We start from the raw sequence: 137,575 nt of genomic DNA, 5'->3' as shown, positions 1-137,575 counted from the left end.
AGTCTTTGACAAAAAGATGTCAACTCTTACTGCCTTCGTTTTAGCGGAGATGTATTATATGTACACTGGGTGGGCACAGTAGACATATTTTCCTTAGAGTTGTCCCAAGCTGTTCTTTGGACAATTCCTTGTCTCATTGCTGATTCCACACCTGCCCAAACTCCAGGTTGATCCACATCTCATTGAATCCAGTCGGCTATAAGTTTAGTTTTCCTCTGCGGTCTCGTTGTGTCAATACCAAGCACACGCGCTTGTTTGATGAAGCAACAGGTAACACGTCCGATTCACAATCCTCGAGGTTTACCAGTCGGTCAGATAGTTGAAGCTATTTCTGTCGCTTCGGTTGTTGTTTGTTCTTGCAAAACCAGAACAGAAGTCACTTTTTCTCAGTGTTTCGGTTTTCTTTCTTGTTAATCCATTTGACATGACAGATTTGTGATGATGCCACTTTCTTCCTTTGTCATTGTGTGTTCCGCTTGTTGTCTCTCTGATCAACAAAGTAAAAACTGTTAAAACACGTGCACGTTGTTGCATTACACGACCCAACGCTCGTACCGTACGTTCCAACCGCGCTAACTGAATGAAAAAGCGACAACTCCCAACTTCGCCAGAAGACTCGCTCCAAACCGAGTAGCATTGTGCGATACTTGTTGCCGCCAAATCTCCAACAGTTCCCTCCCCCCTGGCTGCCAGCCATTGGTCCTCGATAGCTCAGTGTACACCCACACGACGCGGCGATTGGCTGGCGGCAAAACATCAAAGGAAAGCGGCCAAGCTGAACAAGGTATCCGCTCAGAGTGTAAATCTCTCAATCCGCAACTGAAAGCAATTCACGGCCGTCCTCAGGCCGCTAGGCGTGAACTCAAACTGAGTCGGAAGGGGGGAGAGACAGGGACATACACAGGGTGCGATGTGGGGAGTGTGGGAGGGGGGGGGAGGGGACGGGATGGTCCTGAAAAGTCAGTGCTGAAAGCGGTATGATTGTGCAGATTCCAGAGAATGCCTGTGTCTGGGAGCGATATGCGTTGCGTCGTTATCTTTTGTTTCTAAAGTCATAAATCAAACGTTCCAATAACGTACCATTGTGGTTTTTTGTTTATTTGGAATGTTGAAACATTAGCAGTCTATCAGTTTTTTTATTTCTATTTCAATAGCAACCGTTTATATTATATTATTTTTTCTGTATGATTTTTGATAAGGGGAGAGGGGCAGGGGGGGGGGCCGGAGGGGGGGGGGGGATTGAGGAATGGGAAGGGGAGACGGGTTCGCAATGAAGACACAGGTCTGAGTGCAGTTTAAAAAAAAGTCACCTTGCAAGTATCGGTTCAAATGTGTGTTGATAAATCACTAACATGCGTTATAACACAATTTACCGTGTGTTTAGCTTCATGGACCGTAATAATGGCGCTTGACATCCCCCCTCCCCCAGACCCCCCCCCCCCTCCCCCCCCCACCCCCGCCCCGCCCAACCTCACGCCCCCGCCCACCCCCACCCCCACCCCCCCCCCCTCAACTTTCAACTTGCATCCCTTTTTTCTTTGGAGCAAACCAGCAATCAAAGTGTTACATCACCCTGTTGTACTTGTCTGCTCAAAATGTGTTTCATTGTAAATATCGTTCAATTTGTAAGGAACATACTTCTGTTGTATCGCATCTCAGTCTGATTAGGCCTAAAAAAAAATAGGTGTGGTTACGGTAACCCGACCTACCCTATTTTTAGGGGCCGACCCTATAACTTTTTATTTCATTTGTAAAAAAAACAAAAACACAAAAAAACAAGAAAACGAGTGCAGAAAACGCAATGAAAGCGAAAGCGCTCGAGTCGCACACTTATTTCCCTGTCAAGTAGGTTTAATTTGTACACATTAGAAAAAAAGTTTTAAAAAAAAAGTGATTGCCTACCTTCCTACCCCATTTTTTTTGGCTATGTTACCGTAACCACACCTATTTTGTTTTGTTTTTTGGCCTTAGGAAAAAAGACTGACAGACAGAGAAACAGTTGTCTAGCTGAAAAATACAAGCAAATAAAGCTCCACCCCACCCAGCGGTGTTCTACAATGATACAAAGAAATTTGAAACTCGGGTAAAAACTGCAGTTTGTATCTAAATATCCTTATCATTTCAGCAATTATGTGTCTTTATTTGTTCGTCTTTATCCCGCTCTTTGTCTTTTTGTTTTTTGTGTGGTGTTTTTTTTAATATTAGCGAAATGGTGATTTAATAAAAAAAATAAAAAATGTACTGTCCTGCTGGTTCTGTGAACGTGTATCTTTCCTTTGTTTATGCCCAGGTGTTTTCCCTTGTGCTGTGGTAAAAGAGTTGTGTGCAATTTCTGGTGGAAAAAAACAAACAAACATGACAATAGGTCGGGTGTCCTGCGTAAGTTGTGTTTCAGTGTCCACTAAGACAGTAAGGGATTGGTGCTTGCTTGCTTGCTTGCACGTTTTTTCTTGTTTCCTTTCTTTTTATGTTGTCAAATAATTTGTAACGGTTTTGTTGAATCGTTGTGGTTTTTGGTTTGTTTGCTTGTGTGTTTGTTTGTTTTTGTTTGTTTGTTTGTCTGTTCGTTCGTTCGTTCGTTTGTTCGTTATTTTGTTCGTTCGTTCGTTCGTTCGCTCGCCCGCTCACTTGCGCGCGCGTGTGTGTGTGTGTGTGTTTGTGTGTGTGTGTGTGTGTGTGTGTGTGTGTGTGTGTGTGTGTTTGTGTGTCTGTGGTTGTGTGTGTTGCTTTGTTTGTTGTTTTTTTGCCTGGTGTTTTTGTTTATTTTTTAGCTTATGTGTGCACCCCCTTCACGAGTGACTGGGCGTCACACGAGTACTAACTAACCTGTTATTAATCCGGTAAGCCAATGCGAAGCAGGGAAGCGAGTTCCATGCTGTTATTGTTTTTACCCCAGTTCCTTTTTGCCTGTGTTCATTTATTCGTTCCATCTTGTATGATTATGTATGTTCTTTTTCTGTCTAACGTTACTTTCTTTGCTTACTTCTTTCTTTCAGAATTTCTTTCTCTTTTGACAGATTTCCCTTGCCATCTGTAAAAGTAGCTGAAAGTTGTCAGACAGAGGGCCGGCCCAATTCCTACCGAAAGTTGACGGACAGAGGGCCGGCCCAATTCCTACCGAAAGTTGACGGACAGAGGGCCGGCCCAATTCCTACCGAAAGTTGACGGACAGAGGGCCGGCCCAATTCCTACCGAAAGTTGACGGACAGAGGGCCGGCCCAATTCCTACCGAAAGTTGACGGACAGAGGGCCGGCCCAATTCCTACCGAAAGTTGACGGACAGAGGGCCGGCCCAATTCCTACCGAAAGTTGACGGACAGAGGGCCGGCCCAATTCCTACCGAAAGTTGACGGACAGAGGGCCGGCCCAATTCCTACCGAAGAGTTCTGTTTTCTTCCGTTCGCACGGTGTATTCCCGGTTGACCGTATCTCGTTTCTCCCTATCTCGTTTCTCGTTTCTCCGTGTTCTATTTCACCGTATGCATTCACTGGAACGTACCGATAGTGCCGTTTGACAGTATAGATTACTCTCTGAGTTTGTCTGCTTTTCATTTGCGAATGCCGATCACAGACACAAACTACACACACAAAAATTTCTCCCTTTCGTTAATTAGCAGGTGTAACACACACGCACACGCACACACACACTTGCACAAACGCACACACACACAAAGCAATATCAAAGTACGTCTTCTCGTATATGCCATGCTAGGCAATGTCACACGCATGAATTAAATCAGAAATGTTCTACATGTAATAAAAAAAAAATATATATATATATAAAAGTTGTTCTGAAGATATACTCTGAACAGCAGTCGAGACCGAGTGAGATTCGCAGGCAATTGATTACCTCATGGTCACAACGGATGAACAGGCATCGATATCACTTTTGATATATCTTGTTCCTGCGTCTAGCTCTTGTTTCAGACGTTGAAGTCGCTGTGATGCGTCCACGTATCTTGTTTTGCGCGGCTGTAGTGAAAGCATACGGTCAAACGACACTTTCCAATACGGTCAAACGATACAACGCTTCGGATACCGTCACGGTTAACTGGACGGCGGCTACATCAAAAGTACGAAGAAACGAGATACGGTGAACCGGACCCAGTGACCTTACCCACTGAGCGCTCGGGGCCCACACACTCACGGCAGAGGTATACGCAGTAACTTTCCTTCAGTTCTTACCGTGTTTACCACACCCCCCTCCCCCACACGCAGTGCTGGCTTACCTGTGCACACCTCTGGCATCAAAGTTAACCGCAAGGTAGATCGATTCTCTTATCCGCATCACCCAACGCATTTCGCTTTGTCGGCCTCTTTGACGTCTAATTAGTGCTTACTTTCGGCAGGTAACCGCTCTACCATTACATACCTGACCCAATATATTAAAAGTGGTATTTTAATCTGCAAGAAATGCTTTTTGAAGGCTTCGGTTGTTACCTTAGATTCTGACATTTAATCTGCAAAAAATACTTTTTGAAGGCTTCGGTTGTTACCTTAGATTCTGACATCACATAGGTGAAGCAATGGCCTTGGTTAGTGCTTCAAGGAAGGAACCGTTCCAATTTACATTCATTCTATTTTGACTAAAACAATGTCCATGGAAACTGAGAGGGAGCCGATGTTATATATGTGTGTGTGTGTGTGTGTGTGTGTGTGTGCGCTCGTGTGTGCGCTCGTGTAGTGTGTGTGTGTAAGTATGTGTGTGTTTGTCTGTGTGTGTTTGCGTATGAGCGTGTGTTTGCGTGTGTGTGTTTCTGTGTGTATGTGGTGTTGTTTTTTTAAGTCATTTGAACGTTTAATTTCTTTTGTCACAAATTTAACTACCCATTTACAATGACAAACCGTTCCTTGTGTTTTTGTTCTGATAGTTTTGTATTTTTAGTCGCTCTAGCCAAGCACACCCCAGCACAATTTTATTTTTAAAGTTCAACGCCATCAATCAAAAAACATACACTAACATTAACAACATAATCACTATATAACATCACTAATGGACTGGGTGGCCGAGTGGTAACGCACTTGCGCTCGGAAGCGAGAGGTTGCGAGTTCGACCCTGGGTCAGGGCGTTAGCAATTTTCTCCCCCCTTTCCTAACCTAGGTGGTGGGATCAAGTGCTAGTCTTTCGGATGAGACGAAAAACCGAGGTCCCTTCGTGTACACTACATTGGGGTGTGCACGTTAAAGATCCCACGATTGACAAAAGGGTCTTTCCTGGCAAAATTGTATAGGCATAGATAAAAATGTCCACCAAAATACCCGTGTGACTTGGAATGATAGGCCGTGAAAAGTAGGATATGCGCCAAAATGGCTGCGATCTGCTGGCTGATGTGAATGCGTGATGTATTGTGTAAAAAAATTCCATCTCACACGGCATAAATAAATCCCTCCGCCTTGAATATGTGCGCGATATAAATTGCATAAGAAAAAAAAATCCCTGCGCTTAGAACTGTACCCACGGAATACGCGCGATATAAGCCTCATATTGATTGATTGATAGATGAATACCCGCTTCGCCGGGTACGGCTTCGCCGGGAAGAAGTCGAGCCGAATACCCGGCTGCGCCGCCGGGGACCCGGCTTTGCCGGGTGTACGCCGGCCTTGCCGGCGCACCGCACGAAGGAAGGGAGATAAACGCGCAAAACACTGGAGAAGAGTAATACCCGGCTTCGCCGGTACAATGACCTTGTAAAAATAGTATAACGGGAATATGGATTGAGCGTTGTCGACAGTGACCTTCTAAAAATAGAAACGGGAATATGGATTGACGCCACACGAAGGAAGGGAGATAAACGCTGAAAACACTGGAGAAGATAAGGAAGAGTTACTGGAAATGGATCCAGAGAAAAACCAAAATCGGTTCAGCGCTACGCGCTGAGAGCACGTGTTGAAATATCTCATCGACCAGGTTGTGTCCGGGGTGTACCTGAATATGGCCACCAAATTTGAAAGAGATCCATCGAGAACTTTGGCCGTGCATCGCGGACACACACACACACACACACACACACACACACACACACACACACACACACACACACACACACACACACAAGTGGTATATATATATATAAGCGTCAGTCACACACACACACACACAGACACACACACACACACACACACAGACACACACACATACACATACACACACACACACACACACACACACACACACACACACACACACGCGCGCACACACACAGGTAAAGGTTAAAGAAAGACCCATCTCGGCCATTTTTTTCTCTCAAGCATATCATCATTAAAGCCTCAATTACTTTTGGGCAAAGTCGACTTCGACTTTGATCGTCTGCTTGACCAAGTATCTTGTACGCGTACGGGTGACGTCATACTCTACACGTAGACGCCTTGCTATACGTTCTGCTTCTTGTTCTCGTTACTTTCTACATTAAGTTTAAGCATGGGATGACCGCACTTTCCCAGAGTATTCCTTTTGTAACAAACGACATATGACAGGTGTCTTTGAAGTACAAGGACATTAAAGTTACTTGACCTGTCAACGTCAGGTGCACGGAGCCCCCAGGGCTTTCAGTCATGCTTCAGGCACCTAGGGGAAAGGCTCCTAATATGGACCGGCTCCTAATATGGACCACCTGACCTCCTCTTCTGACAAACTAACGGCGCTAGAGCGCTCAAAACATTTTCATTCGCTGTATTCACCCTCTCTGGATCACATGCACATGTCAAAACAGTTGCAGAAACACAAACCTCAAAACCGTTAGACTTTTTCTCTTTTTTTCACTTTTGGCAGTGTTCACTCTAAATTTGCCGCTTAAAACGGATTCGTTTCTGTCCAAAGCCAAAGCTTTTATCACACAAAAATTGCTATATATGACAGCTAAGACCGTATTTGTTACATTTTAGCAGTGTTGACCCCGAGTTTCTACTGCAAACAAAAAATAATAGCAAAATCTCAAAGTATGTGTGAGTCCCCTAATATGGACCACCTTCAACAAATCGAAGAAAATAAAAGCTAAAGGCAATTTTCATTAATTTATTAAGAAGCTTGTTGAAAATAACCTATAACTAGCCCTCCAGATTTCAAAAAAATATAACAAATAGTCTTCTTTTCGTGGAAGTTGATAATTTCACTTATTTTCACTCTGTTTTTGATAAGCTTTTTAAGTTTCCTGGTGTGCTTCAAATAATGCTCTCATCAACTCGAACCAGATCAATCTTAAGCATATTTGAATTAGTCTGACTTGCACACTAAGTTGTATCATGTTATTTTGAAGTATAGGGGTCTTTTTACAGTGATTCGTGAAGGCCGCTTCACTGGTCCATATTGGGCGCCCAGGCTCCTAATATGGACCATTTGTGATTTTTTTTTCTGTATTTAATTTTTGCTGAATGTCTATCAAAGCTATTTCACTCTAATTAGGCCTAACGGTTAACCTAAGAGAGAAGGACTACCACACACAAAATGAAACCTTTTCGCAACGAAACAAGCTAGTTATCAGCATGAAACAAAAAGTGGTCCATATTAGGAGCCCTTCCCCTATCTGTTTGAAAAACGACAAATCTTTGCTCTCCATGCTCTGCATCTTTGATGTTGCACAAACAATCTTTTTTACAAAAAACTGTTAAGATTGCCTACCTTTTTTTCTGCTTCTTCTTGTAAAAACCTCGCTCAGCACTATTCTTATAATGGGTGGTCAAGATGGGCGCTGTCCAGCTGGGAGTGATTGACAGCTTGCTGGTTTCACAGACTTCGTGGTGCGAGTCCAGGCCACAAGACAGCATCTCTCTTGTCACCTTGTCAAAGCGACCATTTCTAACTGTTAAGATATTTTTATTTTTATTTTTTCGGGAGGGAGGGGGGGGGGGGAAGGTTGCTACTCACGATAATGGCATAAACACGAGGCACACGTTGAGAGAAGCTACAATTGTGTCAAAATACACAGTTACAGACACTGCTCTTCCCCGGAAGACAGTTGAGGCTGTTACCTGGGATAAGACCAACCCTCCACTGGGACACATACCAACAATCACTATCCTGGCTGCTTCTTGTGCAAAGGTCAAATGATATAAATACATTACTTTCTTAACAGCCACGAGTAGACGGATGGTTTTATCCAATACAAAAGCCAGATCTCAGATGGTAAGCCGAATACAAAAGCCAGATCTCAGATGGTAAGCCGAATACAAAAGCCAGATCTCAGATGGTAAGCCGAATACAAAAGCCAGATCTCAGATGGTAAGCCGAATACAAAAGCCAGATCTCAGATGATAAGCCGAATACAAAAGCCAGATCTCAGATGGTAAGCCGAATACAAAAGCCAGATCTCAGATGATAAGCCAAATACAAAAGCCAGATCTCAGATGGTAAGCCGAATACAAAAGCCAGATCTCAGATGGTAAGCCAAATACAAAAGCCAGATCTCAGATGGTAAGCCGAATACAAAAGCCAGATCTCAGATGGTAAGCCAAATACAAAAGCCAGATCTCAGATGGTAAGCCGAATACAAAAGCCAGATCTCAGATGGTAAGCCAAATATACAAAAGCCAGATCTCAGATGGTAAGCCGAATACAAAAGCCAGATCTCAGATGGTAAGCCAAATACAAAAGCCAGATCTCAGATGGTAAGCCGAATACAAAAGCCAGATCTCAGATGGTAAGCCAAATACAAAAGCCAGATCTCAGATGGTAAGCCGAATCGTGTACACGGGTAGGATTGTGCCTTGAACATAACATTTATTTCATCGATGAAGGATCAAGAAATACCGATGTATCCAACGTTCTTTCAAAAAACGAAAACACCCAAAAGTGCTTCAGAAATGGACTCGTGGACATAGAATCTTTCCGGCCAACTCATTACTGCGTTTCTGTTCAAAACCACGAGCGTTCTCGCCGGTAAAATTATGAGCAGGGCGCCAGACAAAAAGACCGACATTGGAAAAGCAACGCACCAAACCAGTAGTATTTGTGAGAAAGGATGCCGTAGTGACGAATGGTATTTGACGTGCAGGTTGCTGTAGTGACGAATGGTATTTGACGTGCAGGTTGCTGTAGTGACGAATGATATTTGACGTTCGTGTCCACTTGCACCCTTCTCTTTATTCGCTTGACCATTGAGCAAGCCCCCCACTGTTTGCAGCTCACAGGGTTCAAACCTCTGTAATGACCACTGGTCAACGGTGGCCTTGTTGCGCCCAAACAGCCGTGTGTTGAAAGTAAGAGCGACTGACTTTGTTGAGGCAATAAGGTCTCCGGTACCGCAGCTTTTGATCTCGCTTGTTTTGCGGATTTGCTCTGCAAAAAGCCAGTGCCTTTTCGAGAAGAGAGTGCAGGCAAAAAAACTTAATTTACTTTTTTCTTTCAACTCTTTCTTTCTGTTTGTCGTTTGTAAGCGTGGCTGTTTTGGGTTTTTTCTTGACTAATGCATCACCCGAGATAACCGGACCGGACCGGACTGGCTATTAATATTCGTTTGTGGTGTTATGATCAACAACCAAATTGCTTGCGTAAAATTCGTTTGGGAACTTTTTGTGTGTGTGGTCCGATCAGTTTACAGCCTAGTTATGTTACAGAGTGTCAGTTTGTCTTTCTGTCGTTTGATCGATCGATCTGTTTGTCTAAGGGTGCGAGTTTGTTTCGTTTTCTTTTAATCTTTTAATTATTTATTCTAAGTGAGAAGATGGAAGAGTAGGGAAGAAGGTTGATGAGGAATCACTCACGAGGAGCCATCACTGGGTCTGCGATAGCGCCAGTGACACACCACGAAAGATAAAGTTTCCGCTACTTTTCCCCTCGCTGTCTTCAACTCAACCCCCCCCCCCCCCTTCACCTGCCCCCCCCCCCCCCCCCACGTCCACTTGACAGGTCTGTTAGCGAGGGGTTTCCCCAGGGGTTGGTGGAGGGGTTGACAATTACAGCCAAGTCCCCCCTGTCTCCTCCGTCTTGTTGGCGGGTGCTGGCTGTTCATCTCACCCTGCTGGTCAGGAGGCTCTGGCTTGGTTCACACTTTTCTACCGTCTTCTGCTCTCTGAACACAAGTGTTCCACTTTTGAACACATTTCTGTACATTTCTGATATCTCACCTTTTGCTCTCTGAACACAAGTGTTCCACTTTTGAACACATTTCTGTACATTTCTGATATCTCACCTTTTGCTATCTCAACACAAGTGTTCCACTTTTGAACATATTTCTGTACATTTCTGTTATCTCATCTTTTGCTCTGTCAACCTCCCCCGAAATCGGCGTATGGCTGCCTGAATGGCGGTGTAAAAACGGTCATACACGTAAAAATCCACTCGTGCTAAAAACATGAGTGAACGTGGGAGTCTAAACCCATGAAAGAAGAAGAAGAAGCTCTCTGAACACAAGTGTTCCACGTTTGAACGCATTACTGTACACTTCTGTTATCTCATCTTCTGCTCTCTGAACACAAGTGTTCCACTTTTGAACATATTTCTGTACACTTCTGTTATCTCATCTTTTGGTATCTGAACACAAGTGTTCCATTTTTGAACATATTTCTGTACGCTTCTGTTATCTCATCTTTTGGTATCTGAACACAAGTGTTCCATTTTTGAACATATTTCTGTACGCTTCTGTTATCTCATCTTTTGGTATCTGAACACAAGTGTTCCACTTTTGAACATATTTCTGTACACTTCTGTTATCTCATCTTTTGGTATCTGAACACAAGTGTTCCACTTTTGAACATATTTCTGTACGCTTCTGTTATCTCATCTTTTGGTATCTGAACACAAGTGTTCCACTTTTGAACACATTTCTGTACGCTTCTGTTATCTCATCTTTTGGTATCTGAACACAAGTGTTCCACTTTTGAACATATTTCTGTACGCTTCTGTTATCTCATCTTTTGGTATCTAAACACAAGTGTTCCACTTTTGAACACATTTCTGTACGCTTCTGTTATCTCATCTTTTGGTATCTGAACACAAGTGTTCCACTTTTGAACACATTTCTGTCACACGTTTCTGGTTTTGTTCTCACTTTTCTCTCATCTTCTACACTCTGAACAGAGGTGGTCGACTTTTGAACACATATCTGCAAGAAGTTTTGAAGAATATGATTCATAGTGCATAATCTAAACAACAAAATGACTTTGGGTGATATAAACAAAATTTTGTTTTTCAACTTCATAGTAGGCCTACATAGTTCTGCTAGCAACAGAGGCACCAATAATAAACAGACAGTGTTCACATGTATTTGTTTGCGCACTGTTGAACACTTTTTGTGTTATTTTCGCCAGCAGTACTATGTACTATGTCACAAAGTGGTCAACAATTGCTACAAAAATGGGTAAAAAAAACTGGAACACTTCTGTTTAGAATATAGAGAATGAACTACATTTACAGTTGTATGTGGGCGGGGATGTAGCTCAGTCGGTAGCGCGCTGGATTTGTATCCAGTTGGCCGCTGTCAGCGTGAGTTCGTCCCCACGTTCGGCGAGAGATTTATTTCTCAGAGTCAACTTTGTGTGCAGACTCTCCTCGGTGTCCGAACACCCCCGTGTGTACACGCAAGCACAAGACCAAGTGCGCACGAAAAAGATCCTGTAATCCATGTCAGAGTTCGGTGGGTTATAGAAACACAAAAATACCTATACCCAGCATGCTTCCTCCGAAAGCGGCGTATGGCTGCCTAAATGGCGGGGTAAAAACGGTCATACACGTAAAAGCCGTGGGAGTTTCAGCCCATGAACGAACAAACAAACAAACAGTTGTATGTGTTAAATTGATGGCACTCATTTGAAACGAAAAAACGAAACTATGTTAGAGGCCAATGGGTCGTAAGAGCGGAATTAAAAAGTCATTATGTATAAGTAAAGAGAGAAAAACATGCGTACATCTATATTTATGCATGTTTATAAACATATATGCAAATTGTCATGGATGTGTTCATGCAGCAGAAAAAAACCAGGTTTATGTTCATCAAGTCATGAAGTAATGCCAAAACTAGACAATAACAATCATTTTAGACGGGTTTACAACGGTCAAATAAATGGCAGCATATAAAGCCTAAAATGACAAGGCATGGCAAATAATGTATTTCAGGGAACCCCATTGGGGTAGCCTACATGAATAACTGAAAAAATTAATAAAACGAAAGAAACACAAACTGTTTCACAAATACAAATAGAGGGCTGAGTCCTGTGAAGAAGAAAAAAAAGGTGTCAGGGTGTGCCGAAGAAATTTTTCTATTTTAATGTAATATTTAAATGGACAATAAAGTATTGCTATTGTTATTATCATAATTCAAAAATAAAAAACCACGGTTTCCCACCATGTACATTTGTGTGTACAATGACGGAAACAAAATAACAACCGACTATCTGAGCAGCTCTCGCGAGATATTTGCGAGACACGCTCTTTGTTATGCTTTGAACGTCGCGAGAACTTCAAACCTCGGCTTTTGCAGCTCGCGCGTGATCGCTGTACCACATGCTTTGCTATTTTCTGAAGTTTGCGAGAGCTTACGAGAGCTTGGAATACCGATAGGGTCTATTATCTCAAAACATCAACATGAACATGGAAGGTTTTAGGAAGAACACACGATCCACACACTTGCCCTCAAACTAGCAGAAGCCGTTGGAACGTGGCTCGTGCTACGAGAGAAGCCGGCAGTGGCGAGAGATGGGACGCCTTGCAGCACGTTGGGAGATTGCAGACACAAGGAGAGAGCCATGAAGCCATCCCATTACCGCTCTGTCGTCGTCGCTTCCCCTGATGGAGATGGAAGGAGGTGGCGGTTGACGTCGTCTGATCAACGCGCAGACGATAACCAGCCCGTTACAGTCTGGAATACTGAGTGCTGCTCTCACTGTCTCCCTCTGTTTCTGTGTGTTTCTGTCTGACTGTCTGTCTGTCTGTCTGTCTGTCTGTCTGTCTCTCTCTCTCTCTCTCTCTCTCTCTCTCTCTCTCTCTTGTTTTTCTCTCTCTCTCTCTTACTCTCTCTCTCACTCACTCTCTCTCTCTCTCTCTCTCCCTCTCTTTCTCTCTCTCTCACTCTTTCTCTCTCTCCCTCTTTCTCTCTCTCTCTCTCTCCCTCTCTCTCTCTCCCTCTCTCTCCTCCTCTCTCTCCCTCTCTCTGGAGCTTCCTTCGGTTGTGTGTCAGTAACGAGCCGTGAAGCAAAACTGTCTTGAAGTGACTAGATATATACAGACTTTCCTCTAATAGAAAACTGACTGACTTGTGATTCACGATACGGACTCTCCTCTTGAGACTAAAAGAGTATGAGTGAACGGGCGTAAAGCTCTATAGCTTTGAGTGACGAGGCATATCTTCTGCGCCTTCTTGCAATAAGGACGTATTTTTTGACAGTAGATATTGCTGAATACGCTTATCTTTTTAACAGTAGCGATTGCTGAATACGCTGATCTTGATTTGCAAGAACACTCTGCAGGTTCAACATTTTATTTTGGTAAGTATGCCCAAGAAAAGTGCGTTATCTGATCTCCGCCTTGCTTACTTGAATGTGTATCACCTGCGGAACAAAACCGCGGACATATGTGTACTGTTGAATCAAGGCAAACAACCGTTACATATATTAGGCATAAGCGAGACGAGACTTGATTCGAATGTTTCTGATGACTTTCTGAATGTACCCCATTACCCTATATTCAGGCGTGACAGCGTGAGACCGCAGCAAACTGGCCTCGCCGCCTATGTACATGAATCGTTAGTTAATTACACTCACCGTAGACCCGATTTGGAAGCTGAGAATGTTGAGTGCCTGTGGCTTGAAATCAAAATTAATAAGTCTACCCCTCTGCTCGTGGGTTTCCTGTATAGAAACCCTGTATACTGCATTGTCAAACTGGACAGATGATTTTATCAACCTCATGGACAGTATCAAGAGCCAAAATAAGCCTATATTAATATTAGGCGACTTCAATATCGATTTGCATAAACCACAGACAGCTTGGTGCACAACTTTGTTCCTCTTTAGCCTTCAACAACTAATTGAAACGTCAACAAGAATAACTGCATCAACAGCGACATTAATTGACCATATATACACGGATAACAAAACAATGGTTTCGAATGTTAATGTGGTTAATTCAGGCATTAGTGATCATTACGTAACTTGCTGCTCATGGAACTATATAATCCCAAAATGTCATAAAAAAAAGGACTCACAACCATCAAATATCGGAGCTTTAAAAAATTTCACGAGACTAAGTTTTTCATAGACTTATCTTCAGCTCCGTTCCATCAGGGACTGATATAGGTCTATGGTTCCATGATGTGTTTAATTGTACTGAGGCTGAGGAGGCGCTTAATTGTTTCTCACGTATACTCTACCCGATTGTTGATAAGCATGCCCCTCTGAGGCAACACCGAGTAAAATCCCCTACATTACCACCATGGCTTACTCCTGAGATTGTAGAAGCTATGGCACTACGTGATTTTTTGAAGGAAAATAAAAGGAAATCAGAATTTAAAGCACAACGCAATAGAGTTACCGAGTTAGTACGCCAGGCAAAAAGTGTTTTTGAGTGTAAAATACATCCGTCCTCACTTGAAGTGTCCGTTATGCAAAGGTGTCCGCCGAATTAAGGGTCCGCTGGATGCAGGTTTTACTGTAATCATTTTCATAAATTGGTTGAAGACAAAAAAGATGTTGCCACGCTTTGGCAAGCCATAAATGAAGTGTTAGGTAAATCCCAGAGAAGAAATAGCAGATTAAATAGCGCCATTTCTCCTGACAAATTCAATGAGCACTTTCTGTGTTTGGCTGATCGATTGAAACAATCTAAAAATGTAAATGAAGAAGTCGAGGGTGGGGACTCCCTGTTGTTTAGATTAAAAGAATTTTGTATTCATAAATTGAAATCACAAGATTCATTCTCTATCCCAAATATTGCCGTACATGAAGTTGGAAAATTTATAGAAAACCTTCAAAATAATAAATCCATGGGGCCTGACAAAATCCCCCCGTCGTTGCTTAAATTAGCCCTACCGTACATAGTGGAATCCGTAACGTATGTGTATAATCTTTGCATTGAACAAAATATTTTTCCTGATGCATTTAAAACGGCAAAGGTCGTTCCACTTCCTAAAAATAAAGATGTGTCTGACCCTAATAACTTCAATTTCATTGCTTCCTATTTTATCAAAGCCTTTAGAGAAGCACATCCAGAAGAATCTTCTGAACTACATGGAAAGGTGCAAATTATTTCACAACTTTCAATCTGTGTTTCGTCCGAAACATTCCTGTAGTACAGCTCTTTCATCACTAGGTGATAACTGGCTATCAGCAATTAATCGTTCGGACATATCAGGGGCTGTATTTCTTGATTTTAAGAAAGCTTTTGATCTTGTAGATCACACATTACTTTTACATAAACTCGCATTGTACGTGAACAATCCCGCAACGTGTTCATTCTTTAAATCATATCTTGTCAACAGAACACAGTATGTTTCTATCAACGGTAAAACATCTCCCAAAGGATGTTTAAAGAGTGGAGTCCCCCAGGGGTCAGTTTTAGGGCCTATTTTGTTTTGTGTATTCATTAATGACATCCCCCTTCATATATCTAATTCCAAAGTTAAAACGGAATTTTTTGCAGATGATTCGACGCTTCACACAAGCTGTAGGACTGTTCAAGAAATTGAAATGTCCTTACAGTCTAGTCTGAATGAAGTCAACAGTTGGTGTAACCAGAATTTTATGATAGTGCACCCAGGAAAGACAAAAAGCATGATTATTACAACAAGACAAAAACACCAGTCACGACCTCTTAAGTTAAATCTTTCTCTGGAATCACAACCTGTTCAGCACTGGTAACGGAACATCGTGTTTTGGGTGTGATAGTCGATCAAGAATTAAAATGGCAATCTCATGTACATTATATTTGTCAAAAAGTATCCAAGAATTTGTTTCTGCTATCAAAGTTAAAGCAATATGTCGATATCGCAACACTAAAACTATGTTATCATGCCCACATCTTATCCCATATTAATTAAGCATCAACTCTTTGGGATGGCGTCTCTGATATTCACATGAAAAAGTTAAACTCTCTGCATCGTCGGGCAGCTAAAATCATGTTAAATGGTCCACAATTATCAGCCGATTTGAAGTTAAAGAATCTAAACTACCTGCCGCTAGTTAAACAGTTACAGTTTAATAAGACTGTAATGATGTATAAAGTATATCATGGCGAAGTGCCCATCTATATTCAGGACCTATTTCACAGAGTCACCGAAAGGTACCGGTCTATCAATTTTCTACCACCAATACCCAGGATTGATTTGTTCAAAACTAGTCAAGCCTTCTCTGGCGCTATGGTGTGGAACTCCATTCCGTCTGTAATAAGATCATTAACCTCACTAAAGAGTTTTAAACAAGCTCTGCATAATCCTTTTATGTCTACCTAGATGGCTATACTAGTCTTAACACGCGCAAGTAGCTGTCAACAATTGGCAAAGCTTTATGAATTACACAAATATGTTCTTTATTATATGTATTATGTGGAATTTATGTTGCGATTTTCCATCATCATCATCAACATCATCATCATCATCATCATCATCATCATCATCATCATCATCATCATCAACAACATCTTCATCATCACATCATCATTTACACCATATAAATCATTATTAGCATTAGTGTAAACGTTGGTATCGTGTGAATTTTACCGTCGATCACTTTACATGTGTAACTTCAATTAACATGTTGCATGTTTCGCTTTCGATTTGTATGTTGCTTACTTTGTCATTTTGTTGTTTATGTTTATTTGCTTGTTTGCTTATATTGTCGATTGTTTGCTGGTTCGTTCGTTTACTTTGTTTATTTGTCATGTTGCTTTACTTGTTTATCATTTATTAGACATTTGTATTAGAAGTAAGGACCGGTTGTAAGAAAAGGCGTCGCCTTAAACCTCTATCCTTGAAAAATAAAGTTCCATCATCATCATCATCATCATATCTCTCTCTCTCCTTCCCTCCCTCTCTCTCTCTCTCTCTCTCTCTCTCTCTCTCTCTCTCTCTCTCTCTCTCTCTCTCTCTCTCTCTCTCTCTCTCTCTCTCTCTCTCTCTCTCTCTCTCTCAAACTGTGCATTCCAACAGTTTTGATGGCCGACTTTGTCATCTCAACACCCCACCCCCCCTTCCACCCCCTCGTTGTTTTTCCTCGTTTTCTTCCCCCACCCCTCTCTCCCCCTTCATGTCAGACATAGGTTACATGGAACTCTTTTTCAAAAGACTGTGGGTATTATTTCTGTTCTTCTTTTATGCTCCTCAATATTTAGCAGCAGGAGGGATTGGTCGGTAACTTTAGATTTTAATGACGTCGACCAGAAGTACATTAATTAGAAGTGGATAACGACGTATCAGTTTGGAAAGCAAGTAGCGTTAATTTCAAGTGTGACCGACATTATGTTGGCACTGCAGCTCCGAAATGCATTGACCAATCGCCCAAAGGCGCTGACGTCATTTCACGAAAGGATTTCCCTACCCAGACTTCCAAACGGTTTGGGAGATTTGAAAGATTTCGTTTGGGACGATGACGCCTTATATTATATAAAGGGAAGCAAACAGTTGAAAACGGGCGTACACAGAGCCAATAGAGGATAATGGAATCCTCCAAAATCATATACGTACCTATGCGTCGACGTCAAGTAAAACAATTTTATCACTGCTTCTGTGTATCTCCTGACGAAAGGACAACAAGTTTTGTGAATAAAGTTGGTCTCGGATACATGCTATTTGAAGTATTTCTCGTCCTGAAATTACGTCTCGGGGTGTTGCTTTTTAACCGACCGTAAATAAATGCTCTTTGTACTTTTTCGCGTAAGGGTCAATAGATGCATTATTTCAGTGGGAATAAAATGTTCGGTGATTTCGAGTCGTTGCCATTTTCACAATTATTCCCGTCTATTTGCGTCCGTGTTGATTGGAGAGGGGCCCAGGTAACTTTCAGATGACGAAGGTGAGAGAGTTACGCCCCTTCCCTGTGCCAGCTCTGTCATTGTTCAACCTCGATCTTTCCGTCGCTGTGTGTGAACTGTAATTCACTGCCATTACCTCGTTACTTGGTGACGCCGCGCAATTTCCACCCTGGCGACATCAAAAGAGTGGACAGCGCCCAGGGAGTGGTCAGCAAGAGGCGGGGAGGTAACAACGGACATCACCAACGCGAACCGCTGCTGCTAGAGTTACTGTTCTTGATTATTACGCTCTCCGCCTCCTTGAAATGGAGAGGTAGGAAGGGCATGCTGGATTCACCCGCCATGTCCGTTTATTAATTGTTTCTATTGTTTGTTTATTCGTTTGATCGTCCGTGCGTTTGTTTCGTTCGTTTTCTTCTTTTTTTGGTAACGTTTTCTTTCTCAGTTCTTACTTTGTTTCATTCTTGATCGAGCATTGGCTAAAAATACGTAAAATTTATTATGATTTGCTTCATGATATTTGGCAACATTTTACTCGTAACAAAGTATCTGTCCCTTGGAGAAAACTGAAAAACGACGAATATTTTCGTGTAATATTTTCAAAGTTTTTTTTTGTTTTAATTTTAATCAATCAATAAACACAATAAAAACGTGATAACAAACATGGTAACTGTATGTTTTCTGTTTGTACACATAATTTATCATTTACATGCTTTATCTTAAATCAGAGACAATCAACAATTTGTTTCTAATTAATAGAACGTCAGACTAACGAAATCTCAAAACAACATGATTTCCAAAAATAATTTCCAGTGTTGATCGTGAATCGGTTTTTTTAAAAATGCTTTCGCACATCTTTGCGATTAAAATAATATGATTAATCTTCTTCATATTTTTGCTGTTACTTTTAATACCAAAAAGCACATCTGTAACATTCAAACCTAATTCTTTCGCCAATGTTTACTAATATGTACATTTCAATATATTTCCAAAACCTGAGCACGGTTGGGCATTCAAAGAAAATATGCTCCAATACATCAAGTTTATCCTCACAATATGTACAGTTTTTATCAGCCTTCACTTTCATTTTACACAATAAAATATTAGTTGGATAAATGTTTTGCAATATTTTCCAATGCAGTACACGTAATCGAACTTCACTAGTGACAGTGGCTGCTAAGTTCCAATTCTTTTCGTCAATGTCAATATTTTCAAAGTTGACTAAATGTAAAAAGAAGAAGGAGCTTTGTTAAGTGTCTTCTTAAAACCTTCTATGATCAGATCTGAAAACTTTCGCTTGCGTGATCTGTTGGTTGGTGACTGATGAGTTCAGCTGTGATGTGCGCATGCGCAATCACCCTGCCTTGCTCAGTCTGCACGGCCATGCGTGACGTGAATCTCTGCTCATCATGCTCAGTATAGTATAGCTTGTCGTCACGCTCAGTAGATCATTGCCTATGTCATGTTTTGGTGCTTTGAGAAAAACACACAAAACGTCTTTGGTTTCAGAACAATCTCATTTTAGTTATGAGTTGCAAACTGCCTATGTCGATCGGTGACAGCTGGATAAACGTGAGATAAAGAGCTGACAGCAACATTTTCAATCAGCAAAACTGCAGAACAACCCACAAAAAGCTTTTGCATACCTTCACATACTCTAAACAAGTCTTCCATTAACAAGCACACTTTTTTTAATACTCAGTTTTCCTACATGATTGTGTTTTATATTTTTTATTCTTCATACTTGTTCTTCGTTTCATGTGTGTATTGTAGTAGGGACTACCTGAAAGAAAGGACCATATAGACCTAATGCTATCATCCCTCGGTAATAAAGTTTTCGAGTTCGAGTTCGAGTTCGAGTTCCTTCTTCTTCTTCTTTTCGATCGCCGATCACACTTGGAGTCCAGATCTCGAGATATAATTAGTGGTCCTCTGCAGTGCAGCCACTGGCCCGTACAGCTTGTTGTGCAGGGACTCCGGCATTGGCCAGATTTCCTCTCTCAGCACCTGGTGGTTCTTGCAGTCTCGTAGGATGTGGGCCGTGTCCTGCTCTGCTTCCCCACAAGAACACATGGGGGAGGGCACAACATGCAGCTTCTTGTGGAGATGCTGGTTAAGTCTGTTGTGTCCCGTTCTCAGGCGGAAGATGACCACCTGCTGTGGTCTGGATAGCAGGTGGTAGCTGTCCTGTGGCTGGGGCGTCCTGTGCAGAGACTTAATGATGGTCTTCATCTCTGTCAGGCTCACAGGGTTGTTCTCTTGCTCATCTTCTGCACCCAGCTTTGCCATCCTGTCCGCCTCTTCGTTTCCTTGTACACCACAGTGGGAGGGGATCCATTGCAGTACTGTCCTCAGGCTTTTGATGTTGTGTAGAGCGTGTTCCAGCTGAGGCAGTTTGCTACTGGTCATTGCTTGTAGTACTGACAGAGCGTCAGTCAGGAAGACCACCTGGTTGTCATGGTTGACTCTGTCGTTGATGGTGTATGCTGCATGGATCAGTGCCTGTACCTCAGCTCTGTAGTTTGTACAGTGGAGGCCTGTTGGTATAGCCTCTGCTTGCCTCTCTCCACTGGGGTACTGGACATACACCCCCGCTCCTCCATTTTTGACGGCCTCTGTGGCTGACCCATCAGTATACACCCGTATCCATGCTTCTTGGGGGTACCTTTCTTCAAGCATGGCAAGAGTCAGGGCTTTTTTCGTCACATTGCTCTGCTCGTCCTTTGTTGTGAGGCAGGGGACACTGGTCTGTATGTCCAGGTTTCCTTGTCTGTCTTCCCAGGGTGGGGCGTCAAGGGAGAAAGATGGTGGCTCCACTAGCTCTGGCATCTCTGTCTGATGTTTCTTCTGCAAAGCCCTTGCCTCAAGAGCGAAGCTTGATCTTGAGTTCGAGTTCCTATATCCAAGAAAAAAGTAGTGCCTAACTCCAGAAACGAGATCGGCAGTTTTGCGTACGTTACCGTGGCAATGGTTTCCGATGGTCTGAGTGTTTGTATTCTCTCACATATGACAGGTACCATTCCAGTAGCTTCCCCTGAAGCCTCACTATAGAAAAGCCTAACGCTGAAATAGGTATTTTGCTTATGAGCGTGACGTTGTACTTTATTCTCTGTTTTCAAGTGCTGGCTTCAATAGAATATTTGAAAAGCTAAGCTTTGAAGCAGGGCCAAGGTTTTTGTGTCAGGTTAGTTCTGTTTTATGATATACATAATAGGCCTATGCCTAAATTATTCGCTTTTTTGTACGTTTGTAAGTATGAAATAATATGAACAAACTGCAAGATTTGAGGGTTGTTGTTACAGGCTAGACTGGTGCTCAAAAACAGGCAGTAAGGTTCAGTGCCTTTGTGTGTGTGTGTGTGTGTGTGTGTGTGTGTGTGTGTGTGTTTGTCTGTCTGTCTGTCTGTCTGTCTGTGTGTGTGCATGCGTGCGTGTGTGCGTCTTTGTGTCTGTGTGTCTGTGGTTGTGTGTCTGTGTGTGAGTGGGTCTTAATTTCTGAGAGTGCTTTCTCTAGAGAAAGAGAGAGAGAGAGAGATTTGATTTTTGAATAGTGGGACAGGAGATGATGCTAAAATAATGTATACATGAGAAGGGGAATAACTCTTCCAAACACATGCCAGCAAAATGCAAAATAATGTTGACTTACTCCCCTTCCATCATGCACAAAAACCTCGATCATGATCAGCTCTCCGACACAAAATAAATATGGATTGCCATGAGAAGAGATGTAGAGAAGAAAAAATCTACTTTTAAAAGTGTGTGTACGTGTGTGTTTGAGAAAAAAAAAAGTCACAGCTAGTCTAAAAAAAATCAAAAAAATCACAGTTATACTTTCACCATTGATCAATTGGTACAATCAAACCAGTACACTAAAGATAGAGAAAATGCATGTTTTGGCTCGTCCCTGACCCAGTCTTTTGTACCAAGCTGGTACGAATTTACAACGAAAGAACGGTCTTCATACTTTTTACCGCGAGGAGAAACAGTGACCTGCTCCTTTTCTCTCAGTCTGTCTGCTTGTTTCTTTGTCTCCGTGAATGGGTGTGTGAGTGCGTACGCACGAGTTTACATGTGTGTGTGTGTGTGTGTGTGTGTGTGTGTGTGTGTGTGTGTTCTTGTTAAGACCGCGTCGTTTTGACTTTGGCCCGAAAATGGAGCCGAATTGTTTTGACGCACCCCGTTGTTTTGACGTCACAACAACGGATGCCTCGATTTTCGAGCTTCCCGCCCTAAGATATACCATGTGACACAAGGATTTGATTTTATTGGTTCTGTCCAAACTATGATAATTTTGTCAGGGTTGAGTGTGTGGCGAGTGTGTTGGGCTAGTGTTTTGCGGTCAAAACAAGAACTGTAGTTTTTTGGGTTCCCCTGGCGACAACATTGAGAGAGAGAGCGAGAGAGAGCGGATTGCCGCGTGAAACCGTGATTTGACACGATGGCTGACGCCGACACGCGGGGTGAACGCCGCAGCCGCTACATTACCACAGACACAGGTGTGTATTATATTTATAGTACTTTGTTGTCCATTTTAGACGAAAAGACAGTTGACTGAGTTGTTTTTGAAATAGTGACGCGCCTTCAACTTTATCTTTCAGGTCTGTTGCCACATGGCTCTGACATTCCAAAATGGCTAACCTCGTTTTTTGGAATTTAGAGCTCACAATCCAGTGACAGTGACATTAACAAGAACTTGATCAGTCATTAATTATCAATGGCTTATCAAGTTGTTGGTACAGGTTACTATGCAAGAGTCTTATACATTAAAACAAATTATGGTGAGTGGTGCACAGATCTAAATACTCTTATACTGAGAAGGCACGATGCATGTTGGTTTTTTAACTTCCGAAAGATTCTGAGATTAGCTGTGCGTACAAGCGATCGAATAGCACTGATTTTATCAGTATTTATATAACTATGTTTTGTTTGTGTCAGTCTGTGCTTGTTTGCTGAATTTATGTGTAGGAGCCTGAGGCGGGTTGAGATCTAGCTCCAATGTTCAAATTTCAATCTCGCCTTAGGCCTAGTAGCTGTTGAATTAGGGAGACCGAATAAGTCAGTCACGGTGCGACTATATTTTTTTTTTAATTCGATTTATTTAATTAAAAACTCTTCACGTCCTGTACCGCACGACTTTGTTACTACTATACTTAGGAATGACCTCACAGGACGGAAGCGCTCTCTGTGCTTGAAAACCACATTTAGGTCACTTCCTTTGTAAACAAGCACATAGCTGCTCCGCGGTTCGTTCGTTTGGTGAACGTTTTGGTAGTTTGCAATGGATTTGTATTGATTTTTTTTTCACGGAGATTTTGGGACCATCTCTGGTGATGCTGATACAGTCAGTAAAGACAAATTTGGGGATATTATCGACGAATTAGGGGCAGAACAAGTGCTGGGACTCGAAGCAGACAATCGCTTGACATTGAAATTGTAAGCTTAATGTAGTTTAGTTTCATCTCCCCCGTCGCGATATAACCTTCGTGGTTGAAAACGACGTTAAACACCAAATAAAGAAAGAAAGTTTCATCTCTTTGTTCCACCATCACCCAGCCGACGCGGCGACTTCCTGGCGTGGCCGTAAAGTCCGGTTACTCGATCACGTCGCTCTCTGCTCTGTGCATCGTCAAATATGTTCATGCTTTTCACCTGTTGCACGTGAGTGAGTGGAGACTCGGCTCCCCCATAATCATGGTCCAACAGGCATGCGAATCATTAATTCTGCTTTTTACACGATGAGTCTTCTTCTGTCAATTTAATGCATACTAGTTACAAATTAAAATGACAGTATGATTTCTTCATTAATTAACTACTCATAATGATAATACATACATGTATTATACGTGTATACTTTACATACATGTTTTATAACATAAAACCCATAAATGTCATGTCTGACACACACAGATACCCACTTTCTGGTCATTTTCATCAAATCCTTACGGTACTGAGGCTTAGCAATAGGGAAATGTGTTCAGGACGTGAAGAGTTATTTGACCGGGCGAAGCTGGACTGACTTTGGACTTATCATGTATTGGAGCCATTCTTCCGTTCTGGGGACGAAATCCGTCTGTTGAAAAAAAACCAACTACTGTTTGTGTTTTACTTTACCCATACACACGCACACGTTTTTGTTCCTCTTTTTTTCTCTTCATCCTCTTTTTGTTCTGTTTTCTTCTCCTGTCCACGACATTACTGCTTCCCCTCAAACCTATGATGTACTTTTTCCGTGCATGGTTTATCCCTGTCTCTTCCCAGAGACCAGGCAGTCCGGTTACAGTAGCTCGGGTACTTTGTATCTCCCCCAAACTCATCAACTTAAGTTCATTACAGACAAAATAATTAGCATAGCCGCTAATTGAACAGTGTATAGGCTCTCTTTTTCTTTTCTCTCCTCGACATTCAACCCATGGTCCCCCTCGACCACTACCATCTTTGACGCAATGTCACTGTCACAGTGTCAGAAAACTCACTGCCTTCTTCGGCATCATACAATTCATCATCTGACAGAGACTCGTCAGTGGTAAGACATAATGCATTCTCATCATACTCCAAGTCCAACTCCTTTGGATCAGACACACCTGAATGACAATGCTTCTCAATTAAAAATGTACACATGCTTTTATGTGAGTTAGGGAAGTATAAATAGAGAATACTATGTATGGCTTGCTGTGTCGTACCAGATTTTCATGAGTTGTTTTTTTAAATATTGAACTGCGAGCGAAAGCGAGCTATTCACTATTTTAAAAAGCAACGAGTGTAAATCTGGTACAAAACAGCAAGCCATGTAGTATTCTGTTTATCCTACATACTGTACTTACGTGTATTTTACTGAAAATGTCCTGCAGTCGAGGCAGCTAAATTGAAGACGCTTGTTTTGGAACCTCGATCTCTTCTAAAGCCTCGTGCAATCTATTACGTCAAAGCAAAGAAACGTCACTCTGAAAGTGTGGCTTGACGTGTTAGTTCTAAAAATTCATCGAAGGTAATTAGCGAGCGCAATCTTTTTTCTTCTATAATGACGTTTGTCTCGGTGACTTTGGCATCATAAGCAGTGGAAAAACAGGTCCCTGCCAGACTTGCTTGACATGACCTCATTTACATGATATACACACGTGTGATTTGAACGATTATTATCTCACGAGTGTCTCTCTCACGTATGTAGGATGATATTATTAATCAAATGAAAATTTACTAATAAAATGTTCTATTATGTCACTAGTGGAACCAGGAGGCCGAGGCCAGAGATTTAAAACAAGGGAGTACTTCCCACATTTCTCATACGGCCAAAGAATGGTGCAGGCTGCACTGGCTAAGAGTCTACCTGCCATACCATTGCCAGATGACACCAGCAATCATCCAGGTACAATGTAATCCCATTTTTATTTTGTTGAATGGCAAGATTTAACCAGAAAGTAAGGAACTAACTCAGGGGTTCCACTTATTGCACACACAAAAGTATACGCAGTTTTCAGCCTCCGTACACATTTTCACCGACATGTTGCATTTTGTCACGCAAAATTACAATTGCACTCAAAACACTAAATAGCCACGAAGAGAGCACCTGAACTCCCACCTCTGATTCTCCCCACCCGCCTTGTTCATCACTGTTAACACTCGTGTACTTATCGCCAGAGGCCATAGTACCAGTGCTCTACCGAATTGAATCTTTATTCCTTAGGTCACTGCCACCGGCGATAGCCTTATGAATGACCAGCTCTACCGAAGAGGAAGATTGCATTACATTTCTTTGGGGGGGGGGGGGGGGGGGGGTCATGAGTCACAGAATAAATAATTGATCCTGCTGTGTTCAGCAAAACAATGGTCTGCCTTATCACACATGCCATTAGTTTGGTGCACTGCCGATTCAGTTTACAGGCCAGGGGTGTCCGGGTCTACTCTGATTACATCGGACTGACCCACAGTGATTGTTTTTCAGGCTGAAATATCTTCCATTTAGCGCCATGCAAATAGTTCAGTTCCTCGCTTAGAGGCCTATTACCTGTACAGAGCCACTGCAAAACGCAAACAGACCGATCTGTCGTCGGAAAGTGAAAGAACAGAATCTGATGAAGGGACTTCTTTTAGTTACCTATCATCATCATGTCCAGTGATGGCGCTAGTACTTTTTTCAAACCGGTACGCAAACTTTTATGAAGCAAACAGTCCAGAAAAAAACGGTAGGCTGGTCATTGGAACCAGTTAGAATCCAGCTCAGAGTACTGGTTTTATAGTTTTGCCAGCGAAAAAAGACCGGTAGTTCTAAAAATCAACGGCAGCCAATTTTGTTCCGGGATTTTTTCGTTTCAACCGGTAAAATACCGGTAATTACCGGTTAACGCCAACACTGCATGTCTTCTCAATCGTAGTGAGAAAAACACACTTCTCCTTCGCGTTTTTTCCCCCAATTAAGTTTGTAATGGTACGCGTTTTCCCCGGCTCATACGCATTTTTTCAGTCATGTTGTGTATGCAAACGCAAAAAGCAAAAACCCAGTGGAACCCCTGACTAACTAACTGTTATGCAATACTTCTGGAGGGGTGATCACACTACAGTTAACACAGTTTAGTTATGACTAAGATATGTAGTTAAATTGCTATTCTGATACACATTGGAGAATTCAGGGTTATGATTTGATAGTCTCACATGTACATGGACCTATTTCGGTCATAAGGCCATATATGTCAACGGAAGCTGCTCAATATCCTATATATTTACAACAATAAAGCATGCTTCCTGTTTCATCACCGTGGATGAATTAAGTGCTTGCATGCACATACCTGGTCAGGTTTGCTTCTGTTACTGGTCGACAGACGATATAGTTTGTACAAAAACTAAATTCTTGCCGTCTATGAAATACGTCCCTGGTAAAAATTCAATTCCTGCAACACACCTTGCAAAACTAGTAGCTGCAGTCCAGCAGACGGTCTTTCCAGTGCTTTGTAATGAATCGGCAATATTGCCTTTGCCTATGCAACGCTCATATATATGCAGATCCCAATCTGATGAATGGACTGACCCACAGTTAACAGAGAAAATAGAGGACCCACTAGAGAAAATGCTGAATTCTTGGGATGTAGTCTGATGATAGACGGAAGACAGACAATAGACGGAAGACAGACAATAGACAGAAGATAGATGGAAGACAGACAATAGTTGGAAGACAGATGGTAGATCGAAGACAGACAATAGACGGAAGACAGACGATAGACGGAAGACAGACGATAGATGGAAGACAGACAATAGACGGAAGACAGACAATAGACGGAAGACAGACGATAGATGGAAGACAGACGATAGATAGAAGATAGACGGAAGACAGACAATAGACAGAAGACAGACAATAGATGGAAGACAGACAATAGACGGAAGACAGACAATAGATGGAAGACAGACGGAAGACATACAATAGACGGAAGACAGACGGTAGATGGAAGACAGATGATAGACGGAAGACAGACGATGTAGTCTGACGATAGACGATACATATATATATATACGGACGTTCAACCAGTATTTGGCTTCAGCTTGATTCAGGAACAAGAGGGCGACTGCAACTGAGTCGCATGTATAGACAAACCATAATGCCTTTCTCCAGTCCAGTCTATGAAATAGGACTTACAGCTGATCTAGCTGGACTCTACGCAAGCTTCAGTACGAATGAAGTAAAATCTCCCATATCAAATTTATTATACACAAATATGAAAACAGTTAACTAGACTGTTCTAACTGTAAACCAACGTAAAGGGGAAATATGAAGCTCAAAAACAGGTTAAGTCCCAAGCATCATGCAACCACAGGCGCTTTCTGTCTGTCTTTCCTACAGTTGACTGCAGCTTCGAACCACAGGCGCTTGTGACAGAGGACTCTATAAGCAGCCATCACTCAGTTGACTCCCAAATGGTGAGTTTTTATAGAGTAGATTATTTGTTGCCCTGTCTGAAGATATTTTGTTTTTGCGATTTGATTTGTTAAATGTTTGACCTGCATTACTTGTGAGTTTCCTGTGATGACCAAGGCAATGAAATATGTTTGCTATCTGCAGTCTATGCTCTTTTGCCTCTGAAAAACATGCATCAGAGTTGTGCATTCTTTTTCAGCAACTGGTTCTTTTTCTCAGACAAAATAAGGCATTTATAATGAAAAAAGAACAAAAATATACGGTCGAAACAGATCACCAACAAAGGCTAACAAGTTCAGTTGAGTTGCCAGTTGGAAGGAACAGCGAAGAATGTCCCAGTTACTTCCTCAGTTGTACTCTTTTTGATTGTTCGATTTGGCAATTCTGAACGATGGCAGGAACTGAAGTGCGCCAGGCAGTATCAGCGAAGTCCTCTGGCTCATTTTCTGTGCCCACGAAAGCTTCCAGGTAGGCTATTTGTCGGTATCGGCGGACTGCATAATAATGTTGTCGAAGCTCAGTCTCGCTTACGACGCATCCAAAATGGCATCCTCCGACGGTGCTGTGACTGTGTGAAAGATGTCTTCAAATCACTTAGCACATTTGAAAAAATCCTATGTAACAAGCTGACCAGGATTGAGATAATCGGAAAACGTGGCCGAATTGTCCCAATTCTCATGACTGCACAGGTGAAAGCAGCTGTGGAACTGCTTGTGCAAAAAAGGGATGATGCTGGTGTCAGCGGCTCCAACAAATTTGTGTTTTCTTGCTCATTCTTTCAGTCGGAGGGGCACATTCGGGGATCTGACACGCTTCGAAAGTTTGTGACATCAGCGCAGTTGGCAGAGCCACAGTTCATCACATCTACTTCACTTCGAAAGCAGGTTGCTACTCTGTCCCAGATAGTCAGTTTGAAGGACAACGAGCTGGATGCCCTTGCTCAGTTTATGGGACACCGCGAGTACTACCGCCTCCCATCAGACATGATGCAGTTGGCCAAAGTCAGCAAATTACTCCTTGCCCTTGAAAAGGGGAAGCTGCAAGACCACCAGCGCTGCACCCTGGATGAGATGGAAGTGGCTGAAGATGAAGCCATCACCTCGGATGAGGAGGCAGGTATGTGTGACATTTTGAACATGAATTCCTTTTCCCGCAGTGGGGCACTGCGGTTATGAAATTAAAGGCCCCTCCTGTTTTTGGAACCGCAGGAGCTTTCTAGTTTGCTGTTAGGTAGATTTTTGGTTCCTCTTTCCTGTCATGCTCTCTTTTTCTTCATGAATTCTTTTCTTTTTTCTGCCTTCTTGCTCATTCACCTGTATTTTTTCCAAAAATCTCTTCTCTTGCCGCTTGTCTCGCGATTCATGTATAGTTTAATCTGTTAGTGTTCTGATGTAAGTCCAGCAGTAGATAGGTTAAGCCTATTTTAACATACTGGAAACTGGTAATCTTCCAGTAGGTATTAATTTAGTTTTACTAAAGCCTGCTGGGACACAAGTAATGGGTTAGTGCATTTGTAAACAGGAATCGCTTGACAAGTGGCCCCCTTCATCCCCCCCTTCCTCGTCCTGATATGGCTCTGCGTAGTCGGCTGGACGTTAAGCAACAAATAAACAAACAAACATGAATTCCTTTGCTCTTTTTGCACAAAATGAACACAGCTAGACTATCTCTAAATCTAGTATTGTAATAACCTTTTTTTTGTATTCTTAAATTCATCTTCTTCTCCTTCTGCTTCTTCTGCCTCTTCTTCTTCTTCTAAATTGGGGGGCTGGGATGGCTCATTCAGTACACAGCGTGGACTACATATAGTTCCTCTGACTCTCATAGTCACAGGTTTGAATCCCGGTCTCCCTCTCTCTGGTATCGCCTTTGTTGTGGCTAGTGACATTGAACCACCAATACAATTTTATTTCAATCAATCAATATGAGGCTTATATCGCGCGTATTCCGTGGGTACAGTTCTAAGCGCAGGGATTTTTTTTCTTTTCAATTTTTATTCAAGGCGCAGGGATTTATTTATGCCGTGTGAGATGGAATTTTTTTACACAATACATCACGCATTCACATCGGCCAGCAGATCGCAGCCATTTCGGCGCATATCCTACTTTTCACAGCCTATTATTCCAAGTCACACGGGTATTTTGGTGGACATTTTTATCTATGCCTATACAATTTTGCCAGGAAAGACCCTTTTGTCAATCGTGGGATCTTTTACGTGCACACCCCAATGTAGTGTACACTAAGTGTATTTGTTTTAAATCTAAATTGAGAACGTTCATACTTCAATGCACACTACAATGTGATATATTGTGCTAACATTAATTTGCATTACACAATAAAGCAAACATTAATACTACGGTACTTACTACATAAACTTTTGTACTTGCGATCTAGGATTTTATCTATTCTATCATATTGTAACTATTATTTACAGAATTTGTTGAAAAGGGTCACAGCCCTATTCCAGAACGATCTGCATCAGGAAGGTTCGCAACAAAAGACTCTTTGGCACCGCCACATAACCAGCCCTCTCCGCCTATGCATCAACCTTGTCCTGCTACAGCTGCACCTGACAGTAAGTCTTCTTCTTCTGTGTACGCATGCTATCAACTACAGTACTGCAAGCACTCCCAGTTTCGGATAAAAACAAATGCGATTGGTCACTTTGGCAGAAATAACAACTGTGAACAGAATGTTGATAGTAAAAGAAAGTAAGGAAGCAGGAAAGATGAGCCGGTGCCTACCTAACAGCAAACTAGATAGCTCCTGGTGTTCAAAAACAGGAGGGGCCCTTAATTTAAGTCCGCAGCGCTCCACTGCAGTAGGTGACAGTAAGGGACAATATGGGCTGAATCCATCCCATCTACATGGTGTTGGAGTGGGGACAGGACATATTTGAATGGCGATGTCGCTGTTCAGTGTCTGAAAGTCTCTTAAGTTTGTAGTTGCAAACATGACTTTTCTTTCTCTCTCCCCCCCCCCCCCCTCCTCACTCCCACAAAGTAACATAGTAGATTTAATTTCTTATTTGTAGCTGCCATTCCATGTAAAAGTGAATACATTTACTTATTTAGTGTAAACTTGTCACCCTGGCATGAGGTAATATGACCGGCACGGTTGGCCTAGTGGTAAGGCGTCCGCCCCTTGATCGGGAGGTTGTGGGTTCGAACCCCGGCCGGGTCATACCTAAGACTTTAAAATTGGCAATCTAGTGGCTGCTCCGCCTGGCGTCTGGCATTATTTGGGGTTAGTGCTAGGACTGGTTGGTCCGGTGTCAGAATAATGTGACTGGGTGAGACATGAAGCCTGTGCTGCGACTTCTGTCTTGTGTGTGGCGCACGTTATATGTCAAAGCAGCACCGCCCTAATATGGCCCTTCATGGTCGGCTGGGCGTTAAGCAAACAAACAAACAAAAAATGAGGTAATATCACAAGGGTTATTCATGTTTTTGTATTTGTCAGATTCTGCTGATGATGAGGAAGCACCAGAAATCCAAAGGAAGTTTCAACGGTGTGCTGCTGACAGCAGTGCATGCTCAAACAGTTCAGTATATATCTTTCTCCTTAGTCAACCAATTTTCCATGGGGGCGCGACTGGAGATGGATGAAGGTCAGGGGGTTCCTGTGTTCGAGTGGGAACAGCTTGAATTTAACTCACAGAGTTGTTTGTGTCCAACACGCTTGTCGGAGGTGTTTTTTTACGGCGTCAATGTTGGGGGGTGGGTGGGGGTTAAGGATGAGGGGTAGAACTGCATTCGTTGATGCATTTTGATTGTCTTACATCTGAAATGTATTTGTACCTTTGAAGAATAGTTCATTCCTGTACACTCATAACACCGAACACACGTTTATTTATTTTGAACATAACATAATTAATACAATAAATAATTAATTATAATTTTATTATGTCTCCAGGCGAGCCCCCTTCCTCCTAGACATTCTCTCCTGTTGGTGTGGCAATGATGAACACAAGATGCAGTGTATTCACACAGATCACTTCTCCTTCAGCCTCATCTAACGAAAGTAAGCTTTATTGCATATAAATTAATTTAGAAACATGCTGGCGTCACCCCCCCGCGGGTTAGGGGGAGTCCCATATTGGTTGGGACTAGAAAGAATTTACCCGATGCTACCCAGCATGTCGTAAGAGGCGACTAACGGTTCTGTTTCTTCTCTTCTTTTGTCTTATTTCTGCCTTACCAGTCCTTTCACCTATATTTCCTTCCAAGAAAACTCTCCCTACTATTCCCTGCAGTTTTCCAATTCTTTTCTTGTTGTCTTATTTCTACCTGACTGGATCCATCACCTTTATTTCACTTACCAAAAGTCTTCTTTTCCACATCCTTATTTCTCTGCACCCCGCATGTCGTATGAGGCGACTAACGGATTCTGTTTCTCCTTTAACCCTTGTTAAGTGGTTCTTGTATAGAATATAGTCAATGTTTGTAAAGATTTTAGTCAAGCAGTATGTAAGAAATGTTTAGTCCTTTGTACTGGAAACTTGCATTCTCCCAGTAAGGTCATATATTGTACTACGTTGCAAGCCCCTGGAGCAATTTTTTGATTAGTGCTTTTGTGAACAAGAAACACTTAACAAGTGGCTCCCTCCCATCTCCACCCTTTCCCCTATCTCATCTCCCCCTTTCCCTCGTCGCGATATAACCTTCGTGGTTGAAAACGACGTTAAACACCAAATAAAGAAAGAAAGAAATGCTGGCGTCATGTACGGACGATTAACTAAGCGCCCATTACCTAGTTGTTGAATGGCCGCATTCCATAGTGGAAACTCTTGTGTTTAGTTATTTGACAACGAAATTGATATTTAAAAGCATATGTCTTTTAGCTGTTGTTCTTTTTTTGCTATTTTGCATAATCTATCAAATGATTTGAAATAAAGATAAGCCAGCTGAGAAAATCTATCATCTTTTTTTTTCCCCAAGGTTCAACTGACAATGAGTACCTACCTGAACAGTGGAGCCATTCCAAACCAAAGAAGCTCAAATCAAAGGCAACGCGCAACAGTGAGTGGAAACATAATCATTGTATTTATACCTCTTCTTTCTCTTTGTGAACTGAGCTTTAAGGAGCTGACTCAATCCACACAAAAGTTATTCCTTTAAAGTAGAACGAAACCAGTAAACTAGATAGTTATTGTGTTTTTGAGTAAGGTAATATCCTTCTCTGAAGCACTTGGAAGGAAAAATAGAGCCTGTTCATAACGTGTTAACTGTTAATCTAACTAGGAGCGTATAGTTATTGTGTTTTTGAGTATGGTAATACCCTTCTCTAAAGCACTTGGAAGGAAACATAGAGTATGTTCACAGACCTGTTTACCCTCCCGGAATTATTACGGATTTAGGGTCTAAATTCCGGTATTACGGAAATCTACCGGAAATTCCGGTCACGAGAACCATTTCCGTGTGTGAAAATTTAAAGTCGAAATTGTAGTACTAGTAGTCACCGGGATTTTGATTTCCCGGAAACCCTTTTAGCTCAAGGCCGACCGGAACAGCCTTGTCTGCGCATGTGCAAAAACAAGGTATTTGTCGGTCAACGCGTGGTTTTTGTGCATTCGGTCCGATCGACATGGGTCGTAAGCGTAAGGCCGATCTCTCTGGGGACAAAATGCCAACCAAAAAAGCTCAAGTTGTACAGGAATATCGGCAAAACTATCAAGTCAAGTGGCAGTGTCTGGCGAAGTCTAAGAAGAGCGAATCACTTGCATTTTGGTGATCGAATTGAGATCAGTGCAACAACAAAGCTAGTCAGTCATGAGTCACTGCAGTCGTTCGTCCGCGAACCAAGCGAACGTGTCCCGAGGTTAGACGCAGCATTAGTTTATTTACAAAATGCAGTACACAAATGAACATGGAAACAAACAAATTGTGTTTGGCAAAACATGAGCCTGCTTCGCATCGAGTTTATTTGACCAGTATGTCTGTGCTTCGACATTATCTCTTGCTACGGTCAGTGACTTGTGCTGTTGCCGGAATTTGAAAGTCTTTTTGAGTCTAAAAGTGATCTCCATTAATCTTTCTCCAATATAGCAAAGATCACAGTTCTTTGAATTGAAAAACTTTAAAGAAAATCTTTAAATAAAATGAACGAGCCGGTCCACAAAAAAAAAAGGTAGCTTCTGGAGAGTGTTTTTATGACTGGTTTTAATGCAGAATGTAAACAGGTCTGTGTTCATAACGAGTTAACTGTTAATCTAACTAGGAGCGGCATTTTGTCAAAGAGCAGTTCAAATCCGTACGTGCTTTAACATATCAAAATGGCCTTCTGCTGTCGCTCAGTTTTCTTGATTCAAAACTAAGCAGTAAATTGTATAATTATTTAAAAATGAATAAATAAGTGGATCAGTTAACAAGTGCAATGGCTAACTGACCTGCCACTTCTCATGCCCATTCGTGGCTTCTGTCCCATGCTTTGAAAATGAATGTGTACAGGGTCTGTAATTCCGGTTTTAATTTAGATTTGAAATCTTTTGTAATTGATGGATTACGCCCACATACACTTCCGTGTATTAGAGGCGGGGACGGGAGTCCCAGGAATTGGAAAAAAGAGGAGGTACTATATCTAACTTACATTGAACAACCAAAATGTAAGCAGCACTAAGATTGACAGTGAAAATGTGACAGTTTTAGTGTACTAGCTTTAGTGCCACGAAGAAGAATCAGAACAAATGTTGACTCGGGAAAATAAATGTCCATGCCCAATCAAGATTCGAAATAGAGACACTGAGATCACGAGTTGTCGGCCTAGACCACCAGACTACCCGGCGCTCATATTGAGTTGGCATGATTGTTCCTTATAAAGTTTTAATCCGATAACATATTTAACCTTTGTATCTCCGGTAATAGGTCTTGTGATATCTGTGTCCACAAAGGTTCAAGCCAGCCATGTCGACTGTGGTTGGAGGAGGAGGTGAAGGCAGTGGAGGCTCATTTGTTAAAATATATCGCCACGCAAGTGCTGCCAAGAAAAGAGGATATCCAGAAGTGCCTTCAGGCTGAAGAGACTCTGATAATTCGTACCTGGCTACACGTCAAGAACTATACATGTACGAAACAGGATTACTGCTTTGCAAAGAAATCAGCGAAACTAAATAATGTTCAGCTTTTCAGCTACTGATCATCTTTCCAATGTTGTTGCTGATCACTACCACTAAGTGGATATATATCTAGTGCAGGTTTGTGTCTTGAGCTGTACTGGACAATGATTTACACATTTATCTTTATTTGTTTTTATTAATTTTGACTATGAGCACACTGGTGGTTGTGTTTTATGTTAAATGATTTATTTAGTATGTGTTTATGCAAATCATTTTTGGCATTTTGAATAAGCTAGATGTGACCTTTCTTAGCACTGATCCAAAGGTCAGTTTAATATGCGGTCAAAACAATGATGGTGGAGGCAGTTGGCTATTTTTAATTCATTTGCATAGCAAAAACGAGGCTATATATGTATTGACAACTGACCACCTATTGAACACTCAAAACTTTTCAAATAATGGAAGCTTTCATGATAAAAACTTGTCTTGGTTATGAAACCTATGAACACTTATAAAATGCATGTGATTACATCAGCAAAACAAAACAAAATATAAGCAAGTGAGTCATATTCTTTGTGGCTTTGCCCTTGTTTAACTGTATTATCATTATTTATTAACATGAACACAGACTACCATAAGGTCCGCTACCCCCCCCCCCCCCCCCCCTGCGGGTTAGGGGGAAGAATTTACCCGATGCTCCCCAGCATGTCGTAAGAGGCAACTAACGGATTCTGTTTCTCCTTTTACCCTTGTTAAGTGTTTCTTGTATAGAATATAGTCAATGTTTGTAAAGATTTTAGTCAAGCAGTATGTAAGAAATGTTAAGTCCTTTGTACTAGAAACTTGCATTCTCCCAGTAAGGTCATATATTGTACTACGTTGCTAGCCCCTGGAGCAATTTTTTTATTAGTGCTTTTGTCTTCTTCTTCTTGTCGTTCGCCAATGTTAAACTTGGAGTCCAGCTCTGGTAGTGCTTTTGTGAACAAGAAACAATTAACAAGTGGCTCTATCCCATCATCCCCCCCCCCCCCCTTTCCCCGTCGCGATATAACGTTGAACGGTTGAAAACGACGTTAAACACCAAATAAAGTAAAGATAAGGTCCGCTATTAGGAAAGTCAAAACAATCAAAGTGTCATATGCACTTTGTCATCGTGTGTGACATTTTATTGAGAGAGAAACAGAATCCGTTAGTCGCCTCTTACGACATGCTGGGGAGCATCGGGTAAATTCTTCCCCCTAACCCGCAGGGGGCGTACAGTACTTCTTTGGGATAACAAGGGTAAGGGTTGCTCTAATTAAGGTTGGCTGAGCAATATATAACAGCAATTTCGCTCAAATCGGCCAAAAACAAGGCCCGAAGGCATCGTAGGCATAGCCGTTTTAACTTTATTATCATTATTATTTATTATCGTGACCACAAACTACCATAAGGTCCGCTAGTAGGAAAGTCAAAACAATCATAACGTATCATAAACACTGGGTCATCGTGTGATCATTATTATTTATTATCGTGACCACAAACTACCATACGGTCCGCTAGTAGGAAAGTCAAAACAATCATAACGTATAATAAACACTGGGTCATCGTGTGTGACATTTCAATGTCAACACAATGATAGTGGTGTTTCACATGTAATGATTGATTTCGATTTTAAGTGCTCTATCCCTTCTCCCCCCCTTTCCCCGTCGCGATATAACCTGCGTGGTTGAAAACGACGTTAAACACCAAATAAAGAAATAAAGAATAAAGAAAGATTTTGAGTGTATATAAAGTGTATTTATGGTACATTTACTTTTGGCTCTTTAGATCAGCTTAATTTGGTATTTCATGGGCATCGGTCAAAAGGTCACTTCAGCATGTGCTGTCAAAACAACGATGGTGGAGGCAAATGGCCTATTTTAACAGGATGTTTGAAGATTTGCTTTTTCAATTTTGTTTGAGAGACAAGAAGTTGGAAAATAGTTTTATTGTATGTTTCTTTGTCACCTGGGGCAAAATTATTCAATCGTCGCTATACGTTTGTTGGAAGCTATAATACAAAGGATAAATTGGCAGTTTTCTTACTTTCTGTTAGAAACAAAAGTATATTTTTCATTTGTTGCAATTGAAAAAGCATAGACCTTACTAAAGATGCTGCTAGTTGTTTTGATTGTGTGGACTATTCAGTGGAGTGTTTTAAATAATCTGTATATATATATATATATATAAAACATCAGAAATATATATATATCTATATGCCAATTCTCATGCCTCACAGTATTTTAACATTGGTTTATTTTCCATGTTACAAATATGTAATCATATGACTCGAGACTACCTTACTGTGTTATATTGCATTATTATCATGAACGCATTAGGCCCACTTATAAGTTTAAAGAAAGTCAAAGCCGTGTATTGTTCCTTTCAGAACAATGTTATACACCGGGTGTGCATTATGTGTTTTCATTATTTTTAATCATGAGCAGTTTCATATTTAATTATTTATTTAGAGTGTGTTTGATTTAGCTTAATTTGAATTTTGTTGGACATTGGTCAAAAGTTCAGTTTATTATGCGCGGTCAGAACAATGATGGTGGAGGCAATAGCCTATTTTTCAACAGGTTTGAAGGTTTTGTTTGAGAGAAATAAATCTGTCTTTTTTTCTTTGTCATGTTGGGCAGAGTTATTCAATCGTTGTTATACGTTAAGTTCACTGAATTCTTAAATCTAATGTAAGCGCTGTTTAAGAGGTTTTGAAGGTACAAAATACACTTTTTTTCTCTGTTCTCTTTAACAAGATATTCAGATTTGTTTTTCTTCTTTATTTTAGTTTGAGACGAGAAGTTGTACATGCATTCTATTTCCTGTTCCTTTGTCAACTGGGGCAACATTCAATCACTGTTATAGCCTGGTTGTAAGCTATAACAGTATAAATTCACTGCTTTTTAAATGTCTGCAAAAAGCAAATGTCACCGTTTTGTTGCATGCCATTGAAAAGGAATAAAAACTACCAAACGTTATTTTGCAAAACATGCTTATTGTTATGATTTGACTGATTGTGTTTGTATGTGGATGTGTGATCACAGGATTGCAGATTGCATGGACATAATCGCCACAGGGAAAATCATTCAAATCCTTACTCCGAAAGTTAACAAAAAGCTATTATTGTCTCAAGAAGAGAAATTGTTTCTACAACTGAACACACAGACTGTAAAATGCATGTGTATACAAAAGCAATTATGCTAAACAAGCCCATCATTAAATGAATGGAAGTCAAAGTAAATAAAATAAAATGCAATTTCAAATGTGAAGGTATCTTAAAATGTCGATGAACAAACGCAAGGGAACTGAGCGCCATCATAAAAATACCTTTCATTACGAGAAGGAAAAAAAAAAACGTAACTGACAGACTGATTCTAATATAGGTCCCTGATAACACTTATAGTATCCACCACCTTCAAATATGATAATTAAACTTCATTTTAAAAAGCTTCATGATTATGCACTGCAAAGTAAGCTACACGTTTTGTTTAGCTGTTTCGTACACATAAAAAAAGGCTTTGTGATTCTTTGGTCTAAGTGCCAATAGAAGGTTTTGAAAGGAGCAAGTTAAAATGTAAAGGCACACTACCTTATATCATATATATACAATATCACACTACCACGGAAAGTCAATACAATGCATACCCAGGTCAAAACAACGTTCACACACGAGTGTGTATCGTGTGTATCATCTTTGTCAACACAATGCAGGCGGTGTTTCAGTTTATTGAAATACTGAGTGTATGTGAGTGTAATTATGCACATTCACTTTTGGCCAATTTAAATGAGCTTGATGTGGAATTTTGTTATCTATTGGTCAAACGGTCATTTCAACCGGCACTGTCAAAACAACGATGGAACTGGCCAATAGTCACAATAACGAGGGGAAAACATGTATACCCCGGTCAAAACAACGTTCACACACGAGTGTGTATCATCTTTGTCAACACAATGCAGGCGGTGTTTCAGTTTATTGAAATATTGAGTGCATGTGAGTGTAATTATGCACATTCACTTTTGGCCAATTTAAATAAGCTTGATGTGGAATTTCTTATCTATTGGTCAAACGGTCACTTCAGCAGGCACTGTCAAAACAACGATGGAACTGGCCAATAGTCACAATAACGAGGGGAAAACATGTATACCCCGGTCAAAACAACGTTCACACACAAGTGTGTATCGTGTGTATCATCTTTGTCAACACAATGCAGGCGGTGTTTCAGTTTATTGAAATACTGAGTGTATGTGAGTGTAATTATGCACATTCACTTTTGGCCAATTTAAATAAGCTTGATGTGGAATTTCTTATCTATTGGTCAAACGGTCACTTCAGCAGGCACTGTCAAAACAACGATGGGACCGGCCAATGGTCACAATAACGAGGGGAAAACATGTATACCCCGGTCAAAACAACGTTCACACACAAGTGTGTATCGTGTGTATCATCTTTGTCAACACAATGCAGGCGGTGTTTCAGTTTATTGAAATACTGAGTGTATGTGAGTGTAATTATGCACATTCACTTTTGGCCAATTTAAATAAGCTTGATGTGGAATTTCTTATCTATTGGTCAAACGGTCACTTCAGCAGGCACTGTCAAAACAACGATGGGGCCGGCCAATGGTCACAATAACGAGGGGAAAACAAGTATGTGTGTGTGTGTGTGTGTTAAGTCTTCCTTTATCGTGAATCCTCAGTAAGGCTTTGACCTCATTTGTTTCCGATGAAAATGCTGCCTGCCAAACAGAAAATGTATCTAGAGAACACAGAAAGGTCACTGTTTACTATGCACAGGATGACTTAATCAGGTCTTTCGGGATGTGCCATGCTGTTCTGTGCTATAATCCGAGTGTGTTCGAGTTACATTCCTTGTGTTCTTGACGCTGACGTGCCACCATCGCATCTCTCGGCCTGCGGACACTGTTAGGTATGGAATCGCAGATGTGCACCTGGGATTTAGTTTCTTGATTCATTGTTTCCTTTCTCAGATTATGAACCTCCCGTTTATTGAATACAGCCTACATAGCGCAAGGCCAGTTCAGTGCCTGGTGTTCACATGGAGCAAGCACATAATGCCAGTGCAATTTAGAGACTCTCTTTTGCTCTTATCAAGATAATAAATGAAGAAGAAAAAATCAACCGGACAGTTCAGGAAATTTCTGTAACAAAGGGAGGTAACTCTTACTTTGTTAGACATTGAAGGTAGGTAACTCTTCTCATGCAGGCATGCCTGATCTGTCTTTACAGAATATATAGAGTCGATGTTAGACCTGCTTCTCAAGTATCTAGAATTTTCCTAAGGAAGGGAGATAACTCAAGTCAAAGGGGTTTTTCAGCAAAATGAGTGTGTTGATGGTGATACTTTTACACTGTCTCCCAGCCTTGTAATCCAAATGTAGGAGCACACACTTTCATCTATTCTCATCCTCATTGGAATAAGATTCTGGAGGTTTCTGAGAGAGGGGACATCAGAAATACCCGGGCGAAGTGCCTGACTGCCAGTTTATCACTAAGATGACTGTCGCTGCCTTCAAAGTTTATTGATAGTCTCTGCATTTCGTTACACTTAAAAAAGTGGTTTGGCCTCATTACTTTCTTATACAATGCTTTGTCCGCACAAAATAAGACTAGCTGTTGTTTTATCTTCAAGGAAAGTTCAGGTCATTATTTGTTCCTTCACAAAGAAAGCCACACGACAGATTGCGTTGCCTTACCTTGCATTTCTATTGTCGTCAGGTAGGCCTGCATTTGTTTTTACGAGAAACGGTTCCCATAACACTGGCTGTATTCTTTAGACATTATGAAAATTTAGATATTCTTTAATAATAGAGCGAAGTTGTGAAATGGATGGAGGGAGGGGGCGCTGGTTAACACTCATTTACTAATCCTTTAGTCTGTCTCCTGCTGTATACTGTATAGTCTCTGTAGGAGAGAAGACACTTTTATTTTGTTGCATGTAGGAAACAGTAGCAACGGCAGGGGTAGAAGCCGCAGCAGAAGCAACTACACGACAGATGTCGTTCACACCTGTGTGTTGAAAGCTTTATAGTTGCTGATTTCATACAGTCGCGCTGGCCACTGTGCACACCTTTTTACATTTAGTCAAGTTTTGACTAAATGTTTTAACATAGAGGGGGAATAGAGACGAGAGTCGTGGTGTATGTGTGTGTGTGTGAGTGTGTGTGTGTGTGTGTGTGTGTGTGTGTGTGTGTGTGTGTGTGTGTGTGTCCGTGTGTGTGTCTGTGCGAGTGTGTGTGTGTAGAGCGATTCAGACCAAACTACTGGACCGATCATTATGAAATTTGACATGAGAGTTCCTGGGAATGATATCCCCCGACGTTTTTTTCCTTTTTTCGATAAATACTTTTGATGACGTCATATCCGGCTTTTTGTAAAAGTTGAGGCGGCACGGTCACACCCTCATTTTTCAATTAAATTGATTGAAATGTTGGCCAAGCAATCTTCGACGAAGGCCGGGGTTTGGTATTGCATTTCAACTTGGTGGCTTAAAAACTAATGAGTGAGTTTGGTCATTAAAAATCGGAAAATTATTTTTTTCTTAAACAATCCAAAACCAATTTCATCTTATTCTTCGTCATTTTCTGATTCCAAAAACATATACATATGTTATATTTGGATTTAAAACAAGCTCTGAAAATTAAATATATAAAACTTATGATCAAAATTCAATTTCCGAAATCGATTTAAAAACAATTTCATCTTATTCCTTGTCGGTTCCTGATTCCAAAAACATATAGATATGATATGTTTGGATTAAAAACACGCTCAGAAAGTTAAAACGAAGAGAGGTACAGAAAAGCGTGCTATGCAGTACAGCGAAACCACTACTGCGCTGAACAGGCTCGTCAGTTTCACTCCGTTTTGCACAAGCGGCGGACTACGGTCATTGTGAAAAAATGCAGTGCGTTCAGTTTTATTCTGTGTTTCCACAACTTGACTAAATGTAGTAATTTCGCCTTACGCGACTTGTTTAACACTAGGTAGGACTCGAACAACACTTGTGTAAGGCCCCGTTCACACAGCTCTAGGTCCTTACCACGACCCTGCCGATCACACCGATCTGAAAAAGTTATCAAATCGGGGCATATCGCCGTCAAAATCCAACACATGGCACTAATACCCCAGTCACATAATAAAGACACCGCTTCTCCAACGACAAAAAAAGTATCCGAGAGCGTGGCCAATCGTGGGCCACACGTGGCAGGATCTCCATGAGCGTGGTTTGGTCGTGGTGGGATCTGCTAGGTCGCCAAGCTGCGCGCTCTCCCTACGCTTATTTTGAACTGCACAAAACAAGCGTAGCCGGGTCGTGGCGCAGAACAGTCGTGATGTATTTTTTTGTATTTGCCATGTGCTGGATTTTGACGGTGAGCCCCGACTTGATAACTTTTTCAGATCGGAGTGATAGGGATGGTCGTCGTAAAAACGTAGAGCTGTGGGACAGGGGCCATAAAAAAACCTCATTAATGAATTAAATGAGTTTGGTTCCCCGGGTAGGATCACAGGCCTCTCAAGTGTAGACCATTTTCTGGTAGACCTGTCTTCACGTGCGACATTCCCATCCGTACGTAAGTCTGTTGGTTTACATGTTAGGCTTTATCAGCAGCAGCAACAACAACAACAACAACAACAACAACAACAACAACAACAACAACAACAACAACAACAACAACAGTAACAACAAATTGTAAGGCTAAGAGATACAAGATGTAAATATATACTGCAGAGCACTAAACCTTTGGCAAAGAGGTTATTGCATGTACTACAATATTTTTACGCTCGAAATAAAACGATATCAATAATAAAATGAAACCGAGGGAAGGTCGCTTAATTGTGCAACAATGACCATCAGGGAATGTAATTTGTGTTTCTGTGACAGAGAGTACAGCCACCATGAAGCTCTACGCTCTCTTTCTCGTCGTTTGCTTATCCATGACGTCACTCCCACCAAGCCTTTCTACTGAGCAACGCACACTGTCCTGTGACGTCATAGTGGCAGGAGGGAGCACTGCGGCACTTGCAGCAGCCATTGCGGCGGCCAGAGACAACTCACAGATGCATGTGTGTCTGACAGAGCCCACTGATTGGCTGGGAGGGCAGATGACGTCAGGTGGGGTTCCCGCCATCGACTTTGGGCCAGCCAACAAAAACCGAGGTTTTCAACCCGCTGACTTTGCTGACATGATGGACAGCCTAGGAGGCACCGGGAACCCTGGCGACTGCTGGGTAGGTGGTCACAACACTGGTCGGTCAAGTACAGGTATGAACCACCCGCTTTGACATGATGGACAGGCGAGGAGGCACCGGAAACCCTGGCGACTGCTGGGTGGTTGGTCACAACACTGGTCGGTCAAGTACAGGTATGAACAGGTATGAATCATCCGCTTTGACATGATGGACAGCCTAGGAGGCACCGGAAACCCTGGCGACTGCTGGGTGGGTGGTCACAACACAGGGTCGGTCAAGTACAGGTATGAACAGGTATGAACCACCCACTTTGACATGATGAACAGCCTAGGAGGCACCGGGAGCCCTGGCGACGGCTGGGTGGGTGGTCACAACACAGGGTCGGTCAAGTCCAGGTATGAACCACCCACTTTGACATGACTGATGGACAGCCTATAGGAGGCACCGGAAACCCTGGCGACTGCTGGGTAGGTGGTCACAACATTGGTCGGTCAAGTACAGGTATGACCAGGTATGAACCACCCACTTTGACATGATGGACAGGCTGGGAGGCCCCGGGAACCCTGGCGACTGCTAGGTAGGTGGTCACAGCACTGGGTCAGTCAAGTACAGGTATGAACCACCCGCTTTGACATGATGCTCTGCACACGTCGAGCGATATCAGTTCATCTTCTCTGTTCATGCAACACCTCACAAGTGTTCCATATAATCATGAGCGAACACAGAATTTGATCATGTATAAATGCGCGAGGGGGGGGGGGGGGGGGGGGGATTGCAGCGTTTGAAACGTCTGTTTTTGTGTGTGTTTTTAGTTTTTTAAGCGCAACTTGCAAAAGTGACTGTTGACAGGTGAGCACCAAGTGCTACCTGCCGCGCCACCTGGTGGAGGGGTGGATAGCACGCACTGTGCGAGGCCTCAACAACCTGCAAGTGTTCTACAACAGCGTCATCAAGCGCGTGCAGCGTCAGGGCCGCGTCATTTCCGCTGTGGAGGCAGTGCAGCGCGTGCCCAGCTCAGGCTTTGACCAGTGGGGTCAGCGCTTCTCCGAGGCCTACTTGGTGGGTGGTCAAGTTTGTCCTGCGTGATGGAGGCAGCTATCTCTTTGTGGCTTATTTTGAGAATGCTGTGTTTTGCTTCCATGTTACAGAGGACTCGATTGGCTTGGCTCAAAATACTATCTTGCAGTGCATCTTTATCATGGCTCGGTTTCCATTCGAACTTTGCATAAAAATGTCATTCACACTTTACCTTCGCCAGTCACAGTAACCGAGAGGTACCAGGGGTGGGAGAGTATAGCATTGATACAACGAGACTCTCTGTAAAGTTCTGGTTGTGTAATCGCCAGACACGGAGGCACTAAGCGATCTGAGAATGGAAGCGATCGCAAATGATTATGACATTAGCACATAAAAAGGAACTTGCTTAGACTATTTGGCACACTCTTTGCACTGACAATTTCTGGCACAACGTTCACGTGACAGCCACTCAGTGAGGGTACTTCGAAGATCGAACCAACAGAAAATATAAATGTGTATCTATTGGTGTGTGTGTGTGTGTGTGTGTGTGTGTGTGTGTGTGTGTGTGTGTGTGTGTGTGTGTGTGTGTGTGTGTGTGTGTGTGTGTGTGTGTGTGTGTGTGTGTGTGTGTGTGTGTGTTAAGGACTGGTACAGTGAAAGCGACTCTCAGTGGTTTACCAAGACGCTGCTCCGCCTGGAGGGCCGTTACGACGTGGTGGTCATCGACGCTACAGAGACCGGGGACGTGCTGGTTCTGTCCGAGGCGTCATTCCATCAGGGCGTGGAGACACCTGACGAGACGTCAACACTCACGCTGGACACCTGTGGTCAAGCCATCACCTTCCCTTTCTACATGCAGGTAAGAACTTCTGATCCAAAATTCCTTCAAATCTCATACAGCTAATTCGACACCAAAATGATTTCCCTTTCAACTTCAACAATCCATTACATTTCAAAATCTTACAGTTGAATATGTCATGGTCTAAATAGTCGCCTTTCGTCCTACGAGTCGGGAATTTAAGCTCGTGGTCAATATATATACTCAAACAGATCTCTTTTTGCGTCTAATTTTTCCGAAGACAATATTATGCAAACGTAAGTAGAGAAATCGGAGTAAAATGACCTGCTGTGTCCAATCAAATGTGTCGTGTGACTTTGCGTTTCATCGGCCTGGAATCATGGAAGCGTACTGTTCCCTGTTTATGAGAAACGACGCCGATTAAACCAACTCTTCTTGACCCGCGTCACTAATAAAAGTGTGTCCCGAAGAAGTTAAAACAGCTTTCGAGATACAATTTTGTCTGGGGGACTTCATCATATCAGCAGTAAACAAATCAGTATCGTATATCATTAAAAATCTGCGTCATATGTATCGTCACTGTGATGCACGTGCAGAACGGTCCTGACAGTCACGTCAACACTCACGTCTTTAATTTCAGCAAGGCGCGCGATTATCTTACAGTAGTCTGAGTGTGTGGTGTTATATTCTGCTATATCCGCACATCTTCGCTCTTGTGCACGTGCAGAACGGTCCTGACAGTCACGTCAACGTCAGCCGGGGCAGCCCGGGACCCTTCACCCTGAAGAGCGAGACCTGGGGTCACGTGTGGTCCTACCGGCGTGTGCAGCACGTCAGCGGTCCAATGGACGAGTCCAGCCCGGGAGACGTGTCGAGCCAGAACTGGGGAGGGGGAAACGACTACCTGGGCCGTTACTTTCTCCTCCCCCTGCACGACACGCTCCAGCAGCGGTCAGACTGGCAGGGAGGGGTCAACATGACGGCCATCAGGCAGGCGGAGGACCGGGCCTACGGTTGGTTTCACTATTACCTCACCATCGCCCCTCCTGACGTCAGAGGCAACTTGAGCATGGCGGGGTCTGACGTCAGTGGCACAGGGACAACACTGAGTAAGGTGAGTTGGGTATAGGCAGCCGTACTCCGCATACAGTAGTGTTGTTTTTCTTTATAAATGAAGCATCCCGGTGTCACGAACTGAAAACTCTGCCTGAACAATCCTTCTCATTGCAGTCAATGCGCATGCGATAACATGGGGAGATTAATCAGGTCGTGAACAACCTAACCCTAACCCTTACCCTAACCCTTACCCTAATCCTAACCCTAACCCATGGTTCGTTCGGTCAAAGGGTCGCATTTTTTAAGTCTAAGATTGGCGCATGCGCATTGACCGCAATGAGAAGGATTGTTCAGCAGAGGTTTCATTTCGTGACACCGACATAGGGGACGATTATGTCTGTACGTGAGGGGGTAACCGTGCACGAAAGCACAGGACCATAATTATGCTCGTGGTTTCTTACTTCTTGCGACGCCGCATTTCATGGTACACCCAGCACGTGCATTTTACAGTCTCATCTCATTTTAGCTCCACACTTTTTTTTTTAGTCAGCACTTGCGCACTCAATGTTCTGAGACTAGACAGACATTCATGTAAAACCGTTGTCCTGGGCTGTGTCTGTGCAGATCCACTACCTACGGCACAGCACATTGTAGAAATGCAGGGCTATCAGCTACCAATAGCAGACCTCGCTAAGGAAGCCCCAGGACTTTTACATACGATGTTATGAGAATATACAGACACTCTTGTAATGCCGTTGTCGTGGGCTGTTGCTGTGCAGATCCCCTACCTACGAGACAGCCGGCGCAGCGTAGGACTGCAGGGCTACCAGCTCCAGAAAGCAGACTTTGACAAGAACTCGCCAGGCAAGTATGGCGTGCGTTACCCGGACACGGTGGCTCTGGGGGACTTCTTCATGGCCGACGTGCACAGGCTGGACAACTGTGCCTACCCCGGGTACGTCCATGACATCACCATCAAGCCCTTCTACATCCCCTTCCGCTCCCTGACCAACCAGGACGTGGACAACCTTCTGGTGGCCGGCAAGACCATGGCTGTCTCCTTCATGGTCAGGTTTCGCTCTTCACGTGTTGTCCTGTATTGTTGGTCTGCAAGGGACTAGGGAAGATAGGGTGGGTGGGGGTGGGACGCTCGCTACAATAAAATGATCGAAGAATACAATCGCTGTGTATTTTCAAAAGTCCTGAAATGTCATAACAAGGCATGGCAAGACAAATTTATTCAAGAAACCCCCTGGGGGTATATGAAAAAACAGAAATACAAGCACAAGAAGGAAGTGCAGGCTGTATCAACTAATATATGTGTATACTCATTCCGTTGGAGAAAAAAAATTTAATTGACAAAAATATGGATTTCATGTTCCAAAAAATAAAAATTCCCGGATTAAGACTAAATTCTGTTATACATAACATTGCGGGGAAAAAACTACAATTAACTGCCTCGGTCAGTTTTACTTATCAACACCACAGTAAAAGTATTTTAAAATACACTTTACAAAGTGAGTTAAACTTAACAATACTTTTTTCTTTGTTGTGGAAAACAAAAGTTGAAACTTAGGATTATTGCAATACTTCAGTGGAATAAAAAAAATTCTGAGTTCACTAAAGAAACTGCAATTAAACACATAATGAAATTCATCTCCAATATCGCCATTGTTGCACTTTACACACACTCTTTCATTTTGTAATACATTCATAAACCTTCCTTTTTGAATAGGTAACTTGTGATTTAGCGTTCTAACGCGCAAAAATAATAATCCCAAATTGTGTGGTAATACTTTCAAATATTTTTCGAACATACATATCTGTTTATAAAGTCGATAATTATAAAACACATCACTGGAATTTAAATCAGAAAGCCACACACAAGTGTTTGATGACTGTAAAAGTCAGCTGATTTGACTGAGTTATAGCTTGCACGAGTGGAGGTCCTTCGTTGCTGCTCCACAAGCCAACCGGCATAACAGGCAGTAAGTAAGTAAGTAATAGCTTGCACGAGTGGAGGTGCTTCGTTGCTGGCCTACAAGCCAACCGGCATAACAGGCAGTAAGTAAGTAAGTAATAGCTTGCACGAGTGGAGGTGCTTCGTTGCTGCCCTAGAAGCCAACCGGCATAACGGGCAATAAGTAAGTAAGTAATAGCTTGCACACAACGTTCGGAGTCTCTCCACACTGAAGTATTTGTCCCCTTCTGTTCGATCCTTTCAGGCCAACGCAGCGGCACGTATGCACACCGGGGAGTGGAACACGGGGCTAGCGGCGGGCCTGGCAGCGAGCATTATGGCCACGGAAAACATGACGTCACAAGACATGCACAACAACGTCGACACACTGCAAAGCAAACTCTCCGCGTTCACCACACTGGACTGGAACCAACCCAGGGAATACTGACCGTCTCACTTTGAAGGATGTCTGACTTATGTTGAACATTGAAGGATACGATGTTAGCTTGATCTAATCTGAAGTGTATTGATTGATGCACAAATAAACCGGAAAGAGGTTTTTCGTCAACTGAACAAACTTGTTTTAAAATTGCAAGAAATGACTTTCGCTTCAACATGCTGCTGTGTTTGCGGTAACGCTGTTTTCGTTTTCATCCCTGAATCAGAGAATTATATTGAGAATTCTTGCATCTGACTTCAAACACCGTTTTATAATTTCTTACTAAGCAAAGTCACAGCAAACCATATATCAGAGTAAAAATTATCAAGTGTACTAATTGAAAGAGACATTTTTTTTTATTATCTCCCCTTCGTTGAGCCAGCCAGCAATTACCCTTAGTTGCAAATTAATGATTTCCTGAATTGAATTTGTAATTTGAGACAATTTCAAGATTAGGAATTATGACAACAAAGATCAAATTTAAAGCTACAAACATTCTTCTTCTCAGATAAAGAAAAATGTTACACAGGTGCTGTGAACATACGAGCGCACAATATGAAAGAGGAGGGAGCTGACCCAGATTTGGGACGACTGATGACCATGTCTGACTGCGTTATCCCATGACCAAACCAAGAACTTGAGACGAGGACCATTGGATTCAGTATGTTAGCTAGCGTAGCGGTATGTAAAATGATAATCTCAAATGAAATATGCAGGCTAAAGCCGAAGAAGAACGTATTATTTGATTACAATAATTGAAAGAGATTACATGTACTTCTGCAATGCCTTTGCGCTTGCCCACTGTAGCATTCACAATCAATAATTATGCAAATATACGGTATTTAAAGGAAGTTCCCAAAGGGTTTTCCATACTGATATCACCATTACCGCAATCTACTGCCAAGCCTGTCAGTTCACATTTATGAACAAACTTGAGATATTGTCCTACACTCAGGGTGTCATGTGATAGGGAAAAAAGTCGCATTAGCAACCTCAGCAGAATGTTAACATTTAACTTTATTTTGAAGTCCGGACACACCTGGCTTTCTCGTGGTATAAACTGCATGAAATAACCCGCATTCCCTGCATCCCAGTAAGCCAAAACTAATCATGATACTAAAATGTCAGCACATTTTTGCCAAGAACAATCCAGATGATAAAGTATTTAACCTACTTGCAAGACCAATAATACGTTCACTGCAATGGTTGGTCTGCAAACGACCACTCAAACAAATAAAATAGAATGATCATCTAGAAATATGATTATCTACCGAGAAGCTGTGTTTACTTTGGTTGCTGTGACACTGACATCCGCACACATGCCTGGAGCCCCGATATAGAAGTACAATATTTGATTTTGCAAGTAGAAAATGTGTCTCCTTTCATTGCATAGATGAGAAACATCTCTCTGCTGTTTATTTTCCACTCAACAGAAGCAAAATGGTAATTCTCAATAATGATTGGACAAGCTGTTTTCCGCAGTGAAAACCCTTACCGAAGAGAAGTCGCTTGTGTGTGTGTGTGTGCACGTGCGTGTGTGTGTGTTCGCGCGCGCGTGTGTGCGTGATTATGTGTGTGTTTAAGTGCGTGCATGCGTGAGTGAGGGTGTGTGTGGGTTTGTGTGTGTATGCGTGCGTACGCATGTGTGTGTACGTACGTGTGTGTACGTGTGTGTCTCTGTCTGTGTGTCTGTGTGTGCTTCATTTTATGATGCAAAAATTCATTGTTCACTTTCTCGTGGTTGTGAATACTCTTGACCTTTTGATATCAAATAAAGCGACAAAAGTATCGTGAACGCAGCTGCTTGCTAAAATGATATTCTAAAAAACATAATGTTAAAACCCCTCGAGTAAGTTTCTTGTCTGGTGTCTTAATTAATAGTGATGGGTTGGTACCTCAAGAACAAGTATACCGACGGATACAGAATTAGTTTTTCACAAGAAAACTATGTCACACACACACACAAACACACACACACACACACACACACACACACACACAAACACACACACACACACAGTCATACACACAGCCACACTCAGTCACACACACACAAACTTCAATAGAATTTTGGAGATGAGTTTGGTTGAAATGTATGGTTGGGTTACCCCCCCCCCCCCCCCACCCCTCTCTCTCTCTCTCTCTCTCTCTCTCTCTCTCTCTCTCTCTCTCTCTCTCTCTCTCTCTCTCTCTCTCTCTCTCTCTCTCTCTCTCTCTCTCTACCATTATGTGCCAAACTTTTCCATTCAGCTTGATTTTCAGGCGCTGTTCATTTATACGACAAAACTTGCAATTATAAATGTGCGACATTCTCAACTCCAATCAAACATTCAATGTACATTTCGCTCGTGATGAGAATAACAAATTGTACAACACCGTCAATCAGGACCACACAAACAAGGTCATCGAGCGCCGTCACGTGGTTGTGTCCAGTCCAGTGAGGTCTCAGCCCTCAGCTTGTTCTGCAGTGTTGTGACGTCATGATACAGCTGTTGTGACGTCATGTGCTTGCTGGCCATAATGCTCGATGCCAGGCCCGCCGCCATTCCCGTGTTCCACTCCATGGGGTGCATGCGTGTGGCCGCGTTTGCCTGCGAGACACAGAATGAACAAGTCGCGTGAAGCGATATGAACACATTTAGTCAATCTGTCCGCCTGATATTAAACTAAATGATCACTGAAAACCTGCGATCAGCCGTCAACTGGTCTTGGAGGCTTGCCTAGCTGAAACCCGAAGACCGAGACGGTTCCCGTTGGGACAGTGTTTATCAGGAAAACAGTCTTGCTCACAATCTCAGATCTGCCAGACCAGGCAATGGGATTGTTTGTGTTCAAGTATTAAAACGCCACTGGTGAATTTAATATATTCATCCTCCAAAAATGTCCTTCACTGCACAAGAAGTAGGCTAATCAGAATGTTAACAACAGAAAATAAGGAATCAGAATGTTAACAACAGAAAATAAGGAAACAGAATGTTAACAACAGAAAATAAGAAGTCTGTTCTTGTTCTTCTTTCTTGACTGTCTTCCGTCCGCCCGTCCGTCCGTTTGTCTGTCTGACTGCCTGTGACTTGGTAGAATTTCGAAAGTTCCAAGCAGCAAGTTCGGAATCTGAAGACTAGGCAGCAATCCGCTTGAATTATGACACTGATCGTGTTATGCAAAAGGATGATTCCGAGAATAAGAAATGATTTTTGTGATTTCAATCCCACCAATCCAACCAAAATACTTTCTTGAAGACAAGAAGGATAAGGACAGATGGCATCCTCGTCGCCAAATGAAGTAAAGGACAGTTCAAGTCAAGAAAGAAGACACGTGGAACACACAGTGTCACTTTCAGCCATTTGTAATCCAGCAGAGTGCATTCCCTTACATGCAACAGTCACAAGAGTTGTTGCCCTTTAAGATATAAGGTGCAATCTACATATTTGACTGATTTAGCACACAACTGACCATGAAGGAGACGGCCATGGTCTTGCCGGCCACCAGGAGGTTGTCCACGTCCTGGTTGGTCAGGGAGCGGAAGGGGATGTAGAAGGGCTTGATGGCCGGCACGTTGACGTAGTGAGGGTAGGGGCAGTTGTGCACCCCGTGCACGTCAGCGTATTTGTAGTCCCCCAGAGCCACCGTGTCGGGGTATCGAACGCCGTAGGTCCCTGGGACTTCCTTAGCGAAGTCTGCTTTCTGGAGCTGGTAGCCCTGCAGTCCTACGCTGCGACGGCTGTCTCGCAGGTAGGGGATCTGTAAAGCAAAGGTCAGGGAGACAAAGAATTCGTTTGTGATTATAGCACGCTGCAAACTTTAATGGACATTTTTTTTACAAGAAAGGAAACTTTTAGGGACCCCCCCCCCCAAAAAAAAAAAAAAACACCGATTACTAACTTTTTTTTATTTTTTTTTACGGTACAATAAAGACATTTACAAAATGACAGTTGCCTTCAAATCTTCAAAGACAGTGAAGAATTTGCTAGCAGCAACGACTCACTTTGCTCAGTCCCGTTCCAGTGCCTGTGACGTCAGGCCCTGCCATGCTGAGGCTGTCTCTGACGTCAGAAGGGGCGATGCTGACGTAGTAATTGTAATAGCCATAGGCCCTGTCTTCTGCCTCTCTGACAGCCGCAATGTTGACCCCTCCCTGCCAGTCTGACCGCTGCTGCAAGGTTTCCTGCAGGGGGAGGAAAATGTAACGGTCCTTGTAGTCATTTCCCCCTCCCCAGTTTTGGTTGGACACGTCACCTGGGCTGGAGGCGTGGTACTGACCGGTGCCGTGCTGCACACGCCGGTAGGACCACACGTGACCCCAGTCCTGACCCTCCAGGTTGAAGGTGGCCGGCTTCCCGCTGCTCACGTGCACACCGCTCTTCCCTCCGTTCTGCACGTCAAACAATTACGTTTCGCTTAAGAGAAAGGTCAGCGTGATTTTTAGGGAGGTTTGCGTTCCACTGTCCACGTTCACTCCGCTGTTCCCTCCGTTCTGCACGTCAAACAATTACGTTTCGCATATTAAGAGAAAGGTCAGCGTGATTTTTAGGGAGGTTTGCGTTCCACTGTCCACGTTCACTCCGCTGTTCCCTCCGTTCTGCACGTCAAACAATTACGTTTTGCATAAGAGAAAGGTCAGTGTGATTTTTAGGGAGGTTTGTGTTCCACTGTCCACGTGCACACCGCTGTTGCCTCTGTACATTCTCAAAACCAGTAAATTTGTAGATTTACTATTTCACTCGGGCATTTTTGTCAATTTCCTAAAAAAAATTCTAGGAAATGTGTACATTTCCTGGTTTGAAGGGCCAGGAAATTTGTAAATTTACTGAAAGCATATTTCAAGAAAAACGAAAGGGATTGTGCAAATTTCCTGGGTTTTGAGAAATTACCGCAACATATACAGGGAAGTTGAAATTGTATTTCTACTGCGAAAGACAGAAATATAACCTCCGCATGCAAGAGATTTAAATGAGTCGCGTGTTTTCTTGTGCGCAGACAGAAAAGCAATCTGGTTTTGGACATTTGCCTGAATGTAGAAACGAAACGCATGTTGCATTTATGTAATCAGTATTTGGTCACTTGGATTAAGACACGAAAGGTTTATTGCGTTTATGCAAACAGTATCTAGCTACTTGAACTCTTAAAGAAAAGGCTCATAATATTTATGCCAACAGTCACCTGGATATAGAAAGGGAAGGTGAAGGCCTGACCACAGGTGTCCAGTGTGTTTAACGAGGTCTCTGTGGGTGTCTCCGCCCCCTGGTGGAAGGAAGCCTGGGACAGAACCAAGACGTCGCCCACCTCAGTAGCGTCCACCACCACCAGGCTGTGACGGCCCTCCAGGCGCAGTAATGTCTTGGTCAACCCGTGGGAGTCGCTTTCACTGTACCAGTCCTGCACATAGACATTAAAAGCTTTTGAACTAAATATGGCACATGACAGTACCCCTACCTCCAACCCCCTACCCCCATCCCCATCCCCGCCCCCAGTTTCACCACCACCACCACCATCATTGTCAGATGTTCAACCAAGTGCTTGAGGTCCCGATCGCAGGATTAAGCCGTTTTGAAAAGCGTGGCCGAGGTAAAGGGGCTCTTACTCTACCAGACCGCTGAAAATACTGACAGAGTTATTTCCAGAAAACACCTATTGGTGTGCACAATCTGTACAAGGCGGAATACATTCGACACAGCCCTTGTTCAGACGCTCTGGAAGAGTCGCATGGCAACATCATTTTGTGTGTGCTGAAACAAATAGATGCATGGCAGCATCATTTTGTGTGTGTTAAAACAAATAGATGGATGGCAGCATCATTTTGTGTGTGTTGAAACAAATAGATGCATGGCAACATCTTTTTGTGTGTGTTGAAACAAATAGATGCATGGCAACATCATTTTGTGTGTGTTGAAACAAATAGATGCATGGCAGCATCATTTTGTGTGTGTTGAAACAAATAGATGCATGGCAACATCATTTTGTGTGTGTTGAAACAAATGCATAGCAACATCATTTTGTGTGTGTTGAAACAAATAGTTGCATGGCAACATCATTTTGTGTGTGTTGAAACAAATAGATGCATGGCAACATCATTTTGTGTGTGTTGAAACAAATAGATGCATGGCAACATCATTTTGTGTGTGTTGAAACAAATAGATGCATGGCAACATCATTTTGTGTGTGTTGAAACAAATAGATGCACGGCAACATCATTTTGTGTGTGTTGAAACAAATAGATGCAGAAATAGATAAACAACTCTACGTGCCAGGTGCCAGATAGTCACTGAGTAATTACTGCAAAAAATGCCATGCGAAATTCACCTACCTGCCAGGTGTCGGACAGGCGCTGACCCCACTGGTCAAAGCCTGAGCGGGGCACGCGCTGCACGGCCTCCACAGCGGAAATGACGCGGCCCTGACGCTGAACGCGCTTGATGACGCTGTTGTAGAACACGTTAAGGTTGCTGAAGCCTCGCACAGTGCGTGCTATCCACCCCTCCACCAGGTGGCGCGGTAGGTAGCACTTGGTGCTCACCTGCAAGGATTGTATATCATTGTGAAGCAATACAAGATGGAAACCTTTGTCTACACTAAAGCTCTCCCTGTCTTACTTTAAGAACAGCTTTATTCTATGGCAAATTGTAGATTTGTTCACGTGAGATCTTCTTCTTCTCGATCGCTCAGACAGGGAGTCACGTTAGATGATACAGTCGTCTGCATCTGTGTAGTTCTGGATGAGTCCACCTCTTATTTGAATGCAGTAATAACCATGAAATGTCTATCTGTTTGTTTGTTCGGGAGTTGTAGGTCGAACTTCAAAACATGAACGGTTGAAAGGATCTGTGAAATTGGCTGTGAACTGCACTCTGCGTGTGGTGGTGTATGTTCACAACCAAACGTCTCCGCTAGCAAGGCTGGGAAGACTTAAGCTATGTTTCCATTTAGCGACGCGGCGGCGGCACGATGGCGATAAACTCGCGATGCCGCTAGCGAATTTCGCTGTGAATGTTTCCATTAAAGGCGGATTTTTGTTCTTTCTGGCTTGACTTCTTCTTATAAATCGGTCAAAAACTCACACAACCATACCGTAACAAAGAGAAACTTTATTTGAAGTTACTTATGTTGGTTAGAAAATTGAAAAGACGAGAAATGTAGGACAAAACCTTCTTTTGTTTCAAAACAATGTTCAAAAAGCGGAACGAACACGGTGCCTTTGATCACAACCTTTGAACAAATTCTTGCTGGACTATGTGCAGCTCAGGGAATACATGTATCCGACGAAAAAACAATCAAAATAGACTATAAACCTGGTTGTGGGGGGTCCTCGAATGTTTGGAAAGACTTACACCACGCCCTCTTTGGACGCGAATATCGCGCAGCAGCAATTTTTTTCGCTTCCTGGAGCGAACAAAATCTTGACGCCAAACCGTTGCGCGGTACGTCGTCGCCGCGCCCCCGTCGCGTCGCACATATGGAAACACGCGTTCTTTGTTACTACTGTTGCGATCGGTTTTGACGCTGCCGCCACCTCGCCGCAACCATCGTGCCGCCGTCGCGTCGCTAAATGGGAACACAGCTTTATACATGTAATAAGCTTCGTGAAGGATATATGGGGAGCGGCTGGCTTTGAATTATGAGATGGTGAGTCAACAACTGCCCTCCACCACTCTCTCTCTCTCTCTCTCTCTCTCTCTCTCTCTCTCTCTCTCTCTCTCTCTCTCTCTCTCTCTCTCTCTCTCTCTCTCTCTCTCTCTCTCGCACACACACACCCAGCCGTCCTTCTATGGGCAGTGGCCCCCCGGGATGCACCAAGCATCCTACTAAGTAGTTTCAAAAGGCTAATTTAAGCATGTACGTAGGGCGTGAGTGTATGTGCGTATGTGTGAGTGAGTGTGTTTGTGTATTTTATCAATTGCGGTGTCTAAACTCATGTAACAGTAAGTACACTAATGAGTGTACCTAAACGAGTGTGATTTCGCAGATGTGATTTCATAACTATTAACTATGTCGTTCAACACCTCCTGACATTGTGTTAATTCTGTCCACGACCCCCCAAGTATTCTGCTGCTTTTAACATTGTGAAAACATCTGCATCCAAACATGCGTGTGTTTCTTCTTTGTGTGTGTTAATCTTCGATTACAATACAATACAATACAATAAACTTTATTAATCTCTAAAAGAGAAATTGCATTGCCGAGCTTTTGTGTCCGTAATAAAACAAACATACAGACCCGTTGCGGAGAGACTATGAATGCCTCTGCTTAAAGAAAGTGAAATCGTGTTGGCGTTGTGGGGATTTAATGTAGCGCATCGTTCATCCCTGTTCGAACTGTTCAATTTCATTTTATCATATTCTGTGTGTGTATGAGTGCAGTGCTAGCAAGAACATTTATAATTGCTGTGCATCGAACGCTTATAACATTTCGCAGAATTTTTTTAATTCTGATTTACTACTTCTCACTTGACTTTTCCGTTAAGTTAGCCAGTTACTGAAGTCGTAACTTGTTTGCTTCACTTTTTACTCTTTGTGCATTAATTTTTCTCCGTGTTTGTTTATTGATTTAGTCTCTGTTTAATTTGTTCTCAGATTTTTGGTTGTTGTTAATAATTTTGTTTATTATATTATGAATTTAAACGTGTCAAAACACACTCTCCAGGTTGGACATCTTAATGACTATCATCTCGTTAACAAAGTGCCTGATATATGCGTGCTGCTAAACCAAAGCTCAAAGCCAGTTCATGTTTTTGGGATGAGCGAAACACGGCTCGACTCGAGAATTGCCGATAACTTGATTTACATTCCCCAATACTCTGTTTTGCGACGCGACAGCGCAAGGAAGAATCAGACAGGCATTGCAGGCTATATTCATGAATCAATTTCTGAATTTGCAACACGAAGAACTGATTTAGAGGACGACAATATTGAGTGCATTTGGATTGAAGTAAAAAAAACTGTAAATCCTCGCCTCTGCTCATAGGTTATATATATCGTAACCCTGCCGAAACGTCGATTTGGTCAGAATATTTCATTCAGATGATGGATAAAGTCAAATCACGCAATAAAGATATTGTATTGCTTGGAGATTTTAATATTAATCTGAATAAGCCTCAAACAGTATGGAATTCAACAACAACTTTATTAGGTCTTCATCAACTGGTTCTGAACCCAACAAGAATAACAGACACAACTGCAACTCTTATTGATCACATATATACTGATAATAATACGATTGTTTCAAATGTGTATGTGTCCAATTCCAGTATTAGCGATCATATGCCTATTTTTTGTTCGTTCTCTATGCGCTTGCCTAAATCAGGACCAAAAGGCCACACGACCATAGAATACAGAAGTTTTAGACATTTTGATGAGTCTGCATTTTTTCGTGATCTTAGTGAAGCTCCATTTCAGAGCGTTTTTGATTTCAGTCTTGCAGATGATGCTTTTGATCACTTGTATAGCATTTTAAGCACAATTATAGATAAGCACGTGCCCCTGCGTCAGCATAGAGTAAAACATGCCAGACTTCCGCCTTGGTTAACATCAGATATTATAGAGGCGATGGCTCTGAGAGATTATTTCAAGGAAAATAAGATGACAGACGAATATAAACAGCAGAGGAATGAGGTGTTAAACCGTGTGAGACAATCAAAAACTGGTTACTTTGATAAATTAATTTCCGATAAGAAAGATACTGCAACAATTTGGCGGGCAGTAAATGAAATCCTTGATAAATCTAGGAAAAAGTCAACTGCTAATCTAACAAAACTATCTGCGGAAGAATTTAATAATCATTTTATATCTTTAGCGGATAAATTGAAGGCTTCTGTGGCAGAAACAAATTCTCCGGATACAGATGACTGTTTTGAAAAATTGGACGAATACTGTCAGCGGAACAGAATAAACAATGAAGCGTTTATCATTCCTCCGATTGCAGTTCATGAGGTCGGAACATTTATTGAAAACCTGGAGAATAAAAAGTCCATGGGTCCTGATAAAATACCCGTGAAGTTATTGAAGCTTTCTCTACCGTATATTGTGGATTCGCTCACGTTTGTATATAACCTTAGTATTGAGCAGAACTTTTTTCCGTCTAAATTGAAAAGCGCCAAAGTCATACCCCTTCCCAAATGTAAAGATCTCTCAGACCCAAGTAATTTTAGACCCATTTCTTTGTTGCCTGTTTTGTCAAAACCATTAGAAAGGCATGTGCACAAGCATCTTCTTGCTTACATGGAAGAACAAAATTTGTTCCATCAGTTTCAATCCGGTTTTCGGTCCAAGCATTCTTGCCACACAGCTCTTACGTCTCTCTGTGAAGCTTGGCTGTCAGCAATGAACAAGTCTGAAGTTACAGGAGCATTGTTTTTGGATTTTAAGACAGCATTTGACTTAGTCGATCATTCCATATTGTTGAAAAAATTACACTATTATTTGAGAAACGATTCGGTCTGTGATTTCTTTAAATCGTATCTTGCTGACCGGACACAGTACGTCACTCTACAATGCTAGAATTCGTCTACTGCACTAGTAAGACATGGCGTCCCTCAAGGGTCTATATTAGGACCTATTCTCTTTTGTATTTACGTTAATGATTTGCCTTTACATGTATCGGATGATAAAGTCAAATGCGAGTTTTTTTGCAGACGATTCGTCTATTCATACCAGTAACACCTCGTTGGAATCAGTAAATTCTTCCCTGAAGAACACTTTGGACGAAGTTGCGAAATGGTGCACATCAAATGCCATGATACTGCACCCAGAAAAAACTAAAAGCATTGTTATTACCACAAGACAAAAGCATCAGCTAAGTCCTCTTAAATTACAACTGTCCTTAGGTACAACTCAAATACAGCAAGTTAAAGAACATCGCATACTTGGTGTAACTGTTGATGAAGAAATGAAATGGCAAACACACATAAGCAACCTCTGCAAAGTGTTATCAAGGAATTTGTATTTGTTGTCAAAACTCAAACATTATGCGAAGTCTGAAACATTAAAAATGTTCGTTCATGCTCATATAATGCCTCATATTAATTTTGCTTCGACATTGTGGGATGGCTGCAGTGATGTTCACTTATTAAAACTCAATTCTTTGTACCGTCGTGCTGCAAAACTTATCCTGTATGAATCGCACATGTCTACAGAAATGAAGTTAAACAGCCTTAATTTCCTTCCCCTAAAAACCCACCTTGCATACAATAAGGCTGTCTTTATGTATAAATTAGTTCATGGTGATGTGCCCAGTTATGTGCAATCCTATTTTATACATGTTACAAAGAGGTATGGGTCTCAAAATTTACTTCCTCCAATTCCTCGTATAGATCTTTATAAATCCAGCTTACGTTTTTAGGATCATCTCTGTGGAATTCTTTGCCAATAGAAATCAAACGATCCGCATCATTAAAGGCCTTTAAAAGGCAGTTGCACACACATTTGATCACACTATAAACTGCCCCTGATGTCTAGTTTCCATTGTGTACTCGGATAATGTATGCAATGCTCTTAAGTGTTTTGTTTTTTATGTTTATACTCGACCATTATTTTGATGTTTTACTAGTTTAATACTTTGATTAGATACTGTTCCTTTTAGGTATGAAATGATAGCATGTGCATGTGTGCAGATATGCGAGCGCACGCTCGCCGCGCGCGCGAGCATGTGTGTGTATATGTGTGCATGTGTGTGTGTGCATGTGTGTGTGTGTGTGTGTGTGTGTGTGTGTGTGTGTGTGTGTAAGTGTGTGTGAGTTTGTGTGTGCGTGTGTGTGTATACGTGGGTATGTGTGTGTATGTGTGTATGTGTATGTGTGTGTATGTCTTTGCTTTCGTTTACAATTATTCTCTGTATATGTTCCAAGGACAGGTTGGAAGATTAGGCAAAGCCTAAAACCTTTATCCTTATGTAATAAAGTTCTGAGTTCTGAGTTTTCTCTCTCTCACTCTCTCTCCCCCTCTCTCTCTCTCTCTCTCTCTCTCTCTCTCTCTCTCTCTCTCTCTCTCTCTCTCTCTCTCCGGATTTATTGATTTTGTTGTTTGCTGATGATGTGGTTTTAATCTCTGATAGTGTCAGCGGTTTGCAAAACCAGCTAAATGTTTTATTGACCACCTCAAAGAAGCTTGAGGTAGTCGTAAATATGGCTAAATCGAACATATTTGTGTTTAGAAACGGTGGCCATTTGGCATTACGAGAAAAATGGTTCTTTGGTGATAGTGAAGTGAAAGTTGTACACATGTATAAATATTTAGGAGTCTATTTGTCCACAAGAATCTCTTTTTCCCACACTCTAAACGACCTTGTTTAGAATGTGCCAATTACTATCCTCTACAAATGGCCAAGTGGTAAGACAGTTAGCAACGTATATTTACAAAGCTCTACAATTTTGCACTGATTCTCTGGAAAATGCACAGTTGCAAGATGCAGGTCCATAATGTTGCTTTTTCTGCTTCTTTTAAACATTGTTCGCTTGTATTATGTGTCACCAGTCTTGTTATGGGCCGGAGGCCTAACAAATAAAATTTCCGACTCCGACTCCGTCTCTCTCTCTCTCTCTCTCTCTCTCTCTCTCTCTCTCTCTCTCTCTCTCTCTCTCTCTCTCTCTCTCTCTCTCTCTCTCTCTCTCTCTCTCTCTCTCTCTCTCTCTCTCTCTGTAATTCTGTAATTTTTGAGTTCTCCCTATATAATTCCTTAAATGCACATTGTGTAGCAATCCATACAATGTATTTCTGTATCTTATATGATTGAATTTTTATTTGTTATGTCCGTCTGTCTTTATGTGTTGTATAAAGGACAGGTTGGAAGAATAGGCTTTGCCTAAAACCTTTATCCTTTTGTAATAAAGTTCTGAGTCTGAGTCTGAGTCTCTCTCTCTCTCTCTCTCTCTCTCTCTCTCTCTCTCTCCCTCTCTCTCTCTCTCTCTCTTTTTTTTTTTTTTTTTTTTTTTTTCTCTCTCTTTCTCTCTCTCTCTCTCTCTCTCTCTCTCTCTCTCTCTCTCTCTCTCTCTCTCTCTCTCTCTCTCTCTCTCTCTCTCTCTCTCTCTCTCTGGTATAAAAATCTCAATATGTCGTTAAACTTACCCAGCATGCTCCGGGGTTTCCTCCACCGAAACTGGCCATCATATCCGCAAAGTCACGTGGTTGATAGGCCGCCTGGCGATTGAGGGACCCGAAATCAATGGCGGGAACCCCTCCTGACGTCATCTGCCCTCCCAGCCAATCAGTGGGCTCCGTCAGACACACGTGCAGCTGTGAGTTGTCTCTGGCCGCCGCAATGGCTGCCGCTAGTGCTGCAGTGCTCCCCCCTGCTACTATGACGTCACACTGTTCCGTGCGGTGCGATATGGCGAGGGATGGTGGCAGTGTCGTCATGAAGAAACATACTGCTAGAGGGAAGGAATGTTGCATTGTGTCCGTTCAGTCTGTTCCTGTCACAGAGTATAAGAATCAGTTAAAGGTCCTCTCCGTCCCATGAAAACAGAGTTTAAGAATCAGTTAAAGGTCCTCTCCGTCCCATGAAAACAGAGTATAAGAATCAGTTAAAGGTCCTCTCCGTCCCATGAAAACAGAGTATAAGAATCAGTTAAAGGTCCTCTCCGTCCCATGAAAACAGAGTATAAGAATCAGTTAAAGGTCCTCTCCGTCCCATGAAAACAGAGTATAAGAATCAGTTAAAGGTCCTCTCCGTCCCATGAAAACAGTGTATAAGAATCAGTTAAAGGTCCTCTCCGTCCCATGAAAACAGTGTATAAGAATCAGTTAAAGGTCCTCTCCGTCCCATGAAAACAGTGTATAAGAATCAGTTAAAGGTCCTCTCCGTCCCATGAAAACAGTGTATAAGAATCAGTTAAAGGTCCTCTCCGTCCCATGAAAACAGTGTATAAGAATCAGTTAAAGGTCCTCTCCGTCCCATGAAAACAGAGTATAAGAATCAGTTAAAGGTCCTCTCCGTCCCAGGAAAACACTTCTGCTCACTTTCTCCGATCCGCCCAGGTTTTCAAGGAAGTATAAGTGATAGCACATTGTAACGGATGAAAAGTAATAGCAAACAGTCGTGGGATGCACATAACAATAATTTTGACCACAGTGACTGGTATCGCAGAAATGGTCACAAAATAAGGAACAACACACATAGGACCTTACCTTTACAGCTTTACAAATTGTAAATCACATCTACAACAGATCGCACAGTCTGATTGAGAACATCCTACATTGGCACTGCCAGTAGGTCAAATGCCATGCCATTCGTACCTACACTGTGCATGTGAAGATAAGGCGACCGGCAAAGGTGGCCTAAATGCGGCAAGACGTACACAAGTAATTGTGTGACGCTGTTCTAATTATTTTATCTGATATACCTGTAGTGAAATGCGTGAGTCATTCTTAACTAGGTCAGTTTTATCGTGAAGGAACAAAGGCGTGCGCTTAGCAGAACAATCAATACCAGTGTAAAATAAAACTTTAAAAAAAACAGGCATAGTAGTTGTTGTAGCTGTATACTTGTCGGGCTTTTATTTTGGCTTCAAAATGGCGTTCTTGCTTGCGTTTGGTCTTTGTTTTGTTCATTTCTTTTTTTCGCATATCAAGATTCTACGCGAAAAACGAGCGCTGTCACGGACCAGTGTCGACTTTCTGAGACGGCTCACTTCTGTTTGTAAACTAACATATAAACGTCACGCTGCGGTACCGTTATAAGTGTGAAAGAACATTATTATCAAAACCAGGACCGGACCTAAGTATAGGGTGAGGTGGGTTTTTTCCAATTGTGATAGGGGTACATAAGTTGAGGGTGCGAAGCACCCGAACCTCACAGGGGGGTTCCGGGGGCATGCCCACCCGGAAAAAAATGAAATCTAGATTAAATTATGTGCAATCTGGCGCATTCTGGGAGTATTTGTCACGTTTTTGTTTTTATATATAATTTCTTCTTTTTTTTACCCTTGGAGGAGGTACATGGTCAGGCCAGGGGGGGGGGAGGGGGGGGGGGGGGTTCCGGGCAACAGGAAAAAAAACTGGATCCGGCCCTGAATACTGGTCATGTTGTGTTGGGTTGGTGGACCGTCGTGGGACAATTTCGCTTGCGCTGGCGTTACAGTGTAAGAAAATGACGTGCTCAGCTCAGACGACTTTGCGATTGTCACAACTTGCATTCGTGGGTTATTCTCTAGAGCTGTGTACCATTTTGTGGCATGCATTTTCTGTCCTTTAAATCACTTTAACGTATATTGAATGGCAACTAGAATGTATTCTCTTTGTAATACTCCAGTTAGATAATGATATAGGCCTGCAACAACAAAACATGGTACACATGTATATATTTTTGTCTTTTCTTTTTCAATTGTTAGTGTTCAAATCCATGTGACAACTTTTGGTTTCCATGTTACGAAGTTGACGTAGTTTGAAACCCTTGTCATTTGCCGACCGTAGTCAGACACAATGTGCAAGTAGTTTTAAATCTTTCTCTGCAGGCCAAGGATAAATATGGAACCAGCATTTCTTATTTAAATCAATTTGTATAGTTAAAATGTATCATTCAAGTAAAGAAATGTCAACTTCGTAACATGGTTTACACTTGTACGCAGGCCTGGAGAATAACCCTCGAACTCGACTCTACTGGCGGAATTTCAAATGCTGCCATTTACCAGGCTGGAGGTGTTTGTTGTTTTTTCTTGTATTTTTTTTTTTTTTAATTGTCATCCAAAAACTGTACTGTTTCGAGCCCCTGTGCTGATTGGTTTTAATTATGCAGCAATGCAGCCCGTTCCTGTCCGCTCCCGGTTCCATCGACGACCTACTTTGATTTGAACCCTGCCGGGTTTTCCGGACAACTCCGATTCTGCTTGTCCCGTTTTCTGTCACTGGGCCGGCTGTACTAATCCACAAGAGGTCACAGCGTCGCTGCACTATTCATAATAATTATGTGTATTGGATCTACTTAAAGTCGACCTTTGTTCGCAAGGTGAGTTTGACCAGCCCCTTGCGGTTTTCTTCTTGTTGTTCTTCTTGTTCTTGTTCTTCTTGTTGTTCTTGTTCTTTTTGTTCTTGTTCTTCTTGTTGTTCTCGTTCTTGTTCTTCTTGTTCTTCTTGTTCTTGTTCTTCTTGTTCTTGTTGTTCTTGTTGTTGTTGTTGTTGTACTTCTTGCTCTTGTTCTTGTTCTTCTTGTTCTTGTTCTTGTTTTTCTTGTTCTTGTTGTTCTTGTTCTTGTTGTTCTTGTTGTTCTTGCTCTTGTTCTTGTTCTTGTCCGTGTTCTTCTTGTTCTTGTTGTTGTTCTTGTTCTTTTTGTTCTTGTTATATTTAGTCAAGTTTTGACTAAATATTTTAACATCGAGGGGGAATCGAAACGAGGGTCGTGGTGTATGTGCGTGTGTCTGTGTGTCTGTGTGTCTGTGTGTGTGTGTGTGTGTGTGTGTAGAGCGATTCAGACTAAACTACTGGACCGATCTTTATGAAATTTGACATGAGAGTTCCTGGGTATGAAATCCCCGAACGTTTTTTTCATTTTTTTGATAAATGTCTTTGATGACGTCATATCCGGCTTTTCGTGAAAGTTGAGGCGGCACTGTCACGCCCTCATTTTTCAACCAAATTGGTTGAAGATTTGGTCAAGTAATCTTCGACAAAGCCCGGACTTCGGTATTGCATTTCAGCTTGGTGGCTTAAAAATTAATTAATGACTTTGGTCATTAAAAATCTGAAAATTGTAAAAAAAAATAAAAATTTATAAAACGATCCAAATTTACGTTCATCTTATTCTCCATCATTTGCTGATTCCAAAAACATATAAATATGTTATATTCGGATTAAAAACAAGCTCTGAAAATTAAATATATAAAAATTATTATCAAAATTAAATTGTCCAAATCAATTTAAAAACACTTTCATCTTATTCCTTTTCGGTTCCTGATTCCAAAAACATATAGATATGATATGTTTGGATTAAAAACACGCTCAGAAAGTTAAAACAAAGAGAGGTACAGAAAAGCGTGCTAACCTTCTTAGCGCAACTACTACCCCGCTCTTCTTGTCAATTTCACTGCCTTTGCCATGAGCGGTGGACTGACGATGCTACGAGTATACGGTCTTGCTAAAAAATGGCATTGCGTTCTGTGAGTTCGACAGCTACTTGACTAAATATTGTATTTTCGGCTTACGCGACTTGTTGTTCTTGTTCTTCTTGTTTTCTTGTTCTTGTTCTTCTTGTTGTTCTCCTTTTTCTTGTTCTTCTTGTTCTTGTTTTTGTTCTTGTCCGTGTTCTTCTTGTTCTTCTTGTTCTTCTAGTATTTCTTGTTGTTGTTGTTGTTGTTGTTGTTGTTGTTGTTGTTGTTGTTGTTGTTGTTGTTGTTGTTGTTGTTGTTGTTGTTATTATTCTTGTTCTTGTTCTTGTTCTTCTTCTTCTTTATTTATTTTGAGTTGGACTGACAATACTCATATTTATGTGAAAGTAATTCCACATTCTGAAACAGAACCAACAGGCATTAGTGCAGACGCCATGTAGATACATTACGCGCACATTATTTTCTGTGTATCCTTGTCATTCGATCTCAGTAATCCCACAATTTGGGGCAAAAGTATTTGCTCCATAGATTGCAAATGTGCCTTACAAATTTGAGGCAAAAGAGTTTGCTCTATAAACTTAAATGTGTGCCCCACAAAAGTACCTGTGCTCGACTTTTCAGGGGGCTTATTTTTGTGGGGCATATTTTGCAGTTTATGGAGCAAAAACATTTGCCCTTTACCTGTGTGATTACTGACATCGTTCACCCAGGATACCTGTGTTTTAGGAATAGGTTCAGAAAGTAGAACTTGTACTGGTTTTTTTATAGAGCAAACAGGGCTCCCCATAGAGCGCGTCCCTGCGTCCTGTACGCACTAGAAGCAGAAATCACGTACTAGAAATTCATAGAGGGGGTTCCGGGACGCAGTAAACCTACAAAGAGCGGGTCCAGGGACGCACTCAACTTTCTCTGTCGTGCGTCCCGTATACTCTTTTCAGACTTTAGTCGTCAGCTAAGCCAAAGTGCAAACACAAATTATCCCATTTTCACGCGGGAACAAAGTGTTCGTGTGTGTTGCATTTGACTTGATCTTGAAGTGTCCTCCTCCAATATTCTGGAAATAAAAAAAACCCAGTTCATATCACATTATTCGCAATCACAATGTAAATAGGGGGTTTGGGGACCCGGGACTCCTGGGAACCTCTAAAACTCTGCTAAGGGGATCCATGGACCCTCTAAACATTAAAAGTGGGGGTCCCGGGGACCCTCTAGGACGGGCATTCGTGGGGAGCCCTGACAAATCTTCCAATGATAGCTTGTGGTGCTTCGTTGATTTGAGTATATATATATAGATATTTATTGTTCTTTGCAATAAAATCGGTTAAACAAAGTAGAACTAGCCGCTGACGTCAGCGTGATGTCACGAGATATGCACGTGCAGAACATAGTGTTGCTCGGTGCTGACGGCTCTAAACCAAAACAGCCTTGCGGGCCAATGTCTGACAACTGGAGTGTGAATATCGACATTCCTCTCACCCGTGACGCAGTGTGTAGTCACCTACATGGGCATTGATTTCCCAACAGCCATTCCTGGTCCTATTAGCTCAAGCACTGGGGCAAAAAAAGTGCCTATCTATTTTTGATGAAACCGCTTCAGTCACCTTTTGTCAGGGGGGGGGGGGGGGGGGACTAAAGCAGCTTTTGGTAAATCAGACTTTTAGTAAGTCAGACTTTTAGTAAGTCAGACTTTTAGTGAATCAGACTTTTAGTAAGTCAGACTTTTAGTAAATCAGACTTTTAGATAAGCAGACTTTTAGTAAATCAGACTTTCAGTAAATCAGACTTTTAGTCAATCAGACTTTCAGTAAATCAGACTTTTAGTAAATTAGACTTTTAGAAAATCAGACTTTTAGTCAATCAGACTTTTAGAAAATCAGACTTTTAGTAAATCAGACTTTTAGAAAATCAGACTTTTAGTAAATCAGACTTTTAGAAAATCAGACTTTTAGAAAATTAGACTTTTAGAAAATCATCAGACTAATAAAAATCAGAATTTTAGAAAAAAAATGACTTATAGAAAAGCAGTCACGCGTTCTAAGACTGTTTGTTGACCACTTTGGTGAAGCGGTGACTGGGCAGTGAAGGCAGGGGATTCTACGTAAGGAAACTGACAACACTATTATGCATGAGGGAACAGACAACGCGTTGGTGTTTTTTGTTCAGAGTGGTTTGTTTGATCGCACTGGAAGCTGCCACAAAAGCGCTGGTGGTGTTTGCGGTAATAGGTCAATATTTGTCGAGCTTTTCACGGGCTGATCGGTAAATTGCTATCTAATGTTGCATTGTTTAATGCGCACAGTAATTCTGACAGTTAGTTTTCCCATCAGCAAAGAGAAGCTGAGTGCTTTATTGTTGTAGTCATTAACTGAGACGTGTTAAGCTCGTCCGAGCACACACACTAACCACCTATCCCCTTATTGGAAATGTCTTTCTATATATGATAGGAATGTTCTCTCTCTCTCTCTCTCTCTCTCTCTCTCTCTCTCTCTCTCTCTCTCTCTCTCTCTCTCTCTCTCTCTCTCTCACAAACAGATCTCTCTCTCTCTCACGCGCACACACACACACACACGCACACACACACACACACACACACACATAACAGAACACATACCTCGGTTAATAAACACATACATACACATGCCTACACACACCCACACACACACACACACACACACACATAACAGAACACATACCTCGGTTAATAAACACATGCATACACATGCCTACACACACACACACACACACACACACACACACACACACACACACACACACACACACACACACACACACACACATACACATACACACTAAGCAAAACGTCAACAGGTTCAACCTGACATAATCTCATTTAAATAAATCCGTCACTTTCGATCCACTACAAAATCATTTTGACTCCAGTCAAAGCTATCACTGAGCCGGGAGAGCGAGAGGCCAAAAATTAAACACAACCGTTCTAGGTCCCGTTCCCGTACCGACCAAGGACGGCTGCCACAACAATGGAACGCTGCACAAACGGCCGTTTTTGGCATCTTTGAGCAGCGTCTGACCATAGGGCTGGCAACGGAAGCTAGAACGGATGTGTGGAATGTGGGTATGACAACTCAGTGTGTGAGAGCGCTACCGTTGCGTTACCGTTGTTTTAAGTTCCTTTTACGATCCAAGCGTTCCATTACTGTTCATTCTGATCGGGAGAGGAACGGCTAATATTTTGAACATGCAACCCAAACTCAACCGTCCCTACCGACCTTACCGTTCAAAGCAGTTCCGTTAACGATCATTTACGTTCCATTGCGGTTATCTCCCGATCCCTCCCGGGCCCGCACCGTTACTTGGTCGGAACGAGAACGGGACCTAGAACGGTTGTGTGGAATGGGGGTATTCCAGAGGCCAAAGTCACAAGCCGGGTATATCAGCACTAAAAGTGTCATTTGTTACCGCCTGCCGCTTTCCAGTCGGGTGGCTGCGCGGCACGGCACAGTCGGGTGTGTGTACAAGAGCGATAAGGCACTGCCCACCCCGCCACCCGAATCAAGGCGCTGTTCATTTCACCTGAGGTGCTTCGTGCCAAGTGCACAGGGGCTCGACACACAGGTAAGTCCTATTCTTTTTGTGTGCTACAAACACCTGCCTCTCTGTATTGTGTGTGTGTGTGTGTGTGGTATGTGTGTGTGTGTGTGTGTCTGTGTGGTGTGTGTGTCTATGCGTGTGTCTATGTGTGTGTGTGTGCGTGTGTCTGTGTGTGTGTTGTGTGTTTGTGTTTGTGTGTCTGTGTCTGTGTGTCACCGGTTAGTATAGGAAGATGTTGTTGATATTGGGTATTGCAATTTGTAGAACTTTAGATATTGACCACACACAGAGAGCACAGAATTAGTATGTGGGTCGCGGTATACAAGTGTTATCATTATTAATTATTTTCTGCAAACTAAATTCAGGTACCACGAGTAATAGGGTTGCATGCAAATGTTTTCGAGTGACCCTGTCAGTGCCAGCTTTCAAAGAGAGTCTGTGTGGTCGTTGCCCGCCCAGCCTGACAACACTGGAACGAGTTGGTTGCACGTGACTTGCGGTGACAAGACACAAATGCAGTACAGGGTAGCTGCAGTCGTCACCACCACCACAACCTTACGGACATTTTCGTTTGACATTCTCTGAGTCACGCCCTTTGTGTCAGCTTTAATTTCATCTCATGTGCATTTCTTTTTAGTATTGTACGCAAAACTCAAGTGAACAATTTCACCGGGTGGATAACACATGTTTTCGATGTTCATGATTTCAAACCTGCATTTTAGTCAATTTCAGAGTTTTAGCTCTGGTAGTCTAGATATTGTGCATTTTTTAAATCGAAAAGCGTTACTACGTGACAGTCGTTGCTACTGAGAGGAAAACAGGGTTTCAGTAAACAGACAGTTACTTTGCGATGAATGTGGTATTTCCACTCTAAATTTTAGCGATAACGAGCGCCTGTGATTGCGGCTAGCCTGGCAGTCAATATGAAAACCAATTGTAGTCGACGTGCTCTGTTTTAGCTGATCATTCTCCTAGGCTCACCAGAGCGGTTATGCCATGCAGACTTTTGTGTTCAGAGCATGCGCACAGTAGGTGTGTCTTACCATGTGCCCAGCTCAAGGGTAGGTAAGCACACAACAATGTGTAGGCTACTCATTCTGAAATCAAACACTGCCTTCCGCGTTTCTTGGGGACTGTATTAGGCCCGCTCTGTTTGTGACATCAGTATCAAAGCGAACACACCGTGTACATGTGAGACTCAGAACTGTAACCACGAAAGTGTAAGGTCGAGTTTATTCTGACACCAAACCCTACCTTCCACCTGTCTTGTGGACTTATTGGACCGCTCGGTTTACGCTCGTATCAAGGTGAACAAACCGTGCACAGGTGAGGCCAGTTCTAAGACCACAAAAGTGAACTTGTTCCGACATCAACCTTCTGCCTTACTTGTGGACTTATTAGACCGCTCAGTTTACGCTCGTATCAAGGTGAAGAAACCTTGCACAGGTGAGACGAGTTCTGAGACCCCCGAAGTTTGCAGGGGCCGACACGGACCGCTGGTCAATACAGCAATGGTGTAAAGCGAGAAGAAAAGGCTGGCTGGTGTAAATTTCGGCCAGGAAGTACAAGTAATTCAAGAAGCAAAGAGTGGCAAACACAGTTCGAATTGGCACAAATAGAACTTTTCTGATATATATATGAGACAGAATTTTTGTGTTTTGAAACAGGACTTTTGTGTTATGAAATGAGACATTTGTGATATAATATGCAACAAGACTTTTGTGATATAAAAAGAAAGGGCTTGTGTGATATGAAACAGAACTTTGTGATATAAAACAGGACTTGTGTGATATGAAACAGAACTTTGTGATATGAAACAGGACTTGTGTGATATGAAACAGAACTTTTGTGATATGCAGGCCCTACAGCCAAGAGTCGTAGCACGAAGTGAATGTACGTCTTTCTTTTGGTTCGTTCTTGTTTGTATGTGTTCTTCCGTAAAACACTCAGGGTCCTCGTGCACTTAGACCATTACTAGCGCTTCGGGATTCGTCGTGTTTCTATAATCCACCGAACTCTGACATGGGTTACAGGATCTTTTTCGTACGCACTTGGTCTTCGTACACGAAAGGGGGTGATACACTAACATGTCTGCACCTAAGCTGACCTGGGAGATCGAAAAAAAATCCATCCTCAACCCACCGGGCGCGACCAACATTTGAACACTCAGCCTTCCTTGGGAGGCCGGTGTAACACGAGAAAATTACTCCCACGAGATTTTTACTCCGGAGTAAAAATTTCGTACGAAAATGTTACTCCCTTTACGAAAATAATTATGACTCCCCCCATAACGCGAGAAAATTACTCCCCACGACAGGTGAGTTCCGAGTAATCATTTCATACAAAAATGTTACTCCCCTGACGAATAAACAACGAATAAATTACTCCACCCTAACACGAGCAATTTAACTTTCCATGCCAGGTGTACGAAATTTTCCCTTGTCCCCTGTTAGTCTTGGTGGTGGAAGGAGGGTAGCGCGACATTCGTTTGCACGAGATCACATATATTGGCATTATCCCTTCGCCCACATCCCAATTTCGCGTACGAGATTTGTACTGGAAGTAAAAAAAACGGGGAGTAAAAATTTCGTGGAGGGAGTCATATTTTCGTGCCTTGGGGAGTTCTTTTCTCGTACGAAAAGTGTACTCGGAGTAAGAATTTCGTACGAAATTTTTACTCCGGAGTAAATTTTTCGTGGAGTAAAAATTTCGTGTTACACCGGCGTCTTATCCACTAGACCATTGCGCCCTGTGTGCCCTGTGTGCCCTGTGTGCTCTGTGCGCCCTGTGTGCCCTGTGTGCTCTGTGCGCCCTGTGTGCCCTGTGTGCCCTGTGTGCTCTGTGTGCTCTGTGCGCCCTGTGTGCCCTGTGTGCTCTGTGCGCCCTGTGCGCCCTGTGTGCCCTGTGTGCCCTGTGTGCTCTGTGTGCTCTGTGCGCCCTGTGTGCCCTGTGCGCCCTGTGTGCCCTGTGTGCCCTGTGTGCCCTGTGCGCCCTGTGCGCCCTGTGCGCCCTATGCGCCCTGTGTGCCCTGTGTGCCCTGTGTGCCCTGTGCGCCCTGTGCGCCCTGTGCGCCCTATGCGCCCTGTGTGCGCTGTGTTTGACCACCTGTGGACAGGGATATAACAGCATTACGGACCCCAGTTACTGTGACATTTTCGCCAACACTACGGACACCGAAAAAAGACAGGAAAGCTGAAAGAAAGAAAAAGACCAGGCACTTAGCATAGCAGTGAACCAATTTCTCCCAATGCTTTGATTCCCACTACGCGGCCTGCCGGCAAAACCAATTTCTCCCAATGCTTTGATTCCCACTACGCGGCCTGCCGGCAAAACCAATTTCCTGCTTCATGGTCATCAAGTTGTGGTGTGATAAACGCTTTCTGTAGACGAATTCTATACCTTTTTTAATTTCACTTCAGGTAACTGTAAAAGTTCAAATCGAAACATTTCTTGAAAAAAAGGACTGCATTTTGTTTTAAAGGCCTTTCTTCTTCTTCTTCTTCTGCGTTCATGGGCTGAAACTCCCACGTTCACTCGTGGATTTGTACATGTGTGACCGTTTTTACCCCGCCAAATAAAGGCCTTTCGATTGACAAACTGAATACGTAGTTTATTCGCATTTCAGTACAATTTAGACGGTTGTTATCAAAACCTTACTTGGAACATTAATGTGAAAAATGACTGCATGTTGTAATAAATGCCTGTCGATTGACAAAGCGAATACGTGGTTTAATTTGCATTTAAGGTAACTTTAGACGGTTGCAATCAAAACCTCACTCGGGACATTAATGTTACATGTTGCGATACATAAAAATTCGGTGGACAAACAAAATACGGAGTTTAATTTGCATTTTCAGGTAACTTTAAGAGGTTGAAATCGAAACCCGCGTTTGAAAAATTAATGTGAGGTAGCAGTGAAAACAAAACCGTGTAACTATTGATGCGGTGACATTGTGATGCTGTGTTGCGATAAATCCTTTTACATGAACGAAATATCTGTTTTCATTTACATTGTCAAGTTGCCGTAAGGGGTCGAAATCCAAACCCGCGTTTACAAAATGAATGTGTTTGATCGATAAAAACAACGTCTGTAACAATTGACGCTGAGAAAATAGGCTGCACGCAAGCCCGGAGGCGTGGAGATCTATTTTTGATCATCGCATTCAGGGCTTACACGCACAGACAGCTAGCACTTTGCTGGCATTGATCTTGCTGATAGCGCTGCTGCCCTGTACTTCTGTTTTCACCGGTTTGATTGCTTTGGGGGGTGGCAGTGCTACTGTTTCTGGGAGAGGGCAAACAGCGATGCTGTCCTATTCTTTGTCTTCTATGCTGGTTGGTAGTAATCATTCTGTTACTGTTACAGCTCGCGGGCAAACAGCGCTGCTGTCCTATTCTTTGTCTTCCACACTGGTCGGTTTGGTTAATGGTAGTAATCATTCTGGTACTGTCACAGCGCGAGGGCAAGCAGCGATGCTGTCCTATTCTTTGTCTTCTATGCTGGCTGGTAGTAATCATTCTGGTACTGTCACAGCGCGAGGGCAAGCAGCGATGCTGTCCTATTCTTTGTCTTCTATGCTGGCTGGTAGTAATCATTCTGGTACTGTCACATCGCGCGGGCAAACAGCGATGCTGTCCTATTCTTTGTCTTCTATGCTGGCTGGTAGTAATCATTCTGGTACTGTTACAGCGCGAGGGCAAACAGCGATGCTGTTCTATTCTTTGTCTTCTGTGCTGGCTGGTAGTAATCATTCTGGTACTGTTACAGCGCGAGGGTAAACAGCGATGATGTCCTATTCTTTGTCTTCTGTGCTGGCTGGTAGTAATCATTCTGGTACTGTTACAGCGCGAGGGCAAACAGCGATGCTGTCCTATTCTTTGTCTTCTATGCTGGCTGGTAGTAATCATTCTGGTACTGTTACAGCGCGAGGGCAAACAGCGATGCTGTCCTATTCTTTGTCTTCTATGCTGGCTGGTAGTAATCATTCTGGTACTGTTACAGCGCGAGGGCAAGCAGCGATGCTGTCCTATTCTTTGTCTTCTATGCTGGCTGGTAGTAATCATTCTGGTACTGTCACAGCGCGAGGGCAAGCAGCGATGCTGTCCTATTCTTTGTCTTCTATGCTGGCTGGTAGTAATCATTCTGGTACTGTCACAGCGCGAGGGCAAGCAGCGATGCTGTCCTATTCTTTGTCTTCTATGCTGGCTGGTAGTAATCATTCTGGTACTGTTACAGCGCGAGGGCAAGCAGCGATGCTGTCCTATTCTTTGTCTTCTATGCTGGCTGGTAGTAATCATTCTGGTACTGTTACAGCGCGAGGGCAAACAGCGAAGCTGTTCTATTCTTTCTGTTCTATGTTGGCTGTGGGGGGACAAACAGCACTATTCTTTCTGTTCTATGTTGGCTGGTTTTAATTCCTTCTTGTAATAATGACATTACTGTTTCAGTGGGAGAACAAACAGCACCATTGACCAGTATGCACAAAGCGCTCTGTACGTGGGCGTCATAAACTGCGCTTGTCATATCAACTCCCCTAATGTATCTTCAGGGGCTACGCCGACACAGTGTGCATAAACGATGTTTGTTGAATGTTGACAGATTTGATTTCTGGTGGCAATCACGCTAAGCTAAGAACGTGACCAGCAACGACCACCGTAATCACCAACCGTTGTGTGTGCGTCATAAATTGTGCGGAGTTCTTCGCCCCTGTAGTTTATCTCAACTACATCGTCGTCGCGATGAGCATCTAAGATGTCAGCTCTGTCAAACGTTGCTGAAAGTGGAACGGAACTCTTACTCTGTTGTGGAACGTCAGCAGAATATTTTCAACAACACTTTTTTTTTGACAATCTGGAAGCAGAAAGACGGTTTTGTTCTGTGGGGATGCTGGTTTTCAGAAATGAAAATCTCAAGTTTCAATGTAATCTCCTACACATTTTTCATGGAATTTTACATCAAGGCTACTGCCATGGGTACTGCCACCATGTGACACAGGAGGATTCACCAGCACAGAGATGAGTGTTTTCAGGCCGATCACTGGTGTGAGGTGAAAGCTGCGAGGTGTGGAGGATTCACCAGCACAGAGAGATGTGTGTGTAAACCGATCACTGGTGTGAGGTGAAAGCTGCGAGGTGTGCAGGATTTACCAGCACAGAGAGATGTGTGTGTAAACCGATCACTGGTGTGAGGTGAAAGCTGCGAGGTGTAGAGGATTCACCAGCACAGAGAGATGTGTGTGTAAACCGATCACTGGTGTGAGGTGAAAGCTGCGAGGTGTAGAGGATTCACCAGCACAGAGAGATGTGTGTGTAAACCGATCACTGGTGTGAGGTGAACGTTGCGAGGTGTAGAGGATTCACCAGCACAGAGAGATGTGTGTGTAAACCGATCACTGGTGTGAGGTGAAAGCTGCGAGGTGTGGAGGATTCACCAGCACAGAGAGATGTGTGTGTAAACCGATCACTGGTGTGAGGTGAAAGCTGCGAGGTGTGCAGGATTTACCAGCACCATGGCCAGAGTAAGAGGCACCCAAATCTACTCGCCAGACATTCTCGAGGAGCTCAAAACTGCTATGGTGAGTTTTATTTGCTGGTGGTGGGTGTGGTGGTTGTGATGCTGATCATAATGTGGACGACAAACGACGACGATGATGATGACGAAGAGGCGGTAGGATACGGCGATGAAATGTTGATGGTGGTGGTGGTGCTGACTGCGAACACGATGATGTTGATGTTTATGTTGATGATGAAGAGGAGGAGGATGATGATGATGATGATGATGATGATGATGATGATGATGATGATGATGATGATGATGATGATGATGATGATGATGATGATGATGATGACGATGAGGATGATGATAATGAGGATGATTGCACAGTGACGACGACATTAATGCTGCTGATCACGTTGAAAGCGGGGAGGGACACAATCCGAGAACCTGTAGATAGTAAGAATGCTGGAGTAAGTCAAAGTGATATGAACCGAAAAGAGAACGAACAAAGTGGACACTAAATGTGACCTCCAGTGATCGAACAGTCGGGTTTTGCCAGTAAGCGACAAAAAGCTAAGGAGATACAAATGACAAAAATTGCGTTACATTGTAATCCAGAACAGAAACGGTAGGGGAGGGGGGGAGGGGGCTGTTACAACAAGGTAATCCAGACAAGGAGAACAGACTTAGTTCATATGTTGGACTGCGTCATCACACCAATGGTGGTTGTACGGACGAAGAAACGTTGGGTGCTATATGTATTTATGTGACAGCGTTTGGGGAAAATGAACACAAGCCGTACAATACACTTTCCAGTTACGTGCTCAAAACTGTCGGCAGGTGAAAACTTACTGTTGTTTGTTTGTTTGTTTTGTATGTTTATTTGTTTGTTTGTTTGTTTGTTCGATCTTACAATTTGAACTCTACTGGACTTATTCTTTCTACGAACTAAATGGTTGCCAAATTTACATTAATAAAAGAACTGGTGATTTTTCACACAACTGTCTATCCCTGTGCACGGTTGCTGTAAAAAAAAAAAGTGTCCCACTTAAGTATCGCAAAAATCCAAATGTGATTAAGTTTCAACTTTTATTTTCAACATCAAATAAAGAATTACTGTTAAGTTTAATTCACTTGATAAAAGGTATTTTAAAAGAATTTTAAACTGGTGTTGATAAGTAAAAAATGATACAGACAGTTAAGGCCAAAAAAAATAAATAGTCTGTTTACTGTATCCCGACCGACCCTATTTTTTCGCGCGACCCTAGACTTTTTTTGGCATTTAGGAAAAAAAAAAAGAAAAAAAAAGGTGTTTGTTGTTTGGCAAAATAACTTAAAATATGGTTTTTTGGAGAAAAAAAAATGGGGAAAAAATCCCGACCTACCGACCCTACTTTTTGGGGGGGGGCCTAATTGTAGGGCTCTTTTTTCCCACGTAATGTTACGTATGATTGAAGGTAGTCATAACCCGAGAATGATTATTTTGGAGATTTGATTTCCATATTGTAAAACAATTTATTGTATTTTTTGTATTTTTTTAACGGAATGAGTTTATAAATATGTATGTATTGGTGGAACAGCCAGCATTCCTCTCTTTATTGTTCTTGGGTGGTTTTTTTTCACGTGCCCCCATGGGGTTTCTTGAAATAAATTTGACTTGACTTGACTTGACTGGACTTGACTTGTATTTTGTTTTTCTCCTGCACCTTCCACACTGCATTCCCCTCATTAACCTGCTTGCTAGAATCGTGTGCACTCAAAAGCTTGCAATTTCTAAATAAATAAATGAATAAATAAACACTTTAAAAAAAAAGATAGAATGAATCTGTTTTGGACATATTGTTACGCATGCTTTGCCTTTACCCTTGACACTGAAAACTCATCTTGTCAAAAAGTTCCAATATGACCTATTTAGTCAAGTTTTGATTTTCTTTAGCGGCGACACATATTGTCAGGGACAAATTCGAATAAAGCTTTTTGTGATGTGGAAAAATCAAACGCTGGTGACGGGTTACAAAGTGATGTGCATGCGGTGTTTTGTATTCGATCTGCGGGTGCTATTTTCTGTTCGGGGTCAGTGAAGCGAGACTGCAATCAGCTGATCGATACCGGGTGGGAGTCAGCCACCCGTGACTAATGGCCGTCAGTGAAGGTCTTGCATGAAATCAGATTCTGAAACAAGATATACTTTTTCTCATCGCATACATGCGCTTTGATGGTGGGCGGCAATAGAATTTGTAATGTGATGGGCTTGTGTGTGTGTGTGTGTGTGTGTGTGTGTGTGTGTGTGTGTGAGTGTGTGTGTGTGTGTGTGAGTGTGTGTGTGTGTGTGCGTGTGTGTGTGCGTGTGTGTGTGTGTGTGTGTGTGTGTGTGTGGGTGGGTGGGTCCTTGTGCATGCATGCGTGCGTACGATCGTAAATATTTGCGTGCGTGCGTGCGTGCGTGCGTGCGTGTGTTTTTTTCATGCAACCAATAATAACGTGTGTGTATTTGTCTCTTCCTAACTGTCAAGTTCACCGTGTAAATCTCTCAGAGTTCAGAGTTGACCTTGTCGGTGTATCCGAGTCATCCCCATAAACTATGGAAAGTAAATGTTGGAAACAATTTGAGCTTGACTTATAATGAAAGACACCTTTTAGTCATCCTTGTTACTCGAGGCTGAGAATGGTTGTGCTGAAGATGATGAAGATGCAAAACGAAAAATCATTTCATCGCATAGTGAGTACCTTTCCGCCTTCACATAATTATGTAGACAGCTTTGAGACCCCTTGCACCGTAGATGTCATCTTTGCACACATTTCTCCTGACGTTTCCATGCACACAGAAAGGCCTCTTGTGCACCTGGTCCTCAGGCAAAACTCGCAGTCATTATACTCTCTTTCTATATCTCACTCTATCAATCAATCAATCAATCAATATGAAGCTTATATATAGCGCGTATTCCGTGGGTACAGTTCTAAGCGCTTGTCGAAGAGTTGTCAACACAGGACTAACAAAGAAACTAACATCTACAGACGGACACGAACCCTATCACACACTAGCAAACCCTGATAAACATACAACAAACAACTGTTTAACAACAATGTACACATCAATAGCTAGGTCCAAACAAAATAATATTAAACACAAAGAAAACACCTCTCACAGAGCACAGCACAAGAATGTCTTTTGGGGCACAACACATCACGTCGAACATGAAAGTCGCAGCCAGCTACGGGAAGAACTGAGTCTTCAACCTACTCTTGAACGCGTCAAGAGAGGGGCTCTGGCGAAGCTCAAGCGGCAGGGAGTTCCAGACGGAGGGGCCCGCGGAGGGGAATGCACGCTGACCAGCAGATGCGAGTTTCGAGTGAGGGATGTGAAGGCGGAGTGGGTCAGCAGCAGAACGAAGGGGACGGTCGGAGGGCTGGGTGTACAGGTCGAGGGAGGATTGAAGGTACTCGGGAGCAGAGTCGTTGAGACACTTGTAGACGAGAGTGGACAGTTTGTAGGAGATTCGGGTGTTGACAGGGAGCCAGTGCAAGGAGCGAAGTAGGGGGGTGATGTGGTCTCGCTTCGTCTTCCTCAACGTCAGCCTGGCAGCAGCGTTCTGGACTCGTTGTAGGCCATGAATGGATGAGGCAGGGAGGCCAGCCAGAAGGGAGTTGCAGTAGTCCAGACGACTGAAGATGAGGGAGACAACCAGCTTGACACAGGCGTCGTGGGTGAGGTAGCGACGGATGGAGGCGATGCGTCGTAGGTGGAAAAAGCAGGTATTGATGATGAAGGAGATGTGTGTCTGCATGGAGAGAGTGGAGTCGAGAAAGACGCCAAGGCTCTTGACAGCAGGGGAGAATGGAACAGTCGCGTCATCCAGCTGGAGGTCGGTCACAGTGAGGGAAGCAATCTTCTGTCGTGTTTCAACGAGAAGGGCTTCCGTCTTCTCACTGATCAGCTTCAACTTGTTCTCAGTCATCCAGTTCTTGATGTCAGTGAAACAACTGGAGATGGATCCCAGGAGATGGTCAACGTCCTCCGGCTTGGCGCTGTTCTTGGCTCTATCACCAGCTCTTGCGACCTTCGAGGCCACTAGTAAATCATGACTTGTGGGACGGGTATCTCGCGAGAGCTGCGACTCAGACTTGATGTTCCAAGCTATCGCAACATTTGAAACAAAACGAAGAGCATGTGGGACGGACATCTCGCGAGAGCTGCGACTCGGACTCGATGTTCCAAGCTCTCGCGACATTTGAAACAAAGCGAAGAGCATGTGGGACGGACAACTCGCGAGAGCTGGGAAGGCTCGATGTTACAAGCTCTCGCGACATATGAAACAGAACGAAGACCATGCGTGACGGGTATCTCGCGAAAGCTGCGAAGACTCGATTTTCAAAGCTCTCGCGACATTTGAAACAAAACGAAGAGCATGTGGGACGGACATCTCGTAAAAGCAGCTCAGGCTTTGAAGTCAACAGAATTAATGACAGCTCTTCCCGTAGTTCATTCAGGTTATTCAAGTATAAAACTAAATTGACAAGCCTTGTGTGTGTGCTATAGTGCACGTGCATGCGAATGTGGCGATAGTGCTAAACACAGCGATGAAATGACAAGGACGAAGACTGTGCTATATTTCTCTATCACCCTTTTCTTCGTCGATACCCCCAGTAAGTGTTCCCAGGCACGTGTCTGGTTTGTGTAAACCTTCTCCACACACACACACACACACCCCTCTTGCTAACACTCACACAATTATAGAACACGTCGTTGTTTACCCAACCCCCTCTTTTATGGCCGTTCATTGTTTTCTTGAGCACCATTTACGTCACTAGAACGGGACATCTTCTGTTCTAAAGTTCGTGTGTACCTGCGTTCAGAACCGTTTTTTCAGCGAAAATGTCCGTTCTCGGTGCGCAACAAAGCTGGCACAAAAAGTCACCGGTTGGATTCTCATTAAAGTTTGAACGTTCCTCTTTCGGATGATTGCCTTTGTAAGGGTTGGCGTTGTGACTGAACAATGGAATCGATTATCCCCGAGTACGCAGTACTAGGGTCCAACAGACTTTAATTGTGTGTGTGTGTGTGTGTGTGTCTGTCTGTCTGTCTCGACTTAACAGCTTATTGCTGGGAAACTACTGGGCGCAGTTCGTTCAAAAGTTGATACACTAACTTGATAATAGGTCCGATTGATCGTATTAAAACTTCATAATGTTACCTGGGACCTAAATGCGAAATAAATCACAAAAGCCACTCTTAACGGTGGGAGTTTTTGCGGTGGGAGGCTGGTCGCTTTGCGAACAGCCAGTCACTGAACTAAAGGCAGCTGAGCCGAACACGTCACGCAGTCACGAGAAAAGCATGATTTTCAAGCCAGCCGCAGCTGGTGGGAATTTGGTCTCAGCAAAGAAACTACAATACAGTGCTTGGTCTCGGTGAGACTGAAAGAGAGAGAGCGACAGATACACACAGTGATTCAAGGCGCACAACTAATAGTAAAGTTGTCGTAGCACGTCCGTCTATGGCCAAAGTGATCCGGGTTCGATTCCCGGCATGGGCGGTCTATTTTTTTTTTTTTTTTTAATTCTTGTTTACTATTGTTTATTATGAACGTTTTAATGTTTTATTTCACTGTAATAATTTTTTTAATTGTGCAAAATAAATATAAATTTTTTTTTATTTTTTTAAATCCAAGTGATCCGGGTTCGATTCCCGGCATGGGCGGTCTATTGTTTTTTGTTTTTTTTTAAATTCTTGTTTACTATTGTTTATTATGAACGTTTTAATGTTTTATTTTACTCTAATAATTTTTTTAATTGTGTAAAATAAATAATTGGTTTGGTTTTTTTTAAATCCACGTGCACAAGACAAAAACTTTCATACTGGGGGAGCGAGCCAGTCTGAAGAGTACTCGGGTCCAGCGCCAGCGTTTTTTATCGTAAAGAACTTGTGTAGGCTATATTGTTTCCCTTTCTGCTGGCTTTCTCAGTTCAAGGTTATGAGAGTTTAGCATTGTTTTTTTTCCTTTGTTTTTTTCCTTTTATTGTTACATGTTTGTTTACCATAATTTACCATTATTATTTTGACATTATTTCAAATTTGTTATATTAAAATCGTCCGCCAAATTTCATTTGCTTTTATTAAGAGTACGCTCATGAGCCTAGCTTGTTGTGCTCCATGTTGATTATTTCATGTATGCGGTAATAGTACCAATGGAATTTATTGAATAAACTTGTTTAAACCAAGGTTATGAGAGAATAAGTTCACTTGTTGCGACTATTATAGAACACGTCGTTGTTTTAATAGCCTGTCCTTAATTGAGCCCGAAGTCGACTTAAGCGAAGCTACGCGAAGTCTTTATCACTTCAGTTTACCCCCATCTACGTCGTTGACAAAGTTTGTTTTAGCCTAGACCAGCTGTGCTGCAGCAGGTCACTTAGAATTGTAACAGTAACTGTGTAGAAACTGTGTATCAACACGCTGGAATGCAGGCGTTGTATGGACGTTACAGGAAGCGACTGAAGCTAACAGTCTGAGCGGATATATCCGAACCTGGTCAGATAGAGCCTTATGAGTGGGTACGGATGTATCCGTACCTGGGAGACAATGAGTTATACCAAAACCCCGGCGTGGTATACTTTGACCCCTACTTCTCAGTATGGTTTGAAACAGTTTTGCGTGGCTTAAGGTCGCGGGTTAGAATCCGACCCGGGTTGGACACGGGTCAACTTTTTGTGCAGACCAAGAGACGGTGTCCATGTCCCACGCCCGTGTCACCATTGCCACGGGCAGGATCTACTGACCCCGTTATAAGGTCTATGCTTGTTTGTTAATTCTTTCGTCTGCCTTGTTTCATTTTGTTCCTTTTTTTTAGGGGGGTGGGGGTGGGGGTACAAGAATTGTTGAACAACGGAAGAATGCACATGTCGACAAAAAGCGTGGTGATGTCACATGCAGCAGCACAGTTCTACTTACAATCGGTCGGTTATGCTTATAAGTAAAGTGCAACAGAAACAATCAGCGCTGACCCCACGTTTTGCGTAAATTGGTCAGTCAGTTCGACTGAATCAATTTTGCGGAACAGTTGGTGCTGGTCATGGAATGCGTAACGCAAGTTCAACAATAAGAAGGTTTAAAGGCTGCCATATTCGTAGCGTTCATTAATTAATTCATATTGTTTACATGTGCCAATACTATTATGAAACTGTACCTGAGGGGATATAATAACGATTGGCTGTAGCTTTCGAACACAGAAAAATTATTTCAGTATTGCAAAGTGGTGTTGATAGTGTCGAATGTAAACAGAACAGTCTCAAACGCCATCTTTGGTTTACAAAACGTCACGAAGTGACGTCAACGGTATAAAAATAGCCCAAGTCCTGGAGAACTGTTGCTAAACAATGCAATAAAGAATTAATTATTTCTCGTAATTGGTAAGGACTTCAAACCTACAACTTTGCAGGAAGCTTAATTTATACATCCCCGCAACGATGGGAAAAGCCCTGGAAGTATTTAAACTAATTAAATAGGACTATGTCAGCCTTTAAATGGTTTGAGTGGTGCGAAAGGGGCGAGGGAGGGGGTGGTTGGGGGTACTTGTAGGTGTGTGTGTGTGTGTATATATATATATATATATATGTGTGTGTGTGTGTGTGTGTGTGTGTGTGTGTGTGTGTGTGTGTGTGTGTGTGTGTGTGTGTGTTAGTGTATGTGTGTGTGTGTGAGTGTGTTATTTGAAGTCTTATATCGCGCGCGTATCTCCAGACTCGGACTCAAGGCGCAGGGATCTATTTATGCCGTGTGAGATGGAATATTTTACACAATACATCACGCATTCACATCGACCAGCAGATCGCAGCCATTTCGGCGCATATCCTGCTTTTCACGGCCTATTATTCCAAGTCACACGGGTATTTTGGTGGACATTTTTTATCTATGCCTATACAATTTTGCCAGGAAAGACCCTTTTGTCAATCGTGGGATCTTTAACGTGCACACCCCAATGTAGTGTACACGAAGGGACCTCGGTTTTTTGTCTCATCCGAAAGACAAGCACTTGAACCCACCACCTAGGTTAGGAAAGGGGGGAGAAAATTGCTAACGCCCTGACCCAGGGTCGAACTCGCAACCTCTCGCTTCCGAGCGCAAGTGCGTTACCACTCGGCCACCCAAGTGTGTGCGTGACAAGCCAAAGTTTTGGATTCTGCCTGCATTACCCATGCAGATGCAGAAAGAATCTTGCTCAAGCTATACATGGGGGGGGGGGGGGGGGGTTTCTATTACCTGAAAACAGCATACAGATTTTTTATTTTTTTTTTTACTTTTCTAACCCAGGCATAGGCCATACATGAGGGAGGGATTTGAAGGAATCTTGCTGAAATCTATTGCATACCTTTAAATTTATTGGTTGTGTTTTTGTCTGCGTGTGTGTGTGTATATTAGTTTATATGCATGGATGCGTGCACTCGATTGTGTGTGTGTGTGTTTGGACCATGTATGTATTTTCTGTTGTCATTTAGTTATAATATGCGTTTGAATCATTATATATTTTAGACGTTTTAGATTTCCATTTCGTAAAAAAAACTATGCATAGGCCATAACCCATGGCATGGGGGTGGGGGGGGGGGTGAAAGAATCTTGCTTTTTCTACTTCTCTAACCCATGGCATAGGCCAAACATGAGGGGGGAGGGTCTATTACCTGAAAACAGCATCCACACACACACACATTGGACGTACCTTTATTGGGGGTGTGTTTGTCTGTGTGTGTGTGTGTACATGAGTTTATATGCATGGATGCGTGCACTCGATTGCGTGTGTGTAATTGGATCATGTATATATTTTATGTTGTCATTTAGTTATAATATGCGTTTGAGTTATTATTTATTTTAGACGTTTTAGATTTCCATTTCGTATCTTTACGGTGGCGTTTACCTTTAATGCTTCCAACTTTCAAAACGCTCCAAGGCTGGGAAGAGATGCAGTGCTCAACAAACTGAAATTTTTGTTTTGTTTATTAAGTTGACACACACTTTTGTCTTGGAACATCGTTTGCATGTACAGCATTTGTTGTTGTTGTTGTAGGTGACAACAACCATATCACTGGAAGACAGACAGGGGAAAAGAGAGATATTTAGAGTTTGTCCTCTGGATATCTGGATACAACTGGCTCTACACTCGACAGGTAAATCCCATTTATCAGTCTGTAAAACCTTCTTAAAGGTTTTGGAACACTTTAAGAAAGTTTTACAGACTGATAAATTGGATTTACCTGTCGAGTGTAGAGCCAGTAAACAACAACGAAAGAATGCAGCGTTGAAAGAGCGAAAATCATACAGTTGAGCCGTGGCGTGGCAAGGCAAATTCAAAATGGCAGGGGAGAGAAACGTGGTCTCCATCTCTCAGCTGGGGAGGAGAGTGACCTCCCCTGCCGGATAGCCAATGGAAGAGGAGCCCATCCGCTTTCGGCCAATGGGATAGCTCGGCTAGGTTCGTCTGTTACAAAATGTCATGCAGGAAGGCCCGAAAAAGCCATTTCGCTTTCGAATTCGCAAATCAAATTTTTAGCGTTATCCGTTAGCACAGTAACCCAAGGACAGGGCACAAATCGGCCGGGTTTGCTCGGAGATACGTCATCAGTGTGAAAAAGCGGTTCCGTAATATAATATAGATTTTTCATTCCTATGTTTGCTGAAGTGTACAAATTTTGTTCCATTTAACGCTGGTTTTTTTTCCCGTCTCAAGACATATATATGGTGATGTGTACAAATATTGTTCTCTGGGCACTTTTTTTGCACATTTATGTCCCTCACTTATGTCAATGTAGCCGCTAATTTGTTTACGTCCAATCAATCGTACAAACGTTTCATTGTGGGTGATTCGAGCTGTCGGCGAACTGCGACGAGAAGATTTCTTTCCCAATTATATGATTGGTGTTATATATTTTTTTTACACATTTTAACTAGTATTCATCATCTTGGTTGAAGCGTGACAAAATGATTTTGCCACATTGACTGAATTCTCAGACTGTCCACATTGACTGAAATCTCAGAAAAGGGCACAATTTAACGCTGTTTTATTCTTTCCCAATTATATGATTGGTGTTTTATATTTTTGTAAAAATGTTATTGTTCACAGAACCCACTGTATATTTACCACTGGGTTACTTTTTCATTCCTATTTGCTGATGTGTAAAACTTTTTTGTACTGTGCACACTATTTTGCTCATTTAATGCTGTGCTTATGTGTTTGTTTCACTCCCATGTGTCATATTTTCTGAGATTTCGGTCAATGTAGCCACTTTTTCGTTTTGCCGCATTTAGCCTTTCCTTCGTAACTGTCCGCCTTCACCAAGCTGTATATTCTTGCATTACTAATGGCGAGCAGCTACGCAAAAAAACAAAGATAGAAAGTGTATTCAAGCGCCGAGCCCGGTAAAAAGAAACGCACTATACAATGGACGTTCTATGTGACAGGAGAGTTTGCTGATTTTGTGTCAGTTAAACATTGGAGAGATCGTCTGCTAGAATCAGAGATAAGTCGCTTCAGATTGCAGCTTCTGGAAATTTGCAAGGTTTGTTGCCTGTTAAAGAACTGGATTTTACACGTAATGGATGTCATGTACATTAAGCAACAACAAAAACACACACAAAGCAAATGGCATCGTCTGTCGACTTGTCACTGCATAAACAAACCTGGCGAGGTATGCGTGTACTTTATACACGTGGAAGAAACCGGAACCATGCGTCTTTGTTATTGCCAATATGCTTTTGGATATTGGCAAAAATGGCCGACTTCCGTAGCATTATGCTTTGATGATCGGAAAAGGGATGTGTGAGACCATCCAATCACAGCCCCCGAATTCCCCCACGTGTCTATCAGAATAGCTATATATACACACATTCTGTGTTTTTCAGTCACCCCCGTGTAACATGCCCCCTTAATGGCTTTGCCGTGAGGGCGTAAAACTTACATTTTCTTCTCTTTTCAGTCACCGTGTGGTTTAGCGGTGCCAGTGCTAGGAACAAGGAAGAGCTGGAGCGCATTGTCAGACAAGCGTCTCGTATTGTGGGTTGCGAACTTCCGTCAGTCGCCTCACTGTACAGCTCACGTTTAGCAAAGAGAGTTAGGGGTATAGTGGCAGACTCATCTCACCCAGCCAGCCATCTGTTCGAGCCCCTCCCGTCAGGCAAGCGCTTCCGCGCTCTGAAGAGCAGGACTTCTCGTTTCAGGAACAGTTTCTTTCCTGAGGCAGTCCTTGCGGCCTCAATGGTGGATCGTTAGATCTGTTAGATCTGTGATATGTGTCAGCTAAAGTTTTGAAATGGATCGAGTATCCTTAAATGAAATATCTTAATAGATATAAGGCCTAAAAAAAAAATAGGTGTGGTTACGGTAACCCGACCTACCCTATTTTTTGGGGCCGACCCTATAACTTTTTATTACATTTGTCAAAAAAATACCAAAAAAAACAAGTAAACGAGGGCAGAAAACGCAATGAAAGCGAAAGCGCCCGAGTCGCACACTTATTTCCCTGTCAAGTAGGTTTAATTTGTACACATTAGAAAAAAAAGTAAAAACAAACAAAAAAGTGATTGCCTACCTTCCTACCCTATTTTTTTTTAGCTATGTTACCGTAACCACACCTATTATTTTTTTTGGCCTAAGGGTTGTGTCCTTTGAATAACTGTGTCAGCATGTACTCGGATTTATTATATTGATGACTATATTTTTAGATATGATTTTAGGGAATTCATTTATCTTTATCCATGCAACCTGTGATTACTCCTGTCAAATTGGTGCTAAAAGAACAACCAGTCCGTTTTGAACTGTCTGGTTGGTATACACACGTAAATAGGCCCAGTGAAATTGAACACTTTATCTGTACATATTTATTATGATATATGCGTGTGGAAGGAGTGTGAAGTTTTATGCATACACCATAACAAAATCCTGTGCTTTGCATTTGGTAAATAAACTGTTTGACTTGACTTTGACTTGACTTGATAATTATTCGAATTATCCCCGAGTACGCTAGTACTAGGGCTCACCAGACTTTAATTATCTGTCTGTGTGTGTGTGTGTGTGTGTGTGTGTGTGTGTGTGTGTGTGTGTGTGTGTGTGTGTGTGTGTGTCTCAACTTAACAGCTTATTGCTGAGAAACTACTGGGCGCAGCTCGTTCAAAAGTTCACTAACTTTATAATAGGTCCGATTGATCGTATTAAAACTTCATAATGTTACCTGGGACCTAAATGCGAAATAAACCACAACAAGAGGCGAAGCCTTCAAAGCTCACGTAAGAAATCGACAAACAGTAACACAAACTCAATCACTCTGTCACACATACACACACACACACACACACACACACACACACACACACACACACACACACACACACACACACACACACACAGAGTAAGCATAGGTGAAACTGTGCAAGAAAGGGAGACCCTGGATCTGCCAATTAGTCTCGGCCCGCTCACAATAACAATGACCGAGACTTTCAGTAATTCCTTTGCGTGACGTCCAACCCTCTTACGTCATAATGTGACGTCTTCAAATAGTTTCTATCACACACGTCAAACACTTTTGACCGAGACGTAATCTTCTTATGCGAGCTTTATCCATAGACTCGGAAATGTTAAAGTTTCTATCACACACACACGCACGCACGCACGCACGCACGCACAGACAGACAAAGTTTATCATCGCATAGGCTACACTTACGTGAGCCAAAAACGACTTGGCGGTGGGAGGAATTCGCGGTGCAACAGCCAGCCAGGCAGTCTGATAGAACGGTGCAAGGTCTCGGCCAACCAAGACTATGGCATACTCGTAGCAAAGCCGCCGAATGGTACCGTAAACCAAGAATAGTGACGTAATTACGTCACGGTCGAAAGTCTTTGACGTCAATGCCTCCCTGAAGTCTTTTTCTCTCGCGCGGTGTGTGTGTGTGTGTGTTCATTTTCAATTTTGTGCACATGTGTTAGTGTTACTGTGTGTGTGTGTGTGTGTGTGTGTGTGTGTCTGTGCGTGCATGAGTCTGTACTCGTGTGTGTGTGTGTGTGTGTGTGTGTGTGTGTGTATGTGTGTGTGTGTGTGTGTGTAAGAAAGAAAGAAAGAAAGAGAGAGAGGGAGGGAGTGAGGGAGAGAGAGAGTGTGTGTGTGTGTGTGTGTGAATGTCTGAAGAGTACTCGGGTCCAGCGCGAGCGTTTTTTATCAAAACTTTTCGAATTAATCTCTTGAAAAGCGAATGGCCCTGAAAAGGGCCGGAAAAATATTTTTAGGTCATTTTTTCAATGTTTTGTGCTGAACCAGCCGCTGTCGGCGTGCCGACGGTTTTCATCGGCATCTTCAGCGATCCTCGCTCCACCTTTACCGTTTCTTGCCCTTCCCCTTCCCCTTGCGCCGCCTTCGTCGACGACCTTTCTTGCCTTTCTTGCCCTTCTTGCCCTTTTTGCCTTTTTTGCCCCTTCGTCTGCGTCGTCGTCGGCCTTTCTTGCCTTTGCCTTTCTTGCCTTTCTTGCCGCGACCTTTGGAACCCTTGCGTTTACCTCCGCGAGAGCCCTTTCCGCGACGTCTTCGTTCCCGGACCGAGGAGCCACCCGCCGCCTTGGACGTTGAATGGCCGGCCGCTCTGGCCGCCGCGTCCTGCAGGTTCTTCATGTTGAGCCTGAAGCGCAGACCGCCGCCACCGCCGCCCCTCTCCTGAGCCTCCAATCCCATGGAGGGGGAGCCGCTGACTGCTTGCAGTCTGCCCAGGCGGCGGTGGGAGGCCCGCTTCAATGCTTGACCAACCTGCGTCTTTGTGGGCGCGTCAGGGCCGTGTTCGCGGGACAGGTAGTGGTGAACTGCGGAGATAGAGGAACCTTGCCGCTCCCCCAGTGAGGCTAGCGCTTGCTGCACGCCGCCCGGCGTGAGCCGTGGGCGACCCATACTCGTGCTGCTGTAGTGGGCAGTAGACACTGCTACTGCTTCCCGCTAACCGACCTAGAACACTAGTGGCAGCGTGTTGCAAGTTCCACTGAGAAAAGACCAAAACCGGCTCGACAACAGACTCTTTTATTGGCTTTTTCCTTGGAAACAGCTCGGAGATGATGCGTTTCCATGCGTTACCGACACACTTTGAGTCTGATGTCCACTTGTTGCCTGGTCTTGTAGAGTGACCAATAGTGTGGTCGCCGCTTGACCTTACAGCCATGAAAACGTGGATTGTGTGATGTAAACCGTTGGGTGTAAGTTGCATACAAAGTTCCAATAAAGATGTAGCTGTCCGTGTTCCTTTTTTGCTTTGACATGAAAACACCGAGAATGAAAATGATGGATGATGCTTTTGGTAAATGACGTCATTCGTGAAAAAATGTTGACCACGGAAATTATGACGCGGATCAGAGATACTGTGCGCGGATCAACGAGAATTCACAACTAGGCACTTGCAGTAGGGTTTGGGACTTCGCGCATGGTGGCCGCCATTATTTGTCTCGGCTGTCTCGCTTGTTGGAAGAAGAAGAAAAAAAACTTTTTTTCCAAAAGTGTCGTCAAAGTCGCGTCAAATACATCATTACGTCATGGGTTTAAACAAAGGGACGAAATCACAGGCACTCGTCACGAGGTGGGCGGGGCCTATGTCTTGGCTGTCACTTGTGATCGACGGGGGGTCTTTTCTTATGGTTTATAGTACTTAGTACTTAGTCTTGAGAGCGCACAGGCCCCGCCCACTTTGATCCCGACCCGATCGTGACGAGTGCCTGTGGACGAAATCGTTTCTCGGTTTTTTTCGTAGCTGAAAGTGATACTGATAGGGAATCTGTCCCTGTCTCTGCAGTAAGAATGATCGGAATGTTCCCCACGCGTTATAGCGGGTGATAATTTTAATACGAGGACGTTTCACTGATGATTTGCTTTTTGCACAACTGGGTCACGGCGTACAATGGGTCCGTTTACTTATCAGTCTTTCAAAGCAAGCTGTAGTAAAGTTTCCACGTGTTTTCTCCACGTGTCTTCTAACCAGAAGTGGTTCCTCCAACAAACCGTATGGCCTTCACCTTGGGTCTATTAGTTATGCTGGGTCACGGGGTCCTGCAAATCGTGAATATACACGGTCATTACACGACTTGCAGGACTCCTTGACCCAGCATAATTAAACAGACCCAACTGGTGACGGTTTGTTTGGGGACACTGAACATCCGGTTCAATAACACCAGTGGAGAAAACATGTGGACATTTTATACCACAGTGAAACACTATGGATTGCCCCAAAGAAACTACAACCTTATGTACAGGTGTTTGATTGCTCTGACAGACAGACCAACACAGAGTAACATTTGGCAAAAGAAATCCTCAGTGGAACCAAAGAGCTGACCGTTCTCATGCAAAATTGTCACATCCCAAACCGCGTCCAATTTATCTTGCCACAGCCAGAGAGCGACTGATTCAAAATGACTTTCAGCTGAGAAAACTAGTCTTGGTTATCTTACCCACCCCCACCCCCCACCCTGTCTGTCTGTCTGTCTGTCTGTCTGTCTGTCTGTCTGTCTGTCTGTCTCTCTCTCTCTCTCTCTGTTTACAATTATTCTCTGTAAATGTTTCAAAGGGCAGGTTGGAAAATTAGGCTAAGCTTAAAACCATTATACTTTTGTATTAAAGTTCTGATCTCTCTCTCTCTCTCTCTCTCTCTCTCTCTCTCTCTCTCTCTCTCTCTCTCTCTCTCTCTCTCTCTCTCTCTCTCTCTCTCTCTCTCTCTCTTTATCCCCCGATCCTTCTGTGAGACTGTGCTGTGTGGGCGTTTGTTCTACCTAACATCATCCAGTCGGCTGGACTCTTGAAGCTGAGATTTGAACGAGAAAGGAGCAAAGACAGACAGTGAGAACAAAAGACACACAGACAACGACGAACAGACAGAGATACGTGTCTCAAGTTTGGGACCTGCTTGTCCAGGGCGTGGGGAGGGGGGGGGGGGGGCAAAACGCCGACTATGGTGGTCTTCTGACAGAAGATCAACACACAGGCAGACAGACAGACAGACAGACAACCAGATGAACAGACGGTTATACACACAGATAGACAGACCGACAGGCAGGCAGATTAACAGTCAGACAGACAGATGAACAGACAGTTATACAGAAAGACAGACAGACAGACAGTTATAGAGATGTGTCTACAATTAGAACCCTGCTTGTCCGTGGAGTGGGGAAGAAGATGAACGCCCTCCAACGATGATGACGATGATGATGATGATGATGATTGATCATGATGATGATTGATCATGATGATGATCATGATGATGATCATGATGATGATGGTGATTGATGATGTTGAAGATGATGATGATGATTGATCATGATGATGATTGATCATGATGATGATCATGATGATGATCATGATGATGATGGTGATTGATGATGTTGAAGATGATGATTGATGATGATGATTGTTGATGATAATGATGATGATGATGATGATGATGATGATGATGATGATGATGATGATGATGATGATGATGATGATGATTTTGCAGGGCGTGGAGAGTCGGGCTGGTGAGGACGACGAGGTGACCTTCAGGCAGAAGATGAACGCCCTCCAGCGCTTCCTCAACCACGGCATGTCGCGCTTCTCTATCGACGTCTGGCACCACGCCCTCTCCGTCCTCCTCAACGCGCACCACAGTCACCATGGCAACCGCGAGGGTCACCGTGACCTCGGCAAGCTGGGGGGCGTGGCCGACCTGCGCGCGCTGTCGCGTGACGTCATCATGCAGAGGGAAGGAGGAGCCTTGAGGGAGGCTGAGACTCAGGCCCTGAAATACCTGGACAACTTCCTGGCGGGTCTGCAGTGCCTGCGGGAAGCCAATGCGTGTTTTGGGGATTTGTATAAATTCCTGCACAGGTAATTGTGCCGTAGTTTACAGCTCTACTGGTGCTTTTGGGCTCATAACAAGTGTGACTGGGTGTGTTTCTTCACTATTTTGTTTTATTTATTTCATAAACCCCAAAACAGATATCCTGCTAACGTCCCAAATTAAGAATCAAAATAGAAGATTGATAAGTTACAGGAACATTTTCATTTTAACAAAATTATTTCTTTCACAGTTTTCATTCGTGCGTATTCTTGCTCGTTGTGTCCTATTCATGTTGGAAATAAATCAACGGTCCAGTGTCTTCATTTGCTATTTCTTATTGTACTTCATTTTCTTGGGCATTGTTTACTACTGGCCTTGCCCGTAGAATATGACTTTTTAGATAAGAAAACGGCCTAACCAACCGAAGGTATTCCCATATTTGCAGGCGCCTTTTCCGGACAATGCCAAGCTGAAAGTATTTTTTATTTGGGATATTACCTATTATTGGATGGCTTAAGCATTACAGATAGAACTGTCTACAAACTCTATGGATACTATAGATACCACCGTCAACAAACTCTATAGATACTATAGATACCACCGTCAACAAACTCTATAGATACTATAGATACCACCGTCAACAAACTCTATAGATACTATAGATACCACCGTCAATAAACTCTATAGATACTATAGATACCACCGTCAATAAACTCGGTCGCCTTCTACTGTCTACAGATACTACTACGACCCCGACGCCGGACGCGAACACTCCCAGGTCCGCTCCGCCCAGTCGCTGAGCAGAGCGCACACCCTCAACCCTCCCAACGGGGGCGGGGACCACGTCAACCCCTTCGAGACGTCGGCCCGCCAGTTCGGCATCCTGACGCTGCAGCAGATGAGCGGCAGCACTGCACACAAGCTGCGCCGCACGGTGACGGACATGCAGCACATCCTGCAGCGCTGGGAGGGCGTGCTCCGGACGGAGGGGGAGATCCAGGCGGAGGACCTGGACGCGGAGAGCGGGCAGGATCTGCTGCTGCTGTCAGGGACGTCCTCCACTGAGCACGTGCTGCGTCTCATGCCCGACATCTTCGCCAAGTTCTACAAGTGCCTGGAGCTGGCCAAGCAGTGGTGGGTCCTCGCCCACGACATCTACCCCGAGCTGCCCATCAACCGTCCTCCCACCCCCTCCACCCGCCCCTCCTCCAGGGAGTCGGTCACGTCCTCGCTGGGCAGGGGGAGCAGCAGTTCCTTGCTCTCTGTGACTCGGGAGGGGGACTCGTCATCAGTGACGTTGTCTAGCCAGCTTGTGACTCTGGCAGTAGGCGTCCGGCTGAAAGAAGAGCAGCTGGTGTCACTGAGCGACGAGCTCAGACTGCTAGAAGAGCGGGAGCGACACTTTGAGAGCCTGATGGAGGCCTACGAGAAGGTGAGTGCTGAACTGGACACCAAGACTATGGAGAGGAAGGACCTAGTGGCTGTGAGAGAGAAGGAGACCTTTCCCCCTAACAACCAGATGGTCGACCCCCGTGCCAAGGACCACATGGCGGCAGACAACAACAACGACCTTCACGACCTCAACGAGCAGGTGGCGCGCTCGGACCGTGAGATACAGCTGCTGCAGTTCCAGCAGTCGTTGCTGCGTCAGGACTACATGCTGCAGCTAGAGGTACGGCCCAGCCTCATCCGTTTCGCCGACGACCTGAGGGTCAGACTGCAGGAGGCACAGCAAGAACTGGACGCACATAAGCTAGAGAAGAACAAAGTGGAAGGCCAGCTAGACGAACAACAGAACAACAACTACGTTAAAACCAGTCCAACATCCCAACGACAGAAACACGAAAAGACAAAGACTAACGACAGTTCTCCAAGATCTATTCGGAGCTCTGAGGAGGGTTCTCCATCAGACGTGACGTCACACCCCGAGATGACGTCAGCACCAGCACGAAACGCGGCGGCCGATCGGAAGCTGGAGCTGTCCAGGCTGCGCGCCAAACCGCTCCGGGAAGACACGTCGGGAAGCGGCGTGGTTCTGGACACGACGGAGTCTCGAAAAGAAAAGACTCATCCTAAGCCGAGAGCGGACCTGAAAACCAGGAAGTCTTACCCCTTGATCAAGGTGAGCAAAGATGATGAGGACAAGACTGCGGACAGTTCTGGTCAACCCAAAAAGTCTCCCCGATTGCCGACCATCCCTCCTGCTGGGACAGGGATCACGCAGAGCACGACAGAGCCCTTATTTCACAAACGATCCCTGCAACACAAGAGAACAGCGATAACGGAGGAGAAGCCCAGAACCCCCGGTGCGGACAGTTTGGAACAACCCGTGACCAGGCCTCGCGCCAAGTCCGACCCTCACGCCCTCCAGCCGGGGGAAAGAGAAGCGAAGCATGTCCGTCAAACCTTGCGACACTTGAACTCGGTGGACGCTGATAAAGACAGTGAAAGAGAGCGCAAGAATGACACCACCTCAACCAAACTCAAACCCGGAGATTCTAAAAAGACCGATACAGGCGCACACAAAGCTAAGCCTTCTGTTATTGCAAAAGACAATGAACCTTCGCAGAAACCTCAGAATGCCAAGAAAGACGTTCAGTCAGCTCCACAAAAATCTCAATCACGTGATAGAAGAAAGGACGTTGAAAAGACGCCTCTAACGTCTAAATCAGATGACGTGAAAACGGACAGCGACACAACATCTCAGCGACTGAGACCTGGGGAACTCTCAAAGGCTGGCGATAAGACGTTGCATTCTTCCAAAGCATCTGACGCTCGAAAGAGCCCTGATGCAACACCACAAAAGTCTGAACCAAATGGTTTCAAACAGGACAGCTCGAAGATGGGAAAAGATCCTAAAACAGAAGACACTAGAAAAGATGGACAGAGGATATCACTGGGTCACAAGACATTGGAGGAAAAATCAAAAAGTGAAGCAGTGTCGTCACAAAAATCCGCCACTAACCAGGAAAAACCGGGAAATAAAAAGATGTCACCAAGAACGCCGGGTGACTTGAAAACAGGTAGCACTGCCCCAAAGTCTTCCAAGACCAAAGAAGGTGACACGAATTCCAGAACTGTGAATTCACTGAGCAAACAGCCCAGTGACAAGAAAATAGACGCAAAATCAGATTCTAAATCCGATGACATCAAAAAGGGTTCTGATGTGACGTCACGTAAATCTATGGTTTCAGGACGGGCCCATGACGTAAAAGCGTCACTCGCAAATGGCGTCGCTGGAAAAAGAGAGAAGCACAACTATGCACAAGTATGAACATTTCTTAGTTATAGCATATCAATATAGCACATTTCCAATCACATCACTTTGAAGTCAAATCGCTTGCGAAATTGCGAGAGTGACCATGAAACAGGGCTGTCTAATTCGCTTGTTGAAAATGTGTGCGGAATGTGTGTGAAACAAAACGGTAAAAATAAACTTAGTATTCCCCTACTTGGCGGGCACGTTTGTCACCAATTGTCACACCGCCAGACCGGCCATGGAAATGAATCTCTGTAACCTTGGTGACGGGGAAAGTCCTACATAATACGTTGAGCTGCATAGTGGTCCTGATCACAATGAGTCGAGAAATTCAAGTTTTTGCGCCCTCACGGCAAAGCAAGCCATTAGGGGTATGTTTCCGGGTTTTAACCCGACTTTAGATGAGATACACAAGTGAATGCGTGTCAAGGTGGTATCAGCCATCTGCACTTATGGCAGAATGACCGAGGTCTTTTACGTGCCACGGGGGTGGGAGATAGATACCGTCTCTGGCCGGGTCTGCACATAAGGTTGACCCGTGTCCGTCCCGGACCGGATTCGAACCTGCGACCTAAGGATCACAAGTTCAGTGCTCTGCCACCTGAGCTACCGGGTCACCGGCCCCACAATGAGTCATTCCTCGGTTTCCAGTTAAGTCTTGGAGGTCAGCTGACAAAAGTTGCAAAGCTTTTTTCAGATCACGTCAGGCCTATCATGCACAAGCAGTTGAAATGTGCTAGCACGTGTTGAATGATAAAAGTCGACCTGCACGTGACTCTTGAAGTGGGCAACCCGTTGACATAAATGTCAGATTGGCTAAGGATGGTATTATCGTCTGTTTTGTAAATAACCATGTATCAGTCTCAGTCTTGTGGGCGATGGGCGCTACATTTTATACACACGCACGCACGCGATGCACGCACGCACACATGCAAACACACACACACACACACACACACACGCAGGCACGCAAGCGCGTGCACGCGGCACACACGCGCGCTCACACACATACACACACACAAACACACGCACGCACGCACGCGCCCAGAGAAATTAAACTGACGACGAAGTAAAATATTGTAGTCCTCTCTTTCTTCTTTGTTTTTAAAACTAAGAACATCTTATTGTTATTGTTTGTATATTCAACTTATACCAAACAAAATAATAATACTGTGTATTTATTATTGTCTTGCGTCTATATGTGTATACATGTACGTATATTGCACACACACACATACACGTATACCGGCACACACACACACACACACACACACACACACACACACACACACACACACACGACAAACACAAACACACACACACACACACACACACACACGGGTGGAATTGATGATGTGCAGGAATAGGTTGATTTCTTGATGTCAGTGTAATAGCCTATAACAAGATAGAGTGTACCATCAGAATCAGGATTCAAAAACATGTTATTAACATGCAGACTGATGTACTACATTTAATAACCCTGATGGTAGCCGCCTTGTCTCAGTCTGAATCGACGTAAACAAAGCACCTGCTAGTACAGCTTTTATACAGATCTGCTATGTGTAAAAGCAAACACCACCCGCCCCGCATAAAGCCAGCTGTGCAAAGTAGGTGGTTCATGCAGACATTTTTTTTGGAGCGCACTAACGAAACGCGACCCAAAGGAAGCCAGCTTTACTAGCTACCAGGTTCATGCAGCCAACTTTTTAGGGAATCTGCCTCCGTTGACCATCGTATATCTTATTAAGGTTGTTATGTAGGCATCACAATGCTGTACATTTTATACTTTGTTTAATCATTCATTAATAACTCATTAATTAGAATCGGAAATCAGTTTCTGATGTCACACACACCAAAGTGGAGGTGAAACTGAATCGAATGATATAAAAAAGTGATTTTCGATAAAAAAAACCAATGTATATAGGCAAGGCGATAGTAGCCACATTCGCGTCGACATTGTTTGAGACTCTCAAACTGACCAGGACTGGGTGGCAGAGTGGTAACGCACTTGCGCTCGGAAGCGAGAGGTTGCGAGTTCGACCCTGGGTCAGGGCGTTAGCAATTTTCTCCCCCCTTTCCTAATCTAGGTGGTGGGTTCAAGTGCTAGTCTTTCGGATGAGACAAAAAACCGAGGTCCCTTCGTGTACACTACATTGGGGTGTGCACGTTAAAGATCCCACGATTGACAAAAGTGTCTTTCCTGGCAAAATTGTATAGGCATAGATAAAAATGTCCACCAAAATACCCGTGTGACTTGGAATAATAGGCCGTGAAAAGTAGGATATGCGCCGAAATGGCTGCGATCTGCTGGCCGATGTGAATGCGTGATGTATTGTGTAAAAAAATTCCATCTCACACGGCATAAATAAATCCCTGCGCCTTGAATATGTGCGCATTATAAATTGCATAAAATAAAAAAAATTAAAATAAAAATATAAATCCCTGCGCTTAGAACTGTACCCACGGAATTCGCGCGATAGAAGCCTCATATTAATATTGACTGATTGATTGACCAACGTCACTTTGTAGCTATTTTTGGAGTCTGAAAGTAACTTGTTTTGTTAGTAGCTATATTCAATAGTCCCCCATTCCCCCTTTGTTTTTTGTAAATTAAAACAAAGAAAACAAATACAGTATAATGAATTCGCAAATTTGATTCTTGATTTAGCGTATCATAGTTTTTGCAGATTACAGCAGGACTTCTTTATGTGAGCTGTCACAGCTTTACAAATAAGCGATCATGCGTGTGTATGTCGTGTAAAAAAAAAAGAAAAAAAAGAGACAGTCATTATTGCACACCCACAACCACACACACCTACAATGACACACAACGACACACACACACACATGGAATATTTGAAATTAGGAACTATAACAGTAATGTAGAGGCCGCATGATACAACTGAAGTCCTGTGCATCACACTTGATGATGCCCTTAATAACCCATATATATATATCTGTACAAGTCGGTGCGTCCGTCACTTCATTTTACCCTTCAACGCGTGAGTGACCTGCATCATATCGATGTGACGGTCGATGAAGACATGAAGGCCTCAACCTCGGGCACCAGCTGAGGCGCGTCGAGGCATGAGGGTCAGGCACCAGTGGTTACCATGGTACGTCATCTTCTCCGCTCGACTGCCTGTTGCTTTAGGCCTTGGTGACGTAAGAAGATTGTGACGTCATTATTGAACCGGCACGGTTGGCTTAGTGGTAAGGCGTCCGCCCCGTGATCGGGAGGTCGTGGGTTCGAACCCCGGCCGGGTCATACCTAAGACTTTAAAATTGGCAATCTAGTGGCTGCTCCGCCTGGCGTCTGGCATTATGGGGTAAGTGCTAGGACTGGTTGGTCCGGTGTCAGAATAATGTGACTGGGTGAGACATGAAGCCTGTGCTGCGACTTCTGTCTTGTGTGTGGCGCACGTTATATGTCAAAGCAGCATCGCCCTGATATGGCCCTTCGTGGTCGGCTGGGCGTTTAGCAAAACAAACAAACAAACAAACGTCATTATTGGAAATGACCTAGCGGCAGATGTGTATTATCTAATTAGCAGTGTGTGTGCGTGCATGTGTGCGTGTGTGTGCACGCACGCGTTCAAAATCTTATCTAAGCATTCAGAAAAGCCTAGAATCGGTACTCCAAATCCCTCAGAAATTGTCAGGGATGTGCATGCGGTGTGTGTGTGTATTAAAGCTCTTGGCAGTGAATTTTCCATAACTGCATGCCCTTAAGAATTGCGTAACGAAAGCTCTCTTCACCAACAAAATGTCAAAATTACTTGATCTGAATCTCATCTTTGTTGGCGCTTTCCTAGGTTGTGCCTTTATCTTCTGTACAGTCTAAAAAAAAATGTGTTTGTTTGAAAATCATATTTCTGTTGTTACTATCAAAGGGATTATCAAGTACAACCTTACACACACACACACACACACACACACACACACACACACACACACACACACACACACACACACACACACACACACACACAGAGCAAATCTAGAACAAGTTTATTTTTGTACAGTAAGTTTGGTGTAACTGCCAATGCCTGAAAGTTAAAAACATTAACAGAACTGCCGAATAATACACTAGCACTTTTTCCATTTTACTTGCAAGTTATAACATATGAATTCCATTAATACACTCTTCGCAGACAAGGACCAAACTTACACAGATAACAAAACTCCTTGTCTTTTCAAGCCCTCTCAAACCTGTCACAATGGCAATATAATCCCGAATGAGCCCCATGAGAGGTTCAACAGTACACTGAGTGAATCTCACGATTTTGTTCTTCTTTCAGTATGCAAAGTCAATTCCATGGGGCCAATTCTGGAGTATGCCATCCCCATCAGGCATAACATAATCAAATGCACTGCAAGGCAAGTTCCAAGTACATGCATCGAAATGTTCAAAAAAAGTCAATCAGCACAGTGCACAGAACAAACAGACTTGGCAGAAAGTCCTTCCTAGCCACCTGTATGCTTCATTCTCATCAGGTTGGCTGGTTATTATTTGTATCGTCTCTTCAGCCATTCTCATCAGAATTATCCTTTAATATCACTTTGAAAACAAGAAAGAAGAAACAGAATGTGAGCCATGCTATCAGGTCAGCGGATATTCAGTATTTATGCAGATGTGTTTTTCTACACAAGCTGACGTTATCAAGAATGTAACGTCAGTATTAAAAGCACAATAAATCAGCTGCTGGCCAACTAGTTACAATGTTACAGTGTTCATTGTACAGTCAAACCTGCACTGACGACCACCTCTTGGTAACAACAGTACTAAGCCAAAGTGTTGGATTGTGCGGGCGTTACCCATGCAGATGCAGGAAGCACCTGGCCACCACCACCACCTGCAAGGATCCCCGACAAGGTTTGTTTCTCTTTAATTCACCTTTCCATTCCTATCTATATGGACCACTTTTGGTCGGCCCCTTGGGCGGTCATTACAGACAGGTTCAACAGTACCTTCAGTGGCCCATGCTCAGTTAAAGACCAGTGTGATGTAGGAAAGAGGAAGTGAGAAGCAAACAAACAAAACAAAAACTACACAAGAAATTGGGGGTACACTTTAAAACTCATTCTTCTGCAGCCTTTTTTTTATATGCAATCTGGACAGACAATTCCAAGTGTATATACAATCTCTTCTCAGTAAGGGAGAGATTTTGAAGGCAATAGTACCCAGTTATAATACACAGCATCAGTACTCACGCATCATTCAACCGTTCGGTTCCACTACCACAGTCACCTGAGGGGCTAATATAATTTTAGACACTTAGCGCACGCCAGGCCAACCATAGCTCGAGCTGAGCTTAACAGTCAAGCACCATCAATTCTCACCACACGGCACCTTGCGGCACTCATAACTTAGCGCACGCCAGGCCAACCATAGCTAGAGCTGAGCTTAACAGTCCAGTACCATCAATTCTGACCACACGGTACCTTGCGGCACTCATAACTTAGCGCACGCCAGGCCAACCATCGCTAGAGCTGAGCTTAAGAGTCCAGCACCATCAATTCTGACCACACGGTACCTTGCGGCACTCATAACTTAGCGCACGCCAGGCCAACCATAGCTAGAGCTGAGTTTAACAGTCAAGCACCATCACTTCTCACCACGCGGCACTCCTACTCACTCATTCCAGGCATGCTCTTTGACATTTAAAGATAAACTAGCCCTAGGATAGTAAAATGTTCACCCAAAGTACTGCGGTTGTACACGTATTCTCATAACTTTTACAAACCACAGTTGTAACCCTTGTTCTGAAAGCAATGAATGCTTCACTGTTAGATTAAAGAAAAGCAAGTAAAAGTGAGGTTCACAAGTATACAGGTCAGAAAAAGGGGAAACGAACAAAATGACAAATACCAATGAGCAAAGGGTTGACTGTGCGGCCCTATGCTCCACAGGGAGTCTACAGGAATAAGTCAAGTCAAGTCAAAGGGTTGACTGTGAAAAATGAACAATAATGTGTAGAAGAAAAAAGTGCCTCACACTCACAGGGGGGGAGAATGAATTTTCTTTATTTGGTGTTTAACGTCGTTTTCAACCACGAAGGGTTATATCGCGACAGGGAAAGGGGGGAGATGGGATAGAGCCACTTGTTAAATGTTTCTTGTTCACAAAAGCACTAATCAAAAAATTGCTCCAGGGGCTTGCAACGTAGTACAATGTATTACCTTACTAGATACTGGGAGAATGCAAGTTTCCAGTACAAAGGACTTAACATTTCTTACATACTGCTTGACTAAAATCTTTACAAAAATTGACTATATTCTATACAAGAAACACTTAACAAGGGTAAAAGGAGAAACAGAATCCGTTAGTCGCCTCTTACGACATGCTGGGGAGCATCGGGTAAATTCTTCCCCCTAACCCGCGGGGGGAAGGGGAATGACTGACTATTCTCGTCACACGTTATCAAGTGGGTCATAAGGGAATTGTCCACTCACACAGCACAAGGTGATTTTCATCCCCACTATACAGCTGGCAAAGTACTAGAAACGAAAACATAATGTACAAAGACTCTTGAGTATGCAAGTTTCATTTATCAAGGTGCATTATCCACATACACAAATCCAGGTACTCGTACCTACCGCTTCAAATAGGAGAGCCAAGCAGCAACGACATGTCAGCCACACGTACGACACACACAATCTAAACCACCATGACTACCAAGATGAACAACAGCAGCCACTTTCATTTCTGGGTCACTGAAATCAAATCTGATGATTGATACCAGAATTGAAAAGAAATTACAGTTTACACAACACTTTTGAGATTCGTTGTTAGGGAATGTTCTGGGTATTCTACATTTTTCACTGCAACTTTCTCAGTTTCTGTTTTGCAATCTTGAGAATGTTTATTCTTAGAATGTTGTAGGATGGCTGTATTGAGTAAGCCTATACCCAAATTCTGACACACATTCTTTGTAAAATTGTAGCTTCTTTTACAGGATGTTTCTGATGGACGAATTAAATGCAAATCTCATGAGATACCCACAAAGTTATGTAGTACCACTACAGGTCAAATCGACCAAGTTTTCAAACATAAATTTGTGGGTGAAAACTTGGCACTTTTTTGCTTTCACACACACACACACACACACACACACACACACACACACACACACACACACACACACACACACACACACACACACAAAACATGCAATGATTCTGGGTTAGAAATACTTGGGCAAATTCATGAAGAGGTGGAAACGAGCGACAAATACCTCAGGGGGTAATTTTACTTCTATGTACTCGCAATTGAAAGATGAGGTGAAAGCTAAATTTGGGGCAGAATGAGCACCTTTCAGAAGAACTTGTAATATCTATCGCTGATTTCGACTGATTATTTCAGCATCTATAATATTAAATTTTAAAAGATAACTTACTACCACTACTAGCATTCACGCTGTAGCCAACTTTTGAAAGCTTACAAATCAAACTCATACATTTTAGCAGCTCAGCAGCTCACAAACAATGGAAGATTAACAATGAAAGTTGTCTCCTATTCTGCATACAGAACTGACGTGACGCACCTAGCAGGTCATGTGAAAGCTTTTGTTTAAATGATCTGGCAGCTATTTCTGGCTTTGAGAAACAAGAAATCCGACGTTTGGTCTGCCACCATCAGAGGTCTACTTGCTCACAGTTATCAACGTTGCAAAGGTATTATTATAACGAAGAAGGGTGAACTGATCACAAGTCAACGGTGGCACAAGAAAGATGATGCAGAGATGAAGAGCAAGCCCTGCAGAGAACAGCAATGTGGGACTAGTGTACTGACCCCACAAAGCATTTCACACACACCATGCAACAAGGTTAAGGACAATTCACAGCAATGTGGAACCAGTGTACTGACCCCACAAAGCATTTCACACACACCATGCAACAAGGTCAAGGACAATACCCAGCAATGTGGAACCAGTGTACTGACCCCACAAAGCATTTCACACACACCGTGGAACAAGGTTAAGGACAATTCACAGCAATGTGGGACTAGTGTACTGACCCCACAAAGCATTTCACACACACCATGCAACAAGGTCAAGGACAATACCCAGCAATGTGGAACCAGTGTACTGACCCCACAAAGCATTTCACACACACCATGCAACAAGGTTAAGGACAATTCACAGCAATGTGGAACCAGTGTACTGACCCCACAAAGCATTTCACACACACCATGCAACAAGGTCAAGGACAATACCCAGCAATGTGGAACCAGTGTACTGACCCCACAAAGCATTTCACACACACCGTGGAACAAGGTCAAGGACAATTACACTGTGTGTTGTATCAACACTTTTTTCTCCAAACACCAGTTATATCTGCGTGTCTATCTCTGTATAAGTGCGTGCGTGTGCGTGTTTGTTTGTTTGTTTACGCTATCCCCAAGTTATGCTATCCCCAAGATGCCATATGCGCGCACCAATCCCCAGACAGATGACGAGATATTGGCCACAGTGGAAAGCAAGCACCTTCCCTGGGCTTCAGTGCTACACATCAGCACTATGAGCTCACACACGGCACACCATCGAGCAGAAAATGATATGACAGTTGTCAACACTTCCACAAATCTCATCATGAAATCACAGTCATAATCATTCTAACAACCCCTTTCATGTCATCTTTTCTCTTTGCTCCCATGAATGTATGCTCGCACATGCTAAGACGCTCACACACCCACACACAGCCACTTCTCCCTTTCACACTCAGTGACAGGGCAAATCAGTCTCTAGTCACACACATATCAGCATGAAATCGGCAACCACACACACACACACACACACACACACTGCCGCTGCTCCAACTGTTGGCTGGTTGAAGCACACAGCCGTGTCGGTGAATACGCTTTACACAGGCAAGTCGAACGTTTGTGTGGGATGGACGCCAAAGCGATGTTTGGGTATCACAGTGTAATACAGGGTAGCACCTCGCTCTGGGTGCGGCAGCATGGAAGTGGAAGGGATGAGGGGAGACGTAAGGACGGTGAAGCATTGTTAACTGCTCTTCCCTTCCTCTGACAGAGACAGCTGAGCGAAGCCGATCAGCCCTTTGTCGTCAGCCGCTTCGTTCGGACCACAACCCGAGTTCTGAAAACAAAACATACAGTCAGTCATTCAGAATACACCACCAGAGTTCTGAAAACAAAACATACAGTCAGTCATTCAGAATACACAACCCGAGTTCTGAAAACAAAACATACAGCCAGTCATTCATAATACACAACAAGAGTTCTGAAAACAAAATGTACAGCCAGTCATTCAAAATACACAACCAGAGTTCTGAAAACAAAACATACAGCCAGTCATTCAAAATACACAACCAGAGTTCTGAAAACAAAACATACAGCCAGTCATTCATAATACACAACAAGAGTTCTGAAAACAAAATGTACAGCCAGTCATTCAAAATACACAACCAGAGTTCTGAAAACAAAACGTACGCCAGGCACTCAAAATACACAAGAGTTCTGAAAACAAAACGTACAGCCAATCCCTCAGAATACACAACCCGAGTTCTGAAAGCAAAACGTACAGCCAGTCACTCAAAATACACAACAAGAGTTCTGAAAACAAAATGTACAGCCAGTCATTCAAAATACACAACCAGAGTTCTGAAAACAAAACATACAGCCAGTCATTCATAATACACAACAAGAGTTCTGAAAACAAAATGTACAGCCAGTCATTCAAAATACACAACCAGAGTTCTGAAAACAAAACATACAGTCAGTCATTCAGAATTCACAACCAGAGTTCTGAAAACAAAACGTACAGCCAGTCATTCAGAATACAACAACGAAAACAACAGACAGTCAAACTTTTAGAACACAGAACTGCAACCACCAAACTCTATGGAATTGTGTAGAGGCGGGGAGGACAGACTGCATGGTGTGCCCCCACTGAATGACTGGCAACAACAGGAGTCCTATTAGTGCTGGTCACCCCACTGAATGACTGGTAACAACAGGAGTGCTATTAGTGCTGGTCACCCCACTGAATGACTGGTCACAACAGGAGTCCTATTAGTGCTGGTCACCCCACCGAATGACTGGTCACAACAGGAGTCCTATTAATGCTGGTCACCCCACTGAATGACTGGTAACAACAGGAGTCCTATTAGTGCTGGTCACCCCACTGAATGACTGGTAACAACAGGAGTGCTATTAGTGCTGGTCACCCCACTGAATGACTGGTAACAACAGGAGTGCTATTAGTGCTGGGCACCCCACTGAATGACTGGCAACAACAGGAGTCCTATTAGTGCTGGTCACCCCACTGAATGACTGGTCACAACAGGAGTCCTATTAGTGCTGGTCACCCCACTGAATGACTGGTCACAACAGGAGTCCTATTAGTGCTGGTCACCCCACTGAATGACTGGTAACAACAGGAGTCCTATTAGTGCTGGTCACCCCACTGAATGACTGGTAACAACAGGAGTCCTATTAGAGCTGGTCACCCCACTGAATGACTGGTAACAACAGGAGTCCTATTAGTGCTGGTCACCCCACTGAATGACTGGTAACAACAGGAGTCCTATTAGTGCTGGTCACCCCACTGAATGACTGGTAACAACAGGAGTCCTATTAGTGCTGGTCACCCCACTGAATGACTGGTCACAACAGGAGTCCTATTAGTGCTGGTCACCCCACTGAATGACTGGTCACAACAGGAGTCCTATTAGTGCTGGTCACCCCACTGAATGACTGGTAACAACAGGAGTCCTATTAGTGCTGGTCACCCCACTGAATGACTGGTAACAACAGGAGTCCTATTAGTGCTGGTCACCCCACTGAATGACTGGTAACAACAGGAGTCCTATTAGTGCTGGTCACCCCACTGAATGACTGGTAACAACAGGAGTCCTATTAGTGCTGGTCACCCCACTGAATGACTGGTAACAACAGGAGTGCTATTAGTGCTGGTCACCCCACTGAATGACTGGTAACAACAGGAGTCCTATTAGTGCTGGTCACCCCACTGAATGACTGGTAACAACAGGAGTCCTATTAGTGCTGGTCACCCCACTGAATGACTGGTAACAACAGGAGTCCTATTAGTGCTGGTCACCCCACTGAATGACTGGTCACAACAGGAGTCCTATTAGTGCTGGGCACCCCACTGAATGACTGGTCACAACAGGAGTTCTATTAGTGCTGGTCACCCCACCGAATGACTGGTCACAACAGGAGTCCTATTAGTGCTGGTCACCCCACTGAATGACTGGTAACAACAGGAGTCCTATTAGTGCTGGTCACCCCACGTCCCTTTTCACTTGGACAGCACCACATTAGGTTCCCCATAGCGCTCCACCTAGAGGATATCCGGACCCCCAATTTTTATTTTTTAATGTAAAAATGTAACTCCTTGGACCCCCTTATCGTTATCCGTCACGTCAGTTAGACTTTCACCGTAAATTCACACAGGTGCAGATCTGGCAGAAATGGTCTCATCTTTCAAATCCAGCCAGTACCTTCTCGTCCCTTTTGAATGAAAAATAGCAGACGAATAAGAGTCTCAAAATCAGTACCGAGGGTACGCATGATAACACAAAATCAGTGAGCCAAGGGACCTGCTCATTGCAGGTTCAGTGCATCGGGGGACCCCCTTCAAGAACTTGTAGTATGTGTTTTTCAGTCTCTACTGTGTAAAGGACACAGGGAGACGCACAGTTTGGTGAGCCCCGTACCATCAGTGGAAATGGACAAGATAACTTGAGCAGACACAAACAACATCAAACACCAACTCACCAAGGCAAAAGTGATTGCTTTGCAGTCAGCATTATCCACCACTTTCTGTAAATTGGCAGCAACTGCAACACACCGTCAAAAGTTCGATTGACATCGCTAGCACCCACAAACAAAATCAACACAAACTGTACAATCTTCATTAAATCTTAAGGGATTCTTTCTTTCTTTATTTGGTGTTTAACGTCGTTTTCAACCACGAAGGTTATATCGCGACGAGGGAAAGGGGGGAGATGGGATAGGGGAAAGGGGGGAGATGGGATAGAGCCACTTGTTAAGTGTTTCTTGTTCACAAAAGCACTAATCAAAAAATTGCTCCAGGGGCTTGCAACGTAGTACAATATATGACCTTACCGGGAGAATGCAAGTTTCCAGTACAAAGGACTAAACATTTCTTACATACTGCTTGACTAAAATCTTTACAAACATTGACTATATTCTATACAAGAACCACTCAACAAGGGTAAAAGGAGAAACAGAATCCGTTAGTCGCCTCTTACGACATGCGGGGGGCAGAGAAATAAGGATGTGGAAAAGAAGACTTTTGGTAAGTGAAATAAAGGTGATGGATCCAGTCAGGTAGAAATAAGACAACAAGAAAAGAATTGGAAAACTGCAGGGAATAGTAGGGAGAGTTTTCTTGGAAGGAAATATAGGTGAAAGGACTGGTAAGGCAGAAATAAGACAAAAGAAGAGAAGTAAAGGGGTGGGGTAGCTCTGTGGAAACACTCCCGCCGCGTGAAGGCGACCCCATGGGAGCATCTTAAGGGATCTAGCTGATATTCCCTTGAACAAAAGGGGGAAAGGGGCTGGGGGGGGGGGGGGGTGCCATACTTCATTCTTCCAGGGTTCCACACAACCCCAAAAGTCAAGGGTATTCATACCCTTCAGGAAAAAAGTAAAGTGTTTTTATACCCCTTCCAGATTGTTCACAGGGTATGAGTGACAATCGGTGTATCCATGAAATGTCATTTTTGTCCCATATGATTGCCTGTCTGGTAGTTATCACCTTTGCCATTTTGACGTTGTGACAATACATGTATATCATAGTGTATCAATGCATTCAAGTCTTTTTTTCTTTCTTTTTTTACTTCAATGGATACTTCAATGTCGCGAGTTTTCGTGTAATTTTCTTTGGATTGTAAAATTAAAATGATGAACTGTCTGAATTGATGAATGTTTCTTTGAAAGTTTACTCAGCTGTGCTTACATTCATTCAAGAACACAATCACAAAGACTGCAGCAAAAAGAGAAACAAAGAATTACAGAATGAAACCAACTGTATTAACTTCAAAAACCAGCATCATCATCATTATGACTTGTGATTAAATCTTCAGTAAACAGCACAACTGACTAGAATAGACTGTCTTTGCACCTACTTCAATAAACCATCATCATCACCATTTACAACAAGCAACAAGAATATCAAGACTGACTAGACTGTCCGAGATCCTCATGACCATCTCCATCACCTCTAGTGATACTGACTAATACTGACTCACTGCTGCTCTGGCTGCAACCGCCAAACGACAATTTTATCTGTTTGGGGTCGGGTTTTTGTTCTTTCGTTTTGCAAGGCATTTTTTTGAGCAGGCGACAGCACCGGATAGGCTAAAGCGAACAGTGCCACCGAGATGATCAGTTTAAAGATATCGCGCAGTTTGAGGACAAAGGAGGCAACCTCTGCTTCACGGCGTGTCAGTGTCGACAGAGGAGTGGCACGAACACGGCGTGTACTTTAGTGGTCTCAGTAGAGCAGGCGGCCTGCGTGCTGTTGCTTGTAAACTAGCAAAGGCTATACCCTTTCAGCGTTTGACTCGTACGTTTTTTTTACCTCTTTGGAAGAAAACAGAAACGTATTTATACCTCTTCAGAGAGCATCTCGTACGTGATTTGGAGGGTCAAAGGGTATTATACCCCTAATTCTACGTGATGTGGAACCCTGTTCTTCATGACGTCATTCCAGTTAGGAAACAGATGCTCTTATGAAACATGTGCACTATCGTTCTTTCTTTTCAAATACAAAAAATCAGTCGTCAGAGCCTGGACAAGAAGTTATGTCGCTTTCTCTGTAGCAGCTAAAATAGCAATGCTAAATGACTGTCTTGTGGACAAGAAGTTATGTCCCTTCCCCTGTAGCAGCTAAAATAGCAATGCTAAATGACTGTCTTGTGGACAAGAAGTTATGTCGCTTTCTCTGTAGCAGCTAAAATAGCAATGCTATATGACTGTCTTGTGGACAAGAAGTTATGTCCCCTCCACTGTAGCAGCTAAAATAGCAATGCTAAATGACTGTCTTGTGGACAAGAAGTTATGTCCATTCCCCTGTAGCAGCTAAAATAGCAATGCTATATGACTGTCTTGTGGACAAGAAGTTATGTCCCTTCCCCTGTAGCAGCTAAAATAGCAATGCTATATGACTGTCTTGTGGACAAGAAGTTATGTCCCTTCCCCTGTAGCAGCTAAAATAGCAATGCTATATGACTGTCTTTACTACACTTTCTGCACATTTACATGAGTAAACTGCACATTGACATGATTTAACTGCACATTGACATGAGTAAACAGCACATTGACATGAGTAAACTGCACATTGACATGAGTAAACTTGACATGAGTAAACTGCACATTGACATGATTTAACTGCACATTGACATGAGTAAACAGCACATTGACATGAGTAAACTGCAGAGAATCATAACTATTTGTGCATCTCGGTGTGCAAGCAACAGTTCAACACTGATCTAAAACAATGCGCATGCCATTAGATGATATATGAAAAAGGGTGTATTCCAATTTATTTTCAGAAATGAATGTTTAAAGTCACGAATGTTTAAAGTCACGAACCCGAACAAAGGATGTCAGGCAACAAATAAAAATAACATTTATTCCATCTTCTTTTTCCATGAAAATTTCAAGCTACTGAATAAAGATGTTCCCAGAGTTGTGGGTCTTCATCACAGAAGATTTGGAATTCGCAGAAACAGGGATACTAAGTTTGAAGTTAAATAACATGTTCAGTTTCTATAATTTTGCAAAATAGTACATACAGATTCAACCCTGAAGATTCCAAATAGCAATTCAAAAAAAAGCATAAATCAGTGCATTTTACCCTGCCTATGGTTTTCAGTACATAACTTGAAGCTGTGTTGTGCGACTTTTCCCCCAAACGCTGTTCCATACGATGAGTGCCTGGCATGGTGGACACCAGTGACCATACATGTCGACACCAGTGACCAAACAACGTGTGGTCTCAGTACTCACCTACGATCATGTCGCGACCACTGACCAGTCCCGCTTCCACCAGTTCTCGCGATACACTGTCAGGGGTGTCTGAAACAAAGAATGCTACCATCAGGGGTGTCTGTAACAAAGATTGCTACTGTCAGGGGTGTCTGTAACAAAGAATGCTAATGTCAGGGGTGTCTGTAACAAAGAATGCAACCGACAGGGGTGTCTGTAACAAAGAATGCTACTGTCAGGGGTGTCTGAAACAAAGAATGCTACCATCAGGGGTGTCTGTAACAAAGATTGCTACTGTCAGGGGTGTCTGTAACAAAGAATGCTACTGACAGGGGTGTCTGTAACAAAGAATGCTACTGTCAGGGGTGTCTGTAACAAAGAATGCTAATGTCAGGGGTGTCTGTAACAAAGAATGCTACTGACAGGGGTGTCTGTAACAAAGAATGCTACTGTCAGGGGTGTCTGTAACAAAGAATGCTAATGTCAGGGGTGTCTGTAACAAAGAATGCTACTGACAGGGGTGTCTGTAACAAAGAATACTACTGTCAGGGGTGTCTGTAACAAAGAATGCTAATGTCAGGGGTGTCTGTAACAAAGAATGCTACTGACAGGGGTGTCTGTAACAAAGAATGCTACAGTCAGGGGTGTCTGTAACAAAGAATGCTAATGTCAGGGGTGTCTGTAATAAAGAATGCTACTGTTAGGGGTGTCTGTAACAAAGAATGCTACTGTCAGGGGTGTCTGAAACAAAGAATGCTACCATCAGGGGTGTCTGTAACAAAGATTGCTACTGTCAGGGGTGTCTGTAACAAAGAATGCTACATCAGTACAATGGAACCCCCCTTTTAAGACTTCCAGCTTTTTAAGACCTTGATTTTTCTGATCTTCTGTTCATAACCTCTGAAAACCTCCCCCCTTTCGAAGACCTGATTTTCTCGGGTTTTTTGAGGTCTTAAAAGGGGGTTCCACTGTACAGCTACATTTCTCTGTATGATACTGTCACAGGCCTAAATCTACCGACACAGGATACACTGTCAAGGGTGTCTATAACAAACCACGCTCCGTCAGTAGGCTCAACTTCACTGTATGTTACTGTGACAGGCCTAAATCTACCGACACAGGATACACTGTCAAGGGTGTCTATAACAAACCACGCTCCGTCAGTAGGCTCAACTTCACTGTATGTTACTGTGACAGGCCTAAATCTACCGACACAGGATACACTGTCAAGGGTGTCTATAACAAACCACGCTCCGTCAGCAGGCTCAACTTCACTGTATGTTACTGTGACAGGCCTAAATCTACCGACACAGGATACACTGTCAAGGGTGTCTATAACAAACCACGCTCCGTCAGCAGGCTCAACTTCACTGTATGTTACTGTGACAGGCCTAAATCTACCGACACAGGATACACTGTCAAGGGTGTCCATAACAAACCACGCTCCGTCAGTAGGCTCAACTTCTCTGTATGTTACTGTGACAGGCCTAAATCTACCGACACAGGATACACTGTCAAGGGTGTCTATAACAAACCACGCTCCGTCAGTAGGCTCAACTTCACTGTATGTTACTGTGACAGGCCTAAATCTACCGACACAGGATACACTGTCAAGGGTGTCCATAACAAACCACGCTCCGTCAGTAGGCTCAACTTCTCTGTATGTTACTGTGACAGGCCTAAATCTACCGACACATGATACACTGTCAAGGGTGTCCATAACAAACCACGCTCCGTCAGTAGGCTCAACTTCTCTGTATGTTACTGTGACGGATGCAAGTGTACAGACCTCTCTCTGGCATGGATGTAACTCATATTTCTCTCATACAGACCCACACCAGCAGTACAAGATCGCATTAATCAACTGCAGAAAACCATTTCCAGCCAAAACATAAGTTACCATGTCCAGGTTTGAAGTCGAAGCGGATATCATTCAGTTCGCGTTTCTCATTCCTCAGACGCAGAACCAAGTTGATGGACTTGCCCTGAAAACACAGAAACACACCATGTAATCCCTGCAGATCTATGACAAATCAACAGTCAAAATCTAGCTAACCTCGACTTCAATCGGCCGTTAGAGACTGAGCATAGAGACAAGATGTGCGGAGGCACAAAACTTCACCTGAGCATCGCCGATGGCCTGCGGGGGTTCTGGAGACGGCGTCTTAGACTTTTCACCTGTGACTGCGGGTGCAGTGGAGGTGGTGGTGGAGGTGGGCGGGGCGAGGGTGTCAGCAGCAGCGGAAGGCCCCGCCCCTTCAGCCGGGGTGTCAGCGTCAGCTTGCACATTGGGTGCGACAGGGGGGAACTGGACACACACCAAGGAGACAACCATACAAGTACAATGACAGCGGCAGGCACACACACACCACAACAGCAAAGCCAAACTGATAGCAACACTTGGCAGCAACATCCTAGCGTACAGCACCTTTAGCTGAAACTTTGCTCTCCACTTCAAGGCTCTTACTTACTCCACCAACACAGCTCAACTTGCCCAAAACATTTTTTTTCCTCTCCAACAAACAGAAGAGAAAAAATTTAAAAACAACAAACAAACTTTGTCATCTAATCAGGATCTGCATTAGAGTGCCCAGGGTTGCTTAGCAATGAAAAAAAGAGTTAAAGCGTTACAATTAATCCCTGTTGCTCTCCCAAACAGAAACAACATTTTTGAAGCACCGCTCACACTACCATTTCTTCCCCTTGCCTGTTGTATCACAAGGAAAATACTCCACAATGAATACCCAATTCCATCAGCAAATTAGTTACAGTATGTACAGTAAACTAAGCAACAAATGTTCTTCTTATTGTTATATTTGATAACACAAGAGTGCCTTATTTCAAACTCCCAATCCCTGCTGTCAGCAAATTTCAATTGCAAATAAAACAAGGATAAGGAGGAGGATGGATAAGATTTTTATATAGTCCATGAGGGTAACCTCACAGAAATTCGGGCTGCTTTCTCCCTGGGGAAAGCGAGCTGCCATACAGTATACGGCGCTACCCATTTTTTTTTTTTTCCCCTGCATGCGTGTATTCATGTTTCCAAGCCCTGAGATTTAATGCCGTGTGAGATGGAATTTTTTTACACTTTATTTCAAGTCACACGGGTATTTGGTGGACATTTTTATCTATGCCTATACAATTTTGCCAGGAAAGACCCTTTTGTCAATCGTGGGATCTTTAACGTGCACACCCCAATGTAGTGTACACGAAGGGACCTCGGTTTTTCGTCTCAAGCAGATAAAGACACACACAGCCTGCTTTTCCACTACAGTTATAAGTCATAACATGTGATTCCACATCGCACAGCTTGAAATCTTTCACACTACACACTCACAATTTATGACCAGCTCTAAGTAATTATACATGCTGACAAATGATTGTCAGTCTGATCTTTTCTCCCCATTTGTTAACCTTGAAACAAATGAAAGGTTAGATGCAAAACAGTCTATGTGTGTTTTCAACTTTTCTTTCAAATTCTAGTAAGAATGGCATACTTTATCCCTGCACTAACAGCATTACCCATTCTCTGGTTTAGGACCATGGTAAATGGCGGCATTTGCACTTAATACTCTGACAGCAAAAGCAACGCAGAGAGGATCTGGTAGATTTTTTTCTAAACTAGAACAAAGATCACAACATTTCAAACACTAAAATGAAATCAGGTCTACAGTGAAAAGCTGATTTACAGAATGGTCCTAGAAAAGAAAACAGGATGCTGTTTGACTTTCAGTGCTGTCTCTTTTACGAGAAAATCTGACATCGACTTTAACAATCTGAACAACACTCATGTAATACGGCTACAGCTACCTACACTACGGATTCCCAGTAAATAAAATGAACCATTGTTAAACCCACAAACTGTTGCTGTCTTTCAAGATGTCATTGTCCAATTAACTTGTGCTGTATTTCAAGATGTCATTGTCCAATTAACTTGTGCTGTATTTCAATCAATCAATCAATCAATCAATGACGCTTATATCGCGCATATTCCGTGGGTACAGTTCTAGGCGCTCTGCAGTGATGCCGTGTGAGATGAAATTTTATACGGCCAGTAGATTGCAGCCATTTCGGCGCATATTTACCTTTCACGGCCTATTATTCCAAGTCACACGGGTATAGGTAGACAATTATTAACTGTGCCTAAGCAATTTTTGCCAGGAAAGACCCTTTTGTCAATCGTGGGATCTTTAACGTGCACACCCAATGTAGTGTACACGGGGGGAGGGTTCGGACACCGAAGAGAGTCTGCACACAAAGTTGACTCTGAAATAAATTTCCGCCGAACCTGGGATTGAACTCACGCTGACAGCGGCCAACTGAATACAAATCCAGCGCGCTACCAACTGAGCTATATCCCCCCCCCGATGTCATTGTCCAATTAACTTTTGTTGTATTTCAAGATGTCATTGTCCAATTAACTTTTGCTGTATTTCAAGATGTCATTGTCCAATTAACTTGTGCTGTATTTCAAGATGTCATTGTCCAATTAACTTGTGCTGTATTTCAAGATGTCATTGTCCAATTAACCTGTGCTGTATTTCATGGTCATTGTCCAATTAACTTGTGCTGTATTTCAAGGTCATTGTCCAATTAACTTGTGCTGTATTTCAAGATGTCATTGTCCAATTAACTTGTGCTGTATTTCAAGATGTCATTGTCCAATTAACTTGTGCTGTATTTCAAGATGTCATTGTCCAATTAACTTGTGCTGTATTTCAAGATGTCATTGTCCAATTAACTTGTGCTGTATTTCAAGGTCATTGTCTAATCAACTTGTGCTGTATTTCAAGGTCATTGTCCAATTAACTTGTGCTGTATTTCAAGGTCATTGTCCAATTAACTTTTGCTGTATTTCAAGATGTCATTGTCCAATTAACTTGTGCTGTATTTCAAGATATCATTGTCTTACTAACTTTTGCTGTTTTTCAAGATGTCATTGTCCAATTAACTTGTGCTGTATTTCAAGATGTCATTGTCCAATTAACTTGTGCTGTATTTCAAGATGTCATTGTCCAATTAACTTTTGCTGTATTTCAAGATGTCATTGTCCAATTAACTTGTGCTGTATTTCAAGATGTCATTGTCCAATTAACTTGTGCTGTATTTCAAGGTCATTGTCCAATTAACTTGTGCTGTATTTCAAGGTCATTGTCCAATTAACTTGTGCTGTATTTCAAGGTCATTGTCCAATTAACTTGTGCTGTATTTCAAGATGTCATTGTCCAATTAACTTGTGCTGTATTTCAAGATGTCATTGTCCAATTAACTTGTGCTGTATTTCAAGGTCATTGTCCAATTAACTTGTGCTGTATTTCAAGGTCATTGTCTAATCAACTTGTGCTGTATTTCAAGGTCATTGTCCAATTAACTTGTGCTGTATTTCAAGGTCATTGTCCAATTAACTTTTGCTGTATTTCAAGATGTCATTGTCCAATTAACTTGTGCTGAATTTCAAGGTCATTGTCCAATTAACTTATGCTGTATTTCAAGATGTCATTGTCTAATCAAATTTTGCTGTATTTCAAGATGTCATTGTCCAATTAACTTTTGCTGTATTTCAAGATATCATTGTCTTACTAACTTTTGCTGTTTTTCAAGATGTCATTGTCTGAATAACTTGCTGTTTATCAAGATGTCATTGAATATATCAACTTGTGCAGTATTTCAAGATGTTTTTGTCTAATTAACTGTCACTGTATTTTACGATGTTATTGTCTAATTTCAGCAGTAACCAACCCTGGTCTTGGCTTTTTAAGTTTCCATCTCTACCATTCAATCTTCACGTGCCAAAAGACAAACTACTGTTTTCAAACCACAATCAGACAATAAAGTTGTACTGTATTGTATTTAACCTGCTGTGCTTAATTATCAAATAATGACAGTATTTTGAGCTGGCAGTGGAGAATGTTTGTCTTACTTAAGGGCAGGTGGGCCAGTGCAAAATTGACCAAATCGTTCAAAACACTGTTTTGGGTATTTTAGCAGATTATGTTTCCATAACATACCTATCATCCATGTGTGTCGGTGTTTTTGTCAAAAGTGTCCTATTTATCTGTCAATAAAGACAAAATGTGAACATGTGTGGCATTGATTATCTTCTGTAGTCGATATTCCCCCGCCAAAAAATGTCTCATTTCAAAGGCTAGTTACGGCTTTGTCCTCAGCAAAACAGTGCATTCACGACATACGAAACTGCGCAGCAGCTCTTGACCTATAACATGACATCAGTGTTTTGATGAATGTTCCATTCACTCAGCCACTTGTCCGTTGCAAAGGCAGCAATCGTAATCGAACGGAAATGTCCTTATTTGGAAGGTACTCGACATCCATTGGTTCGTGTCATAAACCGAAATCGGGAACCAGTTTACTTTGTGAGTGCGCATGCTCAGCTTACGAATTTTGCATACGGAAACTACCGAAGAGACTCTCGGCCATGACGGGAACACCCGAAGTTCACTCGGTTTTACAACATCCTGGTTACACATCAAACGATCGGTGACAACCGAAAGCGAATTTTTCCTTGAGAAACAACCTTTGATACGATAACAATGGCTCGAAATAAGAAAGAGGACAATGTCTTTATTAGTTCGGTTAGCAACAACAAGTAGTTCCGCTGGTACTAGGCCAAAGTTTGGATTCTGTCGGTGTTTCCGATACAGAGGAAAGCTTTGATCTCCACGCAGATCCACAGGTCGCCATTTCCGAACACGCCATGCAGCACACTTTTTACGTCTCGGCACTGGCTTGCTTTGCGCTGAATTTGAGTCAGTTTCTGTGCAGTATCTCCTCGACAAGCAAGTTGAGCATTTGCTACGCAAAAAAACAAAAACAGGAGAAAGTATCCAACATCAGTCAGATTATCGGTAATGTTTGCTGGGCCTGCCATTTCCCGAACGAAACTGGATCAGCAACTGTTCGTATCAATCTGCGCTTTCGTAAATTCCGTCACTGTCTTGACGAACTGTGTCATTTTCTTCACCGCGATACACAGTTCATTGCGAAGAGCTTCCTCAGTAAATCGTTCAGATTCCACGTACGATTTGTTGTCAAAAAACAACTCAAACGAAAGTTTCAAACTCATCATCCTCCATCTTGCTTGTCGAAGCACCAAAGTACTGTATCGATGTAAAAACAAAAGCAGAAAACTTCGAGGAAACCAACAAATCGACGAGATAACGGAAGGAAATAAGTCTCGTTCTGGCTCAAGTAAGTTACCGTTAAAAATACCGTTATTCTCGCATGCAAATACAAACGAGAATCGGGTCATTGATACACGTTCAGCGCTGGGGCAGTATCCCCATGCTGGTTGACAGAGGGAAAGAAGGGATGGACGCATAAATTCTCTGCTGGCGTGCTAAAGGCTAAGTAGTTTGCAATTCAAATAAACTAAGCTGTTCATTCATAACACAGTTTTGTCCTTGTATGTCTGTTTCAATAGTGTTTCTGTGGTGTTCAATCTTCAATGTCGTTTTTCTCAGTTCAGCCATTTTGCCTACGGTTACGTCTTGGGTTACGCGATTTCTCTGGCTGTAATTTAGCTAGAGCAATATTTTCTTTTGTAGTTTGTGCAGAATATAACATTCTGGGGGATTACGAAGGGATTTTGCTGAAATTTTATTATAGTCATATCCAGATTATTTCAAAAAATAATTTCGCAAGCGTTACCCTAAAGTTTGACAGTTGTAACAAAGAAGTGTCCCTAACTCCAAATATAAATATAATAAACAAGATCTGCTTCGTAATCCCCTAGAGCATACCCAGAAGGATAAAATAAAACAATAATTAGAAGTGTGACAATCACATCTGATGAAAATCCGTGTATCTCCTGTACTCCACTTTTGTCTGTATTTTGACTGTTTTTGTCGCGTAAAACAAAAACCAGCAACCGAAAATACAAAAAGTGACTATTCTTTGTCATCATTTGTTCATTTCTTTCATAAAATAACATTCAGACACAATAAAACATTGAAAATTAAAAAAAAGGTAGTGCACTGGCCCACCTCCCCTTAAATTGAACTCATCAATACAATCATAGCTGCAAAGTTTTCATTTTACCCAGCCTAGCATATGAAAGAAAGCTGAGAGAGAATGAATAACCTGCAAAACGCTAGGTTAACGTACCTCACTGGGCGCATTTTTTATCCTGGGCGACTGCAACAGAAAGGGGACAGCACCAAGGTCACACACTGTGTCAACAACACCTGTACAAAGCTCAACTTCAAACTGTTACAACAACACATAGTGGCGGAGCGACAATTACAACATCATGGGTGTCAACTGTAAACCACTAAGTGAAATCTAAATGAAAGCTAGTTTATTCCTTTTTCATATACAACAACAAATAGTAAAAGAAAAACATTAATAAAATTCTCACCTCCGATATTTAAATGCAAAGCTAGTCAATTGAAATATCCTATCATATCCAAATTATCCTAGTAGTCATTCTGCAGACAGAGAATATGAGAGAGACAGTGAGCCTGTCTGCCTGCACTCATTGTGCCTATAATGTGCGTGCCTGTGTTATCACTACCAAATATATCATTCAAACATTTAGGCTGGTATGTCCGACTGTCTTATGGACAAAGCAATGAGCTGGAATACTTTAATCTACTGATGATTACAAGTTACAAATGAGGTATGAGGTATGTACAGAGGAAAAAAAGTTTGAGTGGGTAGGCTTAACTTAGCAGTAGCAGAACAAAATATGTGACAACAACAAAAAAGGAAAACACAAAAAAAATACCAAAAAAAGCAAAGCTTTGTGTATGCGTACCACCTGTAACCTGTTGAGTTACCTGTTCCAGGAGGGCCAAGCCCAACCTGTTCCTTTCCAGGTGTGTGCAACTGTAAATGCGTGATGACCAAAACAGCACACTTCTAACAACAAAAGTGTATCCACAACCCACATAACGCAACAAAGGAACTGCAGTGGAACCTCCCTTTTCAGGACAACACTAACCCAGGATAGCAATCAGGTAGAAAAAAAACACTGAGCTTACCTGTTGTCAGGACAGGTCAAATGCCTGGGATGTTGCAAACATTTTTTTTTCTCGGTATATTTGCCAAAATGACCACAAGAGTTTCTGGAATTTTGTTTTAAATTACTGTAGTTATTGGCGTCATTTTCCACGAATGGTGAAAAAAAGTCTGGCAAACCAACAGACAGAATACTGAGGCTCCCAGGGAGCGCAACCCAATAGTGTCACTCAAACCCCCAAAACTAGTCTACATGAAGCAGGGGCTCAGATCCATGAGAGGTGGCATAGGACAAATGTCTTGGACAATGCAAAAGTGATAGGACATTTGTCCTGAACAAAAATAAATCAATAGGACGTTTGAAACGTTAAAAAACGCGAATGGGGGCAACCGTCAACCAGCTTGGAGCATTCAGAGTTGCAGCCCTTGGAAGCTCTTCTTTATAAAAAGCACATAAAGTCTCCCCAAGTTTTGTCTGCTTGGAGAGACGCATTGCTTCGCAAAACATCGATAAAATAGCAAATCAAACTACTGTAAATTGGAGAAAGTACTGACAATGTCCGGATCAAATGACAATGACCACTTTGTGACAAAAACAATAGGACATATGTCCTCTTGCATGAAAAAATGTATAGGAAATTTGGAAAATATATCCGTGTATGTCCGATGTCCGATGTGGATGTGAGCCCCTGATGAAGAATGCCTCCCACACAGCGGTGAGATCGACAGATGTGAAACTCCTAGGGAGCGCAGCCAAATCCTGTCATTCAAACCCCAAACCAGTCTATGTGGAGAAAGCCTCGCACACAGCAGCGAGGGTGATGGGGTGGAAGCAAAGCGCTGGTCACCTGGGCCACTCTCCCATGACCAACACCACTAACTTACCTCATCGTGGGACTCTGTGCAGCGAGTTTCCCTGGAGGCACAGCATACTTGCACTTTTTGCAGGGAGCGCTGCTCTAGGCAACAAGGACTCACCCTTCCCATGCGCACCGCCTCCTTTGCCTCTTGAGAGTTCTCGTCCATCTCGTCGTCCGACCACTCCCACCCTCCGTCCTGCGTCTTGTGCAGTCGCCCGCTGGATCCCGGCACTCGCTTTACCTGGATATAATGTTGAGCACCCATCAACAACAGATACAATACCACCATTTACCTAGATACTTCTTCTTCTTCTGCGTTCATGGGCTGAAACTCCGACGTACATTAGTTGTTGTTTTTGCACTAATGTGTATGGCCGATTTTACCGTGCCATCCAGGCAGCCACATGCCGCTTTCGGGGGATGCATGCTGGGTATTTTTGTGATTTTATTCTATAACCCACCCAACTCACACATGGATTACAGGATCTTTTCTGTGCGCACTTGGTCTTGTGATTGCGTATACACATGAAGGGGAATAAGGCACTAGCAGGTCTGCACATAAGTTGACCTGGGAAATCAGAAAATCTCCACCCTTAACCCGCCAGGCGCAGCCATGATTCCAACCCACGACCTTCCGCTTGGGAGGCCAGCGTCTTATCCACTAGGCCACTGCGCCCGTCCTACCTGGATACATTACAATGTCCAGCACCCACCAACAACAGATACAGGCACACTTTCTTTCTTTCTTTATTTGGTGTTTAACGTCGTTTTCAACCACGAAGGTTATATCGCGACGGGGGAAGGGGGAAGATGGGATAGAGCCACTTGTCAATTGTTTCTTGGTCACAAAAGCACTAATCAAAAATTTGCTCCAGGGGCTTGCAACATAGTACAATATATTACCTTACTGGGAGAATGCAAGTTTCCAGTACAAAGGACTTAACATTTCTTACGTACTGCTTGACTAAAATCTTTACAAAAATTTACTATATTCTATACAAGAAACACTTAACAAGGGTAAAAGGAGAAACAGAATCCGTTAGTCGCCTCTTACGACATGCTGGGGAGCATCGGGCAAATTCTTTCTCGTCCCAACCAATATGGGACTCCCCCTAACCCGCGGGGGGTATGCAGGCACACGATTTACCTGGATACAACATTCAGCACCCATCAAATCAGTTGCCACCTCAAAGGGTATGATTATCTTCTCTTGTTAGTCATGCAGTCAATGACATGCTTCATCACTACTGTTTGAGGCTTCTTGGGCACATCGTCTGCTAGTATATGTTTGCAAATAATGACCAACACGCAACTGACCTAGGTTGGTTACTGGTATGATTTTCAGCACATTAATGGAGCTCCTTTTCTCTCAGAAAATGCAATCGCCCTTACAAGAAACCCTCACTGTTGTGAGAAGTTTCACATGTTTACACAGAGCAAGTGCATCTCACCACCAAAACACTTTCAATTCAGGAGAGGACGGCCTACTGCGTGGCGAGGTCAAACTGAGAAAAAACGTTTCCAGAGGAACTCCCCTTGTAGACTTCCTCCCTTTTAAGACATGTATGTTAACCAACATAAATATGTGTAAACATGTTTGTTAACTAACATAAATATGTATAAACATGTTTGTTAACTAACATAAATATGTATAAACGTGTATGTTAACCAACATAAATATGTGTACAGTAAACGTGTATGTTAACCAACATAAATATGTGTAAACATGTTAACCCACATAAATATGTGTAAACATGTATGTTAACCAACATAAATATGTGTAAACATGTATGTTAACCAACATAAATATGTGTAAACATGTATGTTAACCAACATAAATATGTGTAAACATGTTAACCAACATAAATATGTGTAAACATGTATGTTAACCAACATAAATATGTATAACCATGTATGTTAACCATGTATGAAGCATAGTACAAGTAAGACCCGAAAGCTATGAGAATGAGATGCTGATCCCCTCTTTTCCACGGAGAACATGTTGCCAAGTGCATGAGAAGCAGTTTCTCTACCTTCTGAGCCTTCAAAGAGATGCCCTCAGCCAGCAGCGTCTTCTTCAGGTATTCATGATCCTGTCAACAAATTGAACAACATGTTAACGTCTCGTCACAAAGTTTCAGTGTTTTCTTCAGGTATTCATGATCCTGTCAACAAATTAAACAACATGTTAACGTCTCGTCACAAAGTTTCAGCGTCTTCTTCAGGTATTCATGATCCTGTCAACAAATTGAACAACATGTTAACGTCTCGTCACAAAGTTTCAGTGTTTTCTTCAGGTATTCACGATCCTGTCAATAAAATGAACAACATGTTAACGTCTCCTCACAAAGTTTCAGTGTCTTCTTCAGGTATTCACGATCCTGTCAAAAAATTGAACAACATGTTAACGTCTCGTCACAAAGTTTCAGTGTTTTCTTCAGGTATTCATGATCCTGTCAACAAATTGAACAACATGTTAACGTCTCGTCACAAAGTTTCAGTGTCTTCTTCAGGTATTCATGATCCTGTCAACAAATTGAACAACATGTTAACGTCTCGTCACAAAGTTTCAGTGTTTTCTTCAGGTATTCACGATCCTGTCAATAAAATGAACAACATGTTAACGTCTCCTCACAAAGTTTCAGTGTTTTGCTTCAAGTATTCAAGATCCTGTCAATAAAATTTTCCATTTTTTATGTAACATTTTAATGGACAATAAAGTGTTGTTATTGTTATTGTTAAATAAACAACATGCTAACGTCTCGTCACAAAGTTTCTTCAGGTATTCATGATCCTTTCAATAAAATGAACAACATGTTAACTTTTTGTATCAAAGTTTTCTTCGGGTATTCATGATCCTGTCAATAAAATGAACAACATGTTAACTTCTTGTCACAAAGTTTCAACATAAATGCATAAAACTTATCAGCTGCAATGTTACCCACTTCATAATAGTCATAATACTCTTTCATAGCCCACAAACCCAGTCATTTCCAAACATTATCTATTCCAGCTAAAACAAAGCAAAACTCTGAAGACATTATATTCACCAGTTATGGAACGTCTTTCTGTAACACTAACATAAACAGCATAAGCATACAGTGCAGGAAATCTTACTCTTAATCATGCTTACTTTTGCTTTCTTGAAGAACTCGTGTTTCAACAGCTGTTTGGCGGTCGGTCTGCACACGGAGTAAAACACAAGACATCAGTGGCAGTCACAGAAACTGCTCACAAGCCAAAGCTTTTCAAGGATGAGTCAATAATTATACGTTATTCAGTATTGGCGTTAACAGGTAATTACCGGTATTTTACCAGCTGAAATTTGGCTACCGGTTGATTTTTAGAACTAGCGGTTTTTTTCCGCTGATAAAACAACAAAATCAGTACTGAGTTGGACTCTTACTGGTTCCATGTTATTTATATTTGTGCTAGTTTGCTGGTGCGGTCTCGGGGGAAAACTGCCTGTCTCCATCTGTGTAAAATGTCATCTTTTGGTCAAAAATACAAATAACGTTTGTGTATCTAACGATTTTAAGTAAGAATTCCTTTTATTTTTGAACATTAAACTACTATAGGGAGGTAACTATCTAAAGTGATCAGCAACTTTCCACCAGTCAGCAAAACAACCCATCTTTTATGGCTTGGCAATTGTACCGAGTTCACTGTACAGTGGAACCTCCCCTTCAAGACCTCCCAATTTAATGTTCCGTCTCTTTCAAGACCTTGATTTTTCAGATTTTCTGTGATAACATATCTTTTTTGTTACATTTAGTCAAGTTATGACTAAATGTTTTAACATCGAGGGGGGAATCGAGACGAGGGTGACCGTGGTGTATGTGTGTGTGTATGTGTGTGTGTGTGTGTGTGTGTGTGTGTGTGTGCGTGTAGAGCGATTCAGACCAAACTACTGGACCGATCTTTATGAAATGTGACATGAAAGTTCCTGGGTATGATATCCCCATACTTTTTTTCATGTTTTTGATAAATGTCTTTGATGACGTCATATCCGGCTTTTCGTGAAAGTTGAGGCGGCACTGTCACGCCCTCATTTTTCAACCAAATTGGTTGAAATTTTGGTCAAGTATTGTTCGACGAAGCCCGGACTTCGGTATTGCATTTCAGCGTGGTGGCTTAAAATTAATCAATGACTTTGGTCATTAAAAATCTGAAAATTGTAAAAAAAATATTTCTTTTATAAAACGATCCAAATTTACGTTCATCTTATTCTCCATCATTTGCTGATTCCAAAAACATATAAATATGTTATATTTGGATTAAAAACAAGCTCTGAAAATTAAATATATAAAAATTATTATCAAAATTAAATTGTCGAAATCAATTTAAAAACACTTTCATCTTATTCCTTGTCGGTTCCTGATTCCAAAAACATATAGATATGATATGTTTGGATTAAAAACACGCTCAGAAAGTTAAAACGAAGAGAGGTACAGAAAAGCGTGCTATCGTTCTCAGCGCAACTACTACCCCGCTCTTCTTGTCAATTTCACTGCCTTTGCCGTGAGCGGTGGACTGACGATGTTACGAGTATACGGTCTTGCTGCGTTGCATTGCGTTTAGTTTCATTCTGTGAGTTCGACAGCTACTTGACTAAATGTTGTATTTTCGCCTTACGCGACTTGTTGTGCTTAGTGTCATTTTTTTCAAATTCATGTAACCCTCGGGGTTTTTTGAAATAAATATTGCCTTGCCTTAGCCTTGTTCATTCTCTAAAGAGGGGTTACACTGTACTACAGGTAATCATACGTTGAAGACGGTGCTGTTACAAAGTCAAGACGGTGCTGTTACAAAGTCAAGACGGTGCTGTTACAAAGTCAAGACGGTGCTGTTACAAAGTCAAGATGGTGCTGTTACAAAGTCAAGACAGTGCTGACGGTGGTCTATGTTGCTACTATGTCTATATGTCTGTGTCTATGTCTGTATGCATGTGTGCCTATGACTGGTCTATGTTGCTCCTATGTCTATATGCCTGTGTCTGTCTATATGCATGTGTGTCTATGACTGGTCTATGTTGCTCCTATGTCTATATGTCTGTGTCTATGTGTGCATGTGTGTGTCTATGACTGGTCTATGTTGCTCCTATGTCTATATGTCTGTGTCTATGTATGCATGTGTGTGTCTATGACTGGTCTATGTTGCTCCTATGTCTGTATGCATGTGTGTGTCTATGACTGGTCTATGTTGCTCCTATGTCTATATGCCTGTGTCTATGTCTGTATGCATGTGTCTGTCTATGACTGGTCTATGTTGCTCCTATGTCTATATGTCTGTGTCTGTATGCTTGTGTGTCTGTGACTGGTCTATGTTGCTCCTATGTCTATATGCCTGTGTCTATATGTCTGTATGCATGTGTGTGTCTATGACTGGTCTGTGTTGCTCCTATGTCTATATGTCTGTGTCTATGTCTGTATGCATGTGTGTGTTTATGACTGGTCTATGAACCCCCCCCCCCCCCCTCCAGCTTCATAAAATAATATTCAAGTCTATGTTGCTCCTATGTCTATATGTCTGTGTCTGTATGCTTGTGTGTCTGTGACTGGTCTATGTTGCTCCTATGTCTATATGCCTGTGTCTGTATGCATGTGTGTGTCTATGACTAGTCTATGTTGCTCCTATGTCTATATGCCTGTGTCTATGTCTGTATGCATGTGTGTGTCTATGACTGGTCTTTGTTGCTCCTATGTCTATATGTCTGTGTCTATGTCTGTATGCATGTGTGTGTTTATGACTGGTCTATGTTGCTCCTATGTCTATGTCTGCATGCATGTGTGTGTCTATGACTGGTCTATGTGAGCAAGGCTCACCTTTTCTCTGGGTCCTTCTTGAGACACTCGTTGATCATCTTGCGGCAGATCTTGCTGTAGCCCTTGTACTGGTCCTTGTCCTCGGCGCTGGTGTCCAGGGACGGCGGCTCGTTCTGCAGCGTCAGCATCAGCACCTGCACACACACCGCTCTCATCACCGTCTTGTTCAGTCATTAGAGTCGCAGCTTTTTGAGACATATTAATTTTTGAGACATATTAATTTTTGAATTGATGTTGTCTATACAGATGCAGAGGTGGAAGCTGGAGAGGAGCTTTCAAAGTACCCATGGCATTGCAAGGCATTCACAGAAGTCAACCCAAATATTGTAGTATAAAAAGTAAAGGACACTGTTATATGACTCCCTGATTATTCAAAGCAAGTCCAAAAGAGGTCCAAGATAAGAGGCTTCACTGGTAACAAGTTGGGAATTATGGATGGGCATACTTTATGCAGCGTGCACATAACGGATGAGAGTTGATCATTGTGACCTTGGAACAGGTTCCGTGGTGCTTGCAGACCACTGGCTGTTGAATTTAGTTTCCGTTTTTCTGTGGAACTAAGCAAGACTTGTTTTGTCAGTGTTGTTTTGTTACATGTTTCGTAAACGTTTGTGTAAAAAAAACACCATTTTCTTCACGTTTTGTGCATTCTCTCAAAACTACTTTTTTGTCACTTCAAAAGGCTAAGGCTTTTTTTCTAATAAAGTTGCGTTGTTGAAACTTTGCATACATCTTGAGTGTGTTATTTTGCAGAAACTGATAGTGATTTGTTGAAAAAAAATTCTTGAGAAGTTATACCATTTTGGGGGGCATTTTTTCATGAAATTCAACATCACTCACTTTCATCCCTGATATTTTTTAAATGACTTGAGATATCAAAAAAATACTATCAGTTTCTCTGCATTGTGCTAAATTATAAACAACAAGCATCAAAACAAAATTTCGTGCAGTTATAAAAAAGCCTTAGGGTTTTAAAAAGGGGCAGTTTGGCGGCCATCTTGGATTGCTACCATGGCAACCGATGGTAAATTTTTTTTTTTTTTAATTTTCTCAGGAGATGGACTGAGTACTTAAATTCTAAAACAATTGTTGACCCAAGAGTTATGAAACAAAAAAAAAATTCACTTTTAACACTAGTGTCTGCCGTTATTCAACCATAAGAATATTCACACATATTCAAACTTGTGACTCTGAAATTTGATGAAAACAAGCCAAATTTTGGTCATATCTGCAGATTATCAACACCTACTATCGTGTGAAATTTGAAGGTTTTTGCTCCCAAAATAACTAAGAAAATATCAACGTACAGTTTTTACGAACATGACCCCTCTGTGACGGGGGTAAAACAAACTAGGGTCACGTTGGCAAATCAAACCCTTAAAATGTTCAAAGTTTTAAAGCTCTAGCTTCCAAAACACCTGAAATAACGTCCATGTTAAGTTATTATCAATCGAACATGACCCCCTGTGACCCCAAAACTTGACGAGGGTCAATCAAACTTAGGTTAAGTCGGGAGATTATCAAACCCTAGAAGTGTGCAAAGTTTAAAAGCTCCAGCTTTGAAAACATCCGAGATAACCTCAACGTTAAGTTTTTATGAAACGAACATGACCCCGCTGTGACCCCAAATTTGACGAGGGTCAATCAAACTGGGGTCACTTCGTGCGATCATCAAACCCTAAAAGTGTGCAAAGTTTCGGAGGTGTAGCTTGAAAACCATCTAAGATAACCTCAACGTTAAGTTTTGTGTCCAAAGCTGCCAGCCAGCGATACAGACCTTCATGGGAGGGTACTTGTGGTAGGGGGCAGTGCCGGTGGCCAGCTCAATGGCCGTGATGCCGAAGCTCCAGATGTCCGCCTTGAAGTCGTAGCCAGTCACCTGCACACACCATCATCATCAGGTAAGTCACGGTAATGCCTGTACACCATCATCTTCAGGTAAGTGACAGTAATGCCTGTACACCATCATCTTCAGGTAAGTGACGGTAATGCCTGTACACCATCATCTTCAGTTAAGTCATGGTAATGCCTGTACACCATCATCTTCAGGTAAGTGACGGTAATGCCTGTACACCATCATCTTCAGGTAAGTCACGGTAATGCCTGTACACCATCTCTGCAGCACTGGCATCTAACTATTTTCATATTGCCTCCATGTTACTACAGCAACTCCCCATTCAAAACAAATCCCCGAGTTGTAATTTCAAAAAGAAAAAGAACTGTTTTTAATAATAATAATAATAATAATAAATAACTTTTCTATAGCGCGAGTCCCATCAATTGGCTCCAGGCGCTTTACAAATTCATTATAGAATAAACTAGCACAAATCAACAAGCATACAAAACATACATTTAACTGAGACATAACACCAAGAACCCAAGCACTAAGCAAAAACTTTGCGTACAATGTTTAAAAGTACACACACACGCACACACACACACACACACCATAACAAGCCCATAACTTCATAAGCTTACTTTTGACCAAATTTTAAGAAACTAAACAATCCAATGAATGCATTTGAAACTAGTTTTTGTGCTTTCAGGAAACAGAAATTGCAAGGTATAAATACCATTATCATTATAATTAATCTCACCTGTTCCATGACCTCAGGTGCCATCCAGCAAGGTGTGCCCACAAAGGTGTGTCTGACCGAGTCACGCGTCATGTCCTTCCCCGTAGCCAGCCAGGCGCTCACCCCGAAGTCTGTCAGTGTACACAACACCATTGCAGTCAGCCATATTCACAGCAGTTTACACCCCCCCCCCCCCCCCCCCCTGACACCAAAGTCTGTCAACATATACAATACTATTGCACCGACTCAGTTGCATTCTCAGCAGTTTACAATCTCCTCCCCGCACCCCCTGACACCAAAGGCTGCTAGTGTACACATCAGCGCTGCCGTCACATTCACAACATTTAAAAGTGGACACCCCACCCCCGCCCCCCCCCCCCCCCCCTACACACACAGGTACCACCTTTCTTCCCTGAGCTGGTGTACTAACAGAAACCAGTCTTGTGTCAAAACAAGCTTTACCAGTCACACCCAGTCATCCATGACACACAAAAATAGTCAATGAGAACAGTTGTCCCCAACAAAATACATGACACTGAATTAGCTCCGACATACAGATCCAGTACAGACGTGGGGTAAATTACAATAAGGTGACAAAGAATCTCTCACCAGCGACGTAGACATTTCCATCATCTCCCAGCAAAATGTTGCCAGCTTTGATGTCTCTGCAACAAACATGTCAGTAAGGATAAGAATAAGATTGTATATAGTCCTGCGAGGTTACCCTCATGGAACTTCAGGTTGCTTTCTCTCTGGGCAAAGCAAGCTGCCATCCAGTACGGCGCTGCCCATTTTTTCTTTTTCCTGCAAGCATTTACTCATGTTCTAACTCTGGAAAATAAATCCCTCACCGAACATGGAGATCGAACCAACACCGATAATGACAACTGGTTTTGAAGTCAGCGCCACTTCCGACTGAGCTATTTCCCCGCCCCGTACAGCTTGTATGTTCAGCGTCCACAGGTAAAGCTATGCACAGAGACAACAATGACTATCCCATGGTGAACACTGCACTATACTTTGCATTATCAACACATTTGTGGTATAATCAATTAGTTATAAGTCCAGTTTGACCTATTTATGTTTATCAATTATGAAGTGTTGTGTCTCATTATACATTTTTTATAGTAATTTTTTTTCAACTTCATGTAACCACATGGGGGTTGTTAAATAAATGTTGCCTTGCCTCGAGATTGTACTCCGCATATTCAGTAGACTGGAGAACAGGGAGAGAAAAAACTCAAAGCTGGCAAGGATCCCGCAACTTGCCACTGACCTGTGAAGAACAAAGTGAAAAGCCCACTGACCGGTGGATCTGACCGTTGTTGTGGAAGTACTCCAGCCCCTTGAGGACCTCTTTGAGCACGGTGGCGATGGCCGGTTCGTCCAGCACGCCGCTCTTGTAGTTCCCTGACCGCATCCTGGCCTTGATGATGTCCAGCATGGACCCTGACAACACACAGCATGTCATTCACATGAGATTTCATGGACCCTGACAACACACAGCATGTCATTCACATGAGATTTCATGGACCCTGACAACACACAGCATGTCATTCACATGAGATTTCATGGACCCTGACAACACACAGCATGTCATTCACATGAGATTTCATGGACCCTGACAACACACAGTATGTCATTCACATGAGATTTCATGGACCCTGACAACACACAGTATGTCATTCACATGAGATTTCATGGACCCTGACAACACACAGCATGTCATTCACATGAGATTTCATGGACCCTGACAACACACAGCATGTCATTCACATGAGATTTCATGGACCCTGACAACACACAGCATGTCATTCACATGAGATTTCATGGACCCTGACAACACACAGCATGTCATTCACATGAGATTTCATGGACCCTGACAACACACAGCATGTCATTCACATGAGATTTCATGGACCCTGACAACACATAGCATGTCATTCCCATGAGATTTCATGGACCCTGACAACACACAGCATGTCATTCACATGAGATTTCATGGACCCTGACAACACACAGTATGTCATTCCCATGAGATTTCATGGACCCTGACAACACACAGCATGTCATTCACATGAGATTTCATGGACCCTGACAACACACAGCATGTCATTCACATGAGATTTCATGGACCCTGACAACACACAGCATGTCATTCACATGAGATTTCATGGACCCTGACAACACACAGCATGTCATTCCCATGAGATTTCATGGACCCTGACAACACACAGCATGTCATTCACATGAGATTTCATGGACCCTGACAACACACAGTATGTCATTCACATGAGATTTCATGGACCCTGACAACACATAGCATGTCATTCACATGAGATTTCATGGACCCTGACAACACACAGCATGTCATTCACATGAGATTTCATGGACCCTGACAACACACAGCATGTCATTCACATGAGATTTCATGGACCCTGACAACACACAGCATGTCATTCCCATGAGATTTCATGGACCCTGACAACACACAGCATGTCATTCCCATGAGATTTCATGGACCCTGACAACACACAGCATGTCATTCACATGAGATTTCATGGACCCTGACAACACATAGCATGTCATTCACATGAGATTTCATGGACCCTGACAACACATAGCATGTCATTCCCATGAGATTTCATGGACCCTGACAACACACAGCATGTCATTCACATGAGATTTCATGGACCCTGACAACACATAGCATGTCATTCCCATGAGATTTCATGGACCCTGACAACACACAGCATGTCATTCACATGAGATTTCATGGACCCTGACAACACATAGCATGTCATTCCCATGAGATTTCATGGACCCTGACAACACACAGCATGTCATTCACATGAGATTTCATGGACCCTGACAACACACAGCATGTCATTCACATGAGATTTCATGGACCCTGACAACACACAGTATGTCATTCACATGAGATTTCATGGACCCTGACAACACAGAGCATGTCATTCACATGAGATTTCATGGACCCTGACAACACAGAGCATGTCATTCACATGAGATTTCATGGACCCTGACAACACACAGCATGTCATTCACATGAGATTTCATGGACCCTGACAACACATAGCATGTCATTCACATGAGATTTCATGGACCCTGACAACACACAGCATGTCATTCCCATGAGATTTCATGGACCCTGACAACACACAGTATGTCATTCACATGAGATTTCATGGACCCTGACAACACATAGCATGTCATTCCCATGAGATTTCATGGACCCTGACAACACAGAGCATGTCATTCACATGAGATTTCATGGACCCTGACAACACACAGCATGTCATTCACATGAGATTTCATGGACCCTGACAACACACAGCATGTCATTCACATGAGATTTCATGGACCCTGACAACACACAGCATGTCATTCACATGAGATTTCATGGACCCTGACAACACAGAGCATGTCATTCACATGAGATTTCATGGACCCTGACAACACACAGCATGTCATTCACATGAGATTTCATGGACCCTGACAACACACAGCATGTCATTCACATGAGATTTCATGGACCCTGACAACACACAGCATGTCATTCACATGAGATTTCATGGACCCTGACAACACACAGCATGTCATTCACATGAGATTTCATGGACCCTGACAACACACAGCATGTCATTCACATGAGATTTCATGGACCCTGACAACACACAGTATGTCATTCACATGAGATTTCATGGACCCTGACAACACACAGTATGTCATTCACATGAGATTTCATGGACCCTGACAACACACAGCATGTCATTCACATGAGATTTCATGGACCCTGACAACACATAGCATGTCATTCACATGAGATTTCATGGACCCTGACAACACATAGCATGTCATTCACATGAGATTTCAATGTGAAGACACAGCTGACATGAGACGGTTGTAAAAAGGGGGATCCACCGTATGCTTGAAAAATAGACGATGTTCAGAAATAGGGTTTGTATGGGCTGTAGAAGAGTCAATACCCGTAAGGCCTTGCTTTTAGGGAGACAAACAATCCACTCGTGCTCCTTGTCCGCACTGACTGTACTTTAAAATGCACATGCAGTTCACTAACAAATCATTTAAAGTTAACATACGATGCCAACAGAAAAAGGGACAGAGGGATAAGGGTTCAAAACCGAGGGGAACATTTTTTGCAACATCTGATCTCAAAATGACAGCAATTCACCATGCTACCGTATCACTAAATCGTTTTGACCCCCCCAGACAATGTCGGGGTGGATTTTTTGTATAATGATATGCAGCACTCGACGCTGGCCACTGACCTCCACTGCAGAGTTTCATGATGACCCACAGCTCTTCCTTGACCACAAAGGATGTGTAGTAACCCACCACGTTCTCATGTTTACACTGGCTCATGGCCTGGATCTCTTTCTGCAAAACACACCAACACACGTGTAGTAACAAACAACATTCTGAGCTGGTAAAAGCTACTGAAATTGTCTCCAAAAACAACATCATTATTTAAAAATGCATGCAAAATATCAAAGTTTAAGTTTAGCACACAAAACCAAGACATGTTCCACACAATAACAAACGACAACACGAAAAATAAATAGAAATCAACTTTTGGGCAAATGGCAAATTGTGACCCACCAGGAGCTCTTCCACAGTGGTGTTGCACTTCTCCAGATTGATACGCTTGATGGCGACCCGCTCGTTCCTTGGCACGCACAGCGCCGCCTGCACCACAGCCGTGGCACCGGCACCTGTAGTGACCATTTATTTCAGTTTGAATACACATTCTTCGATGCACCACAGAATGAAACATATAAGTTTATAACACTGATCAGGACACCAACTATGCTTCCCGCAAACCTGGATGACTTGGCACAGCTTAGCTGCAGCAACCAGGAATTAGCAGTCAAAAATGACATTGAAACCCCTTAATTATGCAAGATGATTGTCTGCCAAATGCTGTTTTCACTATTAACATGGATAATTTGACCACCAGGCCAGACTCAAACATGATTGATACCAAGTAGAAGTACAGGATTTGTACAGATTTTTTGGAACAGCAGGTAACTTTTTTCTTGCAGTTTGACATAAATTTGTAAAATAATTAAACCTTGCAAATTTATACTGTGGTGGGTTGCTCTGTAGCCATTCAGCAACATTTGTTTTTTGAAGGACTATGGGAGTTTTTCAAGGACTTGAAATTGACCCCTTCAAATCCAAGCATTTTCAAGGATGTCAAGCACCTGTACAAACCCAATAGTGGTACATGTAGTAAATTATGGACTTGTGTTAATGCATGCATATGTCTAGAGGCCCATTAAGTGTCCCATTCTGTGGTTCACTGGTTGCATACAACAATTGGAGTTTTCTTCTTCATTTGTCAAAATCGACGAATCTTTCTAGTAATTTTGTGGACTTGTCCAGGTGATTTTTTTTATTTGTTAGTACTTGGTGCAAATTTGAACGTATTAAGTCAGTTTCAGTCCTAGTCAACAGTCCCTGCAGTATAAAATGAAAGCCTGTCCTTTGCAACAAGCTGACACTGCAGGAAAATCTCCCCACTGCAGCAATTTGAAAGCACCACCCCAGACTGCCAACACCAACATGTATCACAGTGACACCAGACTTTCAGTGCTTCACTCTCACAGTCTGTCACCAGATGACATACAGCTGCTCTGTGGCTGTGCCAAATTCCAGTATCAGAACAGCTTCTGTCTCACCTGGTGAGTTAAGGAACACCACAATGCGGGAGGAAGAAGTATAGTAAAGCCATAGCAACGTTCTCATTGACATGTTTTGTTTGCCTGTGTCCGCCTGTGAGTGTGAATCATTAACTTCTGCGCTCCCATGCAGTAGTCCCACAACACAATATTAATTATGGCAAGCGATTTTGCAGCCTTGTTTTGGAACACGTGCCGTGTGTTTTTCAAGCTTCTCTCTTCTGTGTGTGCCTGTATTTCTCTATGTTTTCCTTTTTCTTTGCATGGCTGGGTACAATTGGAAGGTGTAATGATAGATTCAAAGAAGTCTTCATAATATTAATAAGAGGAGGAAGAACAATAACACTCACAAATACGATCTGCGCATGCGTTCAAATCAACCAGAAAAACTATAAAAACCGCGTGTTTCTGTGCCCGATGTAAACCTAAGAACCTTTACACCCCTTCTTTGGACATTCAAAAGCAACTTCAGGGCTGGAAGACGAACAAATATCGCTTTCTGCTGACTGAATCTACGTGTTCTTATCAACCAGAAGAAAAAGAAGAAGAAAATTGCTTGGAAAAAACTAGAGAGAGAGAGAGAGAGAATGGTGCTCGGTTTTTCGTTTTATTTATTTTTCAAATAGATCCGATAGATGTAACTGTTCAAAACTTTGAGATCGTGACGGAAATGTAACAGCAGAATACATGGCGCGTCGCCAATCGCAGCCCTCCTCCTCGAATCGCCGCGTGTCGTAAATCGTAACGCTGCAGAACGCGCCGCTCTTCCTGAATCCACTTTGATTAATAATGGTGGTCCATTACAATTTACAATCCTGTACTGTCCACTTCTTTACAAAATCAGACTTCCATTCTATTGCCAGGGTGCTATTTAAAGCAATCCAATATGTGCTTCAGCTCCATGGATCTCGTACTACGTTGTAGAACCATTGGCAAGTCTGACACTGAAATTATAAGAGTGGTAGTAGTAAAAAAACCTAGTACTGGTAAACAAGAGGTTTATGCATCACTGTACCCAGTGAGACAGCGAGATACCGACAAAGTTAGCACCACATCATTGTATGTGCATTATGAGACACGAATTCAATATGAACGTGTGCAAAAGAGGAATTCATCAGCAAAAGAACACTGCACGAGCTAAACGAGTACTTCCGACTTCTTGTGAAGCAGCACTAATGCCACCTTCATCGATCTCGGGACAAAGTTTTCAGTCTGGGCTACCGCTCTGCAATACACTTAACAGAAGCTCACGTGTCATACTTACGCGTTGAAGTATAATAGACTTACCAATAACATCTTGTAGTTCATAGTCTTCCCTCTTGAGAGGCCACGAATTGTCCGCAGGCACAGCCATCTCGTCAGACAGACTGGTTCCTCCAAATCTGTCACCGGCAAAAATGGCGGAATAGACCCACTGGAGTACTCCCCCTTTTGTTGAACGTAGATTTCGGTTTATAGTCATTCAGGTCCTCGACACTGCGGATGGAACACGTATGCTCTTTTAAAGCGTGAGTCACCTTGTTTAACAGCGAAATATCGGTCATCGGAAAAATAAAAAACGATAACGCGCCGTTTTACGACCCTCAAAAAAGCGAGATTGAAAATAAATGTATGTTCAAACATTACTATATTTCACACTCGAGTCACTGAGTCAGTGACTAGTCCAGGCTATTTGAACGATATAAGAGAAATAAAAATTCAGTATACACACAAAATCTACACAAGTTGTAGTGAAGATTTGAAATATGCTTTATTGGCAAAGTATTTTTGGAAGTTTGACTGAGTAACTCAACAGCGGTGGGAAGAGGGACACTGGCCCGGGAGGGTGGGGGTGGGCGTGGGCGTGGGGAGACGACACAGGCCGGGTTGTGTGGACGGAGTTGCCGCTGACCCGACACTGAGTGACCAGCGACTCTATCTCTCTCTCTCTCTCTCTCTCTCTCTCTCTCTCTCTCTCTCTCTCTCTCTCTCTCTCTCTCTCTCTCAATACTTTCAAAAAACACCTTTCATTGTATTAAAGTAAACCTGCGTTAAAAGTCACAGTGATGGCAGACTTCGTTTTTCTGAGATTATTTCTATTTTTCCATAGCCGCATCAGGGTTTCATTACTAGCCTATACTGACTAAAAACTCCAAGATTTGATAACACATTTGAGTCATGCATGTATGTTCAGTAGTTAAAGTGTCCACAACTGTACATATAACGCTTAGTATTCGTGTAAAGCCTTTAATATGTGCATATTCCTATGATTTTGTTTTCTGCTTTTTTTCATTTTTTTGATGTGACTGTCGGTGTAAATCTGGGCCGGCGAGGGCTGGTTGGAAAAAAAAAGTTCGTCTGAAATGCTAATGCCACAACCATTGTACAATAAAAGTTGATTTGATTTGATTTAATTTGATTTGATTTGATCTCTCTACGAGAGGAGAAGTCAGTTTTAATACTGATGGGCCGAGGATGGTAAAAGTGGGGTTTCAATGTTGTGACAAACTGACTATTAGACTGAGGCTGTCGCTGTGACATGTGCGAATGCTTTCCCCGCCGCCACTACTTTGAGTTCCACCGGGAAAATGTCCCCGGCACCTCGCAACAATGTCACAGTGCACCCCAGCTATCACTTCATGTAAAAAGAGTGTTTTACGTTAGTCTGGCATACCTCGCGGCATTAATTCGGTCGGCCGGTCGATATTAGCTGTGTATCTTGTTTGTTTGTTTGTTTACTGTTTGTTTGTTTGTTTGTTTGTTTGTTTGTTTGTTTGTTTGTTAATGTTCCTTTGTTTTTATTGCTTGTTTGTTTGTTTGGTGGTTTGCTGGTTTGTGTGGTGGTTTGTCTAGTGGTTTGGTGGTTTGTATGATTGTTTGTTTGTTTGTTTGTTTGGCGGTTGTTTATTTGTTTGTGTGGTGGTTTGTTTGTGCGGTGGTTTGTTTGTGTGGTGGTTTGTTTGATTAATTGTTTGTTTGTTTTTGTTTGGTAGATTGTTTGATTGTTTGTTTGGTGGTTTGTTTGTGTGGTGTTTGTTTGTTTCTTTGTTTGGAGGTTTAGTGGTTTGTTTGGTGTGATTTGTTTGTTTATTTGTTTGTGTTTTTTATGTTT

The 137,575-nt window shown here is 42.7% G+C and overlaps 5 protein-coding genes across 8 annotated transcripts; 3 read left to right on the top strand and 2 right to left on the bottom strand.

Annotated features, from left to right (window-relative positions):
• The first annotated feature begins 21,989 nt into the window (after positions 1 to 21,989).
• On the top strand, positions 21,990 to 37,846 carry LOC138981331 (uncharacterized). Of its 4 annotated transcripts, XM_070354214.1 has the most exons (9): positions 21,991 to 22,385; positions 25,112 to 25,252; positions 27,716 to 27,792; positions 28,573 to 28,906; positions 30,225 to 30,365; positions 31,253 to 31,333; positions 31,706 to 31,813; positions 32,731 to 32,811; positions 34,680 to 37,846. In XM_070354214.1, the coding sequence occupies exons 1-7, from the start codon at positions 22,328 to 22,330 to the stop codon at positions 31,723 to 31,725; spliced, it is 852 nt and encodes a 283-aa protein (XP_070210315.1). In that variant the 5' UTR covers positions 21,991 to 22,327; the 3' UTR covers positions 31,726 to 31,813; positions 32,731 to 32,811; positions 34,680 to 37,846. The 4 variants fall into 4 exon arrangements, with proteins under 4 accessions (XP_070210314.1, XP_070210315.1, XP_070210316.1 ...); XM_070354213.1 differs by lacking the exons at positions 31,706 to 31,813; positions 32,731 to 32,811; positions 34,680 to 37,846 and having other exon boundaries at positions 21,990 to 22,385; positions 31,253 to 31,677; XM_070354215.1 differs by lacking the exons at positions 21,991 to 22,385; positions 31,706 to 31,813; positions 32,731 to 32,811; positions 34,680 to 37,846 and adding an exon at positions 23,092 to 23,322 and having other exon boundaries at positions 31,253 to 31,676.
• A 2,669-nt stretch (positions 37,847 to 40,515) lies between these two features.
• Positions 40,516 to 48,485, top strand: LOC138981330 (uncharacterized). The gene is made up of 7 exons (XM_070354212.1): positions 40,516 to 40,604; positions 42,769 to 43,115; positions 43,926 to 44,135; positions 44,737 to 44,952; positions 45,620 to 46,006; positions 46,728 to 47,015; positions 48,174 to 48,485. The coding sequence occupies exons 2-7, from the start codon at positions 42,783 to 42,785 to the stop codon at positions 48,354 to 48,356; spliced, it is 1,617 nt and encodes a 538-aa protein (XP_070210313.1). The 5' UTR covers positions 40,516 to 40,604; positions 42,769 to 42,782; the 3' UTR covers positions 48,357 to 48,485.
• A 2,113-nt stretch (positions 48,486 to 50,598) lies between these two features.
• On the bottom strand, positions 50,599 to 62,612 carry LOC138983275 (uncharacterized). Its single transcript, XM_070356705.1, has 7 exons — positions 62,462 to 62,612; positions 61,400 to 61,746; positions 54,652 to 54,861; positions 53,508 to 53,723; positions 52,333 to 52,719; positions 51,801 to 52,088; positions 50,599 to 50,938 (listed from the first exon to the last, which is right to left on the bottom strand). The coding sequence occupies exons 2-7, from the start codon at positions 61,724 to 61,726 to the stop codon at positions 50,750 to 50,752; spliced, it is 1,617 nt and encodes a 538-aa protein (XP_070212806.1). The 5' UTR covers positions 61,727 to 61,746; positions 62,462 to 62,612; the 3' UTR covers positions 50,599 to 50,749.
• A 12,651-nt stretch (positions 62,613 to 75,263) lies between these two features.
• On the top strand, positions 75,264 to 96,692 carry LOC138981340 (microtubule-associated protein futsch-like). Its single transcript, XM_070354228.1, has 3 exons — positions 75,264 to 75,518; positions 91,932 to 92,299; positions 92,991 to 96,692. The coding sequence occupies exons 1-3, from the start codon at positions 75,453 to 75,455 to the stop codon at positions 95,524 to 95,526; spliced, it is 2,970 nt and encodes a 989-aa protein (XP_070210329.1). The 5' UTR covers positions 75,264 to 75,452; the 3' UTR covers positions 95,527 to 96,692.
• A 2,815-nt stretch (positions 96,693 to 99,507) lies between these two features.
• Positions 99,508 to 135,907, bottom strand: LOC138981341 (serine/threonine-protein kinase OSR1-like). The gene is made up of 17 exons (XM_070354229.1): positions 135,772 to 135,907; positions 133,403 to 133,515; positions 133,072 to 133,180; positions 130,069 to 130,210; positions 129,371 to 129,426; positions 128,783 to 128,892; positions 127,963 to 128,064; positions 126,186 to 126,319; positions 123,494 to 123,542; positions 122,394 to 122,453; positions 120,479 to 120,601; positions 118,646 to 118,675; positions 112,641 to 112,826; positions 112,419 to 112,503; positions 110,540 to 110,608; positions 107,279 to 107,340; positions 99,508 to 104,615 (listed from the first exon to the last, which is right to left on the bottom strand). The coding sequence occupies exons 1-17, from the start codon at positions 135,836 to 135,838 to the stop codon at positions 104,523 to 104,525; spliced, it is 1,590 nt and encodes a 529-aa protein (XP_070210330.1). The 5' UTR covers positions 135,839 to 135,907; the 3' UTR covers positions 99,508 to 104,522.
• Positions 135,908 to 137,575: the final 1,668 nt, after the last annotated feature.

This window comes from Littorina saxatilis, linkage group LG12 (genome assembly GCF_037325665.1).
Source record: "Littorina saxatilis isolate snail1 linkage group LG12, US_GU_Lsax_2.0, whole genome shotgun sequence".
Lineage (NCBI taxonomy): Eukaryota > Metazoa > Mollusca > Gastropoda > Littorinimorpha > Littorinidae > Littorina > Littorina saxatilis.
Note: the sequence above shows the minus strand (reverse complement) of the source record. Positions and strands in the feature narration are given on the sequence as shown.

Coding starts and splice junctions, on each gene's coding strand:
- LOC138981331 (XM_070354213.1), top strand. CDS start 22,328: ATGGCTGACGCCGACACGCGGGGTGAACGCCGCAGCCGCTACATTACC. Junction 28,907..30,224: donor CACCTCGGATGAGGAGGCAG/GTATGTGTGACA, acceptor TATTATTTACAG/AATTTGTTGAAAAGGGTCAC. Junction 30,366..31,252: donor TGCTACAGCTGCACCTGACA/GTAAGTCTTCTT, acceptor TGTATTTGTCAG/ATTCTGCTGATGATGAGGAA.
- LOC138981330 (XM_070354212.1), top strand. CDS start 42,783: ATGAAGCTCTACGCTCTCTTTCTCGTCGTTTGCTTATCCATGACGTCA. Junction 46,007..46,727: donor CAGGGACAACACTGAGTAAG/GTGAGTTGGGTA, acceptor GTTGCTGTGCAG/ATCCCCTACCTACGAGACAG. Junction 47,016..48,173: donor CCATGGCTGTCTCCTTCATG/GTCAGGTTTCGC, acceptor CGATCCTTTCAG/GCCAACGCAGCGGCACGTAT.
- LOC138983275 (XM_070356705.1), bottom strand. CDS start 61,726: ATGCAACATTCCTTCCCTCTAGCAGTATGTTTCTTCATGACGACACTG. Junction 52,720..53,507: donor CCTTCCCTTTCTATATCCAG/GTGACTGTTGGC, acceptor TTTGACGTGCAG/AACGGAGGGAAGAGCGGTGT. Junction 50,939..51,800: donor CCATGGCCGTCTCCTTCATG/GTCAGTTGTGTG, acceptor TGTGTCTCGCAG/GCAAACGCGGCCACACGCAT.
- LOC138981340 (XM_070354228.1), top strand. CDS start 75,453: ATGGCCAGAGTAAGAGGCACCCAAATCTACTCGCCAGACATTCTCGAG. Junction 75,519..91,931: donor AGGAGCTCAAAACTGCTATG/GTGAGTTTTATT, acceptor ATGATTTTGCAG/GGCGTGGAGAGTCGGGCTGG. Junction 92,300..92,990: donor TTGTATAAATTCCTGCACAG/GTAATTGTGCCG, acceptor TACTGTCTACAG/ATACTACTACGACCCCGACG.
- LOC138981341 (XM_070354229.1), bottom strand. CDS start 135,838: ATGGCTGTGCCTGCGGACAATTCGTGGCCTCTCAAGAGGGAAGACTAT. Junction 130,211..133,071: donor CATGAAACTCTGCAGTGGAG/GTCAGTGGCCAG, acceptor GTGTGTTGTCAG/GGTCCATGCTGGACATCATC. Junction 118,676..120,478: donor AGGCGGTGCGCATGGGAAGG/GTGAGTCCTTGT, acceptor TTTCTGTTGCAG/TCGCCCAGGATAAAAAATGC.